Source organism: Guyanagaster necrorhizus, assembly GCF_019112545.1.
Source record: "Guyanagaster necrorhizus MCA 3950 unplaced genomic scaffold BT62scaffold_39, whole genome shotgun sequence".
Classification (NCBI taxonomy): Eukaryota; Fungi; Basidiomycota; class Agaricomycetes; order Agaricales; family Physalacriaceae; genus Guyanagaster; species Guyanagaster necrorhizus.
Genome location: NW_025064918.1, coordinates 35,716 through 168,375, shown reverse-complemented (window position 1 = coordinate 168,375; position 132,660 = coordinate 35,716). Strand labels below are relative to the sequence as shown.

General features: G+C 43.4%; 23 protein-coding genes and 1 non-coding gene across 24 annotated transcripts; 14 read left to right on the top strand and 10 right to left on the bottom strand.

Annotated features, from left to right (window-relative positions):
* Positions 1-45,028: 45,028 nt before the first annotated feature.
* On the top strand, positions 45,029-47,656 carry BT62DRAFT_489492 (G-alpha-domain-containing protein). Its single transcript, XM_043181147.1, has 13 exons — positions 45,029-45,407; positions 45,465-45,485; positions 45,538-46,276; positions 46,327-46,379; positions 46,433-46,560; positions 46,620-46,623; positions 46,681-46,707; positions 46,766-46,842; positions 46,896-47,014; positions 47,070-47,131; positions 47,189-47,271; positions 47,335-47,368; positions 47,421-47,656. The coding sequence occupies exons 1-13, from the start codon at positions 45,182-45,184 to the stop codon at positions 47,468-47,470; spliced, it is 1,623 nt and encodes a 540-aa protein (XP_043034815.1). The 5' UTR covers positions 45,029-45,181; the 3' UTR covers positions 47,471-47,656.
* Positions 47,657-49,769: 2,113 nt separating this feature from the next.
* BT62DRAFT_937234 (GroES-like protein) lies at positions 49,770-51,436 on the top strand. The gene is made up of 5 exons (XM_043187279.1): positions 49,770-50,088; positions 50,140-50,264; positions 50,317-50,690; positions 50,744-51,110; positions 51,171-51,436. Coding segments are annotated over exons 1-5 (1,053 nt in total). The 5' UTR covers positions 49,770-50,086; the 3' UTR covers positions 51,356-51,436.
* Positions 51,437-52,182: 746 nt separating this feature from the next.
* Positions 52,183-53,709, top strand: BT62DRAFT_937233 (GroES-like protein). Its single transcript, XM_043187278.1, has 5 exons — positions 52,183-52,391; positions 52,439-52,566; positions 52,621-52,994; positions 53,048-53,414; positions 53,468-53,709. Coding segments are annotated over exons 1-5 (1,056 nt in total). The 5' UTR covers positions 52,183-52,389; the 3' UTR covers positions 53,653-53,709.
* A 956-nt stretch (positions 53,710-54,665) lies between these two features.
* On the bottom strand, positions 54,666-54,743 carry BT62DRAFT_t166. The gene has a single exon. It is a non-coding gene; the product is annotated as a tRNA-Val (tRNA).
* Positions 54,744-55,414: 671 nt separating this feature from the next.
* Positions 55,415-56,378, top strand: BT62DRAFT_1080186 (uncharacterized protein; the record flags this gene model as incomplete). Its single annotated transcript, XM_043179561.1, has 5 exons — positions 55,415-55,661; positions 55,710-55,863; positions 55,914-56,168; positions 56,230-56,248; positions 56,299-56,378. Exons 1-5 carry the CDS (start codon positions 55,540-55,542, stop codon positions 56,376-56,378), a joined length of 630 nt encoding a protein of 209 aa, XP_043034812.1. The 5' UTR covers positions 55,415-55,539.
* Positions 56,379-56,750: 372 nt separating this feature from the next.
* BT62DRAFT_1080185 (uncharacterized protein) lies at positions 56,751-57,920 on the bottom strand. Its single transcript, XM_043179560.1, has 5 exons — positions 57,605-57,920; positions 57,389-57,551; positions 57,222-57,334; positions 57,074-57,169; positions 56,751-57,022 (listed from the first exon to the last, which is right to left on the bottom strand). Exons 1-5 carry the CDS (start codon positions 57,772-57,774, stop codon positions 56,890-56,892), a joined length of 675 nt encoding a protein of 224 aa, XP_043034811.1. The 5' UTR covers positions 57,775-57,920; the 3' UTR covers positions 56,751-56,889.
* An 87-nt stretch (positions 57,921-58,007) lies between these two features.
* Positions 58,008-58,894, top strand: BT62DRAFT_937230 (uncharacterized protein). Its single transcript, XM_043187277.1, has 3 exons — positions 58,008-58,133; positions 58,181-58,788; positions 58,842-58,894. The coding sequence occupies exon 2, from the start codon at positions 58,218-58,220 to the stop codon at positions 58,644-58,646; it is 429 nt and encodes a 142-aa protein (XP_043034810.1). The 5' UTR covers positions 58,008-58,133; positions 58,181-58,217; the 3' UTR covers positions 58,647-58,788; positions 58,842-58,894.
* An 88-nt stretch (positions 58,895-58,982) lies between these two features.
* On the bottom strand, positions 58,983-60,396 carry BT62DRAFT_997235 (uncharacterized protein). The gene is made up of 7 exons (XM_043190637.1): positions 60,187-60,396; positions 59,979-60,126; positions 59,712-59,924; positions 59,505-59,663; positions 59,348-59,452; positions 59,172-59,292; positions 58,983-59,115 (listed from the first exon to the last, which is right to left on the bottom strand). The coding sequence occupies exons 1-7, from the start codon at positions 60,194-60,196 to the stop codon at positions 59,074-59,076; spliced, it is 798 nt and encodes a 265-aa protein (XP_043034809.1). The 5' UTR covers positions 60,197-60,396; the 3' UTR covers positions 58,983-59,073.
* A 2,452-nt stretch (positions 60,397-62,848) lies between these two features.
* On the bottom strand, positions 62,849-64,284 carry BT62DRAFT_937228 (kinase-like protein). The gene is made up of 5 exons (XM_043187276.1): positions 64,030-64,284; positions 63,699-63,983; positions 63,609-63,646; positions 63,238-63,553; positions 62,849-63,187 (listed from the first exon to the last, which is right to left on the bottom strand). Exons 1-5 carry the CDS (start codon positions 64,255-64,257, stop codon positions 62,951-62,953), a joined length of 1,104 nt encoding a protein of 367 aa, XP_043034808.1. The 5' UTR covers positions 64,258-64,284; the 3' UTR covers positions 62,849-62,950.
* Positions 64,285-64,384: 100 nt separating this feature from the next.
* On the top strand, positions 64,385-66,452 carry BT62DRAFT_937227 (uncharacterized protein). Its single transcript, XM_043187275.1, has 11 exons — positions 64,385-64,711; positions 64,764-64,932; positions 64,989-65,196; positions 65,252-65,350; positions 65,409-65,508; positions 65,567-65,572; positions 65,625-65,717; positions 65,765-65,977; positions 66,030-66,107; positions 66,165-66,287; positions 66,338-66,452. The coding sequence occupies exons 1-11, from the start codon at positions 64,527-64,529 to the stop codon at positions 66,348-66,350; spliced, it is 1,287 nt and encodes a 428-aa protein (XP_043034807.1). The 5' UTR covers positions 64,385-64,526; the 3' UTR covers positions 66,351-66,452.
* Positions 66,453-67,747: 1,295 nt separating this feature from the next.
* On the bottom strand, positions 67,748-68,892 carry BT62DRAFT_1080180 (uncharacterized protein; the record flags this gene model as incomplete). Its single annotated transcript, XM_043179559.1, has 5 exons — positions 67,748-67,816; positions 67,858-67,911; positions 67,972-68,184; positions 68,431-68,610; positions 68,665-68,892. The coding sequence occupies 5 exons, from the start codon at positions 68,890-68,892 to the stop codon at positions 67,748-67,750; spliced, it is 744 nt and encodes a 247-aa protein (XP_043034806.1).
* A 327-nt stretch (positions 68,893-69,219) lies between these two features.
* BT62DRAFT_1011719 (uncharacterized protein) lies at positions 69,220-70,067 on the top strand (the record flags this gene model as incomplete). Its single annotated transcript, XM_043177820.1, has 5 exons — positions 69,220-69,323; positions 69,385-69,499; positions 69,610-69,731; positions 69,779-69,868; positions 69,920-70,067. 5 exons carry the CDS (start codon positions 69,220-69,222, stop codon positions 70,065-70,067), a joined length of 579 nt encoding a protein of 192 aa, XP_043034805.1.
* Positions 70,068-72,192: 2,125 nt separating this feature from the next.
* BT62DRAFT_908563 (uncharacterized protein) lies at positions 72,193-72,652 on the top strand (the record flags this gene model as incomplete). The annotated part of the gene is made up of 2 exons (XM_043183712.1): positions 72,193-72,230; positions 72,286-72,652. Coding segments are annotated over 2 exons (405 nt in total), but the record flags the coding sequence as incomplete, so codon positions are not given.
* Positions 72,653-75,786: 3,134 nt separating this feature from the next.
* On the bottom strand, positions 75,787-78,001 carry BT62DRAFT_937225 (uncharacterized protein). The gene is made up of 4 exons (XM_043187274.1): positions 77,251-78,001; positions 76,695-77,202; positions 75,959-76,636; positions 75,787-75,898 (listed from the first exon to the last, which is right to left on the bottom strand). The coding sequence occupies exons 1-3, from the start codon at positions 77,963-77,965 to the stop codon at positions 75,973-75,975; spliced, it is 1,887 nt and encodes a 628-aa protein (XP_043034803.1). The 5' UTR covers positions 77,966-78,001; the 3' UTR covers positions 75,787-75,898; positions 75,959-75,972.
* A 1,308-nt stretch (positions 78,002-79,309) lies between these two features.
* On the top strand, positions 79,310-80,693 carry BT62DRAFT_1043294 (uncharacterized protein; the record flags this gene model as incomplete). Its single annotated transcript, XM_043178455.1, has 5 exons — positions 79,310-79,522; positions 79,578-79,948; positions 79,982-80,003; positions 80,049-80,312; positions 80,365-80,693. 5 exons carry the CDS (start codon positions 79,310-79,312, stop codon positions 80,596-80,598), a joined length of 1,104 nt encoding a protein of 367 aa, XP_043034802.1. The 3' UTR covers positions 80,599-80,693.
* Positions 80,694-81,894: 1,201 nt separating this feature from the next.
* BT62DRAFT_489273 (uncharacterized protein) lies at positions 81,895-82,280 on the top strand. The gene has a single exon (XM_043181146.1). It carries the CDS (start codon positions 81,996-81,998, stop codon positions 82,215-82,217), a length of 222 nt encoding a protein of 73 aa, XP_043034801.1. The 5' UTR covers positions 81,895-81,995; the 3' UTR covers positions 82,218-82,280.
* Positions 82,281-83,264: 984 nt separating this feature from the next.
* On the bottom strand, positions 83,265-84,728 carry BT62DRAFT_937224 (uncharacterized protein). The gene is made up of 5 exons (XM_043187273.1): positions 84,491-84,728; positions 84,154-84,438; positions 84,067-84,104; positions 83,700-84,018; positions 83,265-83,641 (listed from the first exon to the last, which is right to left on the bottom strand). The coding sequence occupies exons 1-5, from the start codon at positions 84,701-84,703 to the stop codon at positions 83,408-83,410; spliced, it is 1,089 nt and encodes a 362-aa protein (XP_043034800.1). The 5' UTR covers positions 84,704-84,728; the 3' UTR covers positions 83,265-83,407.
* Positions 84,729-84,770: 42 nt separating this feature from the next.
* Positions 84,771-86,310, top strand: BT62DRAFT_489228 (uncharacterized protein). The gene is made up of 4 exons (XM_043181145.1): positions 84,771-85,151; positions 85,218-85,371; positions 85,427-85,683; positions 85,732-86,310. Exons 1-4 carry the CDS (start codon positions 85,030-85,032, stop codon positions 86,033-86,035), a joined length of 837 nt encoding a protein of 278 aa, XP_043034799.1. The 5' UTR covers positions 84,771-85,029; the 3' UTR covers positions 86,036-86,310.
* Positions 86,311-87,357: 1,047 nt separating this feature from the next.
* On the bottom strand, positions 87,358-87,895 carry BT62DRAFT_923396 (uncharacterized protein; the record flags this gene model as incomplete). The annotated part of the gene is made up of 3 exons (XM_043184505.1): positions 87,358-87,554; positions 87,743-87,813; positions 87,852-87,895. 3 exons carry the CDS (start codon positions 87,893-87,895, stop codon positions 87,358-87,360), a joined length of 312 nt encoding a protein of 103 aa, XP_043034798.1.
* A 669-nt stretch (positions 87,896-88,564) lies between these two features.
* Positions 88,565-89,773, bottom strand: BT62DRAFT_923395 (uncharacterized protein; the record flags this gene model as incomplete). The annotated part of the gene is made up of 6 exons (XM_043184504.1): positions 88,565-88,673; positions 88,769-88,818; positions 89,069-89,264; positions 89,328-89,356; positions 89,589-89,649; positions 89,715-89,773. The coding sequence occupies 6 exons, from the start codon at positions 89,771-89,773 to the stop codon at positions 88,565-88,567; spliced, it is 504 nt and encodes a 167-aa protein (XP_043034797.1).
* A 6,674-nt stretch (positions 89,774-96,447) lies between these two features.
* Positions 96,448-102,844, bottom strand: BT62DRAFT_1011712 (uncharacterized protein; the record flags this gene model as incomplete). Its single annotated transcript, XM_043177819.1, has 2 exons — positions 96,448-96,573; positions 102,821-102,844. 2 exons carry the CDS (start codon positions 102,842-102,844, stop codon positions 96,448-96,450), a joined length of 150 nt encoding a protein of 49 aa, XP_043034796.1.
* Positions 102,845-110,751: 7,907 nt separating this feature from the next.
* Positions 110,752-111,490, top strand: BT62DRAFT_923394 (uncharacterized protein; the record flags this gene model as incomplete). The annotated part of the gene is made up of 6 exons (XM_043184503.1): positions 110,752-110,889; positions 110,936-111,034; positions 111,086-111,191; positions 111,362-111,409; positions 111,441-111,448; positions 111,479-111,490. 6 exons carry the CDS (start codon positions 110,752-110,754, stop codon positions 111,488-111,490), a joined length of 411 nt encoding a protein of 136 aa, XP_043034795.1.
* Positions 111,491-114,033: 2,543 nt separating this feature from the next.
* Positions 114,034-116,509, top strand: BT62DRAFT_489066 (uncharacterized protein). The gene is made up of 6 exons (XM_043181144.1): positions 114,034-114,206; positions 114,259-114,380; positions 114,436-114,486; positions 114,536-114,731; positions 114,783-114,926; positions 114,987-116,509. Exons 2-6 carry the CDS (start codon positions 114,360-114,362, stop codon positions 116,228-116,230), a joined length of 1,656 nt encoding a protein of 551 aa, XP_043034794.1. The 5' UTR covers positions 114,034-114,206; positions 114,259-114,359; the 3' UTR covers positions 116,231-116,509.
* Positions 116,510-116,569: 60 nt separating this feature from the next.
* On the top strand, positions 116,570-119,518 carry BT62DRAFT_955983 (uncharacterized protein). Its single transcript, XM_043188358.1, has 9 exons — positions 116,570-116,674; positions 116,728-116,756; positions 116,811-116,961; positions 117,014-117,144; positions 117,206-117,408; positions 117,471-117,521; positions 117,589-117,784; positions 117,836-117,970; positions 118,021-119,518. Exons 1-9 carry the CDS (start codon positions 116,658-116,660, stop codon positions 119,352-119,354), a joined length of 2,247 nt encoding a protein of 748 aa, XP_043034793.1. The 5' UTR covers positions 116,570-116,657; the 3' UTR covers positions 119,355-119,518.
* Positions 119,519-132,660: the final 13,142 nt, after the last annotated feature.

Here is a 132,660-nt window from a genome sequence, read left to right as displayed (position 1 = left end):
GTTGAATTTGACCATAGTTTTTCAAAAGCTGGCTATAGTTATTTCTGAGTAATGAGTAAGCCATCACTTTTTTTTTGATTTTATTAGTGATTATATAATGAATAAAGAGACTTTTCAAATTCTGTAGATAATATGAGAGTTTGTGCCCAAGATTGGCTTTATTGAAGATAATGGGTGTGCCTCTTTTATGTTTGAAGAGCATTCCAGTATTCATGATCATATTGAGTGCTGCTAGAGTAGCTGGTCCTACTAGATTCTATTTAAACATATTTTATTGATTTAAAGATTGTTCAAGGAGATTTGAAATGAATGTAATTAGAGCAAAGTTTTCTTTTTTATTGAAAGTAGGATTTGAAGCATATAGTTCATTATATGAAGATAGAGAGGACAAAATTTTGCTAGAGTCTGTACAGTCAGTCTTAAGACTCAAACATCTTTCAAATTCAGCAAAGTTAAAAGCTTCTTCTGGATATAGTGATAAAGCAATATCTAATGCAGAGATTGCATCTCCTGCAGTATTATATCTGGTAGAGTAGATATCTGATAGGATTTCTTCATTCTCAGATGATTCCAACAGTACAACAAGTTGAAACATCTAGTTGTTCATCATAAAAGCCATCTGATAATGTGAGATGATTTGCATGAGCTTTTTGGTATGTTAAAGTACTAGCAGTTAGCTAAATATCAGTTTCTAGACTGGCAGACTTATTTTGTAAGTGTATAGTTTCTTTTTGCCACTTGATGCATTATATTGTGGAATGCTTGAATTCAGTAAGTATATAGAGTTTCTGATGTCCAAAGTCTTTTTTAAAGCAATAGTGAGGACTGAATTTTGAAATGCAAAGTTGATCTGATTACTACATCCTCACAGTGAGCTCCAAAATAATGAATCTAGAGACTTCTATAAACACAAAACCTAAAAACAAATGCTAATCAACACAGAATCTGAAGACTGATTCATGTAAGTCTAGTCATACATATCTATGCAGTGATTAATGTATTCTGTGAGAGTAGCAAAGAAAACTACAAGTAGTTTGATCCTGCTAGTAATACAGAACATACAAGAGTACTTTGCTATCTTCTCTTAGTAGAAAAGAAAAGTGTGATATGAAATGGAATAAAGAATGAGACTGCCTAGTTGTAGTGAAAAGTAATTAGCTATTGATCTAGTTGAAGTAATATAGCTGTAGTTCTAATAGCAAACTATTATGCTGTTGCTTTATATAAAAGTGAAGATCTGAGGTGGCTCTGTAGATGAGTGAGAAAAACTGTTGCTCTATGAGCAAGTGAAGAAAACTGTATTCTTTGATAAGGTAAGTAAGATTTTAATAGTGAACCTTTATTAGCTCTAGTGAAGAAAGTGTGTAAAGATATTTTTCTAGTTATGAGAAGAATGTTGCTCTGCTGTCAATGTTAGTACTAAACCTAAAAGTATAGTAGTGCTTAAAGTGACAAAGCAGAAAGAACAAAGTTGAAGAATCAATATATAACAGGTTCTTTGATAGAAGAGTAAAGCAATATCAATCAGTGATGTGTTACAGCCAAGAAACTTATAAATTCCCTGTAGATGTGTGGAATCAGGCCTCTGTATATTGTTTTTTTAGTCTACCACTTTGTTAACTTTTATACTATTATTTAGTAAGTTAAGCATAAATTATATTTGTCTTTGCTGTGTTAATTCATACTACCAGTGGAACCCTTCACAATGATTGAGAGATGGAATGAATCAATAAGGGATAGTCTAGCTATGAAAATAGAATATCTATATCTACTTGCCTTAAACTAGCATGTGATTCAGCCTAAATCAGTTTTTGTCTCATTTTGTTTATGCTCTTATGTGCTCCCCTGCTACAAGATGATGCTTTGGTGCCTATCTGAAACCCTATCACTAATTGATACCTCATCTCCTACTGCCATCTTGTGCTCATCCTTCTATTTTATAATGACAGTCTTATCACTCTTTCTTCTGATCAGATCTTTTTTATCTGCTTCTATACTATATTTTGTTTCTTCTCTCATACTACTCTCTGATGGTATCACTATCTTCTCTCTAGCTTCACATTATATTTCTCTTTGTACTTCTACAGTGATGATTCTGTAGGCAGTGTGAACCTCTGAAGTTATTTGGCATAGAACTTTCTTTTTACTGTTACATCTGCTATTGTCTCCAGCATATATGAATTAAGGATCCAACCTGTGATTCTCAGTGCTCTTGACCACTTGAGTAAGAGCTTCTTCTTTATTTGCATCATCTCCTCTAGCTGGATGTTAAATACCTGCATCAGCTTTTCCTTCTTGAATATAATCTCTTCTGATTATAAACTGAGAATCTTCTTATCAAAAGTTCACTTCTGCCTATCTCTGTGATCAACTGCTCATATGTATCCATCAAGATATCATTATTCTGTATATGCTAGCTGCAGCACAACATCATTCCATCAATTTGGATAGCTTAGAATTGATGACCATGTCAAAAAAGAGCTTATTTGGAGTATAGTCAAGATGTCTAAGAACTTGAGTATTCAGAATGTAAATTGCTATGTCAAAGTGATCAGACCAATGATACAGCAAGCCCTCTCAGATCTTTATCTCTCTCCAGCCTTCTTTCTCCAAGTCTGATTCATAAAGCCATGCAAGTACAACTAATAGTATCTTGTTTGAACCTTCTATGAGATTATTAACCTATGGAGAATATGTGGCAACCACATGAGTTTTGCATCTAAAGTCAGCACACATCCTGCAAACCTCCTCATTGTCAAAAAGAGGACCACCATCTGATATGAAGGCATCTCAGAGTAAATAAAAAGTGAAAAGAATATATAGCACAGTCTTTGTAGTCCTTGCCAAGCTGTGAGTCTTGTATTTGTACCTAAATAGATGTTGACTATGGGTATCTAGATAGAGATCAACCTCATGGAAACCTCCTTTGCTCTTCAGTACTGACAAGTAATACTCTATGAGCAGCTCAAATAGATAGTACCTTATTATTAGTTCTAGTAATAAATAGAGGTGTGCTGCTGTCTTCAATACTATTTTTTCTATGTTTAGACACTCAGCTCTTGATTGTGCTTGCTTTAGATTTTCACCACTCATATGTCAGAGATATCCATTCTCAATCATGTACTCTATTGTTCTGTGAGTAGTATGATATGCTTCTCTACTATTAACTTGTTATGATTTCCTTTTTCTTTTCTCTTTTTTCTATGATTAACCCCTATTTATGCTTAGTCAGGGCATCTAGACTAGCACTTAGGACCATGGAAAAGGTTTTGTCATCACAAATGAGCCAATCCATCATTGTCCTCTGGCATAGTGACCAGCCCTTGATGATGCACAATCAACCTTTTGTATACAGTAGCAATGCCCAAGAACAATAGGCACAAAGACTTGAAGATATACAATAGGTAGTCTTATATTTATCCAAGCATATACAATATATAAAGAGGCTCACTCTTGCTGGTAACCCTCAGCTTTGAGCTGAAGTTTATCTTCACATCATTACACTCTTGAGCCAATTCTAAGGCCTTGAAGCATATCAATCAATAGCCATATAAAGTGAACTCTGACATTCTACTCAAAGTGTGAAGTGATGTCAGTTTATCACATGCCTATAATCATGTGCAACTTAAGTCTAACAATTAGCTCAAAGCTTTTTCCATTCCCTTTCTTTACACACAATAAGTGTAGAAGAAACTGAATGTCATCTATCAACCTATTATCCTCAAACTTTGACTGTGAATTCTTTGATCTATTAGCCTCCATTATTGGAATACTTCTAGAACTTCTAGTAATTATTTAATTTTGTCAAGAGTGACAATCAATCATCATTTGGACAGTCAGACACTACCAAGAGTTTCAGCAGATTCAACAAATCCTCAGAAATGTCACCCCTGATCACCTCCTCTATGACATCCCAGACACTCCCAGAACCTCCTATCAGTCCATGACAGGAACCATACCCCAAGCTAAGCCTGAGAGAGTGGATTTGAGGAGCACTCCACAAGAGGAGGCAGAATATTGATACTCCTCTTGATCTATTAGAATAAACAGATGACACTAGAATGGTCAGCTCATAGATTTCAGAAACCCATGGGTCCCACTGGGGTTCTCTCCAGTCCTAAACTGAGAGAACCAGAATCTCTCTTATGACTTCTTTGATGACCAGCCCTCCAACAATCCCTCTCTCTCAGCACATGGCAGCTCCCCATTCCAAGAGCCCAGCATCCTCTAAGCTGAAACAGACCTCTGGGCAGAACCCTACAGTCCTATCACCTCCAGTGAGGCTGCAAGGAGAGACAATACCCTCTCTCCCTAAAGAGATGATGTTTCTCTCCTCCAGACTATTAGTATCACCAGCACTGACACTATCCCCTCACACTCTGACTCCATACTCAATGCCTACATCTCTGACTAAGGACTCTGGCAGTTCCTGAGAGGAAGGGTTGCTCAACTCTTCCTTAATCCCAGGTTCTATACCAACTTCTGAGTCTATAGCTGAGACCTGGAGGAAGCATGAGTGCATAGTGGCCATAGGTATGACCTCAATCTTAGGGCAACCCTTCTCTAGCCAACATTGCTGGATCCAGTAACCAAGTCATCAACCAGTTTGCCAGTGATAGTCAGACCTCTGAAGCCACCCACCTATAATCTGCTTGATGACTTCCCCATCAGGGACAGCAGAAAAGAGGCAGATGAGGAGAGTGATGAGGGTGACATGAGGGATAACATCCCTCTTGATTGAAAGTGACTCAGAGAATATGCCAATGAGTCAATGGATGAAGAAGCCTTACTGGAAGAGATTCAATATGCCAGGGAAGAAGAATATAATCAGCTATACTGGGATGGCATAGCATTTTTATGGCAGGACACAGCTTGAATAGCCTTGTCCCTTGGACACAAGTACATTTTAGCAGATGATTCTGAGAAGCAGGAGATCCTACAATACTCTGCCACTAAATATGCAGTTTCCACCTATAACAGAAGATATCCAGAGGACCAACTCAGCAAGTTGTCCAAGTACAAGTCCCAATACAACATCAAGCTGATGCTATGGGCACCATCAACAACCCCAAAGCATGCCATCTATACAGCACTATCTATTCAAACTCAGACCAGCTGATTTTCTTATGCTATGCCATTCATCCACTCTTCAGCAACTTGGCTTATATGATCTCAACCACAGCCAACTCTCTGGCATGCTGGCTTCTAAAACCCTTGGACTGGCAAAGAGAGCTGGTTACTCAGTGGACAACCACCATCTGATAAAGCTGAAGGAAGTGAGGCAGGAAAAGATCCAGTCAAAGATGACTCTGAAGCCATTCAGCTAGGATTTACAGTTAGGAATGGAGTAATCATGCACAAAGAAGCTGCCCCACAGGAAAGTCCTGTCACTGATGACAACTCTCTTCACTTCTTTCCTGGACCACTGACTGAATAGTGCCACCTGCTGTTTGATGAATATCCCAATCTGATGAGTGCACTACCACAGAATGCTACAATGCTGCAATGCAAACTCAATCTTCTTTATATCCCTCATCTCTTCAAGAGAGCATTTGACAACATTGATTGATTTTTAATTGACTGTGAATAATATTTCAAGGTGTATATTATATACCTCAGAACTGACATGAACAAAGTGGCCTTTATGGCCTTGTACTTCAAAAGCAAAGCTAAATGATGGTGGATGCTTATTTCCCTCACATTTTACTCTTCCACTTGACAACATCATTGCTTCCTGTCCTGGCCCATCTTTAAACAGATGGTGCAGGACAAATTCATTAACCTGGCCATCCAGAAAATATATAAGAATAAGATGAAGGAGTTGTAGATGGCCAGTGACAAAGTCACAAGTGAATACTTCAACAAGCTGAAATAATTAGAAATGCTGGCTGGTATATGCAAGAGCATCAATGATGATGGAAGGATGGTCAAATACCTCAAACTCAGCATCCCCTCCTCATATATAAAAATGATCTCTGATATAGGCATCAATATTCCAAAAGAGTATAACATATGGAAGAACCAAATTACTGAGATGAACAAGGAACAGTTCTGACAAAAGGCCATCAGTGCCAGATTCCAGCCTGATAAGAAGCTCAGCACACCTTCCAATGGGAAGTCTGGTATCTCATCAAAACTCAGCACCACTCTAACACCCTCCTATATCATGCAGAAAACTAAGATCAGCATGATCTACACTGGAACCAGTAAACCAATAGACATTGATCACATGAAGAAGGAGAAGAAATGCTTCAATTGTGGCCAGAAAGGCCACATAGCAAAGAATTGCCTAAAGAAGAAGCAAACCTGAGAGGATATCTGGACACAGATTGCTGAACTTCAGAAGGATGATGAGGCATTTGAGACTGAAACAAAGATAGAAGAAGTAAAAGATGGGGCCAACCAGTGAGTGATTCCACTGAGCTGGCCAATGAACTCCATGGTGTGCAACATACAGCTGCTGAACAGACTGATAGTACCTCTGTAGCTACCTCTATGACTAAATTATGTGTGCATTCAAATATACCCAAATCTCCTATCCTGCACACCATGAAAGAATCACCTAACAGACAAATTCAACTGCCTATAGGCCAAACAGGAGGAGTGACTCCCACTCAGTGGCTCAAACCATTTGACACCAAATGGACTTGGTGAGCCATCAAAGATGTATCAATAGAGGAAGCAGCAAAGGTAGTACTCAAGAATTGGATATACAAAACCTGAGCTGAAGAGGTCATCAATAAAATAATCAAAGGGATAAAGGGAACAGAATGGTGTCAAGCCTTAGAATGGCTCAACAAGCTCCAAGGGCCAAGGTGATACATCTGAAGAACTAAGACTCCCAGGTGGGATCTGACCACCAAGGTCTAAATCAAGACTCTAATGAATTGATCAGTTCATGTCATCACTGCTTTAATCAATAGCAGATGTACTGGCACCTCAATAAATCATGCTTTTGTCAATAAGCACAAACTTTCTATCTTAGCTATGGCCACTCTCATCCCCATATATAATGCAGACAAAACAAAGAATCAAGCCAGATCGATCACTAAATTTGTTGAGCTGTGTCTCACTATCAAAGATCACTCTGAATGAATTGATATAGCTGTCACAGATCTTGGGACCAAGGAGATATTTCTTGGTCATGACTGGCTTATCTGATATAATCCTTTAGTCAACTGGAAGACCAGCCAAATCATGTTTGCATGCTGCAAATGCTGAAAGATCTCATTCAAGTTGCCTGATAAAGATTCTGAGGACTGATAGGATGAAGAAATGGAGGACAGAGAAACCATTCTCATTGTTGATGCTCAGCCAGCCATACACCTGCATGCTGTACATCATACCAATGACTTAGCTGCCAAAGCCACATCCTAAAGGAGGAGAAGACATTCAAGGAGTTAGTGCTAAAGTGAGCATGAGACTACTGGAATCTATTCAAAAAGGAGAGCTTTGATGAGTTACCAGAACCCAAGCCCCAGAATCATGCTATCAAACTAATCTCCAATGCAAATGCCAACTTTGACTGCAAAACCTATCTGCTCAGCCATCACAAGCAACAGGAGTTTGACAAGTTCCTAGAAGAGAATCTTTCCAGCAGGTATATCTGACCATCAAAGTCACCTATGGCTTCTTCCTTCTTTTTTGTTAAAAGAAGAATGGTAAACTCTTATTGGTCTAAGATTACTGAAAACTCAACAAAATGATGATCAAGAATTGGTACCCACTCTCTCTTATTTCAGAATTAATAGACAAACTCTGAGGGGCCAAATATTACACCAAACTTGATGTCCACTGGGGGTATAACAATGTACACATCAAGAAGGGAGACAAATGGAAGGCAGCATCCAGAACCAATCAAAGGCTCTTTGAGCCTACAGTCATGTTCTTCAGACTGACAAACTCTCTCATGACCTTCTAGTAGATGATGAACAATATATTCAGAGATCTCATTGCCACAGAGAAGGTCACCCTCTACTTGGATGACATACTCCTCATGTTGAAAGAGCATGATGAACACTGATGAATCATCTGACAAGTTTTTGATCTGATGAGAAAACATAAGCTTTTTCTCAAAATGGAGAAGTGCAAATTTGAAGTGCTAGAAATAGAGTATTTGAAAGTAATCATCAGTGAAGGAAGTATTTGCATGAATCCAATAAAGGTTGCTGAAGTGGTGGAGTGGCTGAAACCAACAAAGAAGAAGGAACTCCAATCCTTTTTGGGGTTCACTAACTTCTACTGCTGATTTATATAAGACTACAGCAAGATCATCTAGCCCATGACACAATTAACTGGGAATGCACCATAGACATGGAGGCAATTCCAGCAGGCAGCATTCAATGACCTGAAGTGGCAACTTGCTGAGGATATAGTCCTCATGATCCCAACCCAAGAAGGAAAATTCTGAGTCAAAGCTGACTCCAGCAAAGGGGCAATAGAGGCAGTACTCTCTTAGGAACAGGATGGAAAATGGCAACCAGTAGCTTTCCTGTCCAAAGCCCTTACAGTCACTGAGTGCAACTATGAGATCTATGATAAGAAACTGCTTGCCATCATGCTGGCATTAGAGGAATGGCAACACTACTTGATTGGTGCCATACAAACCTTTGAGATTTGGACCAATCATCAGAACCTGCACTACTTCTGACAACCACAGAAGCTGAACTGCTGACAGGCCCAATGGGTGACTGAACTCAGTCAATATGAATATACACTCTATCACAAGGCTGGCACTGCTAATAAAAAAGCCAACCTCCTCAGTCAGCAGACAGATTATGACCAGAGAGGAAATGACAATGAAGAGGTCATATTGCTAAAACCTGAACACTTCTGAGCCATGATCATGCCAATGGAAGAGAAAGTTCATAAATGAATTAAGAGTGTGACTCAGGACCCCAGCAAATGGGACCAATGTATAGCCCCATCTCTGAATCATGAGCAGAGAATGAAGAAGGAAGGAGGGATGATCTATTATGATGGCTGAATCTATATTCCCTGAGATCAGGGATTACAAGGTGAGATCATCATAATGCACCATAATTATGCTACAGCCAGACACCCAGGAATCAAAAAGACTAAAGAACTAGTCCTGTGGGAATACTAGTGGCCATGAATGGGATAAAACATTGAACAGTATGTCAAGAGATGTGAAACATGCCAATGCAGCAAATCCTCCACACAATTGTGGGCAGCACCCTTACATCCAAATGAAATACCCACAACACCATGGACCCACATCATGATAGACATGATCACCAGACTATCAGAATGCAATGAGTATGATGCAATTCTTGTCATCATCAATTGATTCTTGAAAGCCATTATTTCAGTCACATGCTTCACAGAACTGATATCAGAAGAATGGGCAAAGATTCTTCAAGACAAAGTATACATGAAATATGGCATGCCACAAGTCATCATCTCTAACTGTGGCTCACAGTTTATCAGCAAGTTTTTGGATGACCTCTACTGCCTTCTCAACATCAGACAAAATGCTTCCACTGCCTATCATCCTCAGACTGATGGCCAGACAGAATGAGCCAATCAGGAGATCAAAAAATACCTCTGGCTGTTCATTAATTATCAACAGAATGATTAGGTTGAATGGCTCACTCTCATAACCTTCCAACACAACAACTGTATCCATTCTGCCACTGGCAAAACCCCCTTTTTTGTCAACAACAGATGCCATCCCCATCTCTCTCACACCAATCATACTCACACTACAACCCCTGCATCCACTGACTTTGCAACTACAATGGCAAACATCTACAATGAAACTCAAACTGCCCTTGAATGGGCAGCCACATCAATAAAGAAACAATATAATAAACACTGTACTATGGCCCACACATACTCTGTCAATGATAAAGTCTGGCTTGACATCTTCAACCTCTATCTCCCATAACCAAAATGAAAACTGGCTGACAAATGCACTGGCCCCTTCTCTATTCTCACCAAAGTCAGTGCATCTGCATATAAACTATGCCTCCCAACCAATTGGAAGGTGCACAACATCTTCAATGAATCCCTCCTCACTCCATTCATTGCATCAGCCTTTCCTAATCAAGAACACCTGCTCTCACCACCATCTGACCTCATCAATGATGAGGAACACTACAAAATCAATCAAATCCTCAATCATAAATTATGAAAGATGAAAGCACATAGTGGTGGAACAACAACTACAGTTGATTATTTGATCAGTTGGAAGAGCTACAGCTCTGAATCCAACCAATAGGTGAATGAAAAATAGATGGATGCTGATGATGTGATCCAGGACTGTGAATTATCCCTAAATTAAGCCATTGGGATGATGGTCTTAAGAAGGAGGTAATGTTATGATTTTTCTTTTTCTTTCCTTTTTTTTCTATGATTAACCTCTATTTATGCTTAGTCAGAGTGTCTAGACTAGCACTTAGGATCATGAAAAAGGTTTCATCATCACAAATGAGCCAATCCATCATTGTCCTCCAGCATAGCAACCAGCCCTTGATGATGCACAATCAACCTTTTGTATACAGTAGCAATGCCCAAGAACAATGGGCACAAAGACTTGAAGATATACAATAGGTGGTCTTATATTTATCCAAGCATATACAGTATATAAAGAGGCTCACTCTTGCTGGTAACCCCTGGCTTTGAGCTAAAGTTTATCTTCACACCATTACACTCTCAAGCCAATTCTAAAGCCTTGAAGCATATTGATCAATAGCCACATAAAGTGAACTTTGATGTTTCACTCAAAGTGCAAAGTGACATCAGTTTATTATGTGCCTATGATCACTTGCAACTTGAGTCTAACACAACTGGTGATTGTGTCAACAAATCTACAATTTTCTACTGCTAGTTTTCAGTCAAGTCATCACCAATAATTGACATATTCTGAATGTATTCATATGTGTAATTTTGCAAAATATAATAATACATATAATCTATAATATTTAGTTATGTGAGCAAGAAAAATATCTCTAAAGCATAATGTACTAAATGCTAGCAATGAAACAGCTAGAGTAATGATTGGTAAAGCACATGGCTTAACTCTAGAATGATATCAAATAGGTCACACTTAGTATAAAATCCCAGTACTTGACATTGAATGCACTCATGAAGCATAGCATATGTGCACTAAGAATAGAATAAGATATGTGTGTGAGATAATTGATACTTTATGCAACTGATCAGTGATGCACAGATTCATGATGCATTAGAAGCAGACACTCTGGACTATGAGAGTGATACACTGCAAGTAGTCCTGAAGATTCTGACACTTGGCCAAAGCACACAAAGTCTAAAGCCTGAGTCTGATAGCATGAGATAAGTCTGATAGTCTGAAACAGATGTTACATATGATATTGCAACTCTGAGGAGATAAAACAGGTGTCAGAACATGCATGTAGTGCAGTTAACTGATGTTTCATCACTTAGAAACAACAGGTCTAGTCCCAAGTCAGATCAGAGCATATGTGTTAAGCTGCAGCAGAAAAAAAAATAACTCATGTGAGATTTTAAAAAAAAGTTCCACAATCTAATAATACTATATAAAGCTGTATTAATTTGTAACATGGTAGAATAGATAAATAGCATAAAGCAGGAGTAGTATACAAGTTTCAGACCTATAGTGTAATGGCATAAAGTATTTTGATCTAACACTCTAGCACTTGAAGCTGTTTGTAACTTTGATTGAGTGAATAAACCCATTATTGAGATTATTTTGAGTAAATTAAATGATGTATAAGATATAGAAAGGTAAAATGACACTTTGTGCTTTGAATTCAGTGATAGATTGATTGTGCTCTAGCTTGAGAATAAGAGACTGATATCAATGTGAGTACTACTTTTAAGTTTTTGAGGTTTCTACAATATGAGATACTACAGATAGCAGAGGTTTGAATCCTTTAGTCTAATTAGTACTTGCTTTTAGATTATTTCTGCAAGTGACAGAGGTTCAAACTCTTTGGCTTGTCAGACTGGGAAATACTGTGTTTTGTGTTCTCTGAATTCATAGGTTAGAACTTTATAGATTTATAATCAGTTTGAAAACTCAAACTAAATCTTTTGGCTTCTGTAAACATTTGTGAAGTATTTCTACTCAGAGCATGAGGCTTTCAGTCATGTAGAGTGTGTGTATTATATTACTAAGTGTGTTTAGAGTATCACTCAAGACTTATTGAGAGTTCTGTAGATGTCACTTAATATAGTGTGTATCATTATAATACTTCTTCTTTGAGACCTAGTGATATATGTTATGCCTCTTGTTATAAAAAGCTTTTAAACTTAGAGAAGTCTAGATACCATATAAGCATTATTGCTTTATATGTATCATGAATTATTGAAAGTGTGGTTGTATTAGTTTCTTCTACTTTTATCAGATCAGAATCTCTCAATGCACTTAGAGGACTTGTGTGTATATTAGAGTATAGATGTTATCAGTGTTCTTTATAATGCTGATGCAGTTCAAGCTTGTGCATGCAAATATCTCTTCACTAGAACACATCTGAACATCAGAATGAATCTCTTAGAAAGGGAGAGCCAAGTTCTTCAGGTGAAAGATTTTGCTGCTGAGATGAAAAAAATCTATAATAAGATCAAATGTGCATTAAACAAAATAGTATAATCTGTTAGACCCAAGCTGCATGTGATCCTAAACACATAATAAACCAATGTCACTTCACACTTCAAGTGAAACATCAGAGTCCACTTAATGTGAATATAGATCATGATGCAACAGGGCCTTAAGACTGGCTTGAGAGTAGAGTGATGTGAATAAACTTTAGCTTGAAGCTGGGGTTACTCCAGCAAGAGCTATCCTACTTATATACAGGTCATGGTACTACTATAAATATTCCTACTTATTATGTCTGTGCTGGTAATTATGCTTGTTGTCCTTGAACATCACTACTGTCTATAATAGTGTCATTGTGCATTGTTGGGCAATGCTGTTGCATCAAAAGACAATAGCCAATTGGGCTTGTTGTGATGACTAAGCCAATCCCACAGTCTTAAGCACTGGTCTAGGTGCTCTGACTAAGCATAAATAAGAGTCAATCTCATGAGAAGAAAGGAAAAAATAGGAAAAATCATAACATTACCCCCTCTTTAAGACTATTGTCCTGATGGCTTAATTTAGGGCTAATTCATAGTCACATATAGCATTGGCTGTATCCATTCATTTTTTGTTAATCTATTAGTTGGATTCAGGGCTGTAGCCCTTTCAACTGATCAGATAATCAACTGTTGTCATCATACCACCACCTTTTGCTTTTACTTTTCATAGTTTGTGATTCAAGATTTAATTGATTTTATAATGTTCTTTATTGTTGATCAAGTCTGAGAGTGAGGGTGGTGGCCATTTCTGATTAGAGAATGCTGGTGTGATGTATAGTGTCAGAAGTGTTTCATTGAAAACATTATGAATCTTCCAATGGGCTGGTAGACAGAGACAGTATATGGAGGCACTGATCTATACTAGTATTGGAAATAGCCTAGTTTGTTTATTAGACAGTTTTTGCTTAGGTCAGGGGAGATGAAGGTTGGTTGTGTCTAACCAGACCTTATCATTTATTGCATAGACATGTGCAGGATGTCAGTGTATATTGTACTGTTTTTTCATTATCAATGCTGCTTTCTCAAATGCTGTGTGGGTTTCATTGTATATTTTTGCTATTGTGGTGGCAAAATCTGTTGAAGCAGAGGTTATGGTGTTGGAGCATGTTGTTTGCATAAGATTAGGGTGGCATCCATAATTCACAAAGAACAGCAATTTACCTGTTGCTGAGTGAATATGGTTATTATATTGAAATGCTGCTAGAGCAAGCCATTCCATCCAGTCATCTTACCAATAGTTTATAAAAAGGTGGAGATATTTCTTGATCTCTTGATTGGCCCTTTCCATTTGACCATTGGTTTGTGGATGGTATGCCATGGAAGCATTTTGTTGAATGTTGAGAAGCCTGTAGAGGTCATCCAAGAATTTGAATATGAATTATAGCCTCTGATCTGAGATGACTGATTGAGGTATACCATACTTAGTATAGATCTCATCTTGGAGGATCTTTGCCTATCCCTCAGATATTAGTTCTGTGAAGCAGGTGATTAGAATGATTGCCTTAGAGAACCTGTCAATGATGATGATAATTGCATCATATCTGCTGCATTCTAAGAGTCTGATGATCATATCCATGGAAATATGAGTCCATAGAGATTGGGGCACCTCATTTAGATGGAGTGATGCTGTCCATGCCTGGGTTAAAGACTTTCCTCATTGGCAGATCTTGCATGCCTTTATATAGCATTCAATATCCTGTCCTATTTTTGGCCACCAGTACTTTTAAAGTACTAATTATTTGGTCTTTGTGATCTCTGAATGGCCTCTAATGGTATAATCATGGCATGTAGCAATAATTTTGCCTCATAGTCTCTGATCACAGAGGATGTAGATCCATCCATCATAGTGGATTAATCTCTCCTCCTTTATTATCTCTTATTTGTGATTTAGGGACAGGGCCCTGCATTGATCCCATTTACCCATGTTTCTAGTGACACTTTTGATCCACTCATAGATCTCTTCTTCCATTGGCATTATTATTGCTTGGAAGTGCTCAGGTTTTAATAATGTGACCCCTTCATTATCACATCTCTCTTGATCATAATCAGCATGCCTGCTGAGAAGATTGGCTTTCTTGTTTATGGTTCCTGCCTTGTGGTGCAGTGTGTAGAGGTATTGACTTAGCTTGGTAATCCACTGGGCCTGTTGTTGGTTCAGTTTCTGTAGTTGATGGAAATATCTGAGATTTTAGTGATTGGTCCAGATCTCAAAGGTTTCTGTGGCCTTGATGAGATAATACCACTATTCTTCTAGTGTGAGCATTATAGCAAGTAGCTTCTTATTGTAGATCTCATAGTTGCACTCAATTACTGTGAGGGCTTTAGATAGGAAGGCTACTGGTCACCATCTCCCTTTCTGTTCCTGAGATAGGACTGCTCTGATCACTCTTTCACTCAAGTCAGCCTCTACTCAGAACTTGCTATTTTGTGTCAGAATAGCCAGGACTATATCCTCTGCTAGTTGTCATTTCAGATCATCAAAGGCTGTTTGCTGTGATATTTTTCATGTCCAGGGGGCATTGCTGATCAGTTGCATCATTGGACATATGATCTTGCTATAGTCCCATATGAACTGGCAATAGAAATTTGTGAACCCTAGAAAAGATTGTAACTTCTTTTTCTTTATCAGCACTGGCCATTTGATTACTCTGGCTACCTTGACAGAATCCATGCAAATGCTCCATTGTTATGATTTTTCCCTATTTTTCCTATTTATCATCTTCTACCTCTATTTATGCTTAGTCAGAAGGCACAGGACCATGGGAGGGCTTAGTCAGCACAACCATCAATCATCTTGACAATCAAGCCCAATGACAACACAAGCACTCCTTTTATGTATGGTAACAATGCTCAAGGGCAATGAGTACCATGGACACAGACCGATACAATTAGTAGCGATATTATTAGACTCCTCTGTATAGTATTTAAGACCAACAGCTCTCACTGGTATACCCCAGCTTCAAGCTAAAGTTTATATTCATACCATTCTACTCTCAAGCTATTCTGTGGCCTTATGATACAACAAGCCAAAGACACATATAAGTGGACTCAGGTGATCCCTTGAAGTGTGAAGAGATGCCTGTTTATCATGTGTCCTGGATCATGTGACACTTGGGCTTAACAATTAGCTCAAAGCTCTTAACTTCCCTTTCTCAAGCTCAATTGTGCTGAGAAACCAAATGCCTCCAGCAACTACCGCTGACCTAAACTACAACTTTTTCAAGCTTATTGCTTCTATTATTGGAACTTTACTCAGACTTCTCGCCATCATTACCCTCTGCTGAGGACGACAATCAGTAACAGCTTGAATAGTCAGGCACTATCAAGCATTCCAACAAATCCAGCACATACTATGAAATGTAACCCCCGACCTCCCCTTCCATGACATCCCTGCCTCTGTCAGAACGTCCTTCCAGCCACAAGAGTGACCCATATCAGAAACCAGAGATAACAACTTGAATTCAGAGAGCCTTCATGAGGAGGAGAGGTCCCGACACCCCCCTTGATGAAACAGCAGAGACCACCACCCTGCTCTCACAGGGTTCCAAAACCCATGGACGATGAACATCACTCAGGAGCCCAAGGAGATCCCTGACGATGTCGCTCCAACAGCCCCCTCTGAGCATCTCCCCTCCTCAATTTCCTCAGGGATTGGAAACCATGCTCGGGACTCCCTTGATGCTGCTTGGATGGCTACAAGACTCCACGAGAGCCCCGACTCCCCCCATGACCCCCCCGAGACTCCCACTGAGTCCAACTCTGGCTCCAGCCAGTCCATCAGTAGGCTGGAGATCGACGACCCACACAGGAGGACCATACACTCTGACTATGCAAATGTTGAAATCGCCATCTCAGCAGCAGAAGATCCCTATTGACACCTCCACATGGGCAGTGAACCTGAGGTCGGGACTGCCAGCGCAAGGGGAAGGGCAGCCCAGGACAGAATCATTCAGCAGGTATTCTCAGACTGGAACCTTATGGTCCTCTTTAATTACAATGATGCAGTACAGCAGCAGCGACAGGAGGAGATCAGGCGAACTCAAGAAGAGCTCGCCGACTATGTATGAGAAGAAGCCTGAGAGCAGTATGAAGCTGCAGAGTACGACCAACAAGGAAGAGCACAGAGGAGACAAGAAGAAGCCGAGTGAATGGGATCGGCCTCTCCAGGGTGGTACGGACTTTGCACCAACTCAGGAACCCCTTTCAGGGAGCCCAACTCAGATGAAGATCCATGGATGGGACCCACCAGCATTGTCAGCTGGAATGAAGCTATTAGGTGAGGATGAAACAGGGGCACCCAGCCCTCCACTTCTCAATATCCCACCCAAACTGATACCATCTCCTCAGATGCTGACTCCGTACTCAGAGCCTATGGGCTCCAAGTACCAGACAATGCACACATCTCTGACAGGGCTCTCCAGTGATTCCTGGGTAGCAGGGTCGCTCGACAGTTTCTCAACCCTGAGTTCCAACGACACTTCAGCCTCTATAGCCAAGAATTGGAGGAGAAGAGAGCACACAGAGGGACACACTATAGCTGACTCCAGAACCCGTCCATCCACCAAACCAGCCCTCAAGACAACCCTAGCATTGCTGGACCCAGTATCCGGAATGGTACAGGGGTCCCCAGTGACCCTACGACCAGCTGTGCCATCTATCTATGACCCGCCCATCCGTTCCCTCCTCGAGGAAGGGGACAGTGGGGATGAGGGTGATGACAAGGACGACAAGGACAGTGAGGGCCCTTATTCATTCCAACAGAACCTCAGGAGGGTGGGAGAAGACACTGATGAAGAAGCATTGAAAGAGGAAGTGGAAAGGGCAAGAGGCAAGGAATATCAAGAACTGTACAAGCATGGGAGGAACTTTTTATGGCAAGACACACACTGGCAAGCAACGTCTTTAGGACTGGAATATCAGTATGCAGAAAATACTGAAAAAAGACGAATTCTACAGTATGCCGCAATGGAATACGCATGGAAGGAATATAGCTGGTGGCATCCAGAAGATCTGCTTGTGCCAATACCTCCGTATCAACCAAGTAACAAGCTGAGCCTGCCAACACCAATGCTGTGAACCCCACTCATCTGGCCAAGAAGGGTGATATACATTGCCCCCTCGATCCGAAGCTGAACCAGCACCGACCCCTCAGTCTGAAGCATGGCTTCATGGCTTAACCAAACCCAAACCTGGCAGATGTGGCAACCCAAAGAAATCTGGAACCCTTGGACCGGCAAGGGGAGCCGACTGCTTAGAGGACAACTGCCTCCGGATCAAGCCGGACTGAGCAGAAAGGGAAAGGAACCAGCACAAGATGACCCTGAGACCATATGCCTTGGCTTTACCATATGGAACAGGGTGATTGTATGAGCTGACGAACCCAAGGGAAGCCTGGTTGCTGATGACCACTCTCTACATTTGTTCCTGGGCCTGCCAGTCGAGTGGAGCCAGCCACCATTCAATGGGTGGCCAAATCTGATAAGCGCCTTACCCAATAACACTGCCATCCTCCAATGCCACCCTGACCTTCTTTGAAAGCCCTGTCTCTTTAAAGGGGCATCTGATGACATTGATCGGTTTCTGGTAGACTGCAAACAGTACTTTGAGGTTTATATTGGGTATCTAGGAACTGACATAAACAAAGTCACTTTCGCTACCTCCTATTTGGAAGAGAAGGCCAAAACGTGGTGGATACTCATTGCTCCAAACTTCCGATCCACCATGAGGGAGCACTACTGATACCCCTCTTGGCCAGTCTTCAAATGCATGCTCAATGACAAATTCATTGATCCGGCGGTGCAGGAGGTACACAAACAAAAGATCAAGGAGTTCAAGATGGGAGATAAGGTGGCAATGGATTACTTTGATGAGCTAGAACAGCTCGCCAAATTAGCCGGAATATGGGAAGACATCACAAATGATGGAAGGATGGTGGAGGCCCTCAAGTGGGGGGTCCCCTCTTCATACCTCACGATGATCTCCACGATGGGCATTAAAATATTGATGCCGATAGAATATAATGAGTGGAAGGAGAGAATCATTGAGATGTACAAAGAGCGACAAAGGCAGAAAGCAGAAGCGTTGACCCTGCAGGAATACTCCAAGAAATCGACACCACCAACCCCAAATAAGTCAGGGCAAACTGCCGGAAAATCGTCAGGATCTTCTATAGCCTCTACCTACAGAAGCTAGAAAACTGGCACTGGAACTATATACATCGGGACAGAGAAGCCAATGGACATAGATCACATGAAGAAGGAAGGAAAATGTTTCAATTGTGGACAGAAGGGGCATATGGCCAAAGACTGCCTGAAGAAGAAGAGAACCCATGAAGATATCTGAGCCCAGATAGCTAAGCTTCAGAAAGAAGATGAAGAACTCAGAAAGAAAACGAAGGTTGAAGAAGTAAAAGACAGGGCCGACCAGTGAGTGACTCCACTGGATCGGCCGAAGGACTTCATGGTGTGCCTAACCAAGCTGTTGAATGGACTTACACTACTTCTGTAGCTACACCTGTAAAAATGCATTCGAATATACCAAGACCAATTCATGCACACCCCAATGAGTCGCAAAAAGAAAAAACTCAAACACCTGTGAGCTGAACAGGGGCAGAGAGCCCCTCTAGGTGGCTCAAGCCATTCAAAACAGAATGGACTTAGAGGGCCATCAAAGAAGCAGTCAATACAAGCATGGCTAAAGCCATGTTATGAGGATGGATACACTAGACAAGAATGGAAGAAGTCACAGACCAAATAGTAGAAGGGTTAAAAACTGCCGAGCGAAGTCGGGCCCTTGAGTGGCTAGACAAACTCAGGGAACCCCAGAAATTCATTCAGCATGCCAAGACCCCTGGCAGAGACTTGACAACTAAGGCCCAGATCGAAATCCTGACCAATAAAGCAATACACTCGGTAACTGCCTTGATCGACAGCAGATGCACTGGTAGTTCCATTAACCGAATCTTCGTCCACCAAAACAAACTTCCCACCCGATCCACAGCCACCCCAATACCTGTATACAATGCCGATGGAACAAAGAACCAGGCAGGGTCTATCACGGAGTTTGTCAAACTCCATCTAACTATTGGAGATCATTCTGAGTGGATCGACCTGGCCGTCACAGATCTCAGAGCCAAAGAATTGTTCCTGGGACATGATTGGCTCATTCGCCACAACCCGCTTATCAACTGGAAAACCAGACAACTCACTTTTGCCCAGTGTCGATGTTGGAAGGTTCTGTTTGAATTACCGGACAAAGACCCGGAAGACAAGTGGGATGAGGAGATGGAGGATGGCAAAACTATCCTAGCCATCGACCTGCAAAAGAAAATCCACATCTGTGCAATACATCATGCAAACAACCTAGCTGCCAAAGCCAATGAGGGGAAACAGGAGAAGACGTTCGAGGAGATGGTCCCAGAATGGGCACGAGATTACCAGGATCTCTTTGAGAAGGAAAGCTTCCATGAGCTCCCATGCCCGAAGCCCTGAGACTATGCCATCGAGCTAATCCCTAACACTAATGCTAATTTGGATTGTAAAACCTATCCCCTTGGCATCCAGGAACAACAGGAGCTCAACAAATTCCTTGACAAAAACCTATCCAGTGGACATATTCAACCCTTGAAATCCCCAATGGCATCCTCCTTTTTCTTCATAAAAAAGAAGGACAGAAAACTCCGACCCATCCAAGACTATCACAAACTGAATGAAATGACAATCAAGAATCGGTACCCCTTACCCCTGATCTCAGAGTTGATGGACAAACTCCATGGGGCTAAATATTACATGAAGCTTGACATCCATTGGGGGTACAACAACATTCGAATCAAAGAAGGAGATGAGTGGAAGGCAGCCTTTAGGACCAATCGAGGGTTATTCAAACCAACTGTTATGTTCTTCGGTCTAATCAACTCCCCTGCCACCTTTCAATGGATGATGAATGACATATTCAAGGACCTCATCGCCACCAGAAAGGTTACCATCTATTTGGATGACATTCTCATAATGTCCCAGACAAGAGAAGAACACCGCAAATTGGTCCGACAGGTGCTTGCCCTCATGAGGAAACACAAGCTGTTCCTCAAAGCAGAGAAATGTGAGTTCGAGGTGTTAGAAACAGAATACCTCAGAGTGATCATTAGCGAGGGAAGCATCAGGATGGACCCGGTCAAGGTGGTGGGAGTGATGGAATGGCCGACGCCAACCAAGAAAAAGGAGTTGCAATCCTTCCTCGGGTTTACCAATTTCTACCGAAGGTTCATCCAGGACTACAGTAAAATTGTCTGCCTGATGACTCAACTCACCAGGAATGCCCTTTGGGGGTGGGGAAGTCCACAGCAGCACACCTTTGAGAACCTAAAGAAGTGACTAGCCAACAATATAGTCCTCACCATACCATCTCAGGAAGAGAGATTTCGTGTGGAAGCTGATTCCAGTGAAGGAGCCATAGGCATGATACTATCGCAAGAGCAGGACAAGAAATGGCATCCAGTAGCCTTCCTCTCCAAAGCACTCACCATAACAGAGAGGAACTACAAGATTTATGACAAGGAGTTGCTAGCGATAATGCTTACCCTAGAAGAGTGGCAACATTATCTGATCGGTGCCTCTGAGATCTTCGAGATCTGGACAGATCATCAAAATCTCAGATATTTCTGTCAACCCCAGAAATTAAATTGATGACAAGCCTGATGGGTCACTGAGCTCACCCAGTACCAATACACCCTATATCATAAGGCTGGAGTAGCCAACAAGAAGGCTGACCTCCTATCCTGCTGGGCCGATCATAATCAGAGAGTGGACGACAACACAGGGGTCACTATCCTATAGCCCGAGCACTTTCGAACAATGATCATGCTAACAGAGGAAGAGATCCACAAGCAGATCAAAAGTGCAATCCAAGACACCCACAAATGGGATCAAAAAATTGCCCCATCACTCAATCACGAGCAGGGAATGACCAAGAAGGAAGGATTAATCCTCTATAACAGGAGAATCTATATCCTGTGAGACCATAGCCTATGTGGTGAGATCATCACCATGAGCCATGATCATGTCACCACAGGACATCCAGGCATCGCAAAGACAAAAGAACTTGTTTTGTGAAATTATTGGTGGCCCAAATTAGAGAACGATGTCACAACATACATCAAAGCCTGTGAGATGTGTCAGCAAGGAAAAGCCTCAACCCAGTCAAAAGCAGCCCCCCTACATCCAAACGAGATACCGTCATGCCCATGGACCCATATATCAGTCAACATGATCACCAGATTACCTGATTGTAATGGCTATGACATGATCCTCGTCATAGTCGATCAATTTTCAAAAACCATTATTCCAATTGTGTGCTCCACCAAGTTGACCTCCAAAGGCTGGGCCAAAATACTACAAGATGAGGTATACGCCAAATATGGAATGCCCCAGGTAGTAATCTCCAACCATAGGCCCCAATTCATCTCGAAATTCCTCGATGACCTATATAAGCTGCTCAACATCAGGCAAAATGCGTCTACAGCCTATCACCCACAGACTGACAGTCAAACCGAACATATGAATCAGAAGGTTGAAAAATACCTCTGACTGTTTATCAACTATCGTCAGGACAACTGGGTAGAATGGCTGGCATTAGTGGCCTTCCAACATAATAACTGAGTTCACTCAGCCACAGAGCAAACACCATTCTTCGTCAATCATGGGTGACACTCACATGTTACTCAAACTGCACACCACAAAACAACAACACCTGCCTCTCTAGATTTCGCTACAATGATAGCAAACATTCACATCGAAACCAAATGTGCCCTTAAAAAGGCTGCGTCAACAATGAAAAAGCAATATGATAAACATCGCAGACCAGCACACACATACAATGTCAATGACAAAGTATGGCTGGATACAACAAACCTTCATTTACCTCAACCAAAACAAAAACTCACTGACAAACAAACTGGCCCCTTCCCAATTATAGCAAAAGTCGAGGAAAGCACCTACAAACTCCGCCTCCCTGTTGGATGGAAGGTCCATGATGTGTTCAACAAAACACTCCTACATCCATACATCACCCTGGCCTTCCCAAATCAGGAATGCCCACCACTACCTCTGCTGGACCTAATCGACAATGAAGAACATTATGAGATCGACCAAGTCCTCAATCACAAACTCCGGAAAGTCAAAGCACATGGTGGTGGCATGATGACAACTGTGGATTACCTCGTCAGCTAGAAGGGTTACGGCCCAGAATCCAACCAATGGATTAACGAAAAACAAATGTTGGCAGACGCTGCCATATATGAATATGAATTATCCCTTAATTAAGCCATCAGGATGATGGTCTTAAGGAGGGGGTAATGTTATGATTTTTCTCTATTTTTCCTATTTATCATCTTCTACTCCTATTTATGCTTAGTCAGAAGGCACAGGACCATGGGAGGGCTTAGTCAGCACAACCATCAATTGTCTCGACAATCAAGCCCAATGATGACACAAGCACTCCTTTTATGTATGGTAACAATGCTCAAGGGCAATGAGTACCATGGACACAGACCGATACAATTAGTAGCGATATTATTAGACTCCTCTGTATAGTATTTAAGACCAACAGCTCTCGCTGGTATACCCCAGCTTCAAGCTAAAGTTTATATTCATACCATTCTACTCTCGAGCTATTCTGTGGCCTTGTGACACAACAAGCTGAAGACATATATAAGTGGACTCAGGTGATCTCTCAAAGTGCGAAGGGATGCCTGTTTATCATGTGTCCTGGATCATGTGATGCTTGGGCTTAACATCCATTCACTGATAATAACTCTCAGATACTTTATTTCTAATACCTCAAACTTGCACTTCTCCACTTTGAGGAAGAGCTTATGCTTCCTCATTAGGGCTAAGATCTTTTATACCAGTCCTTGATGTTCTTCTTTGGTTTTCAACATGATGAGAATATTGTCAAGGTAAATGGTCACTTTTCTAGTGGCAATGAGGTTTTTAAAAATGTTGTTTATCATCCACTGAAAAGTGGCTGGCAAATTTATAAGCTTGAAGAATATGACAGTGAGTTTCAACAGCCTGTAATTCATTCTGAAGGTGGCCTTCCATTCATCTCCTTCCTTGATGTGAATGTTGTTATACTTCCATTGGACATCCAGCTTCATGTAGTATTTGGTGCTCTGGAGTTTATCCATTAACTCTGAGATCAGTGAGAGGGGATAGCAGTTTTTGATGGTTATTTTATTCAGCTTTTGATAATCTTAGACTGGTTGAAGCTTTCCATTCTTCTTTTTGACAAAGAAAAACAGGGAGGCTATGGGCAACTTGGATGATCAGATTCTTCCACTAGACAAATTCTCATCCAGAAACTTGTTGAGCTTCTGTTGCTCATTGTTCTTGAGTGGATAGGTCTTGCAGTCTAAGTTGGCATTAGCATTGGAGATAAGCTCAATAGCATGGTCTCACCCATAGCTTGGATTCTGAAAGCTCATTGAAGCTTTCCTTTTCAAAAAGGTCCTGATAATCCTGAGTCTACTCAGGCATTATTTCTTCAAATATCTTCTTTTTTTTTCCTTTGGCTGCTTTTGCTGCTAGATCATTGGTATGATGCATGGCTTGTATGTGTAGAGCCTATTGGATGTTGATGGCAAGTATAGTTTCTCTGTCTTCCATTTCTTCATCCCAATAGTCATCAGGATCCTCATCTGATAATTCAAACAGAATCTTTCAATATTTACACCATGTGAAGGTGTTCCTTCTGGTTTTTCAGTTGATCAGAGGGTTATGATGGATCAACCAGTCATGTCTGAGGAATACCTTAGTTCCAAGATCAGTGATGGCTAGGTCAATCTGTTTGGAGTGATCTCTGATGGTGACTTGTAATTTGATGAACTCCATTATCAAGCCAGCTTGGTTCTTAGTTCTGTCAGCATTGTAAACTGAGATTAGAGCAGTGGTGACTTGAGTGGAGAGCTGGTGCCTATTGATAAAAGTGCAGTTGATCAAGCTGCCAGTGCATCTGCTGTCAACTAGTATGGTCACTGTATGTGTTGACTGGTTGGTGAGTGTCTCAATTTGGGCTTTGACTGTTAAGTCTCATTTCTGGATCTTGGTGTGTCAGATATATCTCTATGGTCTATATAATTCATTGAGCCATTCTAAGGCTCAACATCATTTGGCCTTCTTTATCTCTTTGATCATCTCATCAATGACTTTCTCCACTTGGATCTTATGTACCCAGTTTTTGAGTACAGCCTTTGTGGCTTTTTATATTCTGGCTTTCTTGATGGCCCTTCAGATCCATTCAGTGTTGAATGGTTTGAGCTATTTAGTGGAGGTCTCTCCCCCTGTTTGGCCTGTGGGTGTTTGAGTTTCTTTCTTTGGCAATTCTTTAGTGTGTAAAGTAGAGATTGATTTGGGTATATTCAAATGCATGCATAAGTTAGACATAGTGGTAACTACAGAAGTACTATTAGTCTATCCAGCAGCTATGGTTTGCACACTATGAAGTCCTTTGGCTGACTTAGTGAAATTACTCACTGGTTGGCCCTATCTTTTACTTCTTTGATCTTTATCTTGACACTAAGCTTCTCTGCTTCTCTTTGCAGCTCAGTGATCTAGGCCTAGATATCTTTCTGAATGCATTTCTTCTTTGGGCAATCCTTTAACATGTGACCTTTCTGGCCACAATTAAAGCATTTGCCTTCCTTTTTTAGTTGATCTATGTCCATAGGCTTCTCCACCCCTGTATATGTGGTTCCTGTTCCCATCTTCTGCATGCCATATGAGGGAGTGGCTATCAAGGATCCTGATTTAGTAGTATTGGATATATTGTTAGGCTTTGATCTCAAGCCCAAGGGTGAGTTTGGTTTTTGATAGTCCTGTAGCATAGACTGTTCTATCTTCTGTCATTGCTGCTCCTTGTACATCTTGATGATTCTTTCTTTCCATTTGTCATAGCCCTTCAGGATGAATTTCCTGATGGCTGAGACTATTGTGATGTATGAGGGTGGTGATCCTCTCTTGAGGGCCTCAACCATTCACCTATCATTAGTGATGTCATCTCATATTCCAGCAAGCTTGGCAAGCCTCTCTAGCTTGTTGAAGTAGTCTGTTGCTGACTTATCTTCTATCTTCCATTTCTTAATCTTCTGCTTATGCACTTCCTGCACTGCCAGATCAATAAATTTGTCATTTAACATTTGCTTGAAGACTGGCCATAAGAGATATCAGTAGTGTTCTCTTGTAGTGGATCAGAAATTTGAGGAGATCAGGATCCACCATGTTTTGGCTTTGTCTTCTAGATAAGAGGCAGCAAAGATGATATGGTTCATATCCATTCCTAGATATGCAGTGTAGACCTCAAAATATTGCTCACAGTCTATAAGAAATTGGTTGATATCATTGGAGGCTCCCTTAAAGGAATAAGGCTTTCAGAGTAGATCAGGTTTACACTGGAGAATGGTGGCATTCTTGGGGAGGGGTCTCATTGGGTTGTGCCACTCATTGAAGGGCAGTCATTGCCAATTGGTTGGCAGTCCAGGGAATGAATAGAGGGATCTGTCATCCATGACAGGGCTCTCTTGTGGAGCAGCTTCTTTTCACATGATTACTCTGTCTCATATGGTGAAGCCTAATTGGACTGCTTTCAGGTTGTTATAGACCAGTTTTTTTCTAGTATCACTGCCTGTGGCCTCATCTGGTGATAGCTAAATGCTGAGAAGATGGCTTTCCTTGCCAGTCCAGGGGTTTTGGGTGCTGATTGGTCAGATTGTCAGCTGTAGTCAGGAGTGCAAAAGCTGAGTGGCTGAGGATCAGACTGATGGAATAGAGTATGAATATTGGCTTCATATTGAGGGAGCTATGTATACAGCTTGTTTTAAGGTGATGAGTGGTGACCATAGTATTAGTTGAATATTGAATCTTGATCTGTACAATGGCAGCCCTTGGAGCTGATCCTTCAGATGTCAGTTGTTGTAAGTGTCAATAGCATATTTAGTGGCAGAATATTGCAAGAGATCCCACTGTTCTTCTGGTTCTGCATTAATATATAAAAGTCCCATCTGTGATGCCAACCACTGGACATCACATCATAGAAAGGTTACCCCTGTTTCATACAGGTCTTGATATTTTCCAACCCTTGCCCTCTGTATTTCTTCTTTCAAGGCTTCTTCATCTGTGTCTTCCAGAATGTAGTCCACAAATCTATGTGGCTCCTCACTGCTCTCTGTTTCCTTGCTGTCCTTATTGTTGTCATCCTTGTTGCCCTCTCTGAGGAGGGAAGCAATGGGCTGGCCAAAGATGCTCCCTGCAGAGGGTCTGATTGTCATGAGAGAGCTGCTGGGGCTGAGTACTGGGCTCTGCTTCAATGGAGGTGGTAGAGAGGCCTGCTCAGGGACCAGCTCTAATCTCAACATTGTACCTATTGCCACTATGCATTTGTGCTGTCTCCAAGTCCTGGCTATGGACTCAGAAGTTTCTGTAAAACCTCTCATTGAGGAACTGTCAAGCAACTCAGCTTCCAAGGAATCCTTGGAGAGCCTAGTCAGAGACATGAGCATTGAGAGGTACTCATAGTCTATAGTAGTCAAGGATGAACTTGTTATCCTGCTGGGTGATGTTGAGACTAGGAGTATGTTGGAAGGGGGGATATTCAAGGGTTTTGAGGCTGATAGTTCATTAAGGAGGGTAGGGGATACTATCCCCATTTTCCCTTTGGTTGACCTCACTTGGAGTGACAGGACTATAGGGTCCTATCCATGGGTTGCTTTTGATGGTGCTGGATTCTTGAAAGACTGAGATAGAGAGCTCAGAGCAGAGGCCATATCAGCCTGGGGAACCACTTCCCAGACAGGCAGCCTGGACTTCTCACTGCTGCTGGCACCTCTATCTATTGTACTCTGCTTCTTCAAGCTCTCACTGAGCCTCTGCTTAGGTATGCTCTGCAAGGTCTTCTCAGGCTTGCTTGGAATCAGCCTGGACTTGCTCATCTCATAGTCAATAGTATTGTCACTATGTATCATCAAAGTTAAAGGAAATATTGAGGTCCCAGTCTGGGAATAAGTGATGAATGGTCTCAGCTCTGGCATCTTCTGCTGTGATGCATGCTAACTCAGTTGATGACTGGCCCATCCCATGGTCACTGTAGTGGGAATGGTTGGGACTTTCTGATGGGGTTGCATAGAGAGATCTGTGATTGGAGTTTCCTGTGTGCAGCAAAATACTTCTGGATCTTGAAGCCACTCTAGTGACATCAAGGGAGTCCCAGGTGTGGTTAGCAATCCCAGAGGTTCTGCTGATGGTGGAAGGCTCAGAGGACAGTGAGTCCTCAAAGAAGTTTAAGGGAAGGTCTTTGTCTTTGTGGTTAGAGATGGGGGGCAGGACCCATGGGTTCCAGAATCCTGTGAGATGAGGGTTTCAGTTCCTGCTGTCTGATCATTGTAGAGAGTATCAGTGTCTTTCTTCTTCTTGAACATCTCCCATATGTATGCTGCTAGGCCTGGCTTCTGGTAAGAGGTGCTCCACAGGCTGATGGGACATTCTTTGGGATTTGGGGATGTCATAGAGTGAGAGGTCCAGGGTTACATTTCATAAGATATGTCAGATATTCTGAAATTTGTGGTAGTGTCTAACTGCCCATGTTGTGATTGATTGGTATCTATGGCACAGCTGTATGATCACCAATAATCCTAACAGTGTTCCAATGATGGATGCAAGGAGTTTGAAGAACTCATGATCAAAGTTGGAGTCTGATGCATTGATAGATAGCATTTGGTTTCCTCCACACTATAGTGCATGAGAAAAGAGAAGATGAAGCTTCAAGCTAATTGTTAGACCCAAGCTGCACATGATTCTAAACACATGATAAACTAACATCACTTTGCACTTTGAGTGAAATATCAGAGTCCACTTAATGTGAATATAGATCATGATGTGACAAGGTCTTAAGACTGGCTTGAGAGTAGAGTGATATGAATAAACTTTAGCTTGAAGCTGGGATTACTCCAGCAAGAGCTATCCTACTTATATACAGGTTATAGTATTATTATAAATATTTCTACTTATTATGTCTGTGCTGGTAATTATGCACATTGTCCTTGAGCATCACTACTGTCTACAATAGTGTCATTGTGCATCATCAGGCAATGCTGTTGCATTGAAAGACAATAGCCAATTGGGCTTGTTGTGATGACTAAGCCAATCCTACAGTCTTAAACACTGGTCTAGGCACTCTGACTAAGCATAAATAGGAGTCAATCCTATGAGAAGAAAGGAAAAAAATAGAAAAAAATCATAACATAATCTATAAAAAAACAGTACAATAAGAGAAAGACACTAGTGAGAGACTATCAGCTGAGAAACTTAGTGATGCTAGACATGAAGAATCTGAAAATGAATAGTAAGATGAAGAAATTAGACAATAAATTTGAAGATCTCTTCAAGATTGTAAAGAAAGTAGATGATAGAGTCTATAAATTATCTATTTTAAAGACATATAAAATTCATTTTATCTTTAATGAGAACCTACTCAAACTGTTTCAAGCAGCAGAAATCTCTCATTAGAAGACACTATCACTACTAAAGCTGATGATCATAAACAATAAAAATAAATACAAGATTGATGCAATCCTCAATGACAAAATTCATTACAGAAAATGATAGTTTCTAGTTCACTTCAAGAGATACAGTAACAAGGAGAACTGTTGGTATGTTGAAAAGAATCTCCCACATGTGAAGAGACTCATAACAAAATACTATGTGACACAGAATCTGCTTATAACAGTCAACAACTTCAGGCTGAAATGACTGATATTTGACAAGACAGACTATATCAGAACTCAGAAGCTCCTCTTCAAACTCAAGGAATATCTGTTTGAGGCCAAGAAGTTGTACATATAGAAGGACATCAACAAAATCAAGATGAAAACCTTTGCAGTCCAAAAGCACCTTTTAGACAGGATGCATGATACTTTGATGGAAATTGATAAGTGAGATGAGATCAATATCTTATTCTCAAGACTCTTTTGAGCAATTGAGGATGATTACTTTAAAGAGAAGGTAATGTTATGATTTTAACCTCTAATTATAATCTCTCAATGCTTAGTAAGCTGATGCTTATAAAATTCCAATAATCTCTGACAAATCAATGCTCTCAGCTATGTGAAAACTCTGTCACATAGAATTACAGATGATATATACATGATAATACTATATGCATCTTACTCATCACCATATGATACAGCCAGTATTAGTATGCTGACTGCATAGAATAACTGTGCAACAGTGCAGTCTTAGCCAAGACAACTGCAACTTATACCAACTCTCTTTATAGTGATAGTCCTGTAGGTATTGTTATTGGACAATAAGTAGTAGGCATGACAAAAAGACAATAGTTGCCTGTAGAGCTAAGTTGTGAAAGATTTCTGCTTAGAGCATGAAGCTTTAAGTTATATATTGTATTTGTTAGGAATTTAAGTTTGGTCTGAGTAGTGCTTGAGACTTAGAGAGTTTTGTGAAAGTGTTTCAGAGTATTGTGTGGTGATACAGTATCTTTGCCTTGAGGCCTGGCAACATTCATTGTCTCTCTTGTTTTAAAACAAAAGCTTTGAGACTTAGAGAGATCTCAGATCATTATACATATGTATTGCTATTTGCATGCAGTGGATCACTGAAGATACAATTGTATTGCCATCTACTACTCTTATCACATTATAATCCTCCAATGAACTAAAAGTGTTGTATGTGTAAATTGGTGTAGATGTGATTAGTAGATAGTTCTTTGCTGTATCACTTTTTAACTTATGCATGCACCCACATCTTCATCACTCATACTCTCTGTATGTACTATTGGTACAAGAAGATGTCATTGACATGCTTGAAAACTTTTTCAGACATCCAGCATGGTGAGACAGAAGGAATTGAGAAGTGTGTCTTGTATGCATTGGTCTTTTTCAGATATGTTCATGGAGTTGAGTTTCAATTCTGAGGTAGATTCAGATGTTTCTGGCCAAACTGATCCAGAAACCCAAATATCTCATGGATTGTTCTTCAAAAAGAGGTGATTTTGCCTCTGCTGTTTTCAGTAATCTTCACCATCAACCACTACCACTGCTATTCAGATGGGTGATCACTCATATAATAACTTTGAGCATACAGAGGGAATTCCACACTTCTGACCACTTAATCAGACAGAAAATTGAATCCAATCTTCACTTGCTTTGTTTTCTCATGACTATCTATACAACTATCTCTTCTAGTTTGATTTCAATCAGGATGAAGCTCTTTTTCTGGAGATGCTTTTGGAAAATCACTGCTCTAAAGGATATAGCCTTCCCAAGCTGTTAATGACAGACTCATCTTTCATTTCTAGTGACTCTTCATCATTTTCCTTGGATCTTCTCAGAGCTTTTGGCCAGACACCATCCACTTCACTACAGTGACTTTCAACACCACCATTGTGGGTCAACATAGCAGATCTCATATTATCATTCTCATCACTCCCTTTATACCTTTCAGAGCATCTTTCTGACACATCACTTTATACTGTGGCAAATGCATAGTCCACTTATCAGGACTTCTTGCTATCTAGCAAGAAACATAAAAGAGTACAGTCTGACTTGCAAGTGTCCTCAGCCTCTAACTTGTATGTGGGCTCTTCACACAATTTATCACTATTGGGATCTGATGACAATAAATTGGATTCTGGTTTGATCTACTGCTCTAGTCCAGAACCTTTGACTGTGATATCCAAAAGGAGAAGAACTTGATCAACCACATCAATAAAGCATCTCAGCAAGAAAGATGATGATGAAGATGAGCTACAGTCTATTGTGAATCACAGTAAGAAAAGTCACAGAAGGCAAGTCCCTGTGGCTGCAGAGTTTGATGAAGGCAGTCATACTGTAGCAATGTCTCACATGGCACTTCCATTCATTCTGTTTGGAGTGAAAATAGAGAATGGTCCTGAAAAGATCAAGAGATGATACCTTTATATGTATAAAGAATGTAAAAAGCACTTCAAGTGAGGTAAGCATCTGAAGAGACATATAAAGGTCTGCATTTAAAAGACAGATGTGCATCCAATTATTTCACTCTCAGAGGTTGATGACTGTCACTCTGAAAAAGTAGGACTTGATTCTCTCAAAGCTGTATGCATTGAGCCTGTGAACAAGCTCATCAATGATATTCTGCTCTTGGATCTTGAGGCTAGGAGCAAAGGCTATTTCTCTAGTAAAAAAGCATCAGAGGTTGAGTGGAGGATCAGATGATGATCTTCTCCTGACTCAGCTTGAATGAGACTGCTTATAAGGTGTCACAAATGGTGGCCACTCACTGCTGAGTGTTCCACTTCTCCATCTCTCTTTTTTATTATCTGATTTTATATGAAATCCATACAACATTGTATATAATGAATTTAAAAACTGTGACTGTGAGGCACAAGTCTGAAAATGAGGTTACAATAGGGTTGTGTCAATAAATTCATGAAAATTGTTTTAAGGCAAGGGCTTTCAGACTAGAGCATAAGAAGTCTCAAGCTAAATGTCAGATAGTGACTAAACAATCACAAATACTTTGTACTGCAACTGCTAAGATCTAACAGAAAGATAATAAGATATATAATCATGATAAGAGAAATAAAATAGAGAGATCAATAAACTACAGTTGCCAGCATAAGAACTGAGGCAGTAGCTATATTAAGAGCCTAAGAGTTTGATCAGTATGAATTAACCTTAGCTTAAGACTGAAGTACATCATTACAACTATTGTCTTAAATACTGCAGAGATATGTCTTTGTCCTACAGATAACTATTGTCTTATCATCATGCCTACTACTCATTGTCTAATGATAATACTCTCTATGCCTTATGAGCTTGCTATTGTCTGCCCACAATACCATTGCTATAGCAAGTACTATGCAAGCTGTGGTTGTCCTAGCTAAGATTATACTATTGCACAGTCATTTCATGCAGTCAGCATACTGATGTTGGCTATTTATCATGTGATGATAGGTAAGATGCAGTATAGTGTCATCATACATGTATTATTCATGGTTTTGCATGGCTTTATCAATGTTTCTCCATGGCTGAGGCTGAATTCATTGGAGATCATCCAAATTTCCTAAGCAATGGCTGTTAGACCTGCTCAACATGTGATCCAAACACATAATAGACTAGTGCTGTATTAGGTTCATACAGTTATGCTAGAATCCTCTTGTGTGCTTGAATTGTGTGATCAAGACTGTTGCAAGTTAGGCTTGAGAGATGAAGTGGTATAAATAAACTTTAGCTCAAAGCTGAGTCTACTATAGTGAGAGCTATACTACTTATATATGTTTTTTGAATAAGATAAATATAGGCCTATTTATTATGATGGTCTATGTGCTGAAACTAAAGAGCATGCAATGCATGCATAAAACAATAGGTATTGTCTATTGTCAAGATGTTTGTCATAAGCCATAGCACAATAGTACAAGTCATCTAGCATAGTTGTGGTTATCAGCCTGCAATTAGATATCATGAAGTAATCAGTCTGAGATAAGATAAGAAAAGATAAAATAGGAAAAAATAAGAAAAAAGTTATAATATTACTCTCCCATTAAGATCATCATTTCAATGGCTGAATGTTAATATATAGAGCCTCTCTGGTGGTTGTGGTATATAGCTGTAGCATCATTCATAGTCATATGCTTTTCATTGATCCATTGATTCAACTTTGGCCCATAGCCCTTCCACTTGACTAAGTAGTCAGTCATTGTTGAGACACCCATGCCACAGTGTCCACAGACTTTGCATAGACAGGAGTTGAGAATAGTTTCAATTTCATAGAATTCCTCACTATCAACAAGGTCAGAGTCTGAGAGAGAGAGTTGCTCTTGGGAGAGGAGAGTTTCATTAAAGACTGAGTGAATTTTCTATCCAACAAGGAGTGTCAGTTTATAGACAGACAGGCCTATTTTAGTGACTATAGAAAAGAGACCAGTGCATTTGTTGGCTAATTTGTGCTTGGATCAGAGAAGGTGAAAATTGGTGATGTCTAACCAGACTTTATCACCAACATTGTATAAGCAGGCTGGGTTCTTATGTTTGTCATATTGTGCTTTCTTGAGGACTGATTGCATTTCTTTGCAGATCTGTATTATTCAGGCAGCAAAGGTATTGAATGCTGGCTGCCCATAGTTGATAAAGAATAGAGTTTTGCCTGTTGCAAAATGGATGTGGTTATTATGCTGAAAGGCTGCTAGAGCCAACCACTTCACTCAGTCATCTTGTTGGTGGTTAATGAACATCTGCAAATATTTCTTGATTTCTTTATTAACATACTCTGTTTGCCTATTAGTTTGAGGGTGATAGACCATTGAGATATTGCTTTTGATCTGAAGAAGATAGTATAAGTCTATCATAAACTTAGAGACAAACTGTGGTCCATAGTCAGAGATGACAACTTGAGGCATGCTATACTTAGCATATATCTCATCATATAGGATTTTGGCTCATTCTTCTGATGACAGCTCTGTTAAAGAGGCTACTAGAATAATCACCTTAGAGAAGCAGTCCATGATAACAATGATCACATTGAAACTGTGACATTCTGAGAGTCCAGTTATCATGTTGACTGAGATGTGTGTCCAAGAGGCCTTTGGTATCTCATTAGGGTGTAATAGAGCAGCCCTTAGCTGCATGCTCAACTTGATGTGCTAACAGGTTTCACATGCCTTGATGTATTTCTCAATGTCACTTCTGAGTTTAGGCCATCAGTACTCATGCAGTACTAGCTCCACTGTCTTGGTGATTTCAGAATGACCAGTGGTGATATAGTCATACAAGCAAGCAATGATTTCACCATAAAGAGTATGGTCCCACAGTATATAGATGTGCCTATCATAGAATATGAGGTCTCTATCCTTTGTCATTCTCCAACTATGGCATTCTCCAACTATGGTTAATCAAAGAGGCTATCTTCTGATCTTATGACTCAGTTCATCTGGTGGTGCTTTTGATACACTCATCTGTCTTCTCCTCTATTGGCATGATCATTGCCCAGAAGTGTTCTGACTTCAGAATCATTATCTTTCCATTGTCATTCTTCCCCTGGTTATAATCTGCACATCAGCCAAGGAGGTCAGCCTTTTTGTTGGCCAACCAGTCTTGTGCTGCAGCAGAAAGTCATATTCCACTAGCTCTGTGACCCATCTGGCTTGTTGGCAGTTTAACTTCTGTGAGAGATAGAAGTACTAGAGATTGCAGTGGTCCATCCAGATCTCAAACCATTGGGTGATGCCCATGTGGTAATGTCTCCACCCTGAGAGTGCTAATATGATGGCCAGCAGCTTCTTGTCATAGATTTCATAGTTCTGTTTGGTCACAGTGAGGGCTTTCAATAGAAAAGTGACTGGTTGCCATTTCCCTTCTTGCTCCTGAGAGAGAACAATGCCTATGGCCTCTTTGCTAGAGTTAGCTTCAATATGAAACCTTTCATGACTGATTAGAATGGCTAGGATAACATCCTCTGCTAATTGCTATTTCAATCAGTTAAAGGCCTCATACCAAGCAAGACTCCAGGTCCATGGTGTATTTCCAGTAAGCTGGGTCATTAGTCAGACAATTTTGCTGTAGTCTCTAATGAATCACTGGTAAAAGTTTGTGAACCCAAGGAATGACTGTAGTTCCTTTTTCTTCATGGACATGAACCACTCTATAACCCCTTGAACCTTAACAGGATTCATCCTGATGCTTCCATTGCTGATGATTACTCCTAGATACTCTATCTCAAATACCTCAAACTTATATTTTTCAGCTTTGAAAAACAGCTTGTGCTTTTGCATGATTGTCAGCACTTGCTGGACTAGACACTGATGTTTCTCACAGTTATCAGACATGATGAGGATGTTGTCAAGATAGATAGTAACCTTCCCATAGCAATGAGGTCTTTGAATATATCATTCATCATTCACTGAAAGATAGTGGGGGAATTGGTGAGGCTGAAGAACATTACTGTAGATTCAAGTAATTCTTGATTGGTTCAGAATGCAACCTTTCATTCATCCTCTTCTTTGATGTGGACATTATTATATCCCCACTGGATATTAAGTTTTGAATAGAATTTTGCCTCTCACAATTTGTCCATGAGCTTAGAGATGAGAGGCAGCAGATATCAATTTTTAATAGTCATCTTGTTGAGTTTTCTGTAGTCTCATATGGGATGCAATTTGCCATCCTTCTTTTTAACAAAAAAAAATAGTGATACTATAGGCAACTTAGAGAGTCAAATCTGCCCACCCATCAGATTTTTATCCAGAAATTTGTTAAGCTTTTTCTGTTCATGCTGATTGAGTAGATAGACTTTGCAATCCAGATTAGCATTCACATTTGGAATGAGCTTGATAGTATGGTCCCATAGCTTTGGCAGAGAGAGCTCATTGAAGTTCTCCTTGGCAAAGAGGTTCTTAAAGTCTCACATCCACTCTGGCACTATCTCTTCAAACTTCTTTTCCTTCTTTTTGGCATTGGCCTTCATGGCCAAGTCATTGATATGATGCAGAGCCTGGATTTGTATTGCCTATTTGATGTCTATAGTAAGTATAGTTTCTTCCTCCTCCATTACTTCATCCTATAAGTCTTTTGGATCTTTGTATGGTAAAATGAAAGGGGTTTTGTGGCAATGACACTGTATAAAGGTTATTCATCTGGTCTTCTAATTAATCAGTGAATTGTGCCTGATTAGCCAGTCATACTCTAGGAAGATTTTCTTGGTTTCTAGGTCAGTGACTGTGAGATTAATATGCTCAACATGGTCTCCAATAACTAGATGAAGTTTGATAAACTCAGTGATAAAACTGACTTGATTTTTAGTGCTATCAGCATTATTTATGGGGATGGAGACAGTGGTGACTCTGATAGAGAGACAATTTTTGGTGATGAAGTCATGATTAATAGAGCTTCTGGTAGAGCTACTGTCAATCAGGGTGGTGATAGTGTAAACAGCTTGGGTTTCCACCATTTTGACCTGTACCTTAGTGAACAAGTCTTATCTTCTTGTTTGTTGCCAATAAATATATCATCAGGGTTGGTGGAGCTTGTCAAGCCATTCTAATGCCCTATTTTGTTCTGTCTTTTGCATCTCTTCTACCATCTCATCTATTACTTCCTCTGCCCATGCCTTGTATACCCAATCCTTGAGTACAGCCTTAGCCTCTTCTTTGATTCTGGCCTCTCAGATTGCATACTAAGTCCACTCAATACTGAATAGTTTTAACTATTCAGTTGAGGGACTAGGGGGGTCTCTCCTCTTATTCAGCCCAGAGGTGATTGAGTTTTTATGTCATGCAATTCTTTTGGTGATCTTGGTACTGAGGTGGAACTGAGTATATTTGAATGGACTTGTAAATATTGTATACCTACAGAAGTATCATAAGTCTGACCAGCAACTACCAATAACACATCATTAAGTCCATGGGCTGAATAAGTGGAATCACTCACTTTTCAGCCTTGTCTTTTACCTTCTCAATTTTTGTATCCTTGCCATTTTCTTCCATATTATCTGCTTTTTTCTGCAGCTCCTTGATCTGTCTCATATCTCCTTATAAGTTTATTCCTTCTTCAGGGAGTTCTTCAAGATATGACCCTTCTTCCTGCAGTTGAAGCACTTTCCTTCTTTCTTCATCCAGTTGATGTCCATAGGCTTCTCCTGTCCAGTATATGTGACACCCATTCTTTTCCTCTTCTTGGCTGTTGTTGTCTGACTGCCTGATAGTTTGGCACTCTGACCAGACTTCTGTGGGTGGTTGCTGTTTGTCTTTTTGTCATGGCTTGTGTTCATCATGTTGACCACCTTCTAGTGCTAGCATTCACAATTCATGATGGTAATATGCTCCTTCCAGACACTATAGCCCTTTGGAATATTGATGGCAATGTCAGAGATCATCTTTGTGTATGACTGAGATATGCCAATCTTGAGTGCAGCTACCAGATGCCCATTCTCACTGACATCTTGTCATAGATCAGTGAGGCATGCCAATTGCTCTAGCTTATTAAAATATTTGCTGATGGTCTTATCAGCCATTCTGAGGTCATACATTTTTGCTTTGTGTATATCTTGAATAGCTGGATCAGTGAACTTTGTGCAGACATCCTGCTTGAAGATGTCTCAGAATGGCAGTTGATGGTGTCTTCTGGTAATTGAATAGAGTTCCATGAGGTTCATCATCTACCATTCCTTTGCCTTGTCCTCAAAATAAGACATGGCAAAGGTGATGTGGTAGACATCAGCAATTAGGTATGTAGCATATACTTTGAAGTACATTTCACAGTCTATGATGAAGCAGTCAATATCATTGGATGCCTCTTTGAAGAGACAGGGTTTTCTCATCAGCTCAGATTTGCATTGAATGAATGGAGCCTCTGCAGAGAGGAGAGACATCAGATTAGGGTAGTCATTGAATGGGGCAGGTTGCCAGGCAGGAGATGAGAGGGAGGCAGCAAATAAAGAGAGTAGTCATCAGTGACTGGACTTCTCTTGGCTCTCTCCTTTCCTTTCTTCTTCTTTATAAACCTATTTCTGATTTCAAATTTGCTGACCTCAGGATTGTCATCTTCTTCTTTTGGCTTAGGGTTATTGCTCTTAGCCTTGTTAGCAGGAGGCTGAGCAGCTAGAAGTCAGCTTCCTCAGCTTTTCAGCCAGATATATCATGGAGAAGTTGCTAACTGTGGCCAGAAGAATAATGAGTGTAATACTGATCAGACTAAGAGTGCTATATAGGTGGCACATTTTGATGAGATAGGCAGCATGTTCAGCATCAGTTGGAGTTCAAAGTGAGACCAATAAGATGGCAGCTTGGCTGTTAGGCTTCCACTAACACTCACAAATCTCTAGCACCACTTCCACCAGAGTCTGATTTTAGATGCTGAGTCTGAGTCTGGTTTTGATATAAAAGTATAGTGAGGATGATGAGATAGGCAATAAGGATTTTGTGGATAGGGATAAAGGGTTGTAGCTGGTAAATATAGTCTGCTGTTGTGGCAAGAGTATTCACACCAGATAGTCAGAGAGTTTAGCAGGTGTATTAAACCTTAGCTCAAGACTGGGGTACATCAGTGTATACTACTGCCTTATATACTGTCTAAAGAACCCTATGCTCTACAGGTGACTATTGTCTGCTTTTCATGCCCTTTGCTCATTGTCTGAGATAACAATAACTGTGCCCTTGCTTTTGTTTATTATTGTCACTCTGCTATACCATCACTATGGTGAGTTTCCTATATGCCACAGTTCTTATTGTGTTCAGGATGTGGAACAGCAATGGTTACCCCATTGTTCTTTGTCATCTTATTGTGCATTGATGAATAAGGTGTAACCATGGTGTTATCATGTTAAGCATTGGCAGATCATGATTTAGGGAGGAAAATCATGATATTGGCTCACTGATTCTAGAGGTATGTCATATTGAACAGGTAGATAGCCTGTTTAGTCATGCAATACTATAAAATGTCACTTTTTTGGTATAATCAGCAACTATATATTTCTTGCCCAGAGAAGTCATCCTCTGAGCTATGTCTGCTGTGATATTCTGTACTCACTTCAAATACCTATGTTTAAATTCTTCATTTAGGATGGTCTGGACTTTTGCCCAAACTTCTTCTCCTGTCGGTTCTTCTCCTGCTAACATCTTGTCTATCTCTTCCTCAAGGGTTGTGAATAATTTGGATAGAGAGGGAGCTGCTATTGGTGCTTCCTCTCTCACTCTTATTGTCACTGGGGAATTGCCCTGGCTGTTGGAATCATTGAGATCTATTGGAAAATTGAGGTCTTCATACTAAAAGCTTAGCAATTCTATCTTAGCTCCTCTGTTAGAGCTCATCATTCCTTACTGCTGCCTCTACTCAGTGACAATATCAGCAGAGAGTGTGAACAAACTCAGTGTCTCTGAGGAGACAGGAGTTTTCAGATGCATGGGTTCAGAGAGAGGGGGAACTGGGGCTGCAGTGAGGCCAGCTTCCTCATTCCTCTTGCTAAAGAGAGTGTTGGGAGAGTCCATGCATGAGGGTTTCAGAGTTTCAGAGGTGGTAACATAACTGGAATGGGCAGCATCAGCAGTGGCTCAGTCTTCTGTGTTGATGGAGTCTCTCACCTGGACTCTGATATCAGGTTCAAGAGGAGCAGTGGAAGAGTTAGAGAAAGTCAGAGTGTGCCAGAAGTTGGCCAGAAGGTCATTGATGAGACCAGACAGGACATCAGGAAGGTCTAGCATGATTTGATTGAAGTGGTCTCTTCATTGCTCTCAAGTGTAGTGGTTTTGCCTTGGCAGTCCAGATGGGTACTTAAGGCTTACAGCTCAGGACATGACCTCTGATTGCTCTTGTACTATTACAGGAGCTTCTAGAGGGTGGTTTCTGGAGACATCTTAGAGTATAGGTCCATAGTTCTGTTCTTTAGGGATGTGGAAGAGATCAGCTGGGAGGTCATAGAAGGGGAGAGCAGGAGAGACATTTTGGCAGATTCAGTGGAGATTGGTAAGATAAGAATAGTATCAGATAATCCAGCTGGTAATGAACTGGTTTTCTTTGCAAATACAGAAGAGAATGAAAAGTCTGAGCAAAGTGCCAATAATGGCACTCAGGAGCTTGAAAAAGTTGGTGGTGATGTTGGGGATGGATTGCATTTGGTTTCTTTTGCTGGTCTGGCCAGCATAAGGAAAGGGAAGATTGCAGCTTCAAGCTAATTGTTAGACCTGCTTGACATATAATCCAAACATATAATAGACTAGTGCTGTATCAGAGTTGTACAGTCATGCTGGAATTCTCTTGTGTGCTCAAATTGTATGATCAAGGCCATCGCAAGTTAGACTCAAGAGGTGAAGTGATATGAATAAACTTTAGCTCAAAGCTAAGTCTACTACAGTGAGAGCTATGCTACTTATATATGTTTTTTAAATAAGATAAATATAAGCCTACTTATTATGATGGTCTGTGTGCTGGAACTAAAGAGCATGCAATGCATGCATGAAACAATAGGTATTGTCTGTTGTCAAAGCATTTGTCACAAGCTATAGCATAATGGTACAAGTCATCTGATATAGTTGTGGTTACTGGTCTGTGATTAGATATCATGAAGTAATCAGTCTAAGGTAAGATAAGATGAGATAAGATCAAAATGAGATAAGATAAGCAAAAAGTCATAACATTGGCTTACCAAATATCAGCAGATCATGATTAGAGGCTAAAATTATAACAAATAATACAGAGAAGCAATAGGATGGACATTGAAATGCCTTTTAACCCAACAGAGGAGTTAAGGCTAATGGATGAGACTACTGATAAATCAATTTGCCAGGCCATACTGAAAGCAAGAAAAGCTCAAGAAGAAGCCCTTATCAATGATAAAAATGATGACATTGATGATAATGTATCTGTCAAGGATTCTCCCACTCACTGTGAGGTCCTTCAGGTGGTATCTGTTATCAGTCAATATGTCAATGTTGTTGATGATCCACTTGCATGCAAACTAAAAACTCTTCTTAGCAAATTTGATCATCAAATGTGTTTGGATGAGTCAGTCTATGGTTTCTATTTGTCTTACTTATTACTTCCCTTGTAAATAGTTTATATTTATATCTAATGCACAAAAGTACATAATTGTATTTTTAGATATTTTTAATGAATTTTACTGATTTTTTGAGACCTATTTTTTTGACAGTTTCTGAAAATCCATAACTTCTGATAACCCATAGGTTGGAACTGTGACCAAAAGGTATGGATTAAGGAGTCAACTGTACTCACTAAATCCGGAACCAAATCCGTTAAAGGATTTGACCCCCTTAAAACACCGATGCACTGCAGCAGTGGAGTATGAGCTTGTTGAACAATCTTGATTCGGCCCAGGTCGGGCCGACACGGCATCTGCCGAAGCATACTTGTTGCCTCTGAGTCTGGTCGACCATCGTGAAAGGTTTCTAATTATCCTTTTTCATAGCAGATAATTCCAAACTGATGCTTTTTCCCTCTGCAGAAAACCATATACCAAACAAAATGGTTGTACTCCGAGTCATTCAACCGGCTCTTTTCCTCCTAAGTCCTGGCCCTACCATTATAATGACTGAACTTGAATCGCATAGCTGTGGCCCGGGCCCGTAAGATCGCCAGCTTTTATATATCCAGCCGAGGAATGGCGAAATCATACCAAGCGTGTATTCTAAGAGGATGTAGACTTGAGAGGGTGGCTATAGAACACCATTAGCATGGCATCGAATCTGAAGAGTCATTCAAGCTCCTAAAAACCGACGAATCACACAAGTAGGAGCTAATCGAACTTCTTCGACGTCTGTAGCTTTTGTTCTCGCTCTATTGGCGGTGCTGTTGTCTACTAAGCGAAATGTACGTGATAATTTTTTACCCCCATACTCACTTCATACTCACCTAACCACTGGCCAGAACGCGGTTGGTCGTACCTCAAAATGTACGAAAAAAACAAATGACTCATATCTCTTTACTAGGTCTTACCTCATCCGGCCACTTTCTCTCCAGCTCCATTCTGATGAAAATTCTCAAACGATGGGGCAGCATTTCGTTTTCTCAACAAATGATGACATAGATACTTGGACCTGACGCCATTCTAGTGTGGTAATATTCTGGCGATGCTGCGCACCTTCTCACGTCGAGCAAAACTCTCCGTGCCTAGTTAATTGATAAGTATGTCGTGGTCTTCCATAGAACAGAATTTTCATTAACATAAGTTCCCTACTAGCTCTAGGTCGATGTAGTCGTACGATTCTTTGTTTCATGGAGGGGAAGTGGCCAAGCGCTGCTCCACTCCAAGGCCGATAAAATGGTTAGCGCGCGAGATAGCGAGTCCCCCTATGCCCGAGAAAGCTGAGACCGCCTCTGTTACAGCATAGTATCTGGAGCCCTTAATAGTCAGCGGCGGAGGCAGTGGATGGTACTCTCTATCTCCAAGCGCGATGTTTCTCGACGCGGACGACTCTGGAGGCTCCGCTTAAGATGGGATTGGATTGCCGTGCGGGGCGGTGGCCTAGATAACAGTCGAACGGTGATAGCTCCTGCTAAGACCGTCTATCCGATTCAGGAATACAACATTGTTTGCGGGATCCTGCGACATATGGAGTAATCGAAGGCCCTTTTCATCGACGCGTTATTCATACTTCTAGGTATGGGGTTACCGGGCCGGATAGCGTTCCTTTCTGTATTTTTTTCATTGAGTTGATCAGGTTCGCTGGTTGCATTATACCGCGTTCTTGTTACCTGCTTTGTTTGATCTCTGCTGGGTTCAAGCGCTATATGTTCCTCCCTTAAGGCCCGTTACGTCTTATTTCTAGAAAGGAGCCACATTTCGCGAAGTTTGAATCAGAATTTCTCGACTAGTCCTCGACGCTCGTGTGGAGGGATAGAGAACGGCGAGGTCAGATTTCTTCCATTGATCGTACAGCCATTACGTCTACACATTCCTTTTGTTCTGGCTTCTATATGAGTGCTGATCAGTATCTTCTGTTGCGCACTCGATTCGTAAAGCGGGGTGTTTCGTCCCAAGTTGTGCACATGTAGTCCACCAACTTCTCATCGCACTCTGTTCCTGTTAGCTAAAGTGGTATCGCCGTCATCAACTTTCAAGTCATAATCATTGGGGTGGATATCATCATCACTTGCATGTTCCACATGAGGCAGACTTAATTCTTCTAGCCTCCAGCGCCCGAAAAAATTTCCACTGATTTGCCAGTTTATCGCCGAGTAATACTCGAACGGGTTTCATTTTATGTATATCGACCGACATTGTATGCGTCATTGTTTACTGTGCCTTCAACCCGTGTTCGTTTTCCCGAGGTATAAGCTTCTTGAATAGTCCGAATGAAAGGTTATCTAATAATGTTTTCCCAGCCCTTAATCTCGCCTATTCATACACTAAATTCCTGAGCTAAATGTACGTTCTTCCATAGCTACAAAGCTGCTAATCAGGCATATCCGATTTCCTGGGAAGCGGTTGATTGATTCATAGGGAAAGGTGGGTCACGGGTGAAGTGTTCCTGACAGGATGGAGAACGAGCCGGTACCGGAGGAGGAAGGAAAGGGAATTGATGATCACTTTCGGGAGAAGAGTAGTACACACACCTATATGTAGCATGAGACGTACATTTTAGCTGTCGTGGTGCTTTGCGTTAGCTGTAAGGTCCGGAGTAGAGCTGCGTATTTTGGGGCAGGTGTTCGAATGGGAGATGAAAATCTAGCCTCCGAGTCCAGGGGTGTTGCATGTGGCACTCCGTGATTCCAGGATGGGGCGGTTGGCTAACCGACTAGGGAAGAGCGTCTACCGGAGACGCTGTGTGCGTGCTTTGAAGGTGTATTCCCCAGGGCACGAATACTATCTGAACGAGAACGATGATGGGACCTCGTGGATCAGATCGATCATTGTATAAGAGTCCATCGCCGGCTGTTACTACGCGCCCTAGTTTAGCTCTGGCGGGATAGCAAGAAGAGGAAGTCAATTGTCATAAGGCGGACGAGGGGAGATGAGGCGGGGACCTTGGATGTAGCTGATCGCGGGATTTCCATTCCCCCAAAGGCTAGTAATAGAGTATTTAGAGGGAGCGTGTGAATGGAATGCACGGCGGTAGTACCGATGCCGGCAGTGATGTATGACTAGGACAAATAAGGGTGTGCTGGATATCAAAGTCCTGCATGGATACCTGTGCTGTTCGATGGTGCCGGTACCTATCGGACCTTGTTCCTGACTTTCGCGTTCGTCATAGAGTTATGTACGTGGAAAGTTTTCCTATGCGTGGGCCCGTGATCCGTCGTCTTTAGAGAGAATAACCTGATAGGAGGATAGTGCTTGAATAAGGGAAAAGGGTAACGTATGGATGGGGGACGGGAAAGATATTCGGGTCGGTAGCAGTGGTACAGCTATCTGGCAACTGCTGTATGTCTGAAGATGGGTACCCGGATCGGTAGCAGTTGGTAGGACCCGACCCCGAGCTCTTATCAGATGGCCTGTGATTTACAGGGACCGTTGGAGGGAAAGCTGCGGTGTGATACCATCGAAAGTGGAGCTCAAGTGCGTCATATGATGGGTGCTACTCCGTCTTGTCAGAATACAGTAAAATCTATAAGGGTTACTGGGGGCGCCTAGGAGACAATCTATACTAGCATAGAGACCGACCCAGACGTCGAGGACAGAGGAGAGCGCCAGGCGTACGCTTGGATATTAATGTAAACGGGGTGATCGTTCCTCGGTGCCTGGCCGGTGCCTCAGGTACGCAGTAAGACCTCGAGGCAGGCAAGGTAAATATACGATAGGGCTCCTACGAAGATTCCATGGTTGCAGTCCCTGGATATTGGCTAACAGAAGGCAGGGGCATCGCTGTAGGATATGATGGGCGCCTGGCTGCCAGGCCCAGGACGCAAGATGGAAGCAAAAGCCGAAAATCAAATTGTCGGTACGTGCCGCGCGGTCATTGTAGGCGGTGCACGTGACGCCATGCGAGCCAATATTCAAATTGTGCCTGGGGCCTTGGCCCAAGCCTTGGATCCCTTCTAATCTCCGTTCACACAGCTCTTGCTCTTACTTCTTGACCACCACCAGCGATGCCTGTCGCTGCTGCCCACAGTATGAAACCTACCGACGACCCCTTCGATGAGGCCCTTAAGCCGCCTGTTGACGAATCGCCAGAGGACCGTGAGCTACGTATCGCCCGAGAGGAGGAGGCTCGGCGGGTAAGCCTTGCCATCGACGCCAGCATTAAGGCAGAACGTCAGGCGCGGCGGAAGAAACGGATCGTTAGGCTGCTGTTACTCGGCCAGAGTGAATCCGGTGAGTGCTGCGCAACCCCAGCGATCTTCGGCTGTTCATTCGATTTATTTCGGTTAGGCAAATCCACCACTCTTCGACGTGTGTTTCTCGACTTTCTTCTCTTTTCTTTCTTTCTGACTTTGTTCTGCAGAGTTCCAGCGGCTCTACACGCCTACTGCGTTCCGTGAAGAGCGTATCCTTTGGCGGGCCGTCATTCAGCTCAATATCGTCCGGTCAATACGTACTATCATCGATGCAGTCGCTCGTCCAGCTTCTCCCTCTACCTCACCTGCGCGCGGACATCGCAGGAGCCCATCTAACAAGCGTAAACCTTCCCATACCAAGGGTGGTTCTAACGACTTCGTAGCCTTCAGCCAAGACAGCTCTATCGACGCTCGCCTCGATTCCGGTAACGAGTCAGACCCGGACTCAGACCCTGACAACCATTTCTATCGCTCGCAACCTGCTTTACCGCCGCCTTCTTCGAGTTTCGACGAGTTGCGAATGCGTCTACTACCCTTGAAACACATCGAACAGCTTCTGATAGCGAAGCTCGTCCCACCAAACGAAGACGAGGCTACACATCTTGCTGGCCCCTCGCACTCCTCCCCAGTGCGTACTCCAGAGATTTTCGTCCGTCCGGGGCCCGCGTGGAAGGGTGGACTCGCGCGCGCAAGAGTCCACTACCCCAGTTCTACAAGTATCGATACCTCATCATCTTCTGGCGGCAGTAGACCTGTCAGCGCGGGCGATATTGGCTTGGAGACCCCTGATGAACCTCAAGAAGTCCTTCATTCATGTCGGAGGGATATGATTCATCTCTGGTCAGACAAGAGCGTTCGTCGGATTCTTAAAAAGAAGAGAATACGGCTGGAAGAGTTTCCAGGATTGTGAGTACTCTTACGACATGACATTTTCTACACGCTGACGACTCTTATAGTTTCTTGAATGACCTAGAGAGAATTACATCCTTAAAATACATGCCTTCAGACGGTAATCGTGATTTTATCACAAAGGCATTGCCCGATACTCATGTGTTCATAAAGACGATGTTCTCAGAGCCCGTCTGAAAACAGTAGGTGTATCCGAGTACAGATTCGAAATGGAGGTTTCCGCTGGGAGGGATTCAGGGACAGAGTGGCGAATAGTCGACGTCGGTGGAAGTAGAAGTCAGGTGAAGCTTATCCCCAAGTGTATTTTTGACCTTGCTTCTCACTTCCCACCCCTCTATAGCGTCGTAAGTCTCTAAATCAATGCTCTGAAAGGCTGTCCACTCATCGGCATCATTCCCAAGAAACCTGGGTACCATTCTTTGATGATGGCAAGTATACAGTTGCACCGCTGTTTGCGTCCGTCGGCTCATTCAATCTCTCAAACAGTCGACGCAATCATTTTCCTCGCGCCAATATCAGGCTTCGATCAAGTCCTGTCAGAAGATAGAACAGTGAACCGTTTGGTATGGGCTCCCGAACTATCGCCTCCATGCCCTCACCTGATTGCCGACTGTAGGAGGACTCCGTGCTCCTTTGGAAGGCAGTATGCCAAAATAAGCTACTCGCGAACGTCGACCTCGTGCTCTTCCTTAATAAATGTGATATCCTCGAGTCGAAGCTGAAGTCGGGTATCAGGTACGTTATTGCCTATGACGCGTTTCAGGTCCCATGGCTGATTAACCCTGTCTAGGCTGTCAAAATATGTAAGGAGCTACGGCGATAGGGAGAATGACTTGGATACGGTTAGCAAATGTGAGCGTGTGCTCTGTTGATCGATGGCCTCCGTTGACGTTTCCTTTCCTTCCATAGACCTGAGGAGTAAATTCAACGCCATACATCGGGAGTATTCGCCTAATCCTCGCAAGTTTTATGCATTTTGTACGTCTGTTACGGTCAGTGCCTTTATTTTGCTTTCCTGGTGGAAGGGGAGGGGAGCTTATGTGGCGTGATAACAGGACACTGCGACTACCGCAGGGATCATAGCAAGTGGTATGTCATATGCCATCAGCCAGCATGTGGTACGATACTGATTGTACTATAGTCCGCGACATGGTCATTCGACAGCACCTCAAGCAATCAAAGCTGCTATGATCACCATTTCTGTCTGTCTCTCTCTCACTAACGATGGTCCGTTCATTCGTTATCTATCCCACACCTTTCTGGCATATACCGTTCATCTACCCACGCCCCATTACGACCTGTTTCTCCTTTACTCTTTGTGTTACCCACGCGATGACCACCCTATTTTGAGAACTAAAAACCCGAAGAGATTGGGCCGACCTCACCCTCGCCTCGGCTGTGCGGATCATGTCATTCCCGCTCCTGCATACCCTGTCCCCCCGTCCCCATTCCGCCATTTATAGATCGTCCGTCCATGCTTTCTCCCTCCCTATATCCGCACATGTAATATATACCTGTATAACACACTTGTTTTGTATGACGCAATTTTACTATTGTACTCCTTATCTTTTTTTTTGCGTCTTCGTTAGGCACGTAGATATGTATTTTCTGATCGAATAAAGTTTAGCTGCTTGGTTGACTAGGGAACCGGGTCCCATTCCAGGGCAGGGGCGCAGGACCTTGTTTTTGGGAGGAGGATATCGCGGGAGAACTTGCGTGCGTGCGAGTATGTTGGATTCTTTGCGGCTATGATGGGAAGGACTCGCTAATAGTATGGGTGGGCGCTCCGAGCCCGCGGAAAGGACGCTGTGGATCATTGCCGCCCGCTGGTGATTGGGCATGCTAACCATCCATGGGAAAGAGGATTTTTTTTTTTGCTTCACCCGTGCATAGAATCGCCGCATGTCCATGCCAAGGGCAAAGCAGGTACGCAGGGTAAATTAATCAATATGCTATGTGGATTGAATTGACCACTTTCCGGTAGTACTTGGCATGTTCCGTCGTAAAGTAAAGTTAGACAGAGCCCTCTTGATGGGAGGGACGGGTCATTTGCTTCGTTTAAGCGTATAAGGTCGACAATGCCAGGCTGCTTGGGAAGAGCCTTCGCTCCTCGTTGTACATCTCTCGAAAGAGAGAGAGCTTGTTCTGATGGACTCGGTATGACGTTAAGGATGAAGCTAACAACTTCTCACCAGTCTCCGTCTTGACTCATGTCGAAAAAAAGAGAGCGATGTTTGCTAAGAATAGGCCTAGAGACTCGCGGAAGGGCAGTCACCAGCAGCTTTTCGGTCCCATAATTCCATGAATAAGACGCAGCAATTAGTCATCAAAATGAAATCGAAAAAAGGACTTGAACAATTAACTAAATGTAGAACCGCAAGGCACAAGGAGTAGACTCGACTCGGGGATCTCGTAGCCGATTGTGAATAACCAGAGGATGGGCCGACTACTTAGCATTGTTCATGCCTGGGGGGGTGGGTTACCAAACTTGAGACATGGAAGGAGTGGCGAGGAAGAGAGAAACCGTTGAAATTTCGGCAATTATAATGCGAGAAGTAACAAGGCCAAGAGAGTCTGACACACACACGGAAGAAAATGACCGCGATATCCAACGCAACCGATAGAAAGCAGCGGAAGAAATAAGAATGACGAGAACGTTATGAAGGGCGGAGGGTCCGTGAACAGGAGCGCCACAGAGGAAAACGTTAGTTCTGCCCCATTCCTTTTGAATGGCTAGAAAGGTTTCGAATCCAATGGCAGATGATCAAAACAGAGAGAACGAGTACGATATGCCCGACGCACGCACGGTGACCTCGACATCACAAATTACTTGAATTACAGAAATATCTCATCAAGGGATTCAAGGGATTCGAGGGATTCGAGGGATATCGAAGCCTGTCTCTATATCCGGTCAGTAAAGTACCGGTTGTGGCCCTTTGTGTTATTTGTAAACACACCTTTTGGTCGCGCCGCCACGTGCAGACTGAGATGTAGGCGTCACCGACGTTGCTTCCATGACGCGTTGACATTACCATGCGCGGATCCCCCGCCTGCTTACTGACGAGTATAAAAAGACAACTCATCGCGTCATCGCTCCTTTCCTTCCTTCTCTCACCTTCTCCCTGCCGTTCCGGGAACGTATCCTACCCGCGTTCCAAAGTAGAGCAAGAGCAGATCGTAAGACATTCAAGTATCGATACCAGAGCTCAATCACCAGTGGCGTAGGGCAAGATGGGTGTAGCCTCAGTGGTCCTCTGTGATAGACACATATGGTGCAATCTGTTCCGTTTCATCAAATATTCACATGGTTAGTGTTCCCTTACCATGAAGTCCAAAATTTACTGACGGGTTTAGTATATAACTGAGACAAGTCTGACTGGGCCCATATCATTTCGGCTTTGGGCGGCATGTGGAAAAGCGGCCCGAAGGTCCCACTAAATAAAAATGGACGAACCGAGGCGCTTTGCATGATATTTCCCCAACCCCAGGCTATAGACCCTCATTATGAATCTCTCCGGCCCCGCTTTCGATCAATCTGGATTGGTTTCGCGGCTGTTGAGCATGAGGCTAATGTATTAGGAGAGCGGGAGCCTGCGGGTTATAAAAACCCAAAGCATTTTTCGAGCATATTTGCAAACTGCTCATATGATGCGCGCGCGTGTCTTTGCCATCATTTTGGATCCCCTCCGGCCCAACTTTACCGTTAGCGGAAGAGCCTTTACCACGTCTTGTCGTTATGGAGCGTTCCGACATCACTTTTACACACCATTGGTTCCTAGGAGAAACATATCTACAACCAGAATCACAATGTGAGTTTACCCAAGTCATCGCTCAGAACGCGTTGTTCATTCCTTTCACAGGTCAGATACAATGAAAGCGCTCGTGTTCTCTGCCAAAGGTCAGCCTACGCTGCAGGATCGTCCGCAACCAGCGATTCTCAAGGCCACCGATGCTATCGTCAAGATGGTCAAAACGACCATTTGCGGTAAGTGTTTTCCCTCTGTTACTTTTCCAGACAACTTTTAATAAACTACTAGGTACGGACTTGCACATTCTTAAAGGCGACGTCGCTACGTGCGATACCGGACGGATCCTAGGTCACGAAGGTGTTGCCGTCGTGCAATCCGTCGGAGACGGCGTTGCGAGATTCAAACCAGGCGACAATGTCATCGTTTCCTGCATCACCTCTTGCTCTAGCTGCGAGTACTGCCGCAAGGGTATGCCTTCTCACTGCATCGACGGTGGATGGATTCTGGGGAATACTATCGATGGCACTCAAGCCGAGTTCGTCCGTATCCCCTACGCCGACGGCAGCTTGCATCCCATGGTCAAAAGCGCTACTGCGGAGGAGCAGGTGATGATTAGTGACGTCTTGCCGACAGGATTCGAATGTGGCGTTCTCAACGGAAAGGTACGACTTTCAATTCCCATACCACTGGATAAATCTCAGAAAAGGTGATTTAGGTGGCCCCAGGAAACTCTGTCGCCATTGTTGGTGGCGGCCCAGTTGGTCTTGGTGCGATGATCACCTCGAAATTATACTCCCCTTCACAAATTATCATGATCGACCTCGATGCTAACCGAATCGAGATGGCCAAGACTTTGGGTGCCACCCACGGTATTGTTTCCGCCCAAGGCACAGATGTTGTTGGAGCCGTCATGGGTCTGACAGGAGGCAAGGGTGTCGACACCGTCATCGAAGCCGTCGGTGTTCCTGCAACGTTTGAGCTCTGCCAGGAGATTGTCGCCCCAGGAGGAACCATAGCGAACCTCGGCGTTCATGGATGCAAGGTAGATCTGCACCTGGAGAAATTGTGGGATAGAAATATCAGTCAGTCATCTTATCATCTGACCGTGCCAAGAATCATGAGATCTGATGGTTTCGAAATAGCTATCACTACACGTCTCGTGGATGCTTCTACTTCGCCTATGCTCATCAAGCTTGTCGACGCGGGAACGCTCAAGACCGCTGGATTGGTAACGCACACGTACAAGTTCTCGGAGATGGCTAAAGCCTACGACACGTTCGGGGCGGCAGCGAAGAATAATGCTTTGAAGGTCATAATCAACTTTTAGCTTGTTGGTATGTCCAAATACGGCCCGATAACAGAAAGACCTGTACTTTTAATCAATACCATGATATTTCCTGTACCTAGCCACTGTGTTTGAATCCGCACGGTTCGAAATCCTCTGCTTCCTAGTCTTCTTAGATTTGTGGCTGTTCTCTTTCCAGCGAGGGAGAACGACTACGGTCTCGTTCTGGACGGTGCATCACGCATGCTCCTGGGCGGCTTCTACAATATGTGGTACATTTCCATAAACTGAGTGTCCTACAGAACCTGGATTTTCCTTAATAATTGGCGCAGCTGCGATGTGCGTTGGAATAGAGAGCGCAGCAACAAGCTTCAGCTTTAAACAAGTGTCAATGTTGGTCTCGAATTCATCTTTCTTCATAGTAGGGGGCGCCGTATGTGAAGAAAGAGTGCACCCTACCTGATGGCCTCTACCCTTCCCCGAATCATCATTGCTAATTGGACAGTGCTGATAGGGCATGGTAACCGCGCCTGGTAAGCAGCTATTCCGTGTCAGGGCGAAAATAAGCAGATAACAGGTGAAACTTTTCTAGCTTTGGACCATTGCAAAATGAGTCGGGATTCCCTCTAATGATAAAACCGACTCGGACTTATTTTGCTGCGGTGAAAAGCCTAGGTCAAAAATTCATCTGTATTCTAATTGACTAGCGTGATTTAGTCACCTGCTAGGAGTAGTTATAACCTTAACGCCACAACGTCATCGCTCAACTTGCATGGGAAACATTTCAATGAACTTTCTTTGCCTTTCTGCTCTCTCCTTGTGCCGTATTTATACCATGAATTGATCTCTATTCTAATTGTTTCCCTTGAATTTTTTGACCAGCACGATTTCGCCATTTAGTCACCTGCCAGGATTGAACGTTAACACCGCAACATCGTCGCTCAAGTTGCATGGCAAGCAATTCAATGAGCTTTTTGGGCTTCCTGTTCTCCTCGTATCAGGTCAAAATCCGAGCTACAGTCCTTCAGTTCTGGTGCACCACTTCCTAACCACCTACCTACCTAACAGTGTTACACATGTGAGTGTCGGCCAATATGTCCATGAACTATCTTCATCCTTTCACAGGTCGGATACAACTATGAAAGCGCTTGTCTTCGCTGGAAAGGGTCAACCTATGCTACAAGATCGTCCAAAACCGACAATCATAGAGTCAACCGATGCTATCGTCAGGATGGTCAAGACTACGATTTGCGGTGATTCTTGCCTTCCTGTCTTTCTTTGCCAGACAGGCTCTAATGCACTACCAGGGTCGGACTTACACATTCTCAAAGGCCACGTCTCTACGTGCGATACCGGACGGATCCTGGGCCACGAAGGCGTTGCCGTCGTACAATCCGTCGGAGACGGCGTTACGAGATTCAAACCAGGCGACAATGTCATCGTTTCCTCCGTGACCTCCTGCTCTAGCTGCGACCACTGCCGCAAGGAGATGCCTTCCCTCTGCGTCGACGGTGGGTGGACTCTGGGGAATACTATCGATGGCACTCAAGCCGAGTTCGTCCGTATCCCCCATGCGGATGGCAGCTTGCATCTCATGGTGGAAGGCGCGACCGCCGAGGAGCAAGTCATGATCAGTGACGCTTTGCCGACCGCATTTGAGTGTGGCGTGCTCAGTGGAAAGGTATCCTCCTATGCTCGCTGATGTATTGAACACTTTTTAACCAACGTGGGTAGGTGGCCCCCGGATGCTCTGTCGCTATTATTGGCTGCGGTCCTGTCGGCCTTAGCGCAATGGTCACGGCGCAGCTCTATTCCCCCTCGCAAGTCATCATGGTTAGTCGCAACTCCAATCGTATTGCACTAGCCAAAAGTATGGGTGCGACACATGGTATTGTATCGGGAGAAGGTGTAGATGTGGTAGCGGCCGTCAAGGAACTCACAAACGGTAAAGGCGCTGATACGGTAATCGAAGCCGTCGGTGTCCCCGCAACCTTTGAGCTCTGTCAGGAACTCGTTGCTCCGGGAGGGACTATAGCGAACATGGGCGTACACGGCTGTAAGGTGGATTTACACCTGGAAATTTTGTGGGACAAAAACATTAGTGAGTTGTTATCGTCTTGAGGGTATTGGCTTTATTTAACGGGCGTGTAATAGCCATTACCACTCGTCTGGTGGATACTACTACCGTGCCTATGCTGATAAAACTGCTCGGTTCGGGACAGATCAAAATTGGGGACTTGGTGACGCATAGGTACAACTTCGCAGAGATCGAAGAGGCTTACACTACGTTCGGGGCGGCGGCAGAACACAAAGCCATGAAGGTCGTCCTCAATTTCTAACCTGTAGCTACTTTGATACTGTCACGATGTCAAGAAAATCCCGTTAGTTCTGTATTATGTCTTTCCTGAGGCCAAAGAATATCTGCTCACTGGGAGACATGTTTGTTGGGATTTTGCTGGAAAGTTCTAGAAAGAGCAATCCGGCATCATGCCGAGAGTTGATGAGTAAGCTCGAGAGAAAGAGAAAGTTATAGTAGATTCTAGATATAAGTCTGGAGAGTATAAATACAAGCTCTGTAGGAGCTGTAGAATAAGGAGTTTATACCTTCTGGCCTTACCAGCCTGGAGTCTACCCTGCGCATTACCGAGGATTTCCAACAATGTTGAACAGAGTGTGGTCAAGATACAGAGCCTCAGAACTGGTACGGTTAACGTTCACCTTCCATCTTCATAATATTTCTCCTGACCGAACTGGAAGTTGGATCATCCTGCCCTTCGAGATGGGTATTGATCGATGATCGTGATCCCAACTTCCATTTGGACTACCGTTTCTCCTTTTGTCCGGGATGCTCATGTCAAATCTGTTACAAACTACCGAATTGAGATTGCAGGATCGGAGCTAGTCTTCGACTGATATTCCTCCCGACTCATTCCTTGCTGGTGATCAAAATGTCTAGGTTGTCTTGGAACGCACTGTTCCCAGATGTATCTGTATCAGCTTCATGCTAAACGCGCATTGGGTGCGTGCGCAATGTTCGGAGTCGATCCCTGTGCGCCTGTCTTCGAGATCCAGAGATATCCTTGTAGTTTTGTTCCTTAGTACATTGTCGCGTTTCAATGGGATTCGTTGAATTGGCCTTTGTCTAGGCGTACTTAACAAAATGTATTGATGATGAGAACCCGGCCATGCTCTATGATATGATAACCGAGCCAAACAAGACGGTAGAAGCCATCATAGTCCAGCCTTTTGTGGCACACTCTACAACGCTACTAGATTGACAAGAGAAAAAGATTTGTGCTAGCTATTTAGACTATCAAGTCTAGTTATTGGTTCAAAATAGATGCACATACAGTGGTTCAGCCCAGGATCGAACTGGGGACCTTGTGTGTACCTTGTGAGACACAAATCATAACCACTAGACCACTGAACCGTTGCATCGTTGGGGATAGGGATATCTTTTCTAATGCAATCTTAAGGTGAGTAGCATCAAACGAGAAAGTCATCCCACAGCCTATCGAGAAAAAGAGCCCAGGAGTGGACGCGAATCACTGAAGTGGCTGCGCGAACTCAGCCAGATAGCGAACATAGCACCCCAAAGCCCGTAGCATCATAGGCAGCACTGCACCACTCTTCTCTTTGCTAGGCATCGCAATGTTCCTACTGGGAGAGTTCGAAGACTGTCTTTGACGCGTCCGCCGTTTGAATCGCGTTCAAGACGACCAAAAATGAGTATATTGATTGGCTTGTAATTCAGGAACACAGCAAAAATCTGTCTGAAGTGAAGAAACAACGCTTATCCTCGAATTTAAACTTCTCTTTTGCTTCTCCTTGCTGCTACCATCCTCATCTACAATTTCAAACCGAGAGCGACACCGGTCGAGTGTGCTGAATGCAAATGATAATAGTGGAGAAGTTGGTAAAGAACATCGGTGAATTATTCTGCAGCGCCCTGGAGGACACCAAGTTGGATCCATAAAAGAATGGTAGCAGGGCAAGAAACGAAGCGAGATCGCCAAGGGTCGTGGCAGTGATTGATCAGTCATCGGCACAACGGTACGAGTTGCCAGCGGGCTAATGCCACGAGTTCCGGTACTCGGGCTTCTCAACTGCATCTGTCATTTGCTGTCTTCGAGTGAATGTTCCAAAATCACGGGCACTAGCTCAATTACATACGTACCCACCGTCTGTTGGGTTTCGCTCTTTCCCTTCTCCTTCCGTAGCCCCCGATGCCGGTCAAAAGGTCGGAAGTTGAGGAAGTGCACGACCAAATTCGAAATCTCATCAAAACCGTCCAAGAAGACGACACGTTGGGAGACGGGAAGCAGTTGATTCTAGATGATCTCGACGCGTATGGGGTTTTTTTTAGCCGATGGTGCTTGCTAATTGTTCTGTGCAGAGTCCTTCATGATTTAGATAATCATACTTTCGTAGGAAGCATAAGGGTCTTCTTTTATGCTTGCGTTCGTAGGGTAATGGCAAAGATTCCAGAGGCAGTGCCCTCTATTGCCGAAATCCGAGATAATGTTGATGCCATAGAAACGGCCTACAGAGTACCTCCCATTTCATTTTCTACCTCAGCCCATCTTGACCATTTCGGTAGGACAAATCTCCGCTCATCTTACCGGCTGAAGGAAACTCGCGGCCTCAGAAGTACCGGTTGCCGAACCGGGGTCATCGGCAGTCTACTCTGTCGGTGTCTTCAGTCCGAAGGGATCCTCTGAAACAATACGAACTATCATCCAAGGAGCCAGAGCAGAGTGATCTGGGGAGACCTTCTACGGACTCCTCGATTGTGTTCAGACGCGCCGAAAGCATGACGCCAACAAATATGCATATAAGCTACTGGCCACATGGAGTAAGGCGTTTTGATTTGTGTTACATTAAATGTCGCTTATCGTAATCCCTTTTAGCGTTAGCCCCCGACGCAACGTCAAGGTCCATATCGCACCCATCTTCAACATCTTCTTTAGACAATTTATCTTCAGCCGGCCTCGACCGGCTCCTCACAGCGACATCCTCATCAACGAAGTTTCATGTTTCTCACCATAATTCAGCCACGCTCTGAAACGCTATTGCCATGATAGTCACCGCTACTATCTATTCATCTCACAACCTACTAGTATTATTATCACTCCGCTCAACTAGCACGAGCTACGACCCATGATTTCTAACTCCACTCCAATATTTACGAATATATGACGCATCTTCTCGCTAACTATCCATGCCCGCTTCCATGCAGTTGTCGTGGCCAACGACGTAAGAAGGACACTCGGGCAGCTCAAGACACGTCAAGTCCAACTTAAGCTGTCGAGAATGAAGTAGCTAATGCGCGAGATCAACGGCGACTGCAATGTGTCTCGCCGTCTTTCTGCAAGAAGCGACACTTGAGAACTTCTCATGAGGTAAGAATACGATTTCATTTCTTCGACAGTAGTTGGTAACATCGAAGACAGATTACACAAACGCCACGGCAAAGAGACCCAAAATTAAACATTATTCATAATGCATCCATCATTCACTTAGTCTTAATCCTTTCTTCAAGTTTCAGGCCTAATAACGGGAAGAGCATCAGAGCATTAGTAGCTCCCGTATTGAGTTGTCTGGGAGGACTCGTCATCCCTGTGGCATCTACAGAGATGGTCATGGAAGCTCGCGTAAATGTATGGCTGACTCGGAGTGTAGCCGCCTTGTCGGATACGAACGCTTTCTCTGAGACACTTTCAGTCTGGTCACTACAAGAAGAGTAACTGCGCCACATACCGCAGCCATGCTTGATCTTGATGGTTTAAGCCCCTGGCAGGGCCAGCCAAGGATGAAGACGACGTGTTGTAGTTTGATGTTGGCAGGAAAATGCTTCTAGTAGGTAATCTGCTTAGAAAACAGTACGATGTCATTTTTGGTCACACACCTTCCTCCAGTATTGCTAAAATCTACAGAAAATGCGTAGCCAGGAAACTGTCCTGAGGTGGGGATGTTACCAGCGTTAGCTAGATTGTCGATCATTCTCTGATCAGATTCTCTCTAGAAATAGTATCCGCGTGACGACAGTCGAAGACAATGCAAATGAAGACATACGTCCGCGCCATCTTGAATCTTCTGCAACCGCGCATTGATCAACGAAAGCTCACCACGGAGCGGTGTATGCGAAAGGGCTTCCTTAAACTGCTGGTATATACTTGTGTACCACTCCATCCGGGTGTTAGCATTGGCTTCCAAGCTTGGAATTTTATCCAAAAGCCTGGATTGAGAGATTATTAAGCCAGGATGAAGGTCTCTGCATATTGAACGAACATTTCGACGCGTAATACCCATTTGATTAATTCTTGGTCGGCGCATGCCTTGTCAAAAGTATTCTGGATGTGAAGCTGGAGGGAATTCGCAATGACTCTGACTTGAAGGATCTCCTTGCTACAGATGATATCACCTCGTAGCCACAAATCCTGGGTAATAGGGCTGTCCATGAGAGTCAGAAAGGGGGGAGGGATTGGGTAAAGAGGAGTGGCTCTGCGCCATCAGATATCGGTAGGTTTTATCTCTGACTGCCCCGGAGATGTCCATTCTAGAGACAGAAACAGCACACAATATAGGCGCCAGGGAGGAAGAAGTCAAGACGAATTGAATTGAGCCGATTTGTTCGATCATGGACCTTCCTAAATGAGGTCGCCAAAGACTTACATAATCTATCAGTCACCATCTTCAGACACATGCTACGACCGCGATAATATCATCCTGATTGCCAGATTCCTTCATGAAGTTCAATCTTCATCCCATAATCCTGTTGCAGTTTTATGAAGATGAACGTGTAATCTACGTCGGTCGTGTAAGCATTATCGTATGAAATTTCGTTATTTGCTCACTGAGGTTCAGGCATAATGATAGTAGACGTGGTTCGACTCTCTGACAGATGCAAGGTCATACTGGAAGTCGTCTCACTACTATCGAAACGTGTTCAAGCTGCGAATCGCACATTTTCTATCTCGGCCAGGACTCAGGCGACTTCCCCGTAATCGTGTTATTGTCATTCGTGATGTGGTCTATCTGTGAAGAACCTTGCTTTGATTTTTCCATTCTTTGTCAGCTCCTCCGTTTCACTGTCGACTGGAATTTATCGAACGAGCTGAGTTGTCTCGCGGGACCAGGTGACTGCTACTATATCGATTTTATTCTGAATGCTTTCCCCTCGGAAGGAGGAGTCAAACTTAAAGCCGTCGTTTCGGGAACGGTGGGCCAGCGAGTTACAGAGATGAATAACTCAAACGACATCTACATCAGCCCGTGCAAGGAAGTGACCTCGCATGAGTTCCTTGTGCACCTGGAAGAGTACTTCCTTTAGACTCTTGGGGAGACCAAGTTTGAGTGTCACGATTCTTTATTTTGAACTCTATGTCAACATGATTCATAGCATTCGCGTGCAGGCGGGTCTGGGTATCCGGGTCTTTTCCTCTCAAGCCTCAGCCCTTGATTTGATGGTGCATGTATGTATTGCTTATCAACCTATCAACCGTGAACTGACCAGACAGCCGGAAAGGATACGTAAACCGTGAGTGATCGCTGACTCGAAGTGAGTCTCGTTGTAATGACATTCCCGAGCAATACCTGGTGTTCTTTTCGTAAAATTGGGATCATACTGAGGCAAACTAAGATGTGTCGCATAATAAAACATAAAATTCCGATTTCATACACTTTGATAGTATTGGGTACATGGAAGGCAGGAGTATGTTGAAACAAAAAAGCGTGCATATGAAACAACTATTCCAAACTTATAGATCAATAGCGACGGCATAATACTGGACGCTCAGGAACTGGTATTAAAGTTGGTCAGTTTTATCACCAACATCAAAACAATAACCTAACATACCTGTGCGGGGAGGAGCTGTCCCCGAGGATCCTGAGTCGCTTTGGTCTCCGTGAGGCGTCTGGCCGGCGTGGGGCTCTCCGATCCGCTCGTTTGGCCATCCGGACGCTCATAAACACCTCGTCTTGTGCGATAAGATTAATCGCAATCCGCATTACGTTCATAAAAGCGTTACGTACCGAAGCTTGAGGTAGGTTGCAATGATTTCAAGCTGGCTTCTCGAGCCCAAGAAAAAAACAGGAAATCTTAAGGATGAGGACGATGCGATATGCATCGACGCTTCCCTAAAGAAACGCTATTAATCAAAGGAGATGAAACGATAACCTGCGGACATACCTAACTGCAGACGTATCGGTAGGGTGGGTGGTATTCTCCGGGGGACGGGAATGGCTAGGAATGTGGCCTGAAGCATAATTAGTCCCAGCGTCAACCATGCCGTTCGGTCTAGTGGCATAGTTATATTTTCTAACGCAACCTCTGAATTGCCCCAGGGTCCTAGACCGCCATCAGAGTTATCGAGGACTATATCACAATCTTACTCACGGATCATAAGGGTAAAGACGGTACACTGAGGACAATGCTTCTTTAATCTGCTCAACGGTGAGACAAGGGGCTTTCCCGGAGGAAGTGACGAGGCGATCATTGTCCGATATGCTAGTCACAGTATTCCCGGGTCGAATTGATACATTCTGAGATGTAACAGAATTGTTCGAGGAGGCGTTATCAAGGTAAATCTTCCTTTGATCGGAAAGTGTTCTGAAACCAATGTAAAGAAGGCGAATCTCTAAAGTCAATGTTTTCATCATGCACCTCGGAACCGATCTCGATCTCCTGTAATTTCCCGAATACCAAAGGGAGTTCTTCCTGCGCAGGTGTAGATTCGAGGAAATATACGAACCGTTTGGCCAGTTCAGAATACCAATCGGTATATTCGATATTAGTGGTATCTCCCAAGGCCCTGGTGATATCATATTTTCAGAAAAGAGACAACCCGAACTGAATAAATATATAGACGAACAATGTAACATTCTCGACCCATTGCTCGAGAATGGCGTCCCCACTAGTGTTCGCCTTTGTAAACCTCGTGTTGATTTTGGAGATGAGTTCGTTTGCAATGGTCTTGACCTGCTCGATCTCCTTGTCACTGACAGTGTTTCGGTGCATTAGACCATCGGTGCTGTGGTCAGCCATGGATGTTGCAACAGATTTTTTTTTGGGGGGGGGGGGGTTGGTAGGGAAGTTTTAGGCCAAGCAGGGAGACTTTTACAACAGAACGACGAGCAGGCGCGCGAATACTATGAATCATGCAATCATGCCGAATAGGGTTCGAGATAAAGAATCTTGACACGACACCCAAGCTTTGTTTCCCAAAGAGTCTGAAGGAAGTACCCTTCCAGGCGAAACGAAGGATTATGGGCGGTCACTTCAGGAACGGATTTCCAGATCGAAGGAATAATCTTTACAGGGATAAAGTAATGTGGACGACGTGACTCCATTGTTCAACAAATCTGGTATTGTGAAGATCGCAGAAGGACGCGAGGCGTAACAATCTAGCGAATAGAAGAAGCATCGACGGCCAGGATACCATATCGCACTTCCAAGGGTGATATCAGACAAGCGCAGAGATCAGTCAAATTGACGGAAGAGCGTTGACGCACAGTGGCTCAGAGGAGAACAATGAGATTATAATCAGTAGGGGCAAGTGTGTACCCTCGGTGTAGCCAGTCCCTAAATCACGCGTTCTGGTCGCCCGTGAGCAATGAGAATGTGTCGACCACAATGACTTACCAGGGTGCCAGGGTCTCCGACGGGGAAATTAGTGTTCATTTTCCAATCCTCGGTCACCTTTGTCTTCTGGAGTGCCTATTACTACAACGGCGTCTCTGGTCTCCTGGGATCCCTTTGTTTACGAGTCAGGTTGACAACGGCCTTGTTCCAGAAAAGAAATTATATAACACAGCAGACTGCAAGACTAGGGTGAGGGAAAACAAAGCAGAGCAAGCTAACCCAGAACCATGGGACCAAAGGATCGCAAACTCTGTTTGACTATATCCTCCATGAAATGGACAATTTGCTCGAGCGAGAGACGAGAGAGACGATGGCCTCTGATTGGGCTAGCACGTCTAAAGCTGTCAGTTTCTTAGTAAGATCATCATAGGATCATCAACCGAAACCATGCTCCGCAGTAAAGGTTCAAGTTGCGCAGCCCGGTATACCTCTATATCACGGATTAGCTTTACACAACCAGAAGAGGCAGACAGACGTTACCTCGCAAAGGTCCAGCATGGCGACATCAAGCTGGTAAACATCCGCAAGAACAAACTTCCAGATCGAGGAGGAATATTTACAGGAATCCATTGTCCAAATCCAGAAGTTTGCACGAGACACAAGAGTGACAGTCTAGCGAACAGAAGCGTCGAGGGCCAGGAAACCACATCACGTGTTCGAGCGGGGATATCAGATAAGATTTCCTCATGCTAAGCAGAGAAGCGCCGACATCAAATGAAATAGCTATGTGAGCCACACAAGATCCAGATCGTGATTAAGCCTCCTAGAGAGATGTAGACGTCGGATAGTAGCATGAGAGCACAAGCATCGCGAAACAAATCTGATGGACGAATCTGAATCAGTGAAGACGATGAAGACCTTTCAGGAGCAAAGCTTGGGCGGCAGGTATAGAGCCACATCATCGAGTCAAAGAGCCGTGCGAATAAATTCGGTACCGCGGTGAGTCACAAAGGACATGACTACGCTTCGCCCCAATAGTAAAAGGCTGTATCTTATATGACACGCTTGATAAAAACTGCGCGTGGTGAAATACTTTCGGTCGCTCCCTGAAATCCCAGGTTCAAGTTTGTGATTCGGTTCGAAGCGGGCATGCTCCTATTAGCGAGCGCGATTCGTAGGAAGCGCAAGAATAAAGTAAAAGCTCAAACAAGCAGAACATTACCTCAGTCGTCAGCATTACAATTTCCAGTTCAAAGGTGAACCCAAAAGCTTTCGTGTAGCGGAAGAATACCAGGGTCTCGTTTCGATTGATGGAAATGTCGGTGTTCGGAACCTAGACCATCAGACGACAGAGGAGGGCGCTGAGAACTGATAATAGCTCATTAGTCAATATATAGGAAAACTTTACCAAGTCCTGGGGTCAGGAGTTGAAAGGACGGTAATGGGGCCATGCGGATGTCAGAGTCTAAGGGTCCAACTCTAATCTGCTTCTTTCAGAGACACGAGGAGATACATGGAACGTCACAGCCCAGAATACTCCATCTCATCTTTAGTGGAGATATCAGGGAAGCACTGAAATCAAACAAATTGCTGTGTGAGCCACGAGTAAAGCCAGCCACAGAGTTTTGACTAGCGAGTGGTGACGAAAGTTCAAAGAAAGACGCAAAGCCTTAAACGGTATCAAAAATATGTTCCAGAGAGTGAGAGAGCAACAGTTTAAACGGAAGAAGCACAAATGTTGACCAACGAGTCGGCGTCATGAGTCAGAAAGACCATGAAAGTGCTTGGTATCATACTGACTCGTTGAAGAAAGGTTCGTATTTGCAATGCGGGCAAATGTCACGATCATGCTGTGATCAAGGCTATCTGATCCTGAGCAGCGAGGTACCACGCCATTTTGGTCCATTAGCACGAGCAAAATGTGGCTTGCGGATCGGTTCAGGATGCCATCGTTACGATCCAAAAGAAGAACCCTCTACGAACGCATGTTGCGGAGCTGAATTACAGAGTAGCTGAATAAAAATAATAACTACATAGAATAAATTGAATCGCGTCTAAACATGTGAACGGCAAGGAGGAAAGATATGATAGAAGAATCGAACCCAAAACCACGGTACTAATGGATCATACAAGTCATCTGACCATATCCTCCAGTACAAGGACGATTTTCTTGACCGAGAAACGATAGCCTCGAACTGGACTAGCGCTTCCGATGCCGTTGGTCTCTCATCGGGATCAATCGAGACCATCTTCCGCAGCAAAGGCTTGAAATCATTAAGGCCAGTATAACCCTGTCGCGCTGATGAGAAAATACAAATCAGAGGGGAGCAGACGGCCATACCTCAAAGATGTTCATCATGGCAATACCAAGCTGGTAGACATCTGCCTTGAACGGATTGTAGAGAACGTCCTGCGAATTCTTCATCTCTGGAACACGCTGGCCAACGATTCCCGAAACAAGGGCTTTCTCCCTTCCCTCGGGGAAGCATTCCGAGAATTCGAAATCGATATAGTAGTAGTCTACTGGTCCGACGCGGCAACGGAGTTCAGTTGGCAAACTCCACTCGACACCATCATGGCTACGTTTGAGGCCGAAGTGATAGCCCTTGGGCATGACCCGTCGATGGTCCATGAGGATATTATTGACACTGATATCTCTGTGCATGTGGGTCAAGATGAGCAAGCAAATATATTGTAGAAAACAAACTGCACCTATGAGCGATGTTCTCGCTATGCATAAACTCCAAGCCCTGATCCATCAATATCAGTGACGTAGAGCACACTGCAGAGACAATACTCAACGGAAAGTAGCTGTCGGAACAGCTCAATAAATTCCAACCGACAATGAAAATACGAATATGCAAAGAAACGAAACATGGGCATGACCGCTAGAGCCCAATTCTCCACACCGGGAATTGGGAATGCATCGAGAAGCGGTATGGTATTATTACGAGGATCCTTCCGCACTTCCTCCGTCGAGAAAAATTGCAAAATTCCGAGTTCAAACTCGTCCGACAACAATGATACAACTTTAATGACCACTTTACTGCCATCAGATACACGAGTTGCATCTATAATTCTCCATCTCTGAAATTTCATGAGCAGACGAACTGCCAAAATGATTGCCACGTACGCGTCCGCCATGTATAGTATGCTCGTCTTCATAGGACTTCAAGTCCGCTTGCGGATGAGGATTGGACTTCCACGAAGGAATCCAGTCCGGGTGATATCGTGGCCGGAGCATGTATCCTTGGGAAGCGAGAAAAGGTTGCAGGTTGACCCAAAACATTTCATTTTCTTTGCGATCACAGTTAGCTGGTATGTAGAGTTTCTTGGCGCGAGGCTGCTCCGGAGAATCCATGCCAGGTGGACGTCGGAAAGAACCAGGGAAGATGATTATGTCAGATTTTGATGGGTGCCCTGTTTTGGTGACAGTCATCAGGCAAACTGGCTCACAAGGATGATGTTCTCAACGTGCCTTGAGGGTTCCTCATTCGACCATTTACTTTTACTTTTCTGTTATATCATATGTAATGGAAATGTCCGGCTCTGACATAAAAGTCGCGACATTTGGTTGGCTGTCACTCGGAATCCCCACTTCTCAGGCCCCAAGCCGTGCTCTCACCTCTCATGGCTAAGCGTATTGTTACCCAAGATTTGAAGCTGCGATATGCTGTCATTCGAGGCAAAGAACTCGACCATGTGAAGGCCATTGCCGACGCTGTCAACATTGAAATCCAAGAACTGTTTCCTCTTCCAGAGGGGACCCTTACTAGAGACGACGACATCCAGGAATTGCTAGACAATGTTGATCAGTTTGTCCATCTCACTACTTTCGTTTCTACAGGACTGACGACACGTGTCAAGGGCACTGAAAACTATCACGCAGATCAAGGAACAGAGGGCATCTCCGGCTACCCGTGAGCAGTGGTATAGTATGGTAGCCAGTCGTTTTAGAGTCCTTCTTGCCACACCACTGGCACAGGAACTCGACGACATCTATCGGGATTTGAAAGAGTCACAGTTGAATGCCAGGGTGCGCTTCCATATCTTACGGTTATTCTTCAATAACGTCGTTTTGGCGGGTTCTAGAACGAATCTGAACGGAGAATCGCCGAGAATTCTCAGGCTCAGGCAGTCAACAATTACTCCTCCGCACCTTCCGCCTCTCCGTCGACCCAACAGTCTACAATTGTTAACTCTGGAGGAAATGTGTTCGGCAATATTTCCAGTAAAAGCAGATCAATGCTATCGCTTCCGAAGATCAGCAATAGATCTACCAGTCGTAAACTTCCTATCAGTACGTGTATCAAATACACGCATCTGTGTATCTCTTACTCTTCATATGAATTCAGGTTCGCAGCAAGATTTACCTACTCTATCCTTCCCTCAATACAATGTCGGACAAGGCCAATACTCTGCGCCGAATTTGCCACAGAATGCATATATGGCTGGTGCGTCGAGAACTGTATAGTACAGCTATCGATATTCAGGCCTACTGTCATTGACTAGAACACAACACCGGTTGGCAAGGATACCCTTCTGAAATCCTGACAAACCTCCCCAAGCCCGGATTCCCAGGGCAGATCGTTTCCTGGGAGGAATACAACAAGTGCGTGCTGCATTGTCTCATGTATGATCAATTCAACAACACGCTACCCTCCCTCCAGCCCACCGTACGTTCTGTTCCTCTTGTTCGATCTTCATGTTGATTCGGTTTATTCACAGGGAACTTCCTCCCCGCCGTGCCTCCGAGGAGAATGAACTATCGGCTCCCTTTCGTGCCGCATCGCAGGCATTCCGGAGTATCCCGTGTTTGCCGTGAGTTTTTTGTCATGAACATCTCAGTCGGTGCTAATCGTTTCTAGGGCCGTGAGACCAGGGCTCGTGGGTTCGATCCCTGCTGCTGGAACCTCTGGAAATTCTGGAAATTACAACGGGCCGTCCGGACCACACAATGTCATTAACACTGGAAACAGCATAGCTGCTTCAGGCTACGTCCCTGGCCACGCTCATCAGCCGTCGGTTGATACTACTCATACCACTCATACCACTCATACTACTAACACATTTGGAGTCAGGTATGTTCCCAGACTGTCCTTCCATCTTCTGTGATTCATGATATCTCTTTAGGATCTCTCGGCACACATCGATGCACAATAATGTATCTTCTTCGTCCTTGGGATCGTCCGGTTCGCACCAGAGTTCTGAGTGAGTAATGCGCGTTTCCAGACAAAATAAGGATTACGGTTGATTCTATTATGACAGAAAAAGTGGAAAGAAGCAGCACGGTCGCCAAGCGAGCACGTCGACCAGCACATACGGTCAGGCGTCTCGTGAAGGCCAGAGCTCCGGAGCGGGCTCCTCCGGGAGCAGCCTGCGCTCGCCAGGGTACGTGGAGTTATTTATTTCGATGACTGCAAGAAGCTGACCGAGTTCAGTGCCAGTTACTGAACATCTAATCAAATTATGCCGTGGCGGAATCGATAATTTTTGAATCTCTTTGTAGTGCATTTGTGCTTTCCGTGTACGCGTCCACTTGCTATCGCATTGTACGAAACTGTAGTTGTAAATTTAACCTTTCTACAATAAGACACGTTCTCGGCAAGCACGAGAAGAGTCCTAGCTCCCCGAAGCCGGCTGTCAGGTATTTCTTTAAAGGTCTCATATGGGCGAATTTCACTGAGTCGAATTTTCGGTATCTTTTCCAACTCTAAATTCAGAAGTAATGCAAGAGTATAGCTTGGCGCCATAACAAGTGCCATCACGGCTTGACTGTCAGAGAATAACGATGCCTCATTCGTTTCACATCAAAACCAGAAACATGGAAGTACATACTATGGTGCCTAATCAGACGGCGCTTACTGATATGCCGAAGAACAGTTGTCAATCATGGCGACCAGAGGACATAGGGCTCAAGATAATGAATAATGACTCGACGACAAACCGCCGTTTCCCACTGAGTATGATGTACCATTCACTAGTCGCTCATCCAAGCACACAAGGACATGCAGAAATGGATTTCCAGACTGGAGGAAGGACCTCTGTAGGACTAGAATAGCGCGGACAATGCGGTTTCATTGTCCAATAAATCTGCTTTCGTAAAAATCACACAAAGACACGAGGCGTAACAGTCTAGCGAATAATAGAAGTCCCGAAGGTCAGAATATGATATAGCGTGTCCAAGGGGAATAACAGAGCAACGCCGCCATCAGCCAAATTGGTTGGAGAGCCACAGTCAAAACAGCCGGCTCAAGGCAGAGGCGAGACGAACAATGGCCCAGTGGAGAACAATGAGACTGTAATCTCCTGCGCATAAGCGAATCATCAATCCTTTTCAGGTACTCCAGTGCTCCATAGGGAGATATTTCTCAAGTACCCAACGTATGAGAGATTCTACGTTACGTGATTCGTGAGTCACAAACTTAATGGCCGTGAGAATGGCTTCGGTACCGCAATGACTCACAGAAGGGCGCAAAGGTCTGTGACATGGACATCAGTGTTCCTTTTCCCATGACAGGCTACTTGTTTTTGGTCTCAGGCTCCGGTCAGGGCTCTGGATGACAGCATGCCTGATCCTTTGTGGCAGCCCTGGATTTACGAGTCAGTTCAAAAGACTTTGTTCCAGAAATAAATTATATATAGGTCGCAGGGCTAGGGTGTCAGAATGATTAGACAGCGATCTAGATGAAGGAACGGCAGGGAAGGAAAATAAAGTAGAGAAACCGACTCCAGAAGCATGGAACCGATGGATCACGGAGGCGGTTTGACCATATCCTCCATGTCATGGACACTTTACTTGATCGTGATATAATAGCGTCGAATCGAGTTAGCGCATCTGAAGCTGTCGGTCATTCATCAGGATTGACCGAAACCATATTCCGCAGTAAGGGTTTAAAGTCGCTCAGTCCAGAATGCCTCTGTAAGATCGATGAGTTCAAAAGAATTAGAGGAGACAGACAGACGTTGCCCCAAATTCATCGAGCATGGTAGCACCGAGTTGGTAAATGTCCGCCTTGAATGGATTATACAAAGTATCGTCTCAATTGTTCATCTCAGGAACGCGCTGGCCCACTATTTCCGAAATGATGGCTTTATCCCTTCCTTCGGGGAAGTATTCAGCGAACTGTAAATCGATATAGTAGTAGTCCACCGGTCCGGCCAGACATCGCAGTTCCGTTGGAGGATTCCACTCGATGCCATCTTGACTAGCGTCAAAACCGAAATGGTACCTCTTCGGCATAATGCGCCGCTGATCCATGACGACATTGTTGATACTGATGTCTCTCTATACAGAAGTCAGTGAAGGTCAGGGAGCGGACTCGAACTAACATTACCTATGTGCAATGTTTAGACTGCATGAATTCTAATCCCTGAGAATATCTGAGAGTCAATGGACGAGGACTTTCTCGAAGAAGAAACACTCAACAGAAAGAACTCGTTAGAAAAGTTGGATGAATTCCAGTCGACAGTGAAATGGAGATCTTAAGAAGGAATGGAACATGGGCATGACAATCAATGCTATGTTCTTCACGTCCGGAAGGTTGACCACATCAAGAACAGGAATAGCATGATTGCGGGGATCCCGTCTGACTGCCGGCTGAGAGAGAAAGTGTGTGAGTCTCAGCTCGTATTCATTTGCGAGTAGCGAAACCACTTTCAGTACGACCTTGCACCCATCAGAGATTCGAGTGGCGTCTATTAATCTCCATGCCTGAATATCGATGAGCAGACTAGGATGAAGGGAATATCACAGAATAACACATACACGACCCTCGTGAATTACATGCTCATCTTCATAAAACTGCAACAGGCTTATGGGGTGAGGATTAGATTTCCATGAGGGTATCCAATCAGGATGATATCGTGGTCGTAACATATATCCGCATGAGGCGAGGAAAGGCTGGTGAGAAACCCAGAATTGCTCACATTCTTGGCTCTCCGAGTCCATCGGTATATACATCGTGTCTGCCTGTGGTATCTTTGCGCAATCCATGCTGGAGTGGGTGATAGTATCGGAAAAGGCTGTGGATTATGTGACGATTCTGATGCGACCCATTTAGGAAATTGAAAGAGCAAACCGGCTCATATTATTTCGACTGCCTTGGCCCTTCGAGGCTTTTCTTTCTTATTCCTCCTTCGGAATGAAGGCGTCGTCAACCTTCACTTGTGTGGAAATCTCCGGCTATAGGATAAATAGCCACAGTATCTGCTTTTCAGGTGATCGAAGCGACTCCCTCTCTGACTCCCCTCAGCTCTACCTCTCCAATGGTTGGCACTATTGCCCAGGACCTGAGACTACGAAACGCTGTAATCAGTGGCGATGCCTAACACGTCAAGGAGGTCGCAAATGCTCTCCAGCCCGACATCCAGAATAATTTCAACGAGGCGAATGCTAGTGACGATGCTGCAAAATGAGTACATCAGGTTAAAATGTTTGTATAATATGTACTTGTCTTTCTCCTTGCTTACTTATATATCAATTCAGAGCGTTGGGCCAAATTACGAACCTCGAAGCCGCTGCAGCGGCTTTATCTACACGGGACGACTGGTATACGCTGGTGTTCAAGCGCTTTACAGGAGTTCTGTCGTGGACGCCCTCAGTGGACGACTTTTGTATATCTTCGAAACGTTGAAGAGGATGCACATAAATGAGATTTTACGTTTCCTTTTTGATTCTCTTTGATTCGTCGTCATGCTGTTGTATTTCCAGAAAGAATCGGAAACGAGAAAGCTTATGAATACCAACAATCTTGCCAATTCTGGTACCAACCCGGCATCAAGTCAATTTCCTGGCTACGCATCTTCCATAGATACTAGTAGCACCAGAGGAAGGTACGTACACACAACGTTGCTGTACTATTTTCTAATGAGATCACTAGCATTTCCCCGCCGACATCAGCCTACGACGCGTCATCTGCATCCCTAGCTCGCTCGGACAGGAGCGTGAGCCTACTTGATTCATGGCTTCAGTAAGTGGGGCACCTGCCCTTCTCATCGTAACCAGACTGAAAGTGCCTCAGAGAAGGCGAGCGCATCCGACAAGATGGATACATTCCGACTCAACGATATATTCTTGCCAGCTCCCCGACAAATCCCAGGGCAGCACGGTCTCCTACTTGCCGGTGCAGGAATGTGGATCTATCCCCAGACAATATGGTACAGGAGTGAATATAATTTGATATTTTAGTTCTAATCCTGTTGTCAGGCCTGAAATACAACACCTTTTATGCAATGCTCACTGGTGTTTTGTATGCTTTGTATTAATCTCATCTGCCTTTGATGTTACCACCCTGTTGTTACTGAATGGATGTAATCATATGTACTTCATTTATCATGAATCTGTCCTTCAAAGACCACACTCTAAAATGTGATGTTGAACATATTCATTGAAACAAGGAATAGCTGCACATAGATGTTGACATGCCTGCTGCATGTCCAGGCATGTAATTTTGTGAATTATGACAATACATTGACTGTATCACAGTCTACTATGTGCACAATAAAGAATATGGCTAGAGCACAGTGAAATGGGACTTATATGACAGCTGGCTTGAGTGATGATGGGTGGAGAGCATGGCCTAGCAGCAGGATGATACCAGGGGGGGTCATACTGCACATGAGGTCCCAGCACTTGACACTAATTGCACTAATAAAAGTACAGAAAGACCCACTAAAAATAAAGAGCACATGATCAAAATATGATCAGGACTTTGCACTTGACTTTGCATCACATTGATCAATGATGCATAGGTATTAAATTGCCAAGGGATATGTTCTAGAACAGAGCATTGGTGCACAATGAGATAAACCTGCATATCAGAGAGATTGGCTGAGAAATGAGAAGATTTGATGAAATAAATGACCAGGAATGATCTCAGGAGTCTAGAATGACTCCTGTCCATGGATTAATTGCCCCAGGGAAATAAGAAAGCAAAGAGACCAGGGGCCAGGCCACTAACAGAGACAACCAGTGTCAGGTTGCATAGAAACAAAAGGCAGTCCTGACCCAGAGCAGAATATGCATGTCAGACTGCAACATGCACATGAATGATATGCCAGGGACTCTGCAACAGAGTCCCACACTTTGAAACTACTATATTTAATGTGTCTTAGTAAGTACAGTAGTAGACTATTTAAGTACCACATTGTAAGAGTAGAATACAAGTTTCCAACCCCCACTGTTGTGGTGTAAAGGTATGAAGACCTTGTGCTCCAGCTGCTGGAATTAGTTTGTAACTTTAGGCAAGAGAATAGATCTATATTGATATCATTCCAAGTGATTTGAGTATTGCACAAGGCAATGAAAGCCTCTATAGGACTCTAATCTGATTTAATAGAAGGTTTTGAATTGTGCTCTAGTCTGAGAATAGGAGAGAAGTGTCTGGAGGGCACTCTTTTGAGTTTTTGAGGCATTTGTAATGTGAGGCACTACAGGTGGCAGAGGTTCAAACCCTTTGGATCTGTGGACAGGGTTTTTATTGTGTTTTTGTGTCTCTGGATCACATAGATTCAAACCCTGTGGTTCTTGTGGACATATTTGTGAAGTGTTTCTGCTTAGAACATGAAGCTTTAAGTTATGTATTGTGCATGTTAAGGTCTTTGAGTTTGGTCTGAGCAGTGCTTGGGACTTTTTGAGGTTTTTTTTTTTGGAGTGTTTCAAAGTATTGTGTTGAGATACAGTACCCTTGCCTTGAGGCCCAGCAACATTCATCACCCCTCTTGTTAAACAAAAGCTTTGAGAGTTAGAGAGATCTCAGATATATATACATGTGCTATTGCTATTTGCACACAGTGGATTGCTGAAAATATGATTGTATTGCTGTTACTACTCTTATCACATTATAATCCCCCAATGAAGTAAGAAGGTTGTGTGTGTGTGTGTTGGTATGAGTGTGATCAGTGTATATTTCTGCACTGTGTCAGTTTTTAGTTTGTGCATGCAACCACCTCTTTAATGGTATGTATTATTTACTCATTAAAAATTATAGAGATGACAAATTATAGCTGCCATATGCCTCTCCAATGGCTCAAAAGTCATGCTGAAAGCCATGTTGTTGCAGAAGGGTGAGTCTGAACTATCAATCACACACTTTTTGTCAACAGAGGTGATGAGAAAAGATCCCTGTAATAATGTCATACCTTTTCTCAACATATTCCCAATTCCTAGCATGTTAGAACTTTGTGACTCCTCCTTTTCATTGTCAACTGGAGTTTACAGAGATATTCAGACAACTGCTTTCCATTGAGTATTGTGATATTATCATGATTGTCTGTTACTTATTGCATTGATTAGGGCTTGGAATTCATGCATACCAAAAACACTGCTCATAAGTCTTGTTAACTCTTTTTTGTGTCTCCTCTTTGACTCATGTTGTCCTGCATCTAGAGACATCAGTATAAATAATCTCGTAATGAACCATCGACACGTAATTCCCAAGGGGTACCATTTCGGTGATAGGATCAGTCACGACGACGTGGAGTGGGGTCTCTCCACTGAAATTCGATGTTACGTCGGTCCAGTCGACTATTACTACATCGATTTTGAATTCGCGGAATGCTTCCCTGAGGGAATTGATAAAGACCTTGTCTCGGGAATCGTCGGTCAGCGCGTACTGGAGATGAAGGACTCAGGTAATGTATCTTATAACCCATTCAAAGCTGACGTCTACCAGCTTAGAATTGCCATGCTCGACATATTCGAGGTAAGCCCTCACTGTTATTATCAAGGTCTGGTCTGTAATCCTAACCAGTGATGCAGGAATATACCGGACTGAACGACTTCAAGCCTCTACTACGCAGGATGGTTTCGATCGATCCTAACAAGAGATCGATGGCGTCCGAATCACTTGGTCAGTTTGAACATGTGGTGTCATGAGCAGGCAAATCGTCCCTGACGCGGAGGATATGGTCGAATGAGGTGTGCGATCGGTTTGTCCCATGTTTTGGATACAGTTTCTATATTATGTATTTCATCCTTGTCATTCCTACGTCTAGATGATATTTAATGCTTTCCGTAGATCGTTATCTTTATCTTGTCATTCTGTAATTTAGCTCTGAAATCCGCTCTGCTCCGAACTGGTTCTTTTGGAGATGAAACAATCGTACTAGTGGACCAAAAGGATACGGTACCTCGCCGCTCAGGATCAGATACCTAGATCACACAAAGGGTCGTGCCATTTGCCGAGGGAACGTGGATATCCTCATTGCAAACATGACGTCTTCGTCAACGAGTCAGTACGGTACCGAGCCACTCTCACGGTCTTTCTGACTCATGACGCCAGCTCATATTTCCGCATTCCTGCTTTCTTTCCTTTGAATGGTTCGCTCTCTGGAACATGTTTTCGATGCAACTTGAGACTTTGCGTCGTCCTTTGCAGTTTTGTCGCCACTCCCTAGTCGAAACTCTGTGGCTATCTTTACTCGTGGCCCTCACAGCAATTTGATTGATTTCGATGCTTCCCTGATATCTTCACTAAAGATGCGATGGAGTATTCGGGGGCTGTGACGTTCCATGTATCTCCTCGCGTCTCTGAAAGAAGCAGATTAGATTGGACCCCTGGACTCTGACATCCGCGTGGTCGCATTGCCATCGTTTCAACTCATGATCCCAGTACTTGGTAAAGGTTTGCTGTATATCGACTAATGAGCTGTTCTGAGCGCGCTCCTCTGCCGGCTGATGGTCTAGGTTGCGAACACGGACATTTCCACCAATCGGAAGACAACCCTAGTTTTCTTCTGCTACAGGAAAGCTTTTGGGTTGGACCTCCTCATTCACCTTTGAACCGGTTTGACGACGGAGCTAATGTTCTGCTTGTTCGAGCTTTTACTTTATTCCTGCACTACCTAGGAAGCTGTCAGTGGAACGGCGGTCGCTGATAGAAGCATGCCCGCATAACCTTGCTTCGAACCGAATCGCAAATTCGAACCTGAAATTTAGGGAGCGACTGAAAGTATTTCACCACGGGCAGTCTTTATCAAGCCTGTTATGAAAGATATAGCCTTTAACTCTTTGGGCGATGCATAGTCATGTTTTTGTGACTCACCGCAGTACCGGAGTTATTCGCACAGCTTTTTGACTCCATGATGTGGCTCTATACCTGCCGCCCAAACTTTTCTCTTGAAAATGTTCATGGTCTTCACTGATTCCCACTCCTCTATGAGATTTTCTTGGCGACATTTGTGCTCTCATGCTGCTAGCCGACGTATACATCTCTAGGAAGCTTAATCACGACCTGGATCCGCACCCTTCCCTGTGTGGCTCACATAACTATTCCATTCGATGTCGGCGCTTCTCTGCTTAACACGAGGAAAACTTCTCGGCATCAGGACTGTCCACTCTGAACCTAGTTTGCCGATATCTCGTTGGTAAGCTGCGATGAATTTGGTCCTCATATTTCACTCCGTAGTCTGTACTGCTTCCTTTCCTAAAGCCTGATGTACCTTACAGCTCGCTATCTTGAAATTATCATCTGGTTCCTCACCGAGCTTTCAGATCCGTTCCCTGTTCCAGTGTGCCATCGTCTTATCACCGGTCTTGGGAGCATACCATGTCGCCGTGGATTACGTCGTTTTTGTGGCCCGGCATACCCTATTACTGAATGCGCGACGCGCCGCTAGAGTCGTGCGCACCGGTAAATGATGAGAAACATTTGGGAATCCAACACTGTGCCGGTATGCGTCGCAACGCAGCTTTGTGCCAAAATTTACCGTAAGTATCATTCACTAAGCATATCATCACCATCCATGGCTTGCCTGCAAATGGCTGAAGAGTCAGATCTTTACCACTCTGGGCAGAATTGCCAAAAGTTAACAGGTGCCTGTGTTAATATATGGAACAAAGCTTCATGATTCCTATATAGGTCCAGCCACATGTATTATTAACCATGTGGTGGAGTTTCACTACCAGAGTAGACTAGGATAAGATATCCCATTGTTTGATGAACATGCTCAGGTCCATTCCTGCTGTTATACTAGTCTGAGATGCAGAGGGGCATTGTTTTTGCGCAGCCATGAGAATTCAACCAGTCATACTTCTACAAACAGGCATGCACTTGGTTCAGATGATGGATGCCTGCATACCATTAGATCACCCTAAGGAGGTTACTGAGATGTGCAACAACATATTCAAGATAGTACAGCTTCATATTGATGATTCCATGGCATTGACATAGTTCTATATATATAAGAATCAAGATAAAATAATCCAGCAAACTAGTGAAAAGATACCATTCAGGGAGGCACTATGAATGAATCAGGAAGAAATAGAACCTACCCTGCTAATATCTTGAAATGATGATATCAAAGGACTGTCAACAATGATTGGGAACTCCAAGTTGATAAAATCATTGCCTCCTCTGGGTAAATGGCTTGTAGTTGATAATATAGCTATTCAAAGCAGGTATGTCCATGGTAAATATCATAGATACTGTCTGGACTTTACCAGAAAAGCTCTTGGGTCATCTGGACAATGAGCTTTGTGTGAAATCCACTGACCAAGCTTGCCAACTTTCCATGAAATAATTTAAGCACATGTTCAAATAACACGATCCCTTGTTCATGTAGCACTAATACCAGTTCTCATCATAGCTATAATGTTCTTATGCAATTTGATCACTATGGATGCCATTGTCTCATACAGTAAGGAACGGTTGCGTTCGACCGTATAGGGATGAGTATGATAAAGAGTTCCAACGCGAAGAACACAGCTACATCGATCATGATCGGCCCCATAGCAATGGTACGAACCAGTTCGTTTCCGAGGACCACAGCCTAATCTGGGGTGATATGCCGGCGGCACTTGAGACTTTAATTACCGGTCCATCAGTTCACCGGTCGCCATGTGACGTGAGGTTTTTTTCTGCCTTCCGCCAAAAGAACATTTTATTGATATATTTTTCACTATTATGACCATTTTTTTGAGTGAAGAATTCTAGGTAATGGTAAATACGAACGAGAGAAGAACGATGCTATGCTATGCTGAGATGGGGTTAGTTATATAACTAATTGGTGAAAAAGAAACATTAGAAAGCTCCAAGAAAACGAATGTGAGTAGTACAAACCAGGGCAGGGGGCTTTACTTCTTTCCCAACGTCAAACTCCTCATACTCTCTTCCAGAATGGCCGTGACCGAGCACGAATCCTTGCAGTTCTCCGCTATCTTGCGTCCCATCGTTCCCACCTCCTTCCGATATTCAACATCCACATCCACGATTTGCACCACCGCCTTGCCTTCTAAGACTCTCCTCACCTTATCCGTGTCGATCTTCCTCATCTTTGACGATGACTCGGACCCAGAAAACGCATCCCAGAACGCGCCACCAAGACGCTTCAACAGGGTCTGTCCAGCAAGCGCAGCAACGAAGGCCTGTTCCTGATCCTTCATCGGCGGAGCCGGCGCAGAACTCTTCCTTCCAAACCCTCCCTGGGATAAAGTCGCGTGTTTGCCTGACAACACCTTGCTGAGAGTCTTGCTCATCATTGGCGGGGACGAGGGTGGCGAAGGGAGATTCGCCTTGTGCGACGTCTGGAAGTATTTGGGGCCCATGAACGAGGCGAGGCCGTGGAGCGGCGTGGAATACGACGGAAGCGAAGGGTTGGTGAACGGAGATGGTGAAAACAATGGATTGCTCGGGGTCCGAGGCGAAGAAGGTGCTGATAATGGTGGCGATGGCGGGTACTGGGGCTGCTGTTGGGACATTTGCTGTGAGGCCATCTTTGACCACAAGTGCATGCGGTACCTGCACGAAAACGTACGTAAATAACTCCAACTCAGGAAAGACAATAATTATTACGCACATGTCGAGATTCTTCATCGTGAAGAGGTGGCTGTCTGTAAATCCATCGAAACCGGAAGTGACAGGCGACTTAACGCGTTTCTCTGCATTGAGAGCGGGATTGATATTTTCAGACTTGGTCCAAGCTATCTCGGGAATAAGTACCGTGTGCACGGGAGTGATGCCACTACCCATTCTAGATGCGCCACCCCAGAAGCTCCCGGAGCGTGGTGATGCAACATCCTTCTGCGTGTTGGCAGTGATGAGGGATGGTGATGGTGATGTAGCATGGGAGACTGTTGCTGCAGGGGTTGCAGTCGGTATAGGGCCTGGAGGGGGTAGGTTGAGCACAGGGATATCCTCCGTAGTCAGCTCCATATTCGAACGACCTTCTAGCAGAGCCTTCTTCAAAGCCGCAATCTCCTGACGCAGAGCCACGTTTTCCGACTGAGTGGAGCCAAGCTCGTCCCTAATAGACTGCAGCAGACGGTCCCGCTCCGCAATATCGAGCTCAAGGGTCGATATATACTCTGCGCCATGTCAGTGGCGCCAACGACGAGTAAGAAAAGATGTCTTACCCTTCCTTCGCACACGAAAATTGCGTGCACTGATCTTGTTGCGGAGCTGGCGCTTTTCCTTGCTCGACATCTTTGCGAAGACCTCTGGGGGGGGACGCCAATCAGCGGGGAGGTCGTCATCGTCGTCGATGTTTTCCTTCTCTTTGGGCACAACGACGGGGGCTGTAGCCTGTGTCGGAGCAGCTACGGACCTTTTGACAACGCCACCGTTCACTACAGTCCCCTTCCGCGATTGGCCGTGACCACCAGCCTTGAAGGGAGTAATGGTCAACGTGAGCTTCTCCTGCTTGGGCACAGGCTGTGGCTCATGCTGTAATGGCTTCTCCTCTTCCTTAAACGTCTGAATTGGTTCCTCCGCAGGCGTCGCCATCAGCTGTGGGTCGATGCCCATCGGTTCCGGCTGCTCCTCATACCTCGACAAGAACTGGAACGGCGACGTCGATGGCTGTACATCAAGCTTCAGCTCGTCTTCGAGGAAGTTGAAAAGGGCGCTGCCCGTCGACGGAGAGTCATACACGTCGGTGAACGATGGCGACGGCGGGGCCTGCGGCGGTGTCAACAGCGATGCTGACTGGGGTGATGACGCGCTCGACGAGGGCGAAGACGATTCGCCCTCTATGCTGGGTCCGAAGAGATCCGTGTTAAGGTATTCTGAAAGGTCGGTATTGTACTCGGTAAGTGAGAGGGATGGCGATAATGGAGCGTCGACGAGCATGGTGGAGGTGAGAAAGAAAGAAATGAAGAGAGACGACTGTTTGGGGTGCCTTGGGCCCGGCGATGACCAAAACGAGGTTCCAGCACCGCTGCCGTATGTCACGGCGTATTGTCCGGCATCCCGGCTTCTACCTTGTTCTCTCCGTTTCTACCCCTCTCTCCTGTTCGGCATTGGGTATTCTCTCCGTATTTTTATTCTTTTCTCGGCCAACCTTGCAGCGTCATATGGATATCAGCTACTTTCAACATCTCGACGGCCACATGGGTGACGAAATAGAAATTAATGTTTGAAATACGTATATGGACCTACCAGATGTCCAGTTAAGGAATAACTCCGTGGGACATCCTATGATGATTGGTGGCGTAATACTAGCACCGGATTCAACGTGGCGCACTCAAGAGCACATCCCATCCGCTTTATCTTTGCCTGAAATAAATAAATGCTGACATTCAGAAAACCGGCGTTTGAAAGGGAACCTTTATTCTGATATTACAGCCAAAGTGAACCTACTGTGGAAATGGAAGGATTTCGAAAAATCCAGTCATTTAAAATGACGGGGGCGAATTAATCGGAGACAGGACAATAGGTACATCCCTCAATATATTGAGGCACCGAGCCGCTGAAGAAGATTAGCTTTGACAATGGGCAAAGGGGTAGATAATACAATGAGATATTTTATCCATCAAATCGGAACACCGCCCAGAAACTGAGGATGAAGGAGAGAGCTAAGCAAGATTGGAGCAAGAGATAAGTAAATAAGGAAGGCGAGCCCCTCTGAAAATAATACTTACAAAGTATCCTCTTTCGAATGCCGACCCGGCACCTACCAGAAGCAAACCCGGAAAATGTGTACCACGAATATCGTGTTGCACCACTCGTATTCTAAAGCTCTTGATTCGGAAATCGGTTTCCAATTTTTTGGCTACCCTGCTCAATCAACATCCATGATTCCGTGCTGGCAGATATCTGAATCTTGGTCCTCAGGGCTCAAGCTCTGACTCGGCGCACAAAACAATAGCTCCATGGGACCCAACCTTTCAATAAGAGGTTTCCAAAGAATGTTTATGGAAAAAATTCACTCTGTGTGCGAGTTACTATGATCTTTTTTTCTTGTGATGGGACCCTGATCTCAAAGTCATTACCCAACAGCCATCTGCATGAAGTTGACGAAATTCTGGATGCACCTGGGTCTCCAACGACTTTCATTCGGTATTATCAATGTCTACTTCGTCTTATTTACCATGATTTCTATGCGACGTGCGCTGCCAAGGACACTGGCATAAAAATCAAAATTACCGGGACCTTACATGCGGCACGTTCAGCATCGTCCATTCAATTTCAACCATGACCAGGCGGCCTGCGTTCCCTCCATTCGAAGATCTGAGCTCACCCCGTGAATTCTTTTGGGTTAAGCATCAGCCGTATTTGCAAAGCCAGGGTTACATGCTCCGCCCGCGATACCATCCAGACTGGCGCCCTTCGTGGATCCAAAAGGATGGCACCAACTTGAAAGAAAAATATTCTTTTCTGATCTTTCAGGACCAACATCGTTCGATTGTGAGATTTTTATCTTTTCATTATTATTTCCGAAGACAAGAGCCTTCCTTTCTAGTATATATCTACTATCATAGATGCAATTCGGATGGAGGACGGCGTCAAAGTCGTCCTTCGTATCGTACCAGTAGGCTCACTGGAACTGGCTATGATGATGCACCTCTCCTCGCCCAAAATGCCCTCCGACCCACGCAACCATACAGTTCCTGTCCTAGGAACTATACCGATACCTGGCGAGGAGAATGATAGGGTGTTTGTGATCTCGCCTGTTCTTCGATGGTTTCACTCTCCAGACTTTCACTGTCGACGAGAGTTTGCTGATGCATTTAGACAAATATTAGAGGTGGGCTACTGCATCCTTCGTAGTCGGGCTCATCTTACGACGAAGAAGGGTATAGATTTCATGCATGAAAACAACATCGCACACGGGTGAGTCCATCGATGCTCTTAAATCGATCTTAGTAACGTTGCTCTAGAGGTGCATGTACGCTCAACTTCCTGATGGACGCCACAAACGTCTGCCCGAAAGGGTTTCACATCCGACATAGGCAGCATAGACGGACTTCGCCTTGGACTTCAAGCGAGACCACGGTGCCTTGTGCCGCCCGTCAAATACTATATCATTGATTTCGAGACAACAAGGCACTATCCCGAGGGTAAAGATGCTGCACGAGCCATAGCGCTGAAGTGTCAGATAAAGACATCGCCGGAATTTCTCAGTGCGCCAGCGCCGTACAATCCATTTCGACTGGATGTCTACAACGTCGGTGCCACGTTTCTCAGCTTTTGTGAGGTATTCAGTTCTCAGCCCTCTTTTTGTATTGCAAATTAACGTTGCTATAAAGAAGTATGCTGGTGTGGATGAGTTCAAGCCGTTCTGTGTTGAGATGATGGCCAAGGATCCATCTGAACGACCGACCACGAAGGAGATGCTCAGGAAATTCGACGTGTTCATTGGGTCGAAGGATCAGATATGGCTTCGCAGTCGCATTTGGCTGGATTACGCATGGTATAAGCCACGGTCTCGATTTGTTCAATTTCTGTGGCGGAAATTCCCTATTCTTTTACCGTACTTCTGATTCAGATTAGACCGTTTCGTATTGTTCATTTGCTATCACATTGCTATCAGAGCTGTCAAATATCTATGATGATCTATCTATATATTGAACCTGCCGTACACTGATCTCTGACTCCGTACCTGACATTCAATGGACATACAATGGGACGATGAATCACTCAGACTTCGTAGTCAAAGGACATTTATCGCTGATACAATCGCTGACACACCGTCGATGAACCATAGCCACAATCGGACAAACTCGATGTATTGTCATTCCCCCAGCCCCGACTAGTGACAGCCCGTGGAACATCATTAGAAACTTACCTGGGTATGTTCAGATGGTGAGGCGAAAGGGTAGACCAACACTTGCCGTATGAGATTGCAAGGTCAATTTCAAGGAGCGGAGTTTTTGCCAGGGAGTATGCAGGATAGTGGAGTCTAGGCTTGATGCTAGATGGAGAGTGAAATCGACAATTGGACGCCAGTGACTCCTTTGATTTCTGAAAAGTAGACGTAAATACCATTTTAGACCAATGCAGAGTTGACGGGGAAAATAAAAAGTATATGATATCAATGATAGTCAGTAATTATAAATGGCCTGCCATTTCCGCAAACGAACCAGCCGACTGATTAGGTTGAACTCTGGTTCGATTTACGAGCGGACAAGAATGTCCAGACCTCTGTAGATGTGATCATGGCGAATAATTTTCTGACTCACTGGGGACTGTACCTTTCGCGGGATCCAAATAGTTGACCGCTGCTGATCCCAGTCCCCGAAGCCGACAGATCTAGCTTCAGAACCCTTCATCGTTGCGCTGTATGTTGACTAAATCGCCGCATTATAGGTCTTATTGCCCTTTCAAGAATGCCCCAGGATCCAAACTCTGTACTCATAAATCGTGATGTAGCTGCGGTTCCTCAACGTTTCCGTCAAAATGTTTATGTCCCAATCACAATTCTGATAAGCGTTCACATAAAGTGATTCGCGCCGTTGACACCAGTTCATATTTCATCTGTCTTGCACTGTAAGGTGACCTCAGTGTCCTGGCACATTCGGACGCGGCCTTTCTTCAGCCCTTCAGCGATGTCGTGTAATTCGTTGTGTGGTAGCAGAACTCCTGCGTCTTGGATTGGTTTGCAAGCTTGAACCAGACAAGGTGGAAATAGGTAATTCGTTCCCTGTGTTCATAAGTTTACACGTCAATGATAAGAGCCGGCAAGAGACGTTCTGATATTTGTCACTTATCACGCCCAGATTACTGTGGATCTAAGATCCGAAAACTATTCAAAAGGCCTCATGCACCAAAACAACGGTGACATTCTGACTCGAAAATGACACCAACGATAGCCGGCCACTACCTTCTGATATGCGATTCCGATACACTGTGACCTAATAGTATTTCAACGTCCCTTTCTATGGTCATTACTCATGATCACTGTATGAATCCATTAACGCCATCCAAGACGAACTCATCCCGTTCACTGAGCTCGGTTAATATACAGAGATGCAAGTGGAGTCCTGTGATACCTTCTATTTTATTCTTTGATCCTTTGGGACAACAGAAATCAAGAACACACAAATATTCCTTATCTCAACTCTGCAAACTTCCGCAGCAAAAGATAAAGATCAAACCCTAAGAGACGGTATGATTCTTGGTTGCCGAAAACGTTGATCCGGGACGTTGTCGAGTCATAGATCAGTGGTACCGACGTTCTTCTCACGGCCTTTCTGAATCAGCATCACAAGCCATCGCGTAACCTCACCGCGTAATTGGTTTCCCAGTTTGGAATTTTCTTGGCCCCTTCCATGGTGAAATATGTTCGTTTACTGGATCCTTGCTCCCGCAGAAACTATAATTCTACATCGTTGCTGTACTTCCTTCTAGTCGATCTTCATTCATCATCTGGAGTCGGATCTGGATGTCAAATATTATTACCGGAACTTGTTTCTCACAATGCTAATTATTTCATTGATCTTGGAGCTTTAGTATGACTTTGCCTCATGGTACGAGGGAAACCTAGGCCCTAGAGTCTCAACAAACTGCGGTGTTCCGTAATTCCCATAACTCTTCCTGTCAAATCTATCGCAAAAAGCCGGTTGTGTAACGAGAAGTGCATCTAAGTTCCTATCACGTTTTTAAGGTTTTCACCTCGGTAATTCGGGAACCAGCTCACATCTTCTAACGATAAGGAAGAAATTCCCGTGCTCGAATGATGGACCAAGAATCGCCAGAAGGATAACGTATTTGAAATGTGGCAACAATGCGTCCCACTTTGACTTCCTGTACGCTCTTCTGGTTGAGGCTAATGTTAGTCTTAAGCAAACTGCGAAGCCGTAGAGAAATACCCCTCGTCTTTGCCTATGAATACCGTTCCCTTACTTATCACGAATTCAAAGATGTCACCGGTTCCTAAATGTCGACTCGCTTCGGCCCCGACCCCGGGACATTCCTCCACTTCTTGGATTTCATCTTTCCATCCCATACTCGGTTTCCCCTTCTGACTCGCAGTCTAGATATACCGAGGTAGTTCTCTGATGGTGCGACATGCTTCCCCGGGCAGGCGAAGTCCTACCAAATTCAAGTTTCTCCTATTACATCTGCGTTGTGGCTCATTCTGGTTCATCGATGGTGTATCAATGATTCCAATTTTAAGGCACCTTGATGCTCATGGCTTCGTAACAATGACAGATCAATTTTCTCATTGTGTTCGTACTGAATTTCAGATACAGAGTTACTAGTAGAGATCTGTGTACTTGAAGATAAATGTTTGACAGCGTCAACAGCAGTATGACAACAAATAAACAACAGGAAATGCTCTATTCCGATTCAGAAATACGGTAACAGAGAGGGAAATTTCCGCCAAAGAAACTGCACCAAGCGAGACGGTGGCTTGTGTAATGAGTCATTCGGCCAAATGCGGCTACGCATCCATATGACATCCTTTGCGGCCATGAACGTATCAAATTCCTCGAGCGCTGTCGTCGTTGTCGGTCGGAATAACGGATCTTCCGCCATCATGGTCAGAAAAAAAGGTTTGAAATCATCTAGACCGTGATATCTCTTTCGAATGAACATGAGCTTGTGATGATACAGCGGGAAGAAAGATAAGATGAAATACCTCACAAGTTCGGAAGAATGTGGCGCCAACGTTGTATACATCCAGACAGAAAGGGTTATGCAGAGGAGGGGAGCAGAGAAACTCAGGGGAATTCTTGATCTGGCACTTCATCGCCGTAGCACGCGCGTCGTTTCTCCCGGCAGGGAAGTGCCGGGTTGTTTCAAAATCGATGATATAGTAGGACACCGGAGACACGAGGCAGCGAGGTCGCTCGTGAAGGACGTGATAGACGCCATTGTAGCTATGCGGGTATGCGATATGAAAACCCCTTGGACATACACCGGTAGCGTCCATCATGAAATTGCTTGTGCATGCATCTCTACCAATCGATGAGAATGATATTTCGGTATACAAGAAAACGACTTACCCGTGCGCGATATTATGTTCATGCATAAAATGTATTCCCTATCACTGGCGTAGGTATCTTGGTGACGAAAATGGACTAGCCACCTACCTCCAAGATCTGTCGAAACGCATCAGCGAACTCACGTCGACAGTGAAATGGCGGGGAGTTGAAGACACGTAGCATAGGCAAGACTACAAAAACACGTTGTTTCTCTTCACCTGGAATAGGTATTATTCCAAGGATAGGAACAGTGCGGTTTCGCGGGTCGCGGACCATGTCCGCAGATGATAAGTGCTCCATCATGGCAAGTTCTTGTGAGCCTACCGGTACCATTCGAAGGACGACCTTGACACCATCCTTCATCCGAGTTGCGTCGAGAAGGACAGATCCATGCTGCAAATACATATAATACTTTTTGAGAAACAACTTTTTAATAAGCGCCTACCAGAAAAATATTATCGTCCTCGACTTTGAAGCCATACTTTGCTTTCAGGTCCGTGCCATCCTTCAGAATCCACGATGGGTGCCAATCTGGATGGTACCTTGGTCGGAGCATAAATCCTTGGGTTTCCAAGAATGGCTGATGCTTCACCCAAAATAATTCTGATGCGGTTCGGGGATCTTCGAACGCAGGCAAGGATGGCAGGGTTCTGGCCATAATGACAGTGAAATGAAAGGTTTCAGCGGAAACTGCCGAATAATTTTTGGTCTTCGGCCCCGCGGACCGTAAACTTACGGTCAACCACCTGAATCTCGCGAGAGGTATGAATCAAATAATTAATCCCCTTTGTGACATCTGCAGAAATTCTTACCCTTCTCATTCCTGGTAAATCGAACCAAATTCCGAACCTCACCCAGTCTTGTTGCTTGGTTTGTTTGTGAAAATGGGAGTCCATTTTCGGGTATCGTCGTCATTATCGTATAAAAAGGCGCACTTCCAGACTGATTCTCATTCACTCGAGTCACTTCCCTTTTATACTTCCAATGGCAGTCAAGAAAGCCGAGATTGCTGCTGTTAAGAAACAGATTCTCGCACTCGTTGAAGTCGTCGAACGAGACACGACCCTAGTCGTAGACAAAGACGACATCCTTAAGAACCTCCAGAGGTATACTTGCTGGCTTGCTGCTCTTCATTTTCCGTGATTTATTTTTATCTGAATCCCTATTTACAGTCTCCTTACTTCGCTCGGTGATCTGACATTCATTGGCCGGATCAGAACGCGCTTTCATGCATGGATTCGGAATAAGCTAGCGCAAGTTCCAAATACTGTGCCAACCATAGAAACGGTACGAACTACGTTAGCTATAATCGAACGGGATTACGAGGTAAGACTCTTTTTTCAAAGAATTCTATTCATCGGAGCTCATCAACTGATGTCAGGATGCGTCCAATGCGTCTAAACTAGAGGCGGCTCAGCAACAATTATTGGCTGGATATTTGCCAGCAGATAACGCACAATCTTCAATAAACTCACTGCAGGATTCTACCAGAAACACAGTATCGCCAGCAAGCTCCTTAGGATATTCCGGAGGCGGTGCAGGGCAGCCAGCAGGACACTATGCATCCTCTAATCCTTCCATTGCATCACTTCGCAGCTCAAGTCACTATCAACCCTCGAGATCTTCCCATTATTCCAGGTCATATGGTCATCTCAATGCTGAATTTTCTGCTAATAGAAACCACAGCACTCCACCGACATCACGGCATACCTCAGATGATATTCCGGGGACATTGTCGTCTATGTCATTTGCCGCCAATAGCCAGTACGCCTCGTCCGGTCTGGGCGCGTCTGCAAGAACGTCTGCTTCTATTGTACCTTCCATAACATCTGCTCATTCTGGAAACGGAACGTCCTCGACCATGAATAGTTATAGCTATACGCCTGGTTCCACGACCTTGTACGTGTCATACTTATCTCCAATATCTCACACCATTCGACCTTGTGCTTCCAAAGGCCCCATCTCTCCCACGGAAACCCTGCCACCATAGACAACAACACCTTTGGGTAGGTTCCATGTATTCCCACCGACAATCCAATGCTTATATCCTATTCGCAGGGCCATCCCATCCTCCGTCCTACAACGGTCCGCACAGTGAGTCAAACTTGTCAGTCTATCAACATCACTCATTGATATCTGCAACCAATCGTACAGTCCTGCCCGCGACAGACCTCGCCACATTGAAGCTCTGCAAGCGGCGTAAGTCCTAATAATAATATGGCATCCGTGCTGAAAACGATTGCGTTTTCAGTTACGCGCAGGCGCATACAAATCAGGCGCATGCTTCATCTTTGAGGTAATCGTGCTTTATAACACATATGGTCTCCGGCTGACCCGTCATACTAGTCACGTGCAAACTCAGGGATCGTCATATGGAGCTACAGGCAGTGGTTACCCTGCCACTTCGCCATCGTCTGGGTCAGTATTCTTTCAAACGTTACACAGCACGAATCTGACAGAGCTATTGTGTAGACACCACCGCAATGACCCGTAAGCCACATCAAATCATCGTTCTTCTCGTACTGATGTTTCTCATGATCTGGAATAGCGGTCCATCGAACAGGAATAATATGTATATGTCCTTAATCTCATCTCTGATTACGACCGATTGATCTGTATCTTTAGGAATACAAGGGCATACACCGGGGGTTCCAGCAGCGGCAATACCGGGTCCAGCAACTAAAGAATAAGATATTCTTCGTTGACAGGTTATCTTGTGCCCACCGTCGCTTTCAGTTGTGAATATGTTTTGAAATGTGTTGTTGCGTTCTCTCCAAAGCCCCTACTCATTTTATGATTTGCCATCCATTTAATGACCTCGATACACGCCGTCTATCTACTCCACTCTGTTTTCTCTATTTCTTTTATTCGTTTTCTTTTCCGAAATGTATTTACGAACCCAGACAATAACAGCTGCCAAGACACATCTCAGTTTTTCTTCTATCCAATGCTGGGTCCCAATGTTTGTACCTTTTGCACAGTGAGTTTATATGCTACTCTAAAGGATGCTTATGGCTTGATTCTGATACTTGACCGCGAAATCGAGTACAAGATATCTCATTATGGTTTAATCGCCGTCTAAACGATGGTAGTTGCAGATGGATATTCAAGCCATCAAACGGATCCATTTCACAGATCAAAGTCTCTAGCCACGACTGCTGCATTATACGACACTGAGGATGCTTCCTTGCATCCTCACAGGGTAAATAAACCTAGAATCAGAAGTACGGCAGAAGAGAAGGGAATTTCCACCAAAGAAATTGAACAAATCGAGACGGGGGCTTATGCCATGAGTAATCCAGCCAAATTCCACTACGCATCTATATCTGATCCTTCGGCCCAAGGACCAAATTTCCTGAGCACTTCCTTCTTGGTCGGTCGATCAGAAGGATCTTCGGCCATCATCTCAAGACGGAACGGCTTGAATTCGCCCACACCAGCATACTTCTTTGCAGAAGTATTACTTTGGGATACAGCGGTAAGATTCAGAACGGAATACCTCACAAAAGCTGAGAAACGTAGCACCGACGTTGGTGATGTCCAGTGGAAATGGATTATACGGCGCTGGGGAACTGAGAAATTCCGGCGAAGTCTTTATCCGACACTAGGTACAGGTGGCTGGGTTCTGGCCATAATGAAGGAAAAAATGAAAGTTTGCAGCGGGAACTGCCAGTTTCGAGCTTCTCATGGCACTGACAGGCAGTCGCCGTTGCGTTGTCATGCGTATTTACATGCGTGTTCGTTGATTTGCCGGGGTTTTCGGAGTACCTGTAAGCGAGTATATTTCGCAGTTAATCCCAGCTCACTTCTTTGGAGTACAGACCCGTGATTCTAAGCCGACATTTGACATGCCGGTGACGCGGTTTGAACTTGATTCTTCAGAATCTCAGGGACATCAGATTGGTCATCGCAACTTCAAAATATTTAGTATATTAAGAACCTGAGTCAAATCTTGGTAATTTATCATCTATATAACAAGCAATTTTGAAGTGCTGGTTGCAACTAAGCTTTCGTGCACAAAACATTCATCTCTGATTATTTAGAATCCATCGTCCACTGTCACTTCAATCAAATCACATGCTCTCTGTCTCTTCCCCACATTAATGCACCATTCGTCACCGCATTGATCAGGATCCTGTAGAAAATCTTAAAAGGATCGACGGATAGGCAGCATCATATTTTCGGAAACTTGTACGACGCTGCGGAGTTTCTTCAAAAAGTAAGATGCAGAGAGGCCCCCCGATCGATAAACCATCTTGTCGAGCCACTTGATGTGTATCGGGCCGCGCGCAACAGTAATGACGGCTCGCAAATCACGAATGTATTCCCTCAAATCTATGTCCTTCCGAGAGCTTTCGGATACAATGGCCCCCAGAGCAGTATGATAAAGCAAGGGATCCATACGATTTAATATTTAAACGACGGATCCAAACCATCAATCAAAATGCATTAATGCATGTATCCTACCGTGCGATGGTGTGTTATATCACTACTGTCAGCCAGTCATGTGACCCTTCAATTAGCAAATACCTTGCTCATCATCACGTCCATCCCGCATCACTTGCAATAGGGTCCGCCCCCAACCTTTTCTAGAAATTCCCATGTCTATAAATATTGATAGTCTAGATCTATCATCAAAATTGATTGTTTAATGTCTTTGCCTGATTAGATGTGCCTTGGTGCCTCAAGTGCTTAGATCAATCACTGGCTCACCATCACTCACTGAATAGAATAGGGTTGCATCACATATTTCCATCTATTCTGCCTGTTTTTCTATGAAATAATATGTTTGTCTTTTTACACATAACATACTAGATGAAAGTCAATATATTACATATTCTACCAATTACACATGTCAAAGCTAAACTAAGGATGAAAGTGGGAAAGCTGGAAAGCAGAAAAGCAAGAACATCCAAAACAAATAGGCCCTGAGCACTAAAAAGGCATCACATCATATTAAAAGTGATGTGACCATTACCTGAATACACTTATCAACATTCACCATCATTTTCTTCTAAAGCACCCTATTTTTGGCCTTGAGGGTACTCTGTCCCCACCACATGAGCCCTATGAGGATGGTGACTATGCTATTTTGATCCCCTTTCTGTAGGTCCTTATTCAGTGAATGATCATACACTGGCAATGGTAGAATGCTGATTTTGTTTTGATGCCAAACAGGTTGCATTGCATTCCACCACTTGCACAGTTCCATTAAAAAGCTAGCAGGAGGATTCAGATAGACATTGTAGCAGCAGTTGGCAAGCCAGAGCAATAGCACTGACAGTCTTAATGATAGCACACCCATATGTCTCTAAAAGCCAAGTCAATAATCTATACAGTAAACAAATAGTGGTGATGCTTATCTTGCCAGAAGAACATCCTTGCACCTGTGACATGTGTGCCTTGAGATTTTGCCAGTTGACAAGCAAGTCCTGCCACTCCAAGCCCAAAGTCAAATCCATGAGATACCCCACAGCTGAGGGCAACCAATCTGTTGTGATGATCCCATGAGAGTCTAGAGGCTTATGAGCATGCTTGCTCACCCTCACCTCTGAATTCCCCTTGTTATCATCTTCTTCAGCATGGTCTTGTGTTTGCTTGGTACTTTATACAGTGCTCTGGTGTGTCACATCAGCTACACTATTCACCTCAGCACCAACTATCCTCACTTTTCATGCCTCATTATGTTCCTGGTATCTGTCACCATATGCCTCCAAAATTGCAGCATATTGTCACAATTTAGCTGCCACTAGATGGAGTGTCACAACCTCAATTGGTTTGGACCATTGCTGCAGGTGGGAGGCAGTAGCAGCCTTATATTGGTGAGCAATGTGATTTTATTCATGAAGCTGGGTGGCCCTATTGAGGGACCAAAACAGCCACTGCAGATCATTCTTCACTTGCTGATTGATAGAGTCAGTAGCACACTTCTAGTGCAAAACATTGTTCTCATACCTGCTTCAGAATATCTATCTCTGTTTCACTGAGATCTCTCATAGGCTAGTGCATGATAAAGCACTTCCAGAGTGACTCAAACTAGATGTTGGCATATTCCAAATGATATTGTATCTCCAGAAAGCAAAAGAGTATGAAATATTTGGTGAGATAGTCCTTTTGTGGTGCTGTCAGATGCATCTAAGGTACAATAAGTAACACCATGCAATATCAGATATGATCAGACCTTTTTGGAGGATTTGATACATAAGCATGCCATTAAATGAAATAAGAGGAAACAATTTGCTGCCACTTGAAGAACTGTACAGTTACTTTCTATGGTCAGTTTCAAAGCCCTCAGGATTGGATCCATGCCATGGAGGCTAATATATTACTGATGCAAGCTAGCAGAAGATAACTTGAGTGCACAACACAGGCTATCCAATACATTACTTGTATAATGAATGAGCCAACAGGAGTATATACTTTTGTTGCATGTGGACAGCACTGAAAACATGTTGAAAGTGCATGTGAACAGCACCAAGAATGCATTGAAAAGTGCAAGCAGAAAGATATAAAAGGATACATCCTTGAAAGCTAAAAATGCCATTTCCCACTGATAGCTGTGCTGTGTGCTCTCAAGCAGACCAAGTAATATCACATTGGATGGCACTCTCATGCTATTGAACTCTTCTCTGATTCTTCTGACATTCCTCCAACATCACACTCTCACCATTACCAATCATAGTCTTTTCTGGCAACACAGGGAGCTACATCTTCTATCAGACAAAGAGTAGTCCATCTTCCAGTCTCACCACAGAAGAAAAAGACAAATCATAGCCAATACAATGATGACCTTACTTCTGTTGACTATAACACCCCAAATGAGGCATACCACCTGGATCCACAAGCATATGCACTTGCTATGGCTGAAGATATGGAGGATGCCACAATGGCCCTATATAAATATGTTCACACAGTAAGTAATTTAATTATCAGCACTATGACTGTGATATCATTGTTAATGTATATCTGCTGATATGACTCTCTTGCAGTCTTCAGTGCCCACATAGACAGCTATCTGGATGAAAGTTTAAGATGTAAAGGGCAAGGTGATGCCATCTCACAGCCTTTCTGTGGAGGTGTTAAATGTTCTAATGAGGATTTTACCTACCAGTGTGTTACATGCTGGGACACAGGACTGTTCTGTAAGTTATGCATGGTAATGGCACATCAGAGTTCCCCTACCCATATCATTCAGATGTGTATTCTTATTTGGTGGAATTCTGTCACTCACTATGTTTAAGCATTGAAATAGTGATTACTTTGACAAGATTCTGCTCTGGAAGCTTGGTTTATGCTATCAAGTGGAGCATCTTGTAGGTGACATCTGTATTTATCTAAGGCCTGCATTTGGCAGCTATTTTATGATTATAGATATGAATAGTGTTTATGATGTTGCTCTGAATTTCTGTAGTTGCTTATGTGAATGTCCACTAGCTAGCCAACTCCAACATGCATGGCTTTTCCCAGGAACTGTGATAGAGCCTTGCACCACAGTCACTATTGCAGCTTCAGAGTGTTAGATCCAAGCATCACATGAATAGATACATGTGATAAACAGTCATCCATTTGCACTTCAAGGAATCAACTGAGTCCACTATATGTGTATCCTAGTCAGTGTGACTCAAGGTCAGACAAAGACTCAAGGTAGAATGGTGATTATAAACTTTGGCTCGAAGCTGGGGTCTTTATCCAGCTAGAGCTGCCCTTTAAATACTGTCACATGTCCTCCTAATAATACTATGTGCTTATTGTAGAGTCCTCTGTCCATTGTGCTTGTTGTCCCAGAGCATCATTACTGTACATAAAAGGATATTGTCTGCAGTCATCATTGGTTTCAGGAGTGGGTGGTGGACTTAGCTTGTTATGCTGATTAAGCTTTGTCTCATGGTCCTAGATGCCTGGCTAGGTGCCTTGACTAAGCAGGAATAGGGGTTAAAAGGAAAGAAAGGAATGAAGAAATAAGAAAATCATAACATTACCCTCTCCTTAAGACCATCATCCTGATGGCTTAATTTAGAGATAGTTTATAATCATGTATAGCAGTGTCAGCATTCATGTTCTTTTCATTTACCCATTGATTTGATTCTGGTTCATACCCCTTCCAACTGACTAGATAGTCCACTGTTGTTGTTATTCTGCCTCCTTTTGCCCTGATTTTTCAAATTTTATGGTTTAGTACCTGTTCAATTTTATAATGTTCTTCATCATTGATCAGGTCAGGTGGAGGTGGTGGTGGTTGTTCTTGGTTCGGGAAGGTGGGTGCGATGTATGGTGATAGCAGTGTCTCATTAAAGACATCATGAATCTTCCAGCTAATGGGTAGGTGAAGTTTATAAGTGCTGTTCCCTACTTTTGAGATGATGGGGAAGGGCCCTGTACATTTGTCTGCCAGTTTCTGTTTCAGGCATGGTAGATGTAGGTTTGTTGTGTCCAGCCAGACTTTGTCACCAGTTAAATATATGCATGCTGGGTGATGATGTTTATCATACTGGGCCTTCATCAACAAGGCAGCTTTCTTGAGTGCCATCTTTGTTTCAGCATAGATCTTTGTCATTATAGCAGCAAAGTCTGTGGATGTGGGGGTTATTGTGTAATGGTGTTCAGTGTGGGCAACATTGGGGTGTCATTCATGATTTACAAAAAATGGTGTCTTTTCTGTGGCCAAGTGTATCCAGTTGTTGTGTTGGAATGCTGCGAGTGCTAGCTATTCGACCCAATCATCTTGTCAGTAATTGATGAATAGTTGGAGATACTTTTCTATCTCCTGGTTTGCTCATTCTGTTTGCCCATCAGTTTGTGGATGGTATGCTGTGGAGGTGTTTCATTTGATGTTCAAGAGATGGTAAAGGTCATCTAGAAACTTGGACATGAACTGGGGCCCTCAGTCAGAGATGACCACTTGGGGCATGCCATATCTTGTATAAACCTCATCCCATAAGATCTTTGCCCATCCTTCTGAGGTTAATTCTGTGGAGCATGCAACAGAAATGATTGTCTTTGAGAATTGATCGACAATGATGAGAATCACATCATAGCCATTACAGTCTGGTAGTCTGGTGATTATATCTATGGAGATGTGTGTCCACAGGGATGATGGGATCTCATTTGGGTGTAAAGATGCTGTATGAGGTTGTGTCGAGGCCTTCTCTCACTGACAGACTTTGCATGCTTTGATGTATGCAATGATGTTGTTTCCCATCTTGGGCCACCAATATTCTCATAGAATGAGCTCCTTGGTTTTTGCAATGCCAGGATGTCTAGTGGTCACATGGTTGTGGCATGTGGCAATGATTTCCCCATGTAGGCTTCAATCTCTAGGGATGTAGATCCTTCCATCATAATGGATCATTCCATCCTCCTTCATCATTCCTCTTTCATGATTAAGAGATGGAGTGACTCTTTGGTCCCACTTGTGGCTGTCACATGTCGCACTCTTGATTTGTTCATGAATCTCTTCCTCTGTTGGCATTATCATAGCCCTGAAATGTTCAGGTTGCAATAATGTGATGCCTTCATTATCTGCTCCTCCCTGGTCATGATCTGCTCATCAGCTTAAGAGATCAGCTTTCTTGTTCACTGTCCCTGCCTTATGGTGAAGGGTATATTGATACTGGTTAAGCTCTGTGACCCACCAAGCTTGTTAACAGTTTAACTTCTGGGGTTGTCAGAAATACCTGAGATTTTGATGATCTGTCCAGATCTCAAAGACCTCGGTTGCCCTTATCAGGTAATGTCACCACTCTTCCAGGGCAAGCATTATTGCAAGTAGCTCCTTGTTGTAGATCTCATAGTTCCTTTCTGTGATGGTAAGTGCTTTTGACAGGAATGCGACTGGGCACCATTTCCCTCCCTGTTTCTGGGAGAGTATGATGCTGGTTGCTCCTTCACTTGAGTCCACCTCGACTCGGAATCTTCTCTCCTGAGATGAAACAGCAAGTATAATGTCTTTAGCCAATCATCATTTCAGGTCTTCAAATGTGGACCGCTGAGGGTTTTCCCAAGCCCAGGGGGCATTGCTGGTGAGCTGGGTCATAGGCTAGATGATTTTGCTGTAGTCTCAGATAAACCATTGATAGAAATTAGTAAATCCAAGGAAGAATTGTAACTCCTTTTTCTTGGTTGGCTCCAGCCATTCAGTGACCCCTGCCACTTTGATGGGATCCATTCTGATACTTCTCTTGCTGATAATTACTCTGAGGTATTCTGTTTTGAGCACTTCAAATTCACACTTCTCCACTTTGAGGAACAACTTGTGTTTTCTCATCAGAGCTAGTATCTGCCATACTAGCCTCCTGTGTTCTTCCTTCATTTGTGACATGATCAGAATGTTGTCCAAATAGATTGTGACCTTTCCAGTGGTGATAAGATCTTTGAAGATGTTGTTCATCATCCACTGGAACATTGCAGAGGAGTTGGTGAGGCTGAAGAACATAATGGTAGGCTCAAACAGCCCTCAGTTGGTCCTGAAGGCAGCCTTCCACTAATCTCCCTCCTTGATTTGGACATTATTATATCCCCATCAGACATTGAGTTTGATATAGTATTTGGCCCCCTGGAGTTTGTCCATCAACTCCAAGATCAAGAGGAGAGGATATTGATTTTTAATGGTCATCTCATTCAGTTTTTGGTAATCCTGGACCAGTCAGAGTTTGCCATCCTTCTTCTTCATGAAGAAGAATGGTGATGCTATAAGGGATTTTGATGGTCAGATATATCCACTGGATAAGTTCTCATCAAGGAATTTATCAAGCTCCTGCTGTTTCTGATTGCCAAGGGGATAAGTCTTGCAGTCCAGATTGGCATTAGCATTCGGGATCAATTTGATTGCATGGTCCCAAGGCTTTGGAGCAGGAAGCTCATCGAAACACTCTTTCTTGAAGAGGTCCTGATAGTCTTGTGCCCATTCTGGCATCATTTCTTCAAACATCTTTTCTGCCTTTCTCTCATTGGCTTTCACTGCCAGGTTATTGGCATGATGGATGGCTTGGATGTGGATTTCCTTTTGCAAGTCTATAGTGAGGATTGTCTCCCCATCCTCCATTTCTTTGTCCCATCAATCCTCCAGGTCCTCGTCAGGCAGTTCAAATGGGATTTTTCAGCATCAGCATCGGGCAAAGGTAACCCATCCAGTCTTCCAATTAATGAGTGGGTTGTGTCGTATGAGCCAATCATGATCCAGGAACACCTCCTTGGTTTCCAGGTCAGTTACAGCCAGGTCAATCTGCTTGGAGTGATCTCCAATAGTGAGCTGCAGTTCAATGAACTCAGTGATTGACTCCACTTGATTTTTTGTTCTATTGGCATTATAGACTGGAATGGGGGCCATGGTGGTTCTGGTTGAGAGTTGGTTTTTGGCAATGAAGGCTCAGTTTATTGAACTTCTGGTGCACTCACTGTCAATCAGGGTGGTTACCAAGTACATAGATTGGGACGTTAGAGTCTCAATCTGAGCCTTTGTCATCAGGTCTCTTCTGGAGATTTTGGCATGTCGGATGAACTTTTGTGGCCTGTGTAGCTTGTCTAACCATTCAAGGGCCCTGCTTCATTCCACTCTCTTTATCTCTTCTATCATTTTATCAACTATCTCTTTAACTTGGGTCTGATGTATTCAATTTTTTAGTATGGCTCTTGCTGTGGTCTTGTCCCTGGCTTTTCTGATGGCTCTCCAGGTCCATTCAGTGTTGAATGGTCTGAGCCAGCTGGAGGGGTTCTCTACCCCTTTTCAGCCTATAGGTGTTTGAGTTTTTTCTTGTGATTCTGTGGTGTGTGCAGTGACTGGTTGGGGTATATTCAAATGCATATATAGTGGTGATATGGAAGTAACTACAGGGGTGCCATAAGTCTGACTAGTGGCTGCAGAATGCACACCTTTCAATTCTTTGGCCAGTCCAGTGGAATCACTCACTGGCTGGCCTCATCTTTTAACTCCTCAACCTTGGTGTCCTTCCCCAGGTCTTCTTCTTCTTTCTGCAACTTGGTGATTTGTGCCCATATGTCTTCATGAGTTCACTTCTTCTTAGGGCAATCTTTGGCCATATAACCCTTCTGCCTGCAGTTGAAGCACTTCTCTTCCTTCTTTATCCAGTCTATGTCCATTGGCTTCTCTGCCCTGGTGTAAGTAGTGCCTGTTCCGGTCTTCTGGCTCCCATAGCTCAAGATCATTGAGAGTCTCAGTGATTTCCCAGCAGTTTGCCCTGACTTGTTCAGGATTGGTGGGGTCAGCTTTTTGGTGTATTCCTGCAGTGTCGATGATTCCACTTTCTGTCTTTGTCATTCCTTGTACATCTTGATGATCTGCTCCTTCCATTCATCATATCTGACTGGCATCAGGATTCTGACACCCATCGTGGAGATCATCATGAGGTACAAAGAGGGAACTCCTTGTTTGAGGGTCTCAATCATTCAGCCATCATTGGCCATGTCATCCCATATCCCTGCCAGTTTGGCAAGCCTCTCCAGCTCATCAAAGTAGTCCATGGCCACCTTGTCTCCCATCTTGTACTCTTTGATTTTCTGTTTGTGTATCTCCTGTACCATCAGGTCAATGAACTTGTTGTTCAGCATGCATTTGAAGATGGGCCATGACAGGTATCAGTAATAGTCTCATGTGGTTGATCAGAAGTTCAGAGAAATGAGAATCCACCATATCTTCACCTTCTCTTCCAGGTATGAAGTGGCAAAGGCAACTTTATTCATGTCAGTTCTCAGGTACCTGATGTATACCTCAAAATACTGCTCACAGTCAATGAGGAAGTGATCAATGTCATCTGAAGCCCCTTTAAAAGGGCAGGGCTTCTGTAAGAGGTCTGGGTGGCACTGAAGGACAGCTGCATCCTAGAGAAGTGCCCCTATCAGGTTAGGCCATTCTGAGAAGAAAGGTCATTGCCATTCATTGGATGGTCCAGAGAAGGAGTGAAGAGAGTTATCATCTGCTACCAGGCTTCCCTGTGGCAGCTCACTCCTTTGTACAATGATCCCATTTCATATGGTAAATCCCAGGCATACTGCTTCAGGATCATCTTGTTCTGGCTCTTTCCCAGTGCCACTTCCTTCCGCTTCATCAGGTGGGAGTTGAGCCCCTAGAAGTTGGCTTTCTTGGCCCATCCATGGGTTTCGATAGACACTTGGTCCTGCTGCTGACTGGGGTCAGGATCATGAGAGCCAGGTTGCTGTGGAGCAGATGGAGGGGTCGGAGTATGAAGGTGCATTGCAGAGAGAGGGAGCTGTGTATATGGCTCGCTTCAGGGTGACAGGTGGTGTCTTCAGCATTGGTCATACAGGGGTCAGCATCAGATATGCTGGTGGCCTCTGGACCTGGTCTTCTGGATGTTGTTTGTTGTATTGTAGCACAGCATAATCTGTTGCTGCATTTCTTAGTATCTCTGTTTGCTGGTCAGTGTTTGAATGCAAGTATAATTGTCCCAACTGCGATGCTACTCAAGTAGCATCATGCCATAAGAAGTTTACCCCCTGTAGGTAGTACTCCTGGTACTCTTGCATTCTTGCCCTCCTTATTTTCTGTGCCAGCTCTTCTTCATCAGTAGTTTCTTCTAACCCATATCTGAGTACTCCACCAGGGCAGGGCTGTTTGCTGCTCTCAGTTTCCTCAGTGTCCTTTTCCTCCTCTTTCTCCTCAAGGAGGGAAGTGGTGGGCTGGTCGTAAAAACTCTCAGCCCCCTCTTGTCAGATTGTTGTTGCACTGCTCTGGCTGAGTACTCAGTCCAGTGGTTGGAGGGTTTGGTGGATTGTGATAGGTGAAAACAGGCTGACTACTGATATCAGAGTCATATTAGTTTCCCCCTGTTGCTCCTGCTGCCTCCACTTGCTCACAATAGAGGTGGATGTTTCACTGGTAGTCATTGTCGGTGACAAGCTGCCTGACCATCCTACTTCCAAGAAAGCCTTGGAGTGCACAGGCAGGGATATGGGCAGTTCCATAATGCCCAAGGACAGACTCATCGCTACCAAACTCAGTGTCGGCACTGGGCATTCTTCAGGAGGGAGGTCATTGGTTCCTTCTGGCCCTGGTACCATTGGCCCAATATTCCAGAGTACTGCTATGAGAGGAGCTGGGCTCTCTGAAGACAGAGGTCAAGAGAGAGGGATTGGCTCATACTGGTGTGAGTATGCTGGCAACCTCAGGTCATAATCTATACCAGTTGGAAACATCAGCCCTAGCCAGTCAGCTCCTCTCAGTCTCCCACTGGTGGTCCCAGTTCTGCTCATCATACTCGGTGGCCTCTCTCCTCTGCCACTCCTCTGTTGCATGCCTGTCCTTATGCTCTCCATGTACTGGCTGTGACTCAGTCTGCTGCCTATGCTCCTCTTGTTGGACAGCATCATCATAGTTGAAGGGAATAGTAAAGTCCCAGAGAGGGAAGTATCAGTGGATGATTTCCTCCCATACTCATTGTCACTCTTCTTTGTTCTGGGGGTTCCCTCCCAGCCTAGTGTCAGGTTGGCTGAGGGTGAGAGGGCAGTGAGACTGGCTGTGAGGTGTTGTGGCATGAGATCCTCAAGCCATCCGAGGGGCATCAAGAGAGTCCCTGGCATGGTCAGCAATCCTATGGGTGTGAGAGGCAGAAGAAGGGTCGGAGGAGGGGGACTGTTCAAAGAAGTTCTTGGGGAGATCCTGGTCCTTCCTGTGGAGTGTCGCATCCAGTATGAAGATCCCATGTTCTCCTGGGATGCGAGGATGCTGACTTCCAGGTCAAGGAGAGTGCTGTCCTCTTGTTTCTTCTTGACCATTCTCCAGATGTAAGCCACTAGGCCCAGCTTCTGGGGGCTGGTAGGTCATTTGTTGGGATTCAGGGATGTCATGTAGAGGGAGATCAGGGGTTTTATTGCATAAGATCCTTTGAATGTTTCTGAATTTGTGATAATATCTGATGGCCCAGACAGTGATAGAATGGCATCTCCTGCACAGCTGGATGATCACCAAGAGGCCTATCAGTGTTCTGATGATGGAGGAAAGGAGTTCGAAGAACTCATGGTCAAAGTTTGAGTTGTCATTGCTAGGAGGGGGCATTCAGTTTCTCAGCACAATTGGGCTTGAGAAAGGGAAGAAGGAAGCTTTGAGCTAATTATTAGACCCAAGCATCACATGAATAGATACATATGATAAACAGTCATCTCTTTGCACTCCGAGAGATCAACTGAGTCCACTGTATGTGTATCCTAGTCAGTGTGACTCAAGGTCAGACAAAGACTCAAGATAGAATGGTGATTGTAAACTTTAGCTCAAAGCTGGGGTCTTTATCCAGCTAGAGCTGCCCTTTAAATACTGTCACATGTCCTCCTAATAATACTATGTGCTTATTGTAGAGTCCTCTGTCCATTGTGCTCATTGTTCTGGAGCATCATTACCATACATAAAAGGATATTGTCTGCAGTCATCATTGGTTTCAGGAGTGGGTGGTGGGCTTGGCTTGTTGTGCTGATTAAGCTTTGTCCCATGGTCCTAGGCACCTGGCTAGGTGCTTTGACTAAGCAGAAATAGGGGTTAAAAGGAAAGAAAGGAATGAAGAAATAAGAAAATCATAACACAGAGCAATTCCAGATGCTTATGTTTATGGGCAAGCTGTTGGCTTATGAGTATTATCATTCTTTGGCTTGGCTATCAGATAATACAGGAACTGATACACCATCAGTATGCAGAGTACTGGCTACTTACTATGTACTCATACATTGATGCTAGAATAATTACAATGATATGCTGGATACACATCCAGCCCTATAATTTGCAAATTCTGCATAACACACTAGAATATGCTAGTAACTGAGGACCATTAGCCAGTAGAGAACTATGGCTGAGGCTCTAAGCTGATAGTCATGCTAGTCACTAATACTAAGTCCAAAAGGGACTTTGTAAAATAACATGGCCTAAGGATAAAAATCCTAAGTCAGGTTTGAACTTAGAAAAGTTCTGCACCACATCTTGGAAAATACTAAGTCTAAGTTGGACTTAGAAATAGTACCTCAAATGAGACCAATTCTACATGCCATTAAGACAAGTATATTCTAAGACAGCTAGAGGCATAATACCATAGCCTGTTATAGAGTATTGAGTAAAGATAGCATCATCCAGAAGCAGTAAAAAGAGAGACCCAATGATCTGTGGCTAGCACTCTGAGTTTTGACTCAAATGCCTAAGTCCAAACTTCCTAGGTATCAGGTGATCTAAGAGACTTAGAATTGAGAGGAATAGAGTGGATAGGACTGATTGACCAGGCCTGATCAGGCCTAATCAATTGAGCTACTAAGAATAACTCAGAGGATTAAAACTCTGGGTAAACAGAAAGGAGTTAGGTACCCACAGACACTGTAGGCTTAAAATAAAGCTGTGCGGTGGCCAGGCAGGTCTGGGCAAGCCTAGGGGAGTCCAGAAGCGCTGTCATTCCAGAATAATAGTGTGATTCTGCTTTAAATAGGAGAAATACTACTTTGGATGCTTTATTTATAGATTCTATACCTGTTTTTGATGTATAAAAGTAGGGAAGAGGGGAAAATAGCAAGCAAGCGACACACCCCTGCTTTCAGGCCTTCTAGCTCACTGTAGTTAGTCCCTGAGACAACGGATTTTGAGTTCTGCTTTGACTTAGTGATTTATTTAAGTTGCTTTGTCACTTAGAGAGGATTAGATTGGAATAATAACTGTATTTTGGATTTCAGATTAATTTGGGTTCCAAACTATAAGGGTTCTGGAATCAGAATATAAATTCTTTAGTTTTGAGGACTGCTAGCCAGCCAAGAGTGCAGCTAGTCAAGCCTAAATGCTTGATAGACTTAGTATTTGGGTTTTGGAGTTTATTGGATTTCAGAATATTCTAAGTTGATTTGGAGCACAATTGGGCATTGATTCTAAGTCCTAATTATACTTAAACATTGCTATAAACTACTCTCATGAGTATTGCATCTTTGAAAGCAAGATAGAGTTGAATAACTGTCTTTATTGACTGTTTCATTGATTTTACTTAAGACTGCAAGAGTACTTCTATCATACTCAAAACAACTGACCTCAACTGTATTTGGTGACTGTGTATTGAGTGGTTAGGTGTTGGCATTTGAGAGTTCATTCCTCATTCACCTCTCTTAATCATTTAGCCATTACCAAGCACATCAATGGTTGAGTAGAGCTTGACTATTTTGGCATCGATGTCTTGCTGTCTCTTCAATATCTATCAATTTAATGAGACTTCAACAAATACTTGACTTGAGAGAAAGATACTTACTTCAACTCCCATAGATACAATATTCCAGGTGAACTGGCTATGGAATGACTCTGTTTACAAGACCATCTCAGGCTGAGGTAGAAAGCTGGGCATATAATAGGTAAGCACACATCTCTGTAACTCTCCTAAATTCCTTGTGTGAGTCTATTTGGCAAATTTCAGGATCTTTCTGATGCAATATAATAGAGATGATTCCTTGGTGATGATTAAATTTAAGCTTTGCACTCCATGTAGATTACTGTTTTCCAAGTGCATTGGTTGTGTTCAGATACCAATTACCTAATTATTCAACAGCAATCAAGATTATCTGTGCATGATATCTCACTGACTTCAGTTACAAAGCAAGCCCACAATAACCTCTCTATTTAAAATTTCTAAAGCATATGATAGACAGAAACCTGAGAGACATATAATTAGAGACTTTTTCAAATTTTATAGGGAAAGGCTAAAGGGCCAAAGTCACTGACCCTGCTGAGGTCTCAGCATTGGCAGATATCATGGAGTGAATCACACATCATGGATATGAAGTTTTTGATCAAATCAGTGATAACTTAATCAACCTCTGTGATAAAATATAAGTATGTCTAATGTTCCTTTGTTGCTATAAAGACATCAAATAATTCTACAACAGAAACAAACAGTAATATGATTCTAAAAATCTGGCCTATTTTGTTGAAATTTCATAATTCTTTTCAGTTGTCTAGAAAGAGGACAAGGCAAGAAGTAGTAGTATCTGATTACTAACAGCCATCATGTAGCAGCTAAGTATTTATTTTAGTTACAATGTTTTCTCTTGACTCTCCATTGTTGACTTAGAAGTTCTAAGTCATTAATGGACTAGTGAGTCATGACCTATCTAGAAATAGATCCTTTCATGCAGGGTCCTTTAGCAGTGTTGCTATACTGAGCATCTAACCACTGAGCTACTTGGAGACCAAACAAAAGAGGCTTTGCTATGGCCAGCTTTTCTCAAGCAGCTATCTTCATGATTGGCACTCCTCTCCTTCTTCTTATATAACAGTTGTTTGTGCAACCCCAGAAATTGGTCTTCCAAATTTGCTTCTTTGAGCAACTCTATGCACCTGCTATGTATACATTCCTTTATATGAAAAAAAGCAGCAACCAATTCACCCATTGCTGAATCCAATATAAGGCAGGGCAGAGGAGCAATGTTTTTCTCACTTCCCACATATCTTTGCTCTCTCCAGCAAAGACAACATGCCACATCACCTCTCTCTCCCTCTACCAGCATCCAGTTCTTATTAACATGCCTGCTGCAAGACAAAAGATGTATCTCCTGGCATTATTGTCTCCTTTCTGATGTAAACTCAGACCTTATTAGAAGACAGCATGTGGAAAGAAAGCTGGAGTGTAAGATCTTTGGCTGTTCACATTCTGATCTATGCTCTAACAACACTCTAAAGGTTCTACTGTCATATTTGCAAATTTTTGGCAAAATCTTTCTCAATTATAGAATCCATATGAACTAACAGTACATTCTCAGAAAATTGTAAATGACTAACCTCACATTTAATTGGACATACAGCTATAGGCTGAAGCCATACCATTGTTTAAAAGAGAAATATGAGTCAAACTTCACTTCTGCTGACTCTGCAGCCCTTCTCAAGCATCATGTGGCCAAACACCAATATGTTCCAAAGCTAAGAAAGATATTTGCACAAAAGAAATCACCTTTCCCCAAGCACTCATCTAGAGCATGGGTCAAGGTCTTAATGGCTGAATTTAAAGGCATCATTGATTCTAGCTTGAAGTTGTATGGCACTACTACTTTTCCTTCAACTGCTACTCTGAATGATATTCAGGCCTATGACTTTATTGAGGTTAATGCCCATGGGAAAGCCTTGTTTGATGAAACCTATGACCTCAGCAACAGTGCAAATGTAGAAGTGAAGGAACTTCTCCCTGCTATTCATTCCAGTCATCCACTCAAAGATTCTCAGTTGCCATTGTCAGTGTCTGTGCCATTCAATGCCCAGCCATCTTTTCCTCTCTACTCTCTCCTCAAATTTTCTCAGGAAAATGCATCACACATGGAGCTATTATCATCAACATTTACTCTCACTCTGGACTCAGAATCACTGGATGCTTTTGTCTTTGCATTTCAGAACAACTTATCCATGCAATCTGGCATGGATATGATCATGTCAGCCACCACACTGCAGTCCATCTATTCTGCTCCTCTGACTGCAGACCCATGTCATCACTGTGAATGTTTTCAACAATCATCATCATCAGAGAGGCCACTCTTGTTTTATACTATTGTGATTCATGTTTGAGACCATTATTATCAGGTTATTATTAACCTTCTTCACTTTTTCATTTTGCCCACATCTCCATTTTCACATTCTAAGTACATTTGGACTCACTATAAACTAGCATGTATTTACTTAGCTTAAATACAGAAGGACAATTTGTGCTTTGATGACTAACTACACCAGATTCTCTGAATTAACTGTTGCAGAATGACACAAGTATCTGATGTCAACCTTATATAAGCATAGACAGTTTTGTCCTGAGTTGACAGTCAACTCCCTTTAAGCAATTGACCATCATACTCAGCCTGGCTGTCATTCACTGCACACTAATAACCTGCCTGCAACAGGTTATGGGCCTCATGTTTTAAGGTCTATTTCATTTTTTTCATCTTCACATCTTGCTTGTGTCCTGCTATCTCTCTATCAGTCACTTCACTACTGAAATGATATCACTATATACATCATGCCATCCTTTGACACAATCAAAAAGGGCTTCAACAATCTAAATGCCTCCAATTATGGCAAGTGGGAAGAAAACATGTCAGCCCTACTCAAAACTTGCCATAACTACCTTATCACTATTGGCTGTGACCCTGAACCAGAGTTTGCAGACCCTGAGAAGCCAACATACCAGGAGAAGAAGAACTAGAAGGACTGAAAGGAGACTCAGATATCAGCTGCTGGCATGATCTACCTCTGCCTTGATGATCCAGAGAGAATGTGGAACACATTAAAGGCACACCATCAGCAAAGAAAACCAGCAACTCAATTTGTAGCCTATGACAGCTTCTTCAATCTTAAGAAGGAGACAGAAGAGTCACTTCCAGATCTTGCCAGTTGAGGCACCCAAATCATGAGTCATATTCATGCTCTGTGCCCTGCTCATTTTGGCCTCCAGCAGTTAGAAGAAGAGCTTCTCATTATGGCCCTGATTCATGCACTCCCTTAGTCTGAATTTAGAAACTTTGTCACATCACTATTTCTTCTCTCTGATAAGCTCACTCTTGAAGGACTTCACACTGCATTTCACAATGAAGAAAACAATCAGAAGCTGCATGCTGGTGATCCAGCAGTCTCTATTGCTCTTAAAGCCACACCTTTCCATTCAGCCACAAATTCAGCTACCAAGGCTGCTGCAAAATGTGGATGGTGCCTTTGCAAGAATCATGCAGAGAAAGAGTGTATAACCAAGAAGCTCTCACTTAAACAGGATTGTGAACATGCTGCTGACTATGCTGCTGAGAAGCATCATCACAAGAGGGCTGGAAAAAAGGATTCAGAAGCTGCTAACTCTTCTGAGACAAAGAAGAAGACTGCTAGCCAAGCAAGTACTGATTTATCATCATCTGCCATGTCTTATTGGAATACCAATACAGACACTTCTCATCATATGACCCCTCACTGACAATGGTTCCAACTCTATGCTCCACATGTCATTCCTATTTGTCTTGCAGACAATTCAGTCATCTATTCAGCAGAGATTGGGTCAGTAGTACTAGAGCCAGAGATTCAGGGAGAGAAAGGTTCAGTGGTGGAACTTCTTGACATACTACATGTACCAGCATTGAAAAGTAATCTCTTATTGCCCTATCATCTCACATGGGAAAAGAGATTCAAGATCTCAATCACTGGATTAGATGTCACTTTCAGCCAGGGTGAAAAGGTTTGATTCACTGCAACTGTAAACAAGAGCAATATTGGCTATGTCAATGCTACCACACATTCATTCTCAAAATTGGCCACTATCATTGCAAACTCAAGCTCCACAAGTATCTGCCAGATGGACAACACACTTTGGCATAGACATTGCTGTCATTGAAACATGAACACTATACAGCACATGCACACAAAGCAGCTAGTAACTGGAATGAAGCAAGAGTCAGGTCCCTCAACTGATCCTATTTGCACATCATGCCTCACTGGCAAACAGCATCACCACAATGTTCTTCATGGCCTCTCAGAGCAGAAGAAACATCTTCTTGAGCAAGTATACAGTGATATCAAAGGTTTAATGCCTGTCACAACTCCAGAGGGCTATCACTACTGGATAACATTCATCTGCAGTGCATCTGACACTTGGGTCATCACACCTCTGAAGTATAAAAGTGATGCCTTTAATACCTTCAAGCAGTTCAAAGCATATGCAGAGAATACTCATCCAGGACTCAAAATCATTGAGTTTCAGAAAGACAAAGGTGGTGAATATATGGGAAAGGAGTTCATCAACTTTTGTGCTGAGCATGAGATCAAAAGGCAACATACTAAATCTGATAAACCATACCAGAATGGCACAGCAGAATGAGCCAACTGCATGATTGCAGAGGCCATCACTGCTATGCTAAATGAGTCACATTTCCCACCATCTTTTTGGAATCTTGCTCTCCAAGTATTCATCCATGTCCAAAATTGCATCCCCACAGATCCTCTTCTGAACATTGCACTCTTCACAGAATGGGACCCAAATCATTGAAAACCATATATATCTCACTTTTGTGTGTTTGAATGTCTTGCATATGTGCTAGTATGAAGAAAAAGACATTGAGCATTAGAGTTACATACCCAAAAATGTATCTTTGTTGGGTATCCAGAGAGAGTAGAAGGCTGGCTATTCTGAAACCCTTCTATGCAGCAGTTCATCACCTCCAGCCATGCAGTATTCAATGAGCATGTATTTTCTGGAAATCACAGAAATATTATAAATCCCCTTGGTGATGATATATCTCCTACAAACAGATATAACAGCACAGATACTGCTATACCTGATGCAACAATGCCTCATCAAGGGAGAGAGGACATATCTACTGATAAGCCATCTCTGCCATCTGAGCAACTCTCATCATCACCATTCTTGCCATCTAAGTCAGCTCCATCCACTCTACCAGATATGCAAACACCTCCAGGATCACCTCTTACTCCACTATCAAGTCTTCCAACATCTCCTACACCCTCTTCACCACTCTCATATCCTCAGGCATGCTTCAAGCCACAATATGACTCCAAAGGCCTTATAATTCCATCTCCAAATACTGAACATGGTTTTCACCATAAACATTCTGGCACTAATGTGATAAACTCACCAGACTCAGATGAACCTGTCTCTGATTCTACTGATGAAACCACTGCTGAGCCAGAGCTTACTGAGACAGACACTGTCACAGAAATGACTTTTGTATTGCATGATAATGACTATATCACATATACAGAAGCTCTTGAGCTCATATTTCAGATAGCAGTGGAGATGGCAAACCAAGCATCTGCATCCAATGATAAGCCAAAGACACTTGGAGAGGTGATGACTTGGCCAGGAGAGGAAAGTGAAAAATAGTATGAGGCAGCTCAGCAGGAATTAAATGCACTGCAGGAAAGTGGCATCTTTGAGCTTGTGAAGCTCCCTCCAGGACAAAAGGCTATAGGTGGAAAATGAGTCTTCAAAGTGAAGCATAACTCTGATAGATCCATTGAATGCTACAAGGCACACTATGTTGCAAAAGGGTACTCACAGCAGCCAGATTTCAACCACACTGAAACCTTCTCTCCTACTCCAAAATGGGCAGCCATCTGAACAGTCCTCACTCTTGCTGCACTTGAGGACCTGGAGCTTTGGAGTGTGGACATCTCATCAGCATTTCTGAATGGTGATCTGAAAGAGGAGGTATACCTTCAACAACCAGAGGGATTTGAGACAAAGGACAAGAGCTAGATGCTTTGACTCTTCAAGTCCATCTATGGACTAAAGCAGGCTGAGCATGAATGGCACAAAAAGCTCCACAGCACTATGATCAAGATAGGCTTTGACAGAGTATGCTGTGAACATAGCATATGGGTGTACATGAGAGATGATGCTTGAATTATCATCTCTGTGTTTGTCAATGATGTAAAAATTGCTGCAAAGTCCATGGAGTCTGCATGATGTGTTGTCAATGACCTCAAGAAGCACTTCAAACTTTGTGATCTATGTCCAACTTCATTCCTCCTTGGTGTTGAAATACACAGAGACTGTCTAAACTGAACACTCACACACTCTCAACCACAGTATATTCAAAAAATCCTAGAATGTACTGGAATGTCTGACTGTAACAGTGTCAGTACTTCTCTTGATCCACACACTAAGCTATCCAGCTTGATGTCCCCTGCTACTTCAGAGAAATAGAAAACCATGTGGCACATCCCATATCTCCAGATCCTTGGCTCTGTAGCATACTTGGCCATCACCACTCATCCTGACATAGCTTTTGCAGTCAGCATCCTATCATGATTCAGCAAAAACCCTGGATTAAGGCATTGGGAGGCCCTGAAATGCCTCCTCAGATACATAAAGGGGATGATCAACCTAAAATTGACATATTCACCTGATGCTACAAACCCAGAGCTGTTCAAAATGTACACAGATACAGATCATGGTAGAAATCCAGATAATGGGCATTCAACCTCAGGATATGTTGTCAAGATGGGCACAGGTACAGTCAGCTGGATGAGCCAGCTACAATCTATAGTAACCTTATTGACCATAGAGGCTGAATATGTGGCTGCCATCTCTGCTGGACAGGAAATTCTGTGGCTGTGAAATCTGTTCACAGAATTTGGTTTCCATCATCTGTTGCCATCCCCACTGCTGATTGACAACCAGTCTGCTATCTCTGTCACTTGCAACTCTGACCATCATGGTCATGTCAAACATCTTGACCTCTGCTTCTACTGGTTATGAGACAAGATTGAGCAGGGGCACATACATATTGAACATCTTTGCACAGAAGACATGCCTGCTGACATCTTCACAAAAGACTTGGGAAAGGAGAAGATGATTCACATAATCAGGCTGTTGGATTTTGAACTCTGAGAAGTATTGTGTCAAGGGGGAGTGTTGCAGGATGACACAAGTATCTGATATCAACCTTATATAAGCATAGACAGTTTTGTCCTGAGTTGATGGTCAACTCCCTTTAAGCAATTGACTATTGTACTTAGCCTGACCATTATTCACTGCATGCTAATAACCTGCCTGCAACATTAACAAGGCATATGGTCTTCCATAAGCTTGGATAACATCCTGAGGTAACCAGTCTACAATATCCCTTCACTGTTGCAATGCCTCTCATGCCACATCAGTATCATAATGATCCTCAAGGAATTATGTCATCAGAGTCATAAGCTCCTTTATGTCATCATCACTGAAGAAAGTCTGGTAACCCAATTCTAGTGTGATGGCAGATAAAGATATGAATACCTTTATTAAGCTCTTGTCTGAATTATAATTTCATTCATATAGCAAATCAAATTAGAAAGAACCCTGAGTCCTAAAAACTATAATCAGCAGAGAAAAGATATACTCAATTGCAAGGATAGATGTATCCAGTGCTAACTGCAAATTGGCTGCCTCAGGATTTGTTAAAATGTGAATGAGAGTTTGTGACCAGGAATGGATGTCTCCATAAATGATATCTTGGTTGCTAGAAGATGTGCTTGAAGAGAGACATTCATTAATTTGAGTCTCAATGAGAAGTCCAATCTTGTTGAGAGTTTCCTTGTCTGTCATGTGAACCAAAAGAAGTATGCATAGCATGTCAAAGTAGTTTGCATCTGATGGTGACAATGCCATTGGGGTGAGCAGTCTGTCAACCAAGGCATGCTCCACAGAACTGATTTCTGATGGTATCAATCTCTTCTGCCACCACTGAGCACCAGCAGGAGTGTAACAGTCATTAGTAGGAATGTCAGCAAGTAAAGTGACATGATGATACACCACATACTTTTTCTGTGAATATTTTGAGCTTTGTAATTGGATATCTAGAAAGAGAATGCACATCTGAACAGCTGTACAGCATATACAATACAAGGAGATTGGCATGATCCTCAGGCTCATAAATATTGAGTGCAAGGTCATCACTTGCAGCTAAAAGTGCTCTTATAGATTCCTGCATCTGCAGGTGATCCTTCCAGATCTTCCAAACAGATTTGCCACAGTATCAGAGCAGAGCAGAAGCCCAAAGCTCTAAGATATCCTGACTTTCAGATGGCTGAAGGTCTGAAGACACTATGAATGCCTCTATTGCATTGAACAGTCTAAGCAGCTGCTTGTCTCTGATCAGCCTCACTGTTTTGAGCTGAACAGTTATGCAATGAGTGGTGTTGATTGCTGCTGCAGCCAATGAAGGGAATATAGTGCATTTATTGATAGCAGACATTTGCACTGTATCACATGCTGCTTTGAGCAAGGTCATTGGAAAATGAAATGCTTCAGGATGACTGATGAGATTAGTTAGTGGATAATATATCAACTATATAATGAGAATGTTTGTATCTTCATCAATTGCAGAAGTTCTGGGCCAGGATGTGGTCATGGCAAAACTGATAGTATAAATGATACCTTGAGCAATGGATGTTAGGCTGGTCTCTTCACCTCTGGGTAAGCTGAATAGCCTAGTGTCTGTTGGCAATAACAAGATGGTGAGCTTCATCAGTCTATTTAAGATTTCATGAGCATCACTGTACTGGTACACATTTCCATATAGACTGTATGAGAGAAAGTTCCCAGGATAAGGCATAGTTATATCAGGAGTTCCTTCCACTGGTAACAATGAAATGGAAAAGGAATACAGCCTATAGAAGCTCCAGGCTTGAGTAGAATGGCACATGGAATTGAGGTCCAATGAGAGTGTGATGGTGGTGATGAGATAGTAAACAGTTGTTAAACCTATGAGAGCAGTTATTACACCCACAACAATGCTGCTTGAGGCAGAGTGTTGGATTAACAAGCAGGGGCTCCATTATATCCCACAAGCTGAGCTCAATACCTCTTTATGTTGGGATGGACATTATATACTGAATATGGACTGTCAAGCACCTTCACCATGTTTCCACTTATTGCTCTGATGTGTGAGGGTGAGTATTTACCTATGCTGCTACATTTACCTTACTGATTGGTACCTATAATCTACAAGATAACTAACAGTGTATACTATTAGATACTGTGATTTATACACTGCATTTCTGCTTATTGCTACACTGTGTGGGGTCTACAAGATAGCTAAGAGTGTATACTATTAGATCCTATGAATGCATGTCACTTTCCTAGACTTCCTATGTCCTGACAATCATATATATTCTCTCAGAGGATGTAATTGAGTGAACATTTTAATATATTCACAAGTGCTTATTTATTAACTGGGTCATCAGTCAATCCAGGCATTCCTTGCAGGGGCATGGGTCACTGGCTCAAGTTTGACCTATCCATACCAGTCCTGGAAAACACATCTGACTCAGATCCAGGGGCAACACTTTCACTCATCAGTGAATATGAATACAGGATGCTACAGTGCTGCTGTTATATCTCAAGGAAGGTAAATATGAATACCATTTTCCTGCTTAGCATCTAAATTTGTGTAGTTCTTATCCACCAGTCTCATCATATTCTCCTTTGTCATCTTCTTTGTCATCAGGTGGCTCAACTTTGAGCTACTACACAGCATCACAAGGGTATTCTTAGTAAGTGTAGTTCAAAATACCCAAAGGATTATGTTGAATTTATTGCATTAGACAGGGGGGTACCTCAGCCAGGTGGCTTGGTGTATCCTTGAGGTCAATCTTCATGCAGTTCTCAGGGTGGAGTGGGTTCCTCTGGGTACAGCTTCCTGTCATACATGTATGCAGCATCATTCTGGACCATCTTATTTCTCTGACATTTCTCATTATTTGTCAGTTACTGACTCTTCTGAAAGAGATCATCTAATTATTGCATTCTCCAATTTGTTCTTGCTTTCATAATCTTTCACACTTTTTGATTCCAGCCCTGTGCTTTCAATGTAACAACAGTACTGGCAGCAGTAGGGGAATGGAGGGATGAAGAACTTGTTATTAGAGGTACGACTACAGAACTTATATACCTCTACAGGTATTCTAGTAAGTTCTACTACTGTTCCATAATTGTAGCTAAGTGGGTAATGTAGAATCTTCGAGCATCAGCGCAACTTTTGCATGTACGGGTAAGGCCTGTTCACCGGTTCAATATTGGTGCGTTGGCTTGTTCGGCTAACAAACAGATGTAATAAATGTACGACAAATATAAGGAATGCGAGCCTCTCTGATAAATCGGCAGAATGAATAAGTAAAGATGATCTGGATGAACCGAACAGACGAATGCATATCTCACATCTTGTATAACACCACGACATCATTTCTTCGAAAACACTAAGAAAACGGCTGCAATCGTTGATAGGAAGTCTGAAGATAAGATTGAAAACACCCCAAGTCTGAAACACAGAAAAGTATTGCAAGACTGGAGTCGTGACTAATTTTGGCACCTTGCAGGGCAGTCAGTGCCTGTATACGTTATAGTCAGATGCGAACTTAAAGAGAAGAGTCTGGGATGTACCTTCCGAAGCGGGCTATTTGTTCTTGAGAACTGGGAAGGAAGAAGAGGACCGGATCAAAGCTTCACTATGCATACACACGACACACCAGTTCGCATTTAACAGTGTTTCATGGCTCCAGATCCTCCGCCGGTACAATCATCACGGTTTCTCTTCCTCAAAGATGGAACGGTTGTCCCCATTATTGATGTAGGCGATCTGGAGTCAGGAGGTGATAAAGGAATGGCTTCTGCTGTGCAAATGGTCATCTATAAGGAAATTAGAAAAGGTCTTTGTGTCAAGAGAAGCGACGCACAAGAACTGGGATAACTGCAGTTCATCATCAGGGCCCACACTGTCAATTTTCCATCATGATCGCCAGCGCGAAGGCGGCTGACACGCTTGATTGCTTTGGTTGGAAGAAAACAGTGGCCGGCTGTGAGTCGAAGAAGCACTGAACAAAGGCGCATACATGCAGTAGAGGATAGCAACAAAAATAACAAAAGATAGCGATGCTCAAGGGAACGGCGTGCTGTCCAACATGGGAGTTTGAAACAAGAATTGATGGCGTCCCGAAATGGCAAGTTTCTGGGCTCTCCTCCTTACCACCACACCGCCACCTACCGCCACCTTTACGCGCTGTTCTTACCTGTTCGACCACATTCGAATTACCACAGACGTTTTACGCGTAGCATGAATCTTTTGGGGCCACTGGCTCGACCTTTGTCACAGCGCGTCCGACTATTCGCCGAACGACGAATTCACGTTCGAGTTTAATTTTCGTGGATACGGTTGTACGCTGTCTTCTTGGATAGCCTAGGATGACTTCTGAAGGATGCTGGTGCACTATACTTGCTGTTTCCCTTGATGATGGCAGACCTTTTACTCAGAAATGCCGTCCTGAGGTAGAGGCAGGCAAGCAATTGTATGTGCCATGAACGGTCATGCTCATTTAGCAGTATGTTCAAAGTCGATTCTTCTGCTCAAGAGAACTAACCAGTATCCCATTTGCATTATCATTCAGGCACCGTTGCTATCATTCCTGAAGTTACGCTCAACTCTTGGAAGACAAAATTACGGCTGGACAGTGGAGAAGAATTCCAGGGAGGAGTTGGTGAGGAATTGTCTACGTGGACGTTTGCGATGACCCGACCCGTGTCCTACATTGGTTTGGAACCGTGCGTAAAAGCATTTTCTTGGTAGTGGTCTCTGAACGGCTCAGATTCCCGTATCTCTGAGCACTATAACGGGCTGACTTGGTCAGTTGCGAATGGTATCTGCTTCCCCCCCTCCAAAAAAAGGAAAAAAGCAAAAAAAAGAACACCAGAGAGCTGGTCGGGTTCGTCAATGTGGTGTCCTCACCCCGAACATTGTACGTCCGTCATCCTAACGCATATCCTCACGGCTTATAACATTTCTCTCATCAGTCCGACGTGCAGACAACTCGATTCTTCAGTATGAGCGCCGTTGTGCATCTTCAAAACTTCTATGTCATCCACGATTCTTGGGCGGTCGCCAGTCTACGATACCGGAAATGGTGCGTCAGCCTTGTTTCTTTCCTGTCGTAGATTTGTGCTAATATTTCCTTACAGGCAGCGTCATCGAAGCCGCAAAGATGCCTACAGTCCCCGAACCAACAGTGTGTCTCGCTACCGCCACCGAAAATCCGTCAAGTTTAAAGGCCCAATACTGCACCCACGATTCTACGACCACATTAAGACCTTGACTAGCTACATAATTTTTGCCGAACACGGCAGCCCGTGAAGGAATTCTCTCGCAGGTAGCTCACGTGCACAGTGCTTCGGGTTGACCGCGTGTTGCCGATCCATCCTCTTCAGTATCGGACGATCAGTCACCATGGTGGAAGACATATCGTGAGTCCATCCGCCGAAGTATTTGTACCGTTTCTTACACGACATAGTTTTGAACCGCGCTTTATAAAAGGTTGGTCTTCCTAAATGTACAGGCAGTCATGGTTTCTAGAACTGCTACAGATATCGAAGTACACGACCTTGGACCTTCGACAAAGGTTTTGAGACTGACCCTGAAAGTCGTCGTTGGCGGCGTTGTCCGGTCTTATCCTACGATCAGCGTTAGCCCCGATGCTACCCCGAGGTGGTTGGTCAATCTTAGCTTGTGAGTCTGTACATTAAGAGGAGCGATGCCATCATATTAATCCTACACCAGGGACAATATAGACACGTCAACGGAGGTTAAGCTGATACTTTATAGGCGTCACCCGTTTTGGCTCGAGGTGTTAGGGTCTACTGAGAAGACGATTTCAGACTTTTTCGAAGAAGAGAACGATTGTGAGTTCGTTTTCAACACGATCATTATGTGACTGACTCTTCTGATCTTCAGATAAAACCTTTCCAATTTTCCACGATAGCTCCACATCACCGACTATAGCATCCTTCAGGATATCCTACTCTGACGACATCCGCGTAGTCTCGGTTAAAACCATGATGAAAGATCTTCGAGAGGTACGTACGATGAATGACCGGTGACTTTGTATTGCTGAGAGCTGACATTAACCAGGTCGATTTTGTCGCCGACATCGCCTGGTGTTTCTTGTCAAAGGGAATCGACGTAAGTCATTCCTCGTGAAGAGCATTCGGAGTGTTCTAAGTCGATGCAGATATTGAGGAAGAACAAGGAGTCGAACAAAGTCGTCGTCGATCTCTATAAAGCCATGTTTTCTGCGTATGTTTCAGCGAGCCGTGCGGAAGAGAAAGAGAATGCCGAAGTCATACGTTCTTGTCGTCAAGCCCTCATCAGGCAAACAATTGAATGCACCCTTTTCATCGAGGGCTACGCGAGGAAAATTACTGTGGGTGCGTATAATAAAACTGTTATCTGAACTTTTAATGTAATTATCTCTTTAGAGCATCCCTTGAGTGCTCAGCTTTTGGACAAGGCAGTGAAATTTCGAGAAGGATTCATGGCCATGGATAATCTGTTCCAATCTACCATTACAAAGGAAGTTGAGGTCGTCACCCTGGGCGTGCAAGTGCCGATTAACCGACTAGGTATGTGATTTGGCTGATCCTAGAAGCGGATCATTCATTTACATGGTTTACATGGTTCAGTCATGCGGGGGCAGCTTGATCATCTTCGAGTATTCCCTCAGCTCGGTCCCAAGTCGACATGCTTGCGAGGGACGCGTGGGCAGACCATCAATGCTCTCATGTCTTGGATTGCAGAGTGCAGCGGCGGCGTCTTATGGGTTAATGGCGTATCTGGGTCAGGAAAGAGTTCGCTGATGGGTACCTTGCGTGAGCTTGCTATTAATGCGAGCGGGCGGAAGCGCCTTGGTGCCTTCATTCGCTACGATCGCATGGAATCTCCAGACTCGTCGAAACTGATTACCACCATTGCTTACTTACTTGGCATGTCTGATAACCGCATCGGTATGGCCATTTCGCTAGTTGCCCACGGCAGCCCATCCCTCGCGTCTTCCGAGAAGGAGCGGTTCGAACTGCTGATCGAGCAGCCGTTGCGGAGTGTACCGGTCTTGGCTGATGAAGGGCCACTGGTTGTTATCATCGATGGATTGGATGAATGTAACCCGTCAGACGAACTGCTCGCTGTTCTCGCAAATGGATTTGGATCAAGACTTCCTTTCATGCGAATGGTCATTGCGAGCCGTCCTCTAGAAAGCATAGTCTGGGCATTTTCCCACTCCGGTATAACACCGATCACATTGGACACGTCGTCGGAGGCGACTCGTCGTGACATTCGATATTACATCGATCATCAGCTCTCTTCCATATTCGCTGATCAGGAAGCGCGCCATGCACCGGATACCTTGCAGAGGATGTGCGAAGCGCTGATTGCAGTTGAAGGGCTTAGTAAACGGGCAAACGGCTCTTTCGTCTGGGCAGTAACTGCGTGCAGATTCATACGCGAATTTCCAACTATAACTAGACTTCAAACGCTCCTGGGTCTGGAAATCCTCACCGATTGTACAGATTCCATCGCGAATCTCTACAAAGCTATACTGTCTTTGATTGTGGCAGAAGCTGATGAAGACAAGGACGTCATCAGGCGCTGTATCTGCACAGTGTTAGGCGCCATCATGATTCCGAGAAGATCTGAAGGGATGACTGCTGAAATTCTTGACGATCTCGTACTTGTGCCCGGTGACCCGCCAGCATACCTTATCCTGGCGGATCTGGGTGCTGTCGTTCAAGTGTCGTTGGATGGCTTTGCCAGGTTTTTCGATATGTCTTTTTATGACTTCCTACGGGACCGGGACCGATGTGGTGAAGAATGGTATATCGACGTGGAGGAGCGGAAAAAGGTCTTTGATGAACGTTTGTCCTGTTATTAGGGTTAACTACCACATGAAGCATATACTCCTGCTCTTTGGTGCGTGCATGTGACCAATAAACCTGTTCCATCTCTCTGATGTCGCCGGTATTGTGCGTTCATTGGATAAAGGAGTTTTTTGAATGCGGTTAGTTAGTAGTTACTCTCGTTGATTCTTGTTGCGCAGACAGTTGATATATCTATTGGGCCAGAAATGGCATAGACGCTTAGGTCAAGGTAGCTGCGATAGGACAATAAACGAAGACCTCTCGGTCACCGGTCATATCAAAGATCTTATGATATCACTTAGCCGGAATCAGCGTGGTCAGTGTTCTGCCATCACTTCTATTTATGTCATCAAGAGTGTGTTCAACTCGGACGGTCACCGCATGTTGGGAAGGTGGGAAGTCTTGTTGCCCCAGGACGACAACCATTGAATATCGAATCTCATGCCTTACGACGAGAGGTGTTCTTTCTACCTTTTTTTCAATCGACATTTCCGTATCTAATGCTAGTCAGTGACAGTGACAAGTTTCATGTCATCGAAGGCGCGTCCCTAATTATAGTGGATATCTATTTCGCTCATTGTCTCTCATAAACAGATGTGGAACTGCAATGGATCTTGTTCACGGATGTTACCCGCGTTTACTTGATGCTCACAACCAGTGATAAATTCGTCTATAAGACCGACACTGTTAGATGTCTCTCCCCCCCTTCGGAGTCAAAAGCAAGCTGGTCCCCCAGGATGCCGCTGTACGTGGAGGTGAAAAACAGGAGTACTCGTCTGATATCGTTTCATGTGCAGAGGTCCACTCAGTCCATCGACAATGGTTGTCTTGAAGCTCTACACTCCTCGTAAATTTCCGCTGCTGTTCCATAGGCTTCTTGGTAGCGCAGAGATACCAATTACCGAGATATTCGATGAGAACAGAGACGGTATGTTCGTGATCAATGAATCTGATATCCGGGCGCAAACGTTGACACCACATGTTTGTAGATGAACCGCTCTTGCTCTTCGGTCCGACCTCAGTGCGCCCAATGCCGACAGTGTCGCTAAAAATAGCTTACTCGTCGGATCAAGAAAAGGTCGCGAAGTTTGTTGTTAAAGACTTTAAGAGGCCCAAAGAGCGTGTTAGTAGACATAGCGCTCTTCTTAATGGTGTGGGGGCTGTCAAAAGGATGATAGACATACTAACGGAGGTGCGTGCAAAAGACTTTAATAAAATTATGATATCACTAAAATCCATCCCTCCGGAAACTAGGCTCACCCTGCCGCAAAGGTGGCTTGGAGTATCATTTCTATGGGGATTGATGTCAGTTTCGTTCTGTGATGATCTGGTGTCGTAATATTCCTTCTGTGAAGGCTAATATATTTCGTAGATATTGAGATATCAGATTGATATGGACCAGCTCGTTGTCGATCTCCATGCGATTATGCTACAGGCTTATGAACAGGCCAGTAACAATGAAGTCCTGCTCCATATCAACAATCTCCGCCCAATCTACAATGCGCTCTTTGAGCAGACAATTCAATGCGCTAAGTTCATTGAGAGCTATGCCAAGAAAAGTTTCACAGGTATATCTGGGTCTCCTTCTCTCTACTTGTTTGACCCTATACATTATCCAGGGCGGATAATCAATAGAAATCTATCAGGCGACATCAAAAGAATACAGCAGAAATTCGACGACCTTATCAAGAAACTCCATCTAGAAATCTCAAAGGAAGCCTTCGTAGCCGAATTGGCTGGACATAAACATCAGCGTAGGTGATGCTTAATATTGCTTGGAATTAGAAACTGATGACAACTTCAGAAATCAAGACAACTCTTCGCATGTTGCGACCGCCTATGGCCATAAAACTTGGTCCGAAGTCGACATGCTTACAAGGCACGCGTCTACGAGTCATCGACGAAGTAATGACTTGGATCGAGAGATGTGATGGGGGCACACTCTGGTGCAAAGGCATGGCTGGAACGGGCAAGAGTTCCCTTATGGGTACCTTATACGAGCAGCTTGTGATCCGCTCTGGAAGTCGCAGCCGCCTCGGTGCCTTCATTCGCTGTGATCGAAAAGAATTCTCAAATTCATCCAAACTCATAACTACCATCGCATACTCGCTTTGTATGTTTGATGATGATGTCGCAAGCGCTATTTCCCATGCTGTTCAAAGGTTCCGTTGGGTTTCAGAGGCGGTCCCATCATCGTCTATACGAGATCAGTTCCGAGTCCTTCTTCAGGAGCCATTGATATCTGTCCCCAATTTGTCGAAGGAGCATCCCGTGGTGGTTATCATAGATGCCTTGGATGAATGTTCGGAGATTTCGAGAGATATGCTTGGAATCCTAGCGGAGGGCTTTGGGTCCATGCTGCCCTTTATGCGGCTCATTGTATCGAGCCGGCCTATCGAAAGCATCACTCGAGTATTTCAGACACAAAAGACTATGACCCTGATTACTTTGGACACCTCGTCAGAGGACGTGATTCGAGATATACGGCTATACGTTGACGTCCAACTTAACGTTATATACAAGGATCAGCTGCTTAACAACGATGCTGGGGCATTCCAGAACGTATGCGAATCACAAAGTGCTGTGGAAAAGCTTAGTGAAAGAGCGAACGGCTTGTTTATCTGGGCTGTCACTGTTTGCAGTTTCCTGGCTGAATTTCCCTGTGAATCTCGACTTCGAGAACTCTTGAACGCCAAAACCTCCCAGATCGCATTTGATACCTTAACAGCTTTGTATCGGACAACTCTTCGCGTCATGGTTTCAGGTAAACTTGAGAAGGATAAGGACATCAGATGTTGCATTCGTGGTGTGCTAGGGGCTCTTATAGTTGTGCCTGGTCAAGTCACCATTCGGATGCTGGACGATTTGGTTTTCTTGCCCGGAGATCCTTCGGCAGAGGTGGTGTTAGCAAAGTTGAGGAGTGTTGTACATGTTTCACCCCAGGGGCAGCTTCAGGTTATTCATCAGTCTCTCTACGATTTTCTAACAGACCAGACACAGTGCGGAGAAGAGTGGCATATTGATGTGGAGGAGCAGAGAAGAAAGCTTTTGCAGGCAATCAAGAACTTGCCAAATACCTCGCAAGGACGAAAAAAGTATGTGCGGCTTCGTCGCGAACTATCACGTGGGACTATTTAAGATGATGCTTGAAGGATGGATACCAGATTTCAGGCAGACAGTTGGCCCATTGCCTAAACCGACTATCATCAGACATATGAGAAGGACTATGTCTACAATAGAATCACTACATTTTCTTGCATCATCTGCTGTGCTCTTTGCTTATTCAAATATGAAACATGCACATGGGTGCATCAAAGCATGAGCTTTCACACTCCTTGATAAGAGCATGTGTAAGGTCTGCTGCATACATGAATATTGGACCATATGATCATCACCACTTAGGTTTCAAGAAAATAAGAAACTCACAGGTATGTCAGAAGGTGATATTGCCTAATAATTTGAGATAGAATAATCCATCAAAGTAAATCTCATTCATGCTCTGCAGAGAGAACATAAATATATCCACATTTTTCTCATCTAAATTCACAAGTAAATGAGATATGTATACTTGCCATCCAAGTACTATGAAGTCACAGACTCAGGGTTGATCTTCTGCTCTTCCACAATGTGATATTCTTCTGTTCAGAAATATCCTGAAATCATCTAGAAAACAAAGTCAAGATGCAAAAATTTATTGAGATCACAAAAATTTGTGTGTTTTTTCAGTGGTATATGGTATATGGAGTGGAAAAAGGTTGCTGACCAATCTCAGCACTAAAAAAATCTAACAAGGTAATCAACTCACCTGGAATTGATCTCCATCTGATTCCCTTAGTGCTAAGAATGATCTGAAGTCAGTACTAGTTTCTAGAGCAGTACACCATACCATACACAGTATATGGCTATAAAGCCATGATCACAGATGGTCACAGAACTACCTATATATCATGCCATATGCTGAGTTTGAGAGTCTTGTCAGTGTTGGTATGGGTACTTTACAGCTGTCTACTAATGTGAGGTTAGAGATGTCTAAAATTCAAAGAAAAGAGTGTTGCCCTAAACATAGATGAGAAATTGATAGATCATAAAAAGTAGCCAAACTGCAAAGGAATGAAAGTGATAAAAGTACCCATGGTTATTTTGCATGATAAATTTCCTCTGAAACAGGCTCCAGATAAGATTAAGAGTCAGTAAAAATGTTAGCCATATTATGATATTGTATGGCCATCTGTCAGAGCTCTTGATGGTGATAGAACAACTGTATACTGTACCATACAAATGGTCATTAGAGTGTGATTGGATTTGGTCCATCTTTTGCAAATTAATTGACTGAAAACTGTAGCACAGTCTTACTAGTTTCTCTTCTGCCATTAGATCCACATACTTTATGCATCTGTATGGAGATTAATTGATGAAGTCCCTGAGCCAAGAAAACAGACATAAGGATTTGGATATTCAGTTGTGACTTTATAGTGTTAGTACTGCCTACACCCTGAAAAAGGCAGCTGACAGGATCTAGAGTCTGATGCTTTGGTTGTGAAGACAAACAGAGACTGGCTGTGATGAGAAAGAACAGATAGAGGCGTGTATACTCTATTTAGAAAGAGATGACCACAATAAAGATGAAGAAAAATAGTGATGCTCAAGAATTGATGGCTTTCTGAGCTTCTGAGCTCACTCTTTTACTACCACCTACTTGCACCTTTATGTCTGAGAAACCAACTCTTAGATAATATATATCTCAGTCTAGAGCTTATAGCACAATTGACTCTATTCTTGTACCTAGATAATATATATCTACAAGAATAATAAGTATATGTAAATGCAAAGAAATAGAGAGATATGTACCTCAGTCTGAGGCTTATAGCATAATTGACTGAGATAGCTCTAGATATATATGAGGTATTTATACTACTGCAACTGAGTGGCATTTGCCACCTTATGGACAATGTAATTTCTATGAGCAAGGTAAATCATTTGTCCTTAGTGTATCTGACACCCATTGTCTCAAGAACAATAGGATGCCAACACTCCTCCTCAACTTCTACTCCCACAACCCCATATACCCTCTCAGGCATATGAAGCTTATGGTATCCAGAGCTTTGGTAAAGTAATTGGCAATATTGTGCTTGGTATTAACATAGCTGAGTCTGACTTTTTTGTTTTCAACATGTTCAGAAATAAAATGGTATTTGATATTGATGTGCTTGACTCTTGAATGGAGAGACAGTGTAAGGATAGCAAACTTCCTGATGCAAGAAAGATGTATCTGCTCTTGCAAGTTCTTTTATAACCACAAGGAGGAAACCCAGCTTGTTCAGAGTGTTAAGCCTAAATTCCATGTGACCAATAACACATGATAAACTAACAGGACCTTGCACTTCAGGTTAGACTGTTAGAGTTCACTGATGCATTGTTGGCATTGTGTGATCAAGGCAGTTGCAAGTCACTTGAGAGTAGATGGTGAAGAAGAAACTTTAGCTCAAAGCTGAGGCTACTACAGCAAGAGCTACACTACTTATATACTAAATCCTTATCATTCTAAGTATAATCTACCTACAAAAGAGTATTGTCTGTTGTTGTGCTGTTACTGCTGTTACTGCTGCACAAGACAAAAGGGTATTGTTCTGCTGTTACTGCTGCACCAATAAGAAAAGGTGGTGCTCTGCTATTATGCTGCTGTGAGGCTTCACAGCAGGCACAGTAGAATTGGGGCGAGGCTGCTGACTAAGCCTTCCCACGATCCTAGGTGCCAGTCTAGGTGCCCTGACTAAGCAGAAATAGGGGTCAATCCTGAATAAATCAAGGAAAAAGAAAAGAAAATAGGAAAAATCATAACATAGAGCAGATCTGATAGAATCTGCCTAGAACAAGAGCTCATTGGTAGAATAAGCTCTAGCATCCACTTTGAGAGCAGATAGGCAGAACATGAGCAGGATATAGAGAAAGCAGGGGAGAAATTCAAGAATTGCTCCAAGCTGTCTGCTTGTGGCTTCTACTTGTTGGAGACTAGCAGAATCCTATTCCTTAGCTTTATACCATAAAAATTGGTCTCCTTTCTATCTATAAGGTTCTCCTTTAAATACTGAGAGCCCAGAGGCCTGTTCTCTTATCAGCTATAGCTTTTATGAGCACCTAGACCATCATTTTTGATCTCATCTGACTCATACCAGCATGGTACTACCAGTCTGCTCTGCAGGTCCACTTTCTGTGATCAAATCAGCTACACCTTCCATATTCAGTGCCTTCTTGAATAGCTTTATAAGGCTATCCATGGTCAATGATCAATCCACCCCTGGTCAGATGAAGTATCCATCTGTGTACATGCTCTAGCTGATAAACATCTGCCTCTGAATGCAGATGTACCATTAAACATTATGCACTAGACATAAAGAAGGGGTGGACAGTGGACAGCTGTCTGTCACTGCTCATAGATTATTGATCACACAGTGGATCCCTGAGCAGATTGTATAGATGTTCCATTGCTTGAGCAGAGGTGGGGGAGCAGTTTTCATTTTAAAAGTGAGATACTTACTGCTCAGCTCTCTTGATGCTGTGGTGGATCTAGAGCCAGAAAAACCAAAATTTGGTGCCTATGAAACCATGGTGTGGTGCAATAGATCTTCTGAGAGACTTATGGCACTATTGTTGTCACAATTTATTATGGTGGTCTGGTCATATTCAAGTCTCAAACATTTTAACAACACTCAAATTCAGATAGCTTCTTTTGTAGTCTCACATGCAGCCATGTATTCTGCTTCACATGAAGACAGGGCTACAGTCTACTGTCACTTAGTATTCTATGACATCAGTTCTGATCCAAGAGAGAAGCAGTAGCTGTTATGCACATGCTGCCAGCCTCTGTGTCACCATGAATTCAACTATGCTACCCACTGGACTCTGGCCACTTTCCATTATCTACTAATTTTATTTCACCATTATCATTTCATATCTGTATTTCACATTGTAATATCTAGACCCTAAACTTGGTAGCAAATATTGACACCAGAACCCAACAGAACCTGACTCAAAATTAGCTACTATTAGTATATAAAGCCATGTATATCATCATAACTACTCAGTTCAAATATCAACTTGGATAAGCCATCTACACTTTGCACTCACTTCAACTCCTCCCTACCTTGTCTGTCATATTCTGCTCCAAAGGATACTCCTGTTTGCTTCTCTGACAGAACTCCATTCTGTCCATCCAGATCCTTAGGCTCTGACTCAAGGGTGACATTGCCAATAGCTTCATTGATGCCCATGCACTCCACTGGTCTCCATGTGTGCATGCAAGCTCACTTGATTGGCATGTTCTTAACAGTATATTTGAACTGAAACCCTTGAGTTGAAAATTTTTATCATGTCCACCACATTTATCCAACCCACAGAAACTGATCCTGAACAAACCCAGCCTATCCATCCAAACATGTTTTCCATGGAAGACATTCCAGCCTCTGCCTCAAAGGAATAACCAGGCCTTTTTGGATCAGCCTCCAGTGGAGGACAACCTTCCCATAGAGAAACCTACAATCACTCTAGCTTCACTGCCTGCCAATCTAATTATGATGATTCCCCTAACTCTTTTGATGCCACCAGCATCTCAACCAATGGGGCCTGATGGGCCAGCCTGATATATGGTGCCCAAACCAACCCTCCAATAGACTCCTTATCCCTGAGCAACTTGCATGGGAATTCAGACAGCCCAGACTCAGAGGGCAGAGGTGAAGACACTCCTACTCATACTCCCATCCAATGGGAACCAGATGGTAATCCACCAAACCCTTTTCCAGGAGGACCAGGAAGACCAGGTGGTTCCAATAGCCTAGGCTGCTCTGACAGCCCCACAGGAAGCAACAATCCAAACCAGCAGAACATGTTCCTAGAATTCATGAACCTATTATGAGGAGTCTCTGCTTCCCTCAACAACCCTAAACCTGCCACTATCCATACCAAAGTCAAGAAACCAGAACCATTTGATGGCTCTGAATCTCACAAACTGAAGGCTTTCATTGTCTCTCTTCAGTTGAACTTCAACAACAGATCTACTGCATTTGCAACAGATGCTAACAAGGTTAACTATGTCATTTCATTCCTGGCTGACACTGTGCTTAACTGGTTCAAACCAGACATTCTTAATGCCAATCCACAGAATCTACCAGCCTGGCAATTCTCCTATGCAGCTTTCTTAGATGAGCTTCATAGCAACTTCAGCCCTTTTAATGCTATCAGAGATGCCAAAGATGCATTAAAACACCTTTGGATGTGCAATGGAGATTGGATCATGAAGTATATGGTCCAATTCAACCAGTACACCTCACAAATTGGGTATGGAGATAACTCCCTCTGCCATGCCTTTTACCATGGCCTCTGCACCCATATCAAGAATGACATGGCACACTATGGGAAGCCAAACAACCTTCATGATATGTGCTTCCTTGCCCAAGAACTGGATGCTCACTACTGGATCCAGAAGACCAAAATTGCCTGTGAAAACCAGGACAATAAATCCTCCAACCAATCCCCCAACCCCAAATCCAAGGGGTCCAACACTTCTTCCTCAGACTCCAGCTCCACACTGAAATCTACCATCCCTAAGCCCTATGCTGACAAGCTAAGCAAAGATGGCCATCTTACTCAGAAAGAAAAAGACTGCTAGCACCAAAACAACCTGTGCATGTTCTGTGGAGCCAAACACAAGACTAAGGACTGCAACAAGCAGAAGGCAGCAGCCTCTGCCAAGAGTCATGCAGCTGAATTCAACACTGCTCCTGTGGAGCCAGCTCCTATGGAGTTGAAAAACTAGGAAGCAACCCTGTTCCCTCTATGTGAGTTCAGGGTTGCATTGACTCTATTTGCACACCAGAGATCATCACCCTCAATGCAACATCCCTTTTCAATCACTCCTTCCACATTCTCCTTTCAGCAGAATTACTGACTACTATGGAATCTGACAGTTCCCAAACTTGTATCATTCTGTGCTTTCTTGCCCTTATTGATTCTGGTTCTAGCCACTGCTTTGTTGACACTAAGTATGTAGCTGCCAATGAAATCCTCATTAAAACCATCCCTAGCATGCAACTTTGATTGTTTGATAGCTCTATCAGGAGCTGTATATCCCAAATCACAACCATCCCCATTCATTTCCCATCCAGAGACATCTTCCCCATCAACTTCTATGTCACTCCTCTGGATTTATCTTGCAATCTTGTCCTAGGATACAACTGGCTCTCCTGCTACAATCCACTGATTGACTGGACTGAGAACAATATCACTTTCTGCTCAAGCTACCAGGATCTCACTCCAACTAATTCCATGGCCTCCATGGCATCCCAGGGACTTCCATACCCACAGGACAACAGTCCACCCCTCTCCAAGCCTTCCAGCTCAATTTCAGGACTTCCATGTCCACTGGACTCCATCAGTCAAACTTCTGGAGCTTCACTCCATCCCAAATCCACCTCAGATAGCTGGCAGACTCCATTCCTGTATGAACCCATCTATTCCTATCCTCCCTCAGAGTCTTTTACTACAAAAGCACACCCAAAGATCTCCATCATATCTGCTGCCACATTTGTCCAAGCCAGTATAGAAGAAGGTGTTCAGCAGTTCACACTGCAGCCTTCCTTGCCTAATATTGGAGCCAAAGCTGCATTCATGAAACTGGCAGATCTTTCATCAGTGCCAGTAGAGTATCATGATTTTGCAGATGTCTTCAGCAATACCCTCTCTGAAAAGCTACCCAAACACAGGCCATACAACCTCAAAATCAATCTTGAGGAAGAAACATCTCCACTGCTTAGACCCATTTATTCTCTCTCAGAACCTGAACTCAAGGTCCTATAAGAGTTTATTGATGATAATCTGTGCAATGGGTTTATTACTCTGTCCTGCTCTCTGCATGGAGCTCTGGTCCTATTTGTCAAGAAGAAGACTGGTGAACTCCAACTCTGTGTTGACTACTGCAGCCTAAACAAAATCTCCAAGAAGGATCACTACCCTCTCTCTCTCATTTCTGACCTCCTTGACTCTGCCTGCTCTGTGCACATCTACACTAAGCTTGACCTTCAACATGCCTACTATCTCATTCACATAGCTAAAGAAGATGAATGGAAAACAGCCTTCCAGACCTGTTACAGCTCCTTGGAATGGCATGCCATGCCTTTTGGCCTCACAAATGCTCCAGCAGTATTCCAATGATTTGTGAATGATATATTCTCTGACATGCTCAACATATCAGTAGTAGTCTATCTTAATGACATCCTCATATATTCTGACAACCCAAAAGATCACCAGAAACATGTTCATGAGGTCCTATGCAGGCTTAGAGCTAATGGACTTTACTGCAAAGGTTTCAAATGCAAATTCAACCAGGACTCTGTTAAAGAGGATTTGTGTATGTGCAATGTGAAAATGGGTACAGCAGAGCATTATCCACTGCCCATACTCACACTAACACACACACAAAACTCTTAGTTCATGGGGGAATTATAATGCAATAAAAGTAGTAATCAACAAATATAATTGTCCTCTTCAATGAGATCACAGTGTGTGAACAGTAATAGCATACTTACAACAGTCCAAGGTCTCTCTAAGTCTCAAAGCTTTTGTTTTATCAAAACAAGAGGTGACAACAGGTGTTGCTGGGCCTCAAGGCAAAGGGGTGCTGCAGCTCAATACAATATATTGAAACACTCCCACAAAACCCTCAAAAGATTCTAAGCACAGCTCTGATTACCTCAAAATCCCTAGCATGCACAATACACAACTCAAAGCTTTGTGCTCTAAGCAAAAACCAATCACAAACATGTTCACCAGTGCTAAAGAGCACAGATCTCTGTTCACAAGTTTCCAAACCGATTGTAGATCCACAGGATTCAAACCTATGCAATCCAGAGACACAAAACACAATAAAACACTATCTGACAGACCAAAGGGTTTGAACCTCTGCCACCTGTAGCACTGTGCATCACAAATACCTCAAAAACTCAAGATGATGCCCTTCAGACACCATTCTCTTATTCTCAGGTTAGAGTGCAATCCAAAACCTCTTATCAAATTAGGCTCAAGTCCTTCATGAGCTTCAATGCCTTGCTTAGTTCTCACAGCTCTCTCTAAGATGTTCAATAATATGTTTATTCTCTTGCTCAAAGTTACAAACACAAACCCAGAGCTAGAGTGCAAGGCTTTCTGTGCCCAATACACCACAACTGTGGAGGTTGGAAACTTGTATTCTACTCATACAATGCAGTATTTAAATACTCTACTATGGTACTTACTAATACAATCCCACTATGGTATCTTCAAAGCATGGGACTCCATGCTGGATCTTGCAGGTAGTATTTGCATGCATATCACAGTTGCTGTGCTTATTTACTTCCAGGCCAGGACTGCACAATGTCTCCTCACTAGCTGACCTTGGCTCGCTGGCCTAGCCAGGTCTGCTTGCTTTCTTATTTCCCTGGTGACACATTCCTGACAGTGGTAAACTGTTCCAGATCTCTGGGGTTATCTCCCATGTCTGGAGTCAGCCACAATAGTTATGTTCTCTTTTCCAGTATCTCAACATTCCCTCTGGCTCACAAATTGTACCATTTCTGGCCTGACATGCACTAATTAACTTACCTAATATGATATATATCATACCTCAGTATGATGTGGAGTCCCTTGCTGTGCTAAGCATGCTAAGGCACTGTAAGTATGCATGCAAGTATCTGAGCAGTACATGTGCTATTTATCTCTGAGGGTAGTATTTCTCAATCTATTCCTTTGTTGCCATCATTTTATTTCTCCATTCAGCACCCAGTTAATCAGATACCTTTCTTTGGGTCTCAGCTCTCTGTTCTAAAGCATGTTCTATCAGTGAATCATTGATCTGTGTGATCAGGATTGCTGATCATATTTCAATCATATTCTTTTTATTTTTAGCATGCCCTCTTGTAATAGTATTGGCACATTTAGAGCCAAGTGCTAGGATCTCACATGCAGTCTAATCCCTCTGTTATTTGTCTGCTACTAGGTCATGCACTCTGCTCCTTGTTACTTCAGTTTAGCCTTATGATGGCTAGGTTTCTGTGTGCTCTTACTCTATTCTCAGTTACATACTTACTGGACTGAAATGCAGTCCATGTATTCTCAATTTCTGCAATTTTACATGCCTGAACATGGAGAGGGCATGTCACACTGACCAGTACAAGATTATCAGAAGCTTAATGAGATGATAATCAAGAATTGCTATCTGCTCCCCTTAATCTCAGAATTGATGGACAAACTATGAGGGGCCAGATACTATACCAAGCTTGATGTTTGGTGGGAGTATAACAATGTCTGAATCAAGGAAGGGGATGAATGGAAGGCCACTTTCCAGACCAACCAGAGGCTATTTGAACCCATAGTCATGTTCTTCAGATTAACCAACTCTCCTGCAACTTTCCAGTGGATGATGAATAACATATTCAAGAATCTCATCGCCACTGGAAAGGTCACCATCTATTTGGATGACATCCTAATCATGTCCAAAACAAAGGAGAAACATCAGCAGCTAGTCTGCCATGTACTTGCACTAATGAGGAAACACAAGTTGTTCCTCAAAGCAAAAAAATGCGAATTTAAGGTGCTCAAAACCAAATACTTTGGAGTCATCATCAGTGAGGAAAGTATTCAGATGGACTCAGTTAAAGTAGCAGGAGTAACAGAGTGACTCAAACCAGCTAAGAAGAAGAAACTACAATCGTTTCTTGGATTCATCAACTTCTACTGCTGGTTCATCAAAGACTACAGCAAGATCATTTGGCTGATGACACAACTAACTGGCAACTCTCTCTGGGTATGAAGATTGTCACAACAAACAGCCTTCAACAATCTGAAGTGATGACTAGCTGAGGACATCATATTAGCCATCTCAGATCAGGACAGCAGATTCTGTGTGGAAGCAGACTCCAGCAAGGGGGCAATCAGTGTTATACTGTCATAGGAGCAAGGTGGGAAATGGTGGCCAGTGGCTTTCCTTTCCAAAGCCTTAACAGTCACCAAGTGCAACTATGAGATATATGACAAGGAGCTGCTGGTGATCATGGTCACCCTTGAGGAATGGCAATACTACCTCATTGGGGCAGTTCAGACATTTGAGATCTGGACTGATCACCAGAACCTCTGATACTTCTGGCAGCCCCAGAAGCTTAACTGCTGACAAGCTTGCTGGGTCATGGAATTGAGCCAATATTCATATATGTTACATCACAAGGTAGGGATAGCCAACAAGAAGGCAGACCTCTTTAGCAGGAGATTGGATCATAACCAGGGAGAGCATGACAATAAAGGAGTAACATTATTATGGCCAGAACATTTCTGCACTATGATAATGCCAATGGAAGAAGAGATCCATGAGCAGATCAAGAGTGCAATCTGTGACACCAGTAAATGGGACCAGCACATGGCCCTGTCCCTGAATCATGAATAAGAGATGATGAAGGAGGACAGAATGATCTATTATGATGGGCAGATCTATATCCCCAGGAATCAAACACTGTGTGGAGAAATCATCACCATATGCCATGATTATGCAACTCAGAGATATCTGAGAATCACTAAGACCAGGAAACTTGTATTGCACAAATACTGGTGGCCAAAAATGGAGCAAGACATCAAACACTATATCAAGGGCTGTGAAACCTGCCAGCAGGAAAAAGCCACCACACAAGCCAGGGCCATACCACTCCATCCCAATGAGATCCTTCAAATGCCTTGGACACATATTTCAGTCAACATGATAACTGGACTCTCCAAATGCAATGGCTATAATGCCATAATCATCATAGTAGATCACTTCTTGAAGACAATCATTCCAATCACCTGTTCCACAGAACTTACATTAGAGGGATGGGCAAAAATCTTGCACAATGAAGTCTATGCCAAGTATGGCATGCCCCAGATGGTCATCTTGGACCAGGGACCACAATTTGTCTCTAAGTTCCTAGATGACCTTTATAGACTTCTCAATATCAAACAAAATGCCTCCACTGCCTACCACCCACAGACAGATAGACAAACAGAGCAGGTGAATCAGGAGGTCAAAAAGTACCTATGACTCTTTATCAACTACAGACAAGATGACTAGGTTGAATGGCTTGTGCTCACTGTGTTCTAATACAACAATTGCATGCATTCAGCCACAGGAAAAACCTCATTCTTTGTCAACTATGGATGACATCCAAATGTTGCACTAGCAACCTGATCCCATACCTCCACTTCCACATCTGCCAACTTTGCCACCACCATGGTGAACATCCATAAAGAGACACATGCTGCCCTCAAAAAGGCAGCTGCAACCATGAAAAAACACTATGACAAACACTGACACCCAGCCCACACCTATAATATCAATGATAAGGTCTGGCTAGACACATCTAACCTTCATCTCCTATGACCCAAACAGAAGTTAGCTGACAAGTGGGCAGGCCCCTTCTCCATTCAAGCAAAGATAGGGACTGCCACCTATAGACTGCATCTGCCAGAATATTGGAAGGTTCATAATGTCTTCAATGAGATGTTATTGCACTCCTATATCATGCCCACATTCCTGAACCAGAAACAACCATCACTGCTGCCACCAGACCTGATTGACAATGAGGAACATTATAAAATCAACCAGATCTTAAATCACAAACTATATAAAATCAAAGCAAAAGGCAGGGAAATAACCACAACAGTGGACTATCTGGTCAGCTGGAAAGGCTATGGACCAGAATCTAACCAGTGAGTGAATGAGAAATGAATGAATGCTGCAGATGCCATATATGACTATGAATTATCTCTAAATTAAACCATCAGAATGATGGTCTTAAAGAGGGGGTAATGTTACAATTTTTCCTCTTTGACTCCTCTTTAATCTCTATCCATGCTTAGTCAGAGCACTTAGATCAGTGCTTGAGACTGTGGGACAAGGCTTAGTCATCACAACAGCCAAGTCAGTCATTGTCTTTCAATGCAACAGCATTGCCTGACAATGCACAACAAACCTTTTGTGTATAGTAGTGATGCCTAAGAACAATGGGCACAAAGAACTCAGAAACATACAATAGGAAGTAGTATAATTAGACTTGAGATATACAGTATTTAAGATAGCTTGCTCTCACTGGTAATCCTCAGCTTCAAGCTAAAGTTTATCTTCATACCATTTCATCCTTGAGCCAATTCTAAGGCCTTGATGCATAATGACTAATATTCACAATAAGTGAACTCTGATATTCCACTCAAAGTGCAAAGTGATGTCAGTTTATCATGTGTTTATAGTCATGTGCAACTTGGATCTAACAAAACCTCTGCACACAAGTTTTCAAACAAATTGTAAACCCACAGGATTTGAACCTATGTGATTCAGAGACACAAAAACACAGAAAAACACCATCCACAGATCCAAAGAGTTTAAACCTTTGCCAACCTGCAGAAATAACTGCAAAGCAAGCATTAATCAAGCCAAAGGGATCAAACCTCTACTGCCTGTAGTGCCTCACATCACAAATACCTCAAAAACTCAAAATAGTGCTCTTCAGACACTGCTCTCTTATTCTCAGATTAGAGCACAATTCTAAACCTCTTATCAAATTGGACTAGAGTCCCTCATAAGCCTTTGTGCCTCATATGATACTCAGATCTCTCTTAATAATCTCAATAAGTGGTCTATTCTCTTGCCCAATATTACAAACTCAAACTCAGAGCTAGAGCACAAGGTCTTCATGCTCAATACACTGCAACTGTGGGGGTCAGAAACTTGTCTATTACTTTTACAGTGCGATATTTAAATAGACTACTACTGTACTTACTAAGAGAAATCTAATATAGTAGTTTCAATGCATGGGACTCTATTCTGGAGTCCCTTATGAGTTATTCCCATGTGTGTCACTATCTGATGCATGTATTCTGTTCTGGGTTGAGACTGTACCCTCTGTTTCTATGCAACCTAACATTGGTTAGCTCTGTTAGTGAGTCTATCCACAGGTCTCTTTGCTTTCTTATCTTCTCAGGTTTATTCTGCTATCTCCAGAACCAGTTTCAGGCCCTTGGAGATATCTCTCATGTCTGGAGTCAGCCACAATTGTTATGTTCTCTAGCTGAATGTCTGGATATTCTGTCTTACTGTTATGATTTTTCTCTATATTCTTTTTCTTTTCTTATCTTATCAGAACATTTATCTTATCTTGAGCACTTTCTCAAATGGGATAGGAAGATTAGGTAATCACAACAGATGAGATGCTATTGTATTCAGTCATCTGGCCCACAGACAATTCTCTATTGTTTCACCTCCAATGACCAGGCAGAATCAGTACTGTAGCATAGAACAGCATAATAGATAGTAGTTATATTTATTACAAGTTGAACAGTATATAAGTAGGATAGCTCTCACTGTAGTAGTCCAGCTTCAAGCTATAAGTTTATCTCATAC

What these genes read in the sequence shown, in the direction of transcription:
- BT62DRAFT_489273 (XM_043181146.1), top strand. Translation starts at nt 81,996, where the DNA reads ATGGTCATTACTCATGATCACTGTATGAATCCATTAACGCCATCCAAG.
- BT62DRAFT_937224 (XM_043187273.1), bottom strand. Translation starts at nt 84,703, where the DNA reads ATGGCCAGAACCCTGCCATCCTTGCCTGCGTTCGAAGATCCCCGAACC. An exon ending in CGTTTCGACAGATCTTGGAG is followed by an intron (nt 84,105 to 84,153) that starts GTAGGTGGCTAG and finishes CGCCAGTGATAG; the next exon opens with GGAATACATTTTATGCATGA. An exon ending in CATTCTTCCGAACTTGTGAG is followed by an intron (nt 83,642 to 83,699) that starts GTATTTCATCTT and finishes TTCATTCGAAAG; the next exon opens with AGATATCACGGTCTAGATGA.
- BT62DRAFT_937228 (XM_043187276.1), bottom strand. Translation starts at nt 64,257, where the DNA reads ATGGATTCTCCGGAGCAGCCTCGCGCCAAGAAACTCTACATACCAGCT. An exon ending in AGCGAGAACATCGCTCATAG is followed by an intron (nt 63,554 to 63,608) that starts GTGCAGTTTGTT and finishes CCACATGCACAG; the next exon opens with AGATATCAGTGTCAATAATA. An exon ending in CCATGATGAACATCTTTGAG is followed by an intron (nt 63,188 to 63,237) that starts GTATGGCCGTCT and finishes TCAGCGCGACAG; the next exon opens with GGTTATACTGGCCTTAATGA.
- BT62DRAFT_1080185 (XM_043179560.1), bottom strand. Translation starts at nt 57,774, where the DNA reads ATGGACAGCCCTATTACCCAGGATTTGTGGCTACGAGGTGATATCATC. An exon ending in AGATTCAAGATGGCGCGGAC is followed by an intron (nt 57,335 to 57,388) that starts GTATGTCTTCAT and finishes TACTATTTCTAG; the next exon opens with AGAGAATCTGATCAGAGAAT. An exon ending in CAAGATCAAGCATGGCTGCG is followed by an intron (nt 57,023 to 57,073) that starts GTATGTGGCGCA and finishes AAAGTGTCTCAG; the next exon opens with AGAAAGCGTTCGTATCCGAC.
- BT62DRAFT_937225 (XM_043187274.1), bottom strand. Translation starts at nt 77,965, where the DNA reads ATGCTCGTCGACGCTCCATTATCGCCATCCCTCTCACTTACCGAGTAC. An exon ending in TTTTCGTGTGCGAAGGAAGG is followed by an intron (nt 77,203 to 77,250) that starts GTAAGACATCTT and finishes GACATGGCGCAG; the next exon opens with AGTATATATCGACCCTTGAG. An exon ending in ACGATGAAGAATCTCGACAT is followed by an intron (nt 76,637 to 76,694) that starts GTGCGTAATAAT and finishes GTTTTCGTGCAG; the next exon opens with GTACCGCATGCACTTGTGGT.
- BT62DRAFT_937227 (XM_043187275.1), top strand. Translation starts at nt 64,527, where the DNA reads ATGGCTAAGCGTATTGTTACCCAAGATTTGAAGCTGCGATATGCTGTC. An exon ending in AGTCACAGTTGAATGCCAGG is followed by an intron (nt 64,933 to 64,988) that starts GTGCGCTTCCAT and finishes GGCGGGTTCTAG; the next exon opens with AACGAATCTGAACGGAGAAT. An exon ending in ACAGAATGCATATATGGCTG is followed by an intron (nt 65,351 to 65,408) that starts GTGCGTCGAGAA and finishes GTCATTGACTAG; the next exon opens with AACACAACACCGGTTGGCAA.
- BT62DRAFT_997235 (XM_043190637.1), bottom strand. An exon ending in AGATCGAGATCGGTTCCGAG is followed by an intron (nt 59,925 to 59,978) that starts GTGCATGATGAA and finishes CATTGGTTTCAG; the next exon opens with AACACTTTCCGATCAAAGGA. An exon ending in GACAGCTCCTCCCCGCACAG is followed by an intron (nt 59,116 to 59,171) that starts GTATGTTAGGTT and finishes CTTTAATACCAG; the next exon opens with TTCCTGAGCGTCCAGTATTA.
- BT62DRAFT_937233 (XM_043187278.1), top strand. An exon ending in GGTCAAGACTACGATTTGCG is followed by an intron (nt 52,567 to 52,620) that starts GTGATTCTTGCC and finishes ATGCACTACCAG; the next exon opens with GGTCGGACTTACACATTCTC. An exon ending in GTGGCGTGCTCAGTGGAAAG is followed by an intron (nt 52,995 to 53,047) that starts GTATCCTCCTAT and finishes CAACGTGGGTAG; the next exon opens with GTGGCCCCCGGATGCTCTGT.
- BT62DRAFT_955983 (XM_043188358.1), top strand. An exon ending in TGGTCCCCCAGGATGCCGCT is followed by an intron (nt 116,962 to 117,013) that starts GTACGTGGAGGT and finishes TTTCATGTGCAG; the next exon opens with AGGTCCACTCAGTCCATCGA. An exon ending in TGATAGACATACTAACGGAG is followed by an intron (nt 117,409 to 117,470) that starts GTGCGTGCAAAA and finishes TCCGGAAACTAG; the next exon opens with GCTCACCCTGCCGCAAAGGT.
- BT62DRAFT_937234 (XM_043187279.1), top strand. An exon ending in GTGGCGTTCTCAACGGAAAG is followed by an intron (nt 50,691 to 50,743) that starts GTACGACTTTCA and finishes AAGGTGATTTAG; the next exon opens with GTGGCCCCAGGAAACTCTGT. An exon ending in ATTGTGGGATAGAAATATCA is followed by an intron (nt 51,111 to 51,170) that starts GTCAGTCATCTT and finishes GTTTCGAAATAG; the next exon opens with CTATCACTACACGTCTCGTG.
- BT62DRAFT_489228 (XM_043181145.1), top strand. Translation starts at nt 85,030, where the DNA reads ATGGCAGTCAAGAAAGCCGAGATTGCTGCTGTTAAGAAACAGATTCTC. An exon ending in ATCCTTAAGAACCTCCAGAG is followed by an intron (nt 85,152 to 85,217) that starts GTATACTTGCTG and finishes CCCTATTTACAG; the next exon opens with TCTCCTTACTTCGCTCGGTG. An exon ending in AGATCTTCCCATTATTCCAG is followed by an intron (nt 85,684 to 85,731) that starts GTCATATGGTCA and finishes TAGAAACCACAG; the next exon opens with CACTCCACCGACATCACGGC.
- BT62DRAFT_937230 (XM_043187277.1), top strand. Translation starts at nt 58,218, where the DNA reads ATGCAAGGTCATACTGGAAGTCGTCTCACTACTATCGAAACGTGTTCA.
- BT62DRAFT_489066 (XM_043181144.1), top strand. Translation starts at nt 114,360, where the DNA reads ATGATGAAAGATCTTCGAGAG. An exon ending in TCTTGTCAAAGGGAATCGAC is followed by an intron (nt 114,487 to 114,535) that starts GTAAGTCATTCC and finishes AAGTCGATGCAG; the next exon opens with ATATTGAGGAAGAACAAGGA. An exon ending in CGCGAGGAAAATTACTGTGG is followed by an intron (nt 114,732 to 114,782) that starts GTGCGTATAATA and finishes TTATCTCTTTAG; the next exon opens with AGCATCCCTTGAGTGCTCAG.
- BT62DRAFT_489492 (XM_043181147.1), top strand. Translation starts at nt 45,182, where the DNA reads ATGCCTGTCGCTGCTGCCCACAGTATGAAACCTACCGACGACCCCTTC. An exon ending in ACTCGGCCAGAGTGAATCCG is followed by an intron (nt 45,408 to 45,464) that starts GTGAGTGCTGCG and finishes TATTTCGGTTAG; the next exon opens with GCAAATCCACCACTCTTCGA. An exon ending in AAAATACATGCCTTCAGACG is followed by an intron (nt 46,380 to 46,432) that starts GTAATCGTGATT and finishes GTGTTCATAAAG; the next exon opens with ACGATGTTCTCAGAGCCCGT.